This window comes from Ursus americanus, chromosome 33, assembly GCF_024610735.1.
Source record: "Ursus americanus isolate L20-20 chromosome 33, mUrsAme1.1.p, whole genome shotgun sequence".
NCBI classification, from domain to species: domain Eukaryota; kingdom Metazoa; phylum Chordata; class Mammalia; order Carnivora; family Ursidae; genus Ursus; species Ursus americanus.
In genome coordinates this window covers 6,233,553-6,357,393 of record NC_142159.1, presented here as the reverse complement: position 1 = coordinate 6,357,393, position 123,841 = coordinate 6,233,553, and the positions used below count along the sequence as shown (strand labels likewise).

The 123,841-nt window shown below is 49.7% G+C and overlaps 2 protein-coding genes, 1 long non-coding RNA gene and 1 other non-coding gene across 12 annotated transcripts; 2 read left to right on the top strand and 2 right to left on the bottom strand.

Annotated features, from left to right (window-relative positions):
• Positions 1–27,183: 27,183 nt before the first annotated feature.
• AK2 (adenylate kinase 2) lies at positions 27,184–47,254 on the bottom strand. Of its 3 annotated transcripts, XM_087858583.1 has the most exons (8): positions 47,077–47,254; positions 39,285–39,410; positions 36,494–36,604; positions 36,270–36,364; positions 31,402–31,474; positions 30,015–30,210; positions 28,695–28,731; positions 27,184–28,075 (listed from the first exon to the last, which is right to left on the bottom strand). In XM_087858583.1, coding segments are annotated over exons 1-7 (702 nt in total). In that variant the 5' UTR covers positions 47,176–47,254; the 3' UTR covers positions 27,184–28,075; positions 28,695–28,729. The 3 variants fall into 3 exon arrangements, with proteins under 3 accessions (XP_087714709.1, XP_045638123.1, XP_045638122.1); XM_045782167.2 differs by lacking the exon at positions 28,695–28,731 and having other exon boundaries at positions 47,077–47,253; XM_045782166.2 differs by lacking the exons at positions 27,184–28,075; positions 28,695–28,731 and having other exon boundaries at positions 29,844–30,210.
• A 19,570-nt stretch (positions 47,255–66,824) lies between these two features.
• Positions 66,825–109,928, top strand: AZIN2 (antizyme inhibitor 2). Of its 5 annotated transcripts, none has more exons than XM_087858502.1 (12): positions 72,677–72,804; positions 72,896–73,016; positions 73,695–73,867; positions 75,368–75,541; positions 82,706–82,878; positions 83,853–84,017; positions 84,787–84,952; positions 86,125–86,287; positions 87,489–87,601; positions 104,597–104,811; positions 107,410–107,544; positions 109,790–109,928. In XM_087858502.1, the coding sequence occupies exons 3-12, from the start codon at positions 73,763–73,765 to the stop codon at positions 109,890–109,892; spliced, it is 1,512 nt and encodes a 503-aa protein (XP_087714628.1). In that variant the 5' UTR covers positions 72,677–72,804; positions 72,896–73,016; positions 73,695–73,762; the 3' UTR covers positions 109,893–109,928. The 5 variants fall into 5 exon arrangements, with proteins under 5 accessions (XP_087714632.1, XP_087714628.1, XP_087714629.1 ...); XM_087858503.1 differs by having other exon boundaries at positions 109,709–109,845; XM_087858506.1 differs by lacking the exons at positions 72,677–72,804; positions 72,896–73,016; positions 73,695–73,867 and adding exons at positions 66,825–66,870; positions 69,544–70,094.
• LOC123782484 (U6 spliceosomal RNA) lies at positions 94,462–94,570 on the top strand. The gene has a single exon (XR_006776978.1). It is a non-coding gene; the product is annotated as a U6 spliceosomal RNA (small nuclear RNA).
• Positions 106,000–114,101, bottom strand: LOC148107212 (uncharacterized). Of its 3 annotated transcripts, XR_015722756.1 has the most exons (4): positions 113,097–113,481; positions 109,723–110,049; positions 109,463–109,595; positions 106,000–107,849 (listed from the first exon to the last, which is right to left on the bottom strand). It is a non-coding gene; the product is annotated as an uncharacterized LOC148107212 (long non-coding RNA). The 3 variants fall into 3 exon arrangements; XR_015722755.1 differs by having other exon boundaries at positions 109,463–110,049; positions 113,097–113,485; XR_015722754.1 differs by having other exon boundaries at positions 106,000–110,049; positions 113,097–114,101.
• Between the last annotated feature and the right edge of the window lie 9,740 nt (positions 114,102–123,841).

Genomic DNA, 123,841 nt, shown 5'->3' with positions numbered 1-123,841 from the left:
CAGGTCATGATCTCAGGGTCGTGGGATCAAGCCCGCTGTCGGGTTCTGTGCTCAGCACAGTCTGCTTGTCCCTCTCCCTCTGCTCCTCCCCCAGCTTGTGCTCTCTCTCTTTCTCAAATAAATAAATAAATAAATAAATACATAAAATCTTAATTTTTTTTTACCATGAACTTACTATTTTTGTAATCAGTAAAAATATAAATGAAATCATCTTCTATTTTAACAATTATGTGTGGCCTCTCACATAATTAGGTGTGGGAGGGGGTCTATTAGAAGCAACCTCACAAGAGGCTTTGCCCTGAGCGCAGCTGGAACTGGACAGGAGGACATCACAGAGGGGAGAGGAGAGGAAGTGAGAGGTCATCGAGGATTAAAAACAAGAGCCACTGTTCCTGAGAGTTTGCTGTGAGCCTCGGTTCTTCCCAGCCCTTGATGTGCATATCTCATTTAACCCTCAAAGCCAGATTAGGAGATAAACTATTATTTCACAGCTGAGGAAACCAAGGATCCATTTTATAGAACCCTCCCAGTGGCACAGAGCTTCTGTATTCCCAGCTCTTCACACACAAACACACACACACACACACACACACAAACTAGTACTGTGCAAAGAAGCAGGTGAAGTGAAGATCATCGTCCCATTTTCCAGGTGAGAAAATCAAGGCCAGAGAGGGGACTTGCTCAGTGTAGTCAGCTGAGAAGTGGGGGCACTCCTTCTAGAATCCAGGCCTCCTTTCTCTTTTCTGGCAGTCCTCCTCCTGCTACCTTCTGCCAATTGCGGAGGCTTCCTTCTGGAAACAAATGACTCAAGGTAAATTGCTGACTGGACTTCCCCTTTCGGAAAACACAGGAAGTCTGTGTTGTTTGTAATTGTGGGAGAACAATTTCGGGTTTGTTGCAAAGTGGGTGGGGCCACATAGAGGATAGGGTCCTGCAGGGGCAGGGCTCCCTGCAGCCTGGGCTGGCTAGAGATGCCCCCATTTTTCCCAAGGGTCATGTGAGTGTGTCTGCCAGAGTTGCCTGAAGCTCCATCCCAAAAAGCTGAGTTAACTATTATGGAATTTAGGGGCGCCTGGGTGGCGCAGTCGTTAAGCGTCTGCCTTTGGCTCAGGGCGTGATCCCGGTGTTCTGGGATTGAGTCCCACATCAGGCTCCCCCGCTAGGAGCCTGCTTCTTCCTCTCCCACTCCCCCTGCTTGTGTTCCCTCTCTCGCTGGCTGTCTCTCTCTGTCAAATAAATAAATAAAATCTTAAAAAAAAAAACTATTATGGAATTTAGAAAAATGAGCCCAGGAGGAGGGGGGCTCAATAATAATAATAATAATAATAATAATAATAATAATGGTGATGATGATGATAGCTCACGTTTATGGTACATTAACCTTTGCACCAGGCACTCTTCTAAGTGGCTGACACACACAAATTCATTTGAGCCTCATAACAGCCCTAGAAAGAAGATTCTATAGCTTTGGAGCCAAAAAAAATTGGATTCAAATCACAGCCATGCTGCGTCCCAGTTGTGGGACCTTGGGGAATGTCTTCATATTCATTCGACAAACAGTTTTGAGCACCTACACTCCCCACACTATGTGCCACATACCGTTCAGCAAACAGAACAAGGATCCCTGCTCTCCTAGCGCTCAGATCCTACAAGGGGAAGCAGACAAACTCTAACCACAATAGGTTTTGTTAGAAGGTATAAGGCTAAGCTGGGTAAGGATAAGGAGTGCTGAGGGGTGTAGGGGTGAAGGGGGGATCCAAGCTTAAACAGTGGTGTCAGGGAAAGCCTCACCAAGAAGGCGATATTGATGAAAGCCCTAAGGAGTTGAGGGAGTTAGCCAAGGAGATAACCGGGGAAGTCGTTGCCAAGCAGGAGCCGGGGCAGAGGCCAGTATGGCTGGAACAGAAGGGGCCAGGGAGAGCGTCCTCATACCCCCAACAACACTCCAGTCGTTCTTTCTCATACCATGCTGTCGGCGTCCTTCGCCTCTCTTCTCATATTTGTGATTGTTTTACTTACTTGGGTGTTTGCCTATTTCTTGTTTGTTTCCTCACAGCGCTAGGCTCCTTATAAACAGAAGTCATGTTAGTCTTGTTCAGTGCTCATCACAGAGGACCTAGGAAGCGCTTAGTACTAGTGGAATTAATGGATTAAATCCATTCATCCATCCATCTAGTCATATTTAGGATAGAAGCTTCCCATCACGTATGACACTATTTCTCAGGGCACCTCATTTGGAGTCCCAGTTCAGAGTATCAGGAACAGAGGTCGTAGTTAAGAACATAGGCTCTGGAGCCAGACTGCACGGATGGTCCAGGTTTCATTACTTACTAGCTTTTTGATCTCAGGTAAGTTGGGGGGGGGGGGAGGAACCTCTCTGTGCCTCAATTTCCAAACCTGGAAACTGGCATCATAATACTATCTGTCTCCAAGACTTGTAAGCATTCGAATCCGTGACAGGTGGATAGTGCTTATACATGTATTGGCTATTGGTGTTTTCCCCATGTAGCTGAGCCACGGGAGCCAGGACTCTAACTTCTTTCGTCCTGTGCCAGATCCCCAAAGGGACCTCCGAAGGCCGAGGGGTGCTCGTAGCGCGTCTGTGGTGCATGCTGCCATATCCGTGCTGTGTGCTGGCTGCTGGGGTGCTCTAGTCGTCTCTATTGGGTAGCATTCTGGGGAGATTGTTCCTTGCTGGACAGCCTCCCACAGTGATTCTCTGGCCCTTTTCTGCTAGACAATCTAGAGTGGACTCTTGGTCACAGCTGAGAAAGTTAACTGATGAAGATATCAATACTGAGTACCTACTTCTATGCCCTGCACTTTACATTTATTATTTCATTCACTCCTTATACAGACCTGAGAGGTAGTTACTAATAACCCTCTTTTGCAGATGAGAGAACCAACTCAGAGAGGTGAAGTGACTTGACTAAGGTCGCATAGCCAATGAGTGGCAGAGCCAGGGCTCGAGCTCACGTGTGGCTCCCTATTGCTCTCTGTCCGCATTGCTCTGGCAGGATTTTCCCCTCCAGCACTTGCTGCTGTCTGGGAAGACAGCCCACAGCTCAGCTCTGCCTAGACAGAAGAAATCATGGGAGTCTCTCCCTAAGCCAGAAAGATTGACAGGTCTGGGCTGCCTGGGAGGAGCTCCGGCATCGGGAGGGGAACTGACTGTTCCTTGCCTGGGTCAGTATTTCAACAGGAGAAGCCCTCCTCCCTGTAAGCCAGAGACATTTTCACTCTGAGGTCTGAGCCCGACTGTCACTGGGTGGCCTGATTCCTGTGGAAATGTGGAGATGGGAAACATCTGGGGCTGCTGCGGTTGCCAGGCAACACCCAGCTCCTCACTCATTGACAGAGTCAAGGAGGCTGCCTGGATGCTGTCAGAGATTGGATCTGGTGCCCAGAGACCTTGATTCTGGTTCCAATTTGCAATGTGGTCTTGGGCAAGTCCCTGAACCTTTCTGGGACTCAGTTTCCCACCCCTTGTTTAAAGAGCGGTCAGACCGTGTAAGCCACAAGATGAGTAGACACTAGATAGTTGGAATCAGAGTGATGGTAGGGCAGGGCCAGAGTCTCAGGGGCTGGTCATGGGTGAGAGCAGACTCGGTTTTCCTTCTGTCTGTCTTGCACTAGCCTATCCTGGCCCTGGTTACCAGCTAAGGGCAAGGGACATTGCCTTTCTCACCCCAAGCTAATTCAGGCCACCCAGGCTCCATGCCAGGTCCAGTCTTGCAGCTCAGTCTGGGAACCATCTTTGGACCCACAAGGTCGGCAGCTACCTCCTACCTGGCATGGGGGGGTTTCCTGAGCTCCTGCCCAAAAGGAAGTTATCCAGCTCTGGGTGTTTCCCTGAATACCTGTCAGAGGACCTTCTGATGCTGTTTGCAGAGATTGCACTGATGGTAAGCCCTGGGTGGTGTGTTGTGCAGGCATCAGCAGAGTTAACACGTCCCATTTCACACCCACTACAAAAAATGACAGGGGTTGCCATTTGCTGGGCTCGGCCCAGCAACACGTGCTTTGTGTCCGTGATCTCATTTAATCCTCATACAATCCAGAGGGATGGGAACACAGGCCCGTGTTTTACAGATGAAGAAATGGAGCTTCTTCAGAGAGGTGAAATGACTTGCCCAAGGTCCCAGGCCATGACGGAGTCAGGACTCACACTCAGAGCTGGTGCCACAGTCTGGGGGTTCAAACCCCTATAGGGTGCTATTCATGCACGGTCCCAGAGGGACTGTGTCAGAGCTGGAAGGGCTCAATCTGCCCCCAGTCCCCACTTCACAGATGGAAAAATCAAGGCCCAGAGAGAAGTGACTGGCTCCAGGTCACCATAGCTTGCCAGCGTCAGAGCTGATTCTAGGACCACTTCCAATAAGCCTCACCACAACCTTCCAGAAAACAGAACGTGCCCCAGCATGAACAAGAAATCCTGTCTTAAGAAATCTCCAGTATTTCCTAGGAAGTGCAACAGTGCCTAGGGTTTGCAGACAGAGATGTCCTAGAGGTCTCAGAGCTGGGGCTGGAGTCCCAGTCCTCTTCTAGGCAGCAAGGGGGCTGTGGGTGTCACTCTCTGGGGCCTACAGAGAAGGCATCATCTCTAACCATTTGTGTAGGCCGTTTGTGTGCCCAGAATATTCTACTTCTCAGCTGCTCTGGCTGATTAATGCCCACCTGTCCTTCAGGTGTCGGTTCAATGTAACTTCCTCTGGGAAGGCCTCTGCGAGCGCCGTGGCCCCCCAACCATGGAGTCTCATGAGTCCAGCTCTTTTCCATAATAGCACTGACCACGGCGTGCCCTGTGGACTCATGGCAGAGGCACGTTTAACGAACACCAACTTCAGAACTCACCTGCCAACCGCGGACTGCAGGTGCACCTCCAGAATTTGCTAACATCCTTACAAAAGCCAGCGAATCTTTTAACACTCGCAAAGATAATGATTGCTTAATATAAAAACAGATCAGATCACCCCTGCAGCTGCCGGGAGCACCCCCGAATTCCCTGCTCGATCGCAATTCATCTCTAAAGATAGGGTCTATTTCTTAAGGTCAGAGCGGCGTTAATGTCCCAATATCTCAAGACAGCTTTTCCTTTGGTCACCTCCTTCAGCCCAGGCCTCAGACCCAAGCATGCACAAGATTTATTGTGCATTACCGGTAATTTAAGGACTTTCAAATACAGTTTTGAATGATTTGCCCTTTCTACCTGAGGGCTGCCTTTAGAGGCGAACCTCCGCCAGGCACAACCCTCACCATGTGAGAGAGTATGGAATTTCTGTCCCACCCCCCACCCCTAGACCAGAAGCCCCATGAGGATCGGTTTGGCTCATCTCTCTGTACCCATATCCAGCACCATGCTGGGCATCGAGTGGGCACCCAGTGTTTGTGCAGGGAATGAATCACACTTGCTTACTTATGGAAATAAGACCAGCGTGATCTGCGCGTTCTCAATCCTCAAGGCCGGAAGCCACCTAAACATCTACTGCATACACAAGGCCAGAAGCCCAGCGAGTGTGAATGTGGGTGGGGCAGATACATTTGTGTTAATTTCCTATTGCTTCTGTAACAAATTACCATAAATCTAGTGGCTTAAAGCAATGCCAGTTCTATCGTCTTCACAGTTGGAGGTCAGAAGTCCAACATGGGTCTTACTGGGGCGAAAATCAAGGTGTTGGCGGGGCCTGCATTTCTTCTGGAGACTCAATGGAAGAATCCGTTTCCTTGCCTTTTTAGCTTCGAGAGCTGCATTCCTTGGCTTGCGGCCCTTCCTCCGTCATCAAAGCCAGCATCACAGCATCCTGTGATTTCTCTCTCGGTGCTTCTGCCTTCACGAAACACATTGCCTTCTGTCTTAGAAGCACCCTGTGATTACATCGGCCCCACCCTGATAATCCAGGATGGTCTTCCCCCTTTTTAAGATCCTTAATTTATTCACATCTGCAAAATCACTTTGCTCTATCAGGTTATGTTCACAGGTTCTGGGGGTTAGGACCCGATATCTTTGGGTGGCCATTGTTCAGCCTACCTTGTTCCATTGAGCGAGACACTCAATACATGTTTGGCGAATTGCATCATAAGAAAGAGAAGAACTACCACCCTGGCAGAGAGCCCAGAGCAGGAGAACCTGGGGCTGCAAGAACTGAGAAATTCTGGGCGTGGTATAACCCAGAGCCCCTCCAACGTGGCATCATCCCCACCTGCCCCTGGGCATCGCTGTTGCTCTGTCCCTGGAACACTGGTGACTCCTGACCCCCCGCCTCTTCCAGGCATCAAACTTTTGGTTCATGTTTTCTTTTTTTTTTTTTAAAGATTTTATTTATTTATTTAACAGAGATAGAGACAGCCAGCGAGAGAGGGAACACAGCAGGGGGAGTGGGAGAGGAAGAAGCAGGTTCATAGTGGAGGAGCCTGATGTGGGGCTCGATCCCATAACACCGGGATCACACCCTGAGCCGAAGGCAGACCCTTAACCGCTGTGCCACCCAGGCGCCCCTGGTTCATGTTTTCTATCTTGAAGAAACAATTTACAAGTTTGTTCCCATATGATAAAATCTTGATTTCTGTTTATCAATTAATCAAACAGAAGAACAGATTGTTTTGATTAAGCATGAACTTCAGAGTCTAGAAGACCTGGATTCAAACCTGGGTTCTGCCACTTACTAGCTGTAAACAATACTTTTACCTCGGGGAGGAGCCTCGGATATATGTATTGTTTTGTTTGTTTTTGATCTGTAAAATGGGGATAATAACACAACCTCCATTGTAAGGTAGTTGTGACAAATAGAGAAGATAGTGTCAATTGTGGTTTTCGAAGTGTGGTTCCCAGACCAGCTCCTTTGACATTACATGTCAGTTGGACCCACCCCTGACATACTGAATCAGAGACTCTTGGGATGGGGCCCAGCAATCTATGTGGCAACAATCCTTCCAGAAGATTCTAGTGTAGCTCAAGCTTGAAAGTCATATATATAGAAGGCATATAAATATACGCTTTGCTTCTATATATGCCTATATATAATTATATTATATATTGTATAACATACCATATGCTACATATACACTTAATATATTATATTAATTTATTAATAATATATTATAGGGGTGCCCGGGTGGCGCAGTTGTTCAGTGTCTGCCTTCGGCTCAGGGCGTGATCCTGGCGTTCCAGGATCGAGCCCCACATCGGGCTCCTCCGCTGGGAGCCTGCTTATTCCTCTCCCACTCCCCCTGCTTGTCTTCCCTCTCTCGCTGGCTGTCTCTCTGTCAGATAAATAAATAAATCTTTAAAGAAAAAAATTTATTAATAATATATTATATATTATACCAATATATTATATATTATAAATTATATAATATATGTTATATACATTATACATGATATATTTATAATATATAATATATTAATTAATACTATATTACAATAATATAACATAGTAACAATAGTGTATACTATATTATAATAACATATACTATACTATATTATAATAATATATACTAATTTAATATAGTAACAATATTATATAATATATTATAATAATATATTATATTGATATATTAAGTTATATATAATTATATGATATAATTATAAAATAAAATATATTATATTATGCATAATGTGCTAGGTATAAGGCATACAATAAGCAGTCAACAGAGGGTTCTCATTATTCTTATCACCAATGTTTACTATTGATAATTCTAGCATATTCTCTTTGAGATGTTGAATTGGATATGTATCTCTTCCCCTTCATATCCTACCAACACTGTACGTGTTAGGAAGGTCTCCTACTGCAACCTATCACCTATACAGCTGCCCTTTAATGAAGTGGTCTTCCTGTCTTTCTTTGCTCACTATTTCTCCAGACAGGTTAAGTCCCCTGGCCAAGCCCTGCCCATACCCACATGCCAGCCGTGCATGCACTGTAAAGACCTTCCCCACCTGTCTGGTCTCCAAGGTACCTCATCTGTGCTTAGGGCTCTCCAGCACGTCTGAACCTCAGATGAGGGCAGACCAGCCCTGAGGCACAGGGGGAGTTTCCTTCTCTAAGCTGGGACCTATGTTTCTCCTTGTCTGGCTGGCTCTGGCAGCTACCCCACCCTGCTGACTCACTCTGCTCAGACGTTGACCAAAACCCCCAGGCCTTTTTCTCAGGAACTGCCTGAGCTCTGGTGGCTTAGGTCACCCCAGTCCTTGACATGTGCAATTCATTTCTTAAAAATAACATTTACTTTCGAATTACAAGAGTAATACATCCTTGGTGCAGTAATTTAGGAAACAGAAAGGAGAAAAAAAATCACTGGTAATGGTCACTTTCGAATGGACTGATTTTCAAAAGTGATCCTATATTTTTGTAATCAAGAAAACCCCCCCAACACTTAAGCAATTTTCATTTCCGGGGGAAGAAAGGGAATTGGAGAAAACAAAACTAATGTACATGGGGTGGGGGGCCCCTGGTGACTCAGTTGGGCAAGTGTCCAACTCCTGATTTCTTCTCGGGTGGTGATCTCAGGGTGGTGTGATTGAGCCCTGCATGGGGCTCCTTGATCAGCGGAGTCTGTTTGAAATTCTGTCTCTCTCTCCCTCTGCCCTGCCCCCCACTGGCACACACATGCTCTTTCTCTAAAATAAATAAATAAACAAATAAATAAAATCTTTTAAAAACTAATGTACATGGGGATAATCGTGAATTCTAGCATATATAGATATCTCTGGTCTCATATACAATTCAAACATATGTCAGTGTATAACAATGTAAACTCATCTTCCAGAGACTACCTTGCTAATATTTGGGGTATAGCCTCCAGGACTTCACAGTTAACATCCTGTATGCTGAAACTTAAATTTAGGTCTAGGGGATGCAAATTGGTGCAGCCACTCTGGAAAACTCTACGGAGGTTCCTCAAAAAGTTTAAAATAGAGCTACCCTACGACCCAGCAATTGCATGACTAGGTATTTATCCAAAAGATACAAACATAATGATTTCAAGAGGCACCTGCACCCCAGTGTTTAGAGCAGCAATGTCCACAATAGCCAAACTATGGAAAGAGCCCAGATGACCATCGACAGATGAACGGATAAAGAAGATGTGGTATACATATACAATGGAATATTACTCAGCCATCAAAAAGAATGAACTCTTGTCATTTGCAATGGCATGGACAGAACTAGAGGGTATTATGCTAAGCGAAATAAGTCAGAGAAAGACAAATACCATGATTTCACTTATATGTGGATGAAACAAAACGGATGAACATAAGGAAAGGGAAGGAAAAAAAAAGATGAAAACAGAGGAGGCAAACCATAAGAGACTCTTAATCATAGGAAACAAACTGAGGGTTGCTGGAAGGGAGGTTGGTGTGGGGCTGGGGTAACTGGGTGATGGGCATTAAGGAGGGCGCTTGAATGAATGAGCACTGGGTGTTATATACAACTGATGAATCACTAAATTGTACCCCTGAAACTAGCAATATAGCATATGTTAACTAAATTGAATAAAAATAAAAATTAAAAAAAAAAAGAAAAAAAAACATTTAAATTTAGGTCTAAACTTAGCACTAGATTTGGAGATAGACCTGGTTCAAATTCTGGTTCCCATATTTATTGGTTGTATTACTTTCAACAATTTATTACATCTCTTGGAGCCTCCGTTTCCTCATCTGTAAAATGGAGGTGATAATATCTATTCCCCAGGATAGTGGTAACATGAAAATGAATGGAAATAAAACATACAGGAAGAGTCTGCGAAGAGCTTAAATTGGGGTTGTTACTATTATTAACCTTTCACCTGGCCACCTGCTGTTCCCGTCCAGATCCAGGTCAGATGCCGCTCTTCTTTCTAGTCTTTCCTGGCAGCTCCCAGACCTCTGGCTCCCTTTATCTTGCTGCTGTCCATCTTTCTGTTATAGCATCAGACACACACTGCTGTGCCCCCTACAACCTGAAGCTCCTCCGGGGGAGAGACTATGTCCATCTTGTTCATTTCTGTGTCCCCCAGGGCAGGGTTCAGCAGGAGACGTGACCCAGAGTGGCTGTCAGAATGCATCAAATGAGAGAATTAGGAGGGGCTTCTAAAAATTTGTTAAGGAATGGATGAATATACACCGGGGAGACAGAATGCGTGAACGGACGAATGCATGAATGAGTCGGGAGCGGCAGGCGTCGCCTCCCAGTCAAACTCCCGTTTCTCGCGGTGGGTGGGGGAGCGAACCCTCTTCTCCCAGGTACGTCTCCTCAGGTAGGGGGCGGGGCTCCTGCCTGGCCTGGGCCCGGGCGGAAACCCCGCCCCTCACAGCTGGAGAGTCGCGGGGGGGCGGGGCCTTTCGAGGCCGGGGGCGGGGATGGGTGTCAGAGGCGGGGCCGGGGCGGGGCCGGGGCGGGGCCGGGGCGGGGCTAGAAGGATCTGGGAGGCCAGCCCCGCCTGGGAGAGAAGGGGCCAGAATCTGTGCACCCACACAGCCAAACCCCACAGTCTGCGGCCCCACCCGAGGCGTGCTCTCTGGAGGGGCCCCAGCCTAGATGACCGAAAAACTGAAACCTCGGATGGGAGGCTGCAGCCTGGCCGAGTCCAGCCCCAGCCATCTCGTTCACTCGCTGTGTGATCTTCGTTGACACAGGTCTCCGTCCCCGCTCCAGTTTCCCCCACCCCGGGGAACCCTTCCCGCTTTGGCATGATTAAGTCTTAAGTCTTTCCCAGGCAACCTCCAAAAAACTCTCCGAAAGCAAAAGCAAAAGCAAAACCTGATACCTGACAGCACTGAAGAGACCTTTAGGAGGAGCAGAGAGCTGAGTCAGACGGAAAAGGCGCCTCCCCCCCCCTCCCGCTCCTTCCCTGCCTTCGGTTTCCTTATCTAGAAAACGGCCGGAGGGCAGTAACGCCCACAGGCTGGCAGCGGGGCTGGAGGGGGCTGTTGTACGTAAACCGCTTTGCAAGCGTTGGGAGCGAGTTACTCTCGCTCTCCGAGCCCCGGCCCTTCCTGAGGCCAGCCCCGCACACCGTGGGCTTGTGTGGCAGAGGCAGGGTCAGAGGGCCTCCTGGTACAGTCCTGAGCCCGTTCGAAGGCAGCTCGAGAAGCTAGGCTGGGTCCCTGTGCTGAGGGCCTGCTGGCCTCAGGCCTGCGGGGAAGGGAGTTTTTAGAGAAGGAAACGGTTGTGGTAAGACAGAATGATGGAGCAACTTCACGGGGATGCGGGTGAAAAGCTCCCTGCTCCCGGCGTGTTCCTGTCGTGAACGTGGGGCAGCCACCGCAGTCAGAAAGAACCCGGTGTTCCCCGAGCGCTTCATAGAGCTGCAGCAAGCCTTAGCTTGAGGAGCCTCGGGCCAGCCACTTGGGCCTCAGAACCTTCCTCTGCTCAGAGCAGTTTCCCAGGGTCACGCAGAGGCTGGCCCACCACCCAAGCCTCTCTTCTGCTCCTCCAAAGGACGGCCCTTGGGAAATAGCCTAGGGAGTTAGCTCCCGGCTTGCCGGGTGTCATGGGAGGTTTCCCCTCGCTGGACCCCAGTATTGGGTGAGAGGGAGTTGTACCTGGCTCTCCTGTGTTGTGATCTTGAACCCAAGATCCTATGGCCTATGTATTTTGGAAACTCTGGGGTTGGGGACAGTAGAAAGGCCCGTGGACAGATGAAAGGACACCCAGGATAGCTGGAGGACTTGGTCACTATTCACTGAAAGCTCTGAGAAGACCAACCTTCCTGTGTTTCTCCTTCCTCATTGGCAAAATGGGGACCTTTTAGGCCTCTCGTTCCTTTTCTGTAAAACAGGAGGGGGATGGGCTCCAAGGGTCTCAGGTCCTGTGATTCTGCTTCCTAGCTGTGACCCTTGGCAAGCCACTTCACCCCTCCATCTTAGAAACGTTTTAGTCTCCCCATCTGCCCAATGGGCATTGTGCCCCTCCCCACTTCTCAGGGTTACTGAGTTCAAATGGGGTGAACAGGAAGAAAGCGGACACTGATACAGGCACAGCCCAGCTTCATGTCCCCCCGCTTCCTGAGGATTCTGGGGTGTGCTGTTCCCATGGTGCTGGCTGGAAGTGATCTTGGGAATCCATCCCCCTGAAGTTCCTCTGAAAGGGCTTTAATGGCTCTCTATTGCCCCAACGGGATCAAGGACCATTCAAAACCCTCTCCCACTCATACCTGATTCTCCTCACTCTCCAGGATATACCAATAACATTGTCAAACAAACCTTCTTCCCCCAGCCTTTTGTTCATGATTTCAGGGTCCCAGCTGTACTTGTCATCAAGATCTGCTCGTCCTCCAACAGTTCTCAAGATTAGAGAAGGCTAGCCCCACATACCCAGCAGCTGAAGCCTGGAACCTGGGGGTTGTCCTGAACTCCTTTTCCTCACCACCCCCATTTATACTAGCCCACCTCATGAAGTTTCTGTTCTCTGGGAGTCCATCCTCTGTGTCTCTCATAGGTACCCCAGGACCTTGTGGGACATGTGAGGACATTACTGAATAGCCTCACACCTTCGCTATGCTGGGCCCTGTGCTGACCCTGGGGGCACAGAGGTGGGTTAGTATTGATCCTTAGGGGCCCCAGGCCAGTGGGGGAGAGGGTCACGTAACCACTCCCCTGGACTTGCCTATTCAATCACTTGACATTTTAAGCCCCCACACAGTAGAATGTAGTAAGACCTACAAACATGGGTCCGAGAGAACTGCCTGAGTGACCATGGGGAAGCCTTCTCCCCCTCTGGGCCTCTGCTTTGCCATCTGCATAATGGTGTGGAATGGATTCAAAGAAAGGATGGGTGGGGGCTTTTCCAGTTCCAACAACCTTGGAAGCAATGCCTCTCCAAGCCAGGGAGCAGGAGGAGGAGGGAGGGAGACCTAGATACAGTTGCTCAGACAACCCCCTGACTCAGGACAAGGAGGTCCCAGTCCCAACGGGCAGTTCCTTGGAAGTTCCACTCTCTTGCCCTCGCCTCTCCTCCCAAGGCGGTGTAAAGCCTTGGTAAAGCCTTGCCTCCAACAGAGAAGCGGCTGGTTAGCTCCTTCCCAAGCCCCGCTGGGACATCTGACTGGCCCACAGCCTAACCTGGCTGGTGACTGGCTGCTTCTCTCCCGCTGGCACGGGGCTGGAGTCCAGGCTGGGAATGGAGGGCCCCGGATCTCTCCTGCTGCAGCAAGAGTTTGTGAGTCTGACAGACCTGGGTTCAAACCCAGCCGGGCCACATTTGAGCTGTGGCGCTGTGATAGTTCATGTCATGTGTCAGCCTGACCGGCTCACAGGGGACTCAGACTTGGACCTGCGCTGAGTGAATACAGAGGCTTTGGGCAGTTTCCTGGCCCACTCGAAGCCTCTATTTTGAAATTTGTAAGAAATGGAAATCATAATTCCTTGCACAAGTACCACTCCCTCCTTTAGAATTCCCATTATTTATGGGAAAGAGCCCCGAATCTTCTTTGCAAGCATTTCCCCGTTCTTCTCCACCCTGTTCCCTTTCCAGCCCCCATGCCTTTGCACCAGCTGCTTCCTCGCTGTGAGGCGCATGCCTAGGCTTGTCTTTTGTCTAGCTGGTCTCTCACGCATCCCTCAGGGGCCATCTCGGAGGAGAGCTCTTAGAGCCTTCCCGGACTCCCTTAGGAGTCGTCTCGCAGTGCCTGGCACAGCCCTTGGCTGTCACATTATTCATGCCATGCTGGGGTTGTGGGGCTGCGTGTCTGTCTCCCCAGACTGCGAGCTCCTCATCTCTGTACAGAAGTGGGGGATGGTTTCCCTTTCGTCGTGTTGTTTCAGCATTTTTTCAGTTTATGAAGTACTTTCTCAGATGCACGATTTCACTTAAACTCACAGCAACATGGGGAAAGAGGCAGAGCCGGGATTAAAAGCCCCCAGTTCATCCCCAGACCGGGCTTTTTCAGAAAGGAGAACTCGGGTGCGGGGGGAGCAGGGGTTGGTTCTTTGGCTTCTGAGGCCTACAGCTCAGCAGGGGCTGGAAAGGCAAGGCCAGGTTGGGTTGGGGAGGGTGGGCCCCAGGCTAGCAGAGGGTGTAAGGGCAGATGGAGGCCACAGGACAGGGGCAGATCTGACTCCAGAGGTGTCCCTCTCTGTGGAGTCCTCGGCAGCCCTCCTCATTTCTCCATCTTTAATCTTTAGCTCCGTAAAGTGTTGCTTGGAAGGCCAAAGCGGAGGGCACAGGATAATCATGGGGTGAGTGCCCTGGGAATGAGAGGCACCGAGGAACTCCACAGACAGCCAGTATGCGCACCCAGCTTGACTCAGACACTCTAGCTGTTCCTGTCTTCCTCACGACTCAGCTGTTATTGTGAGAACCCCCATCCCCAAGGCCAGAGCATCCAAAGACCCTTCATCAGAACTCGAAAATCCTCTCCATAAGGGCCCAGAGAGCCTCCCACTAGGCCCAAAGAGACCCATCCCAGTTCAGGGCTTGAGGGCCCAGTGCTAAAGGGCTTAGAGCTTCCTACAGTAGAGAGGCCTTTCTGATGGTGGTGCCCACATCCCCTGGAGAGGATTATGTGAACTTTGTGTGGGGCTCACGCTCCATTTCATTCAAAAGCAGTGCCGTTTGCACGCTCAAGGGCAGAAAGAACCACAGTCCGGTGTCTGCTCTGAGCTCTGGGCTGCCAGCAAGGCTGGGGAATCTGCTTGGGGTTGCTAGGCTTCCTCAGGCTCAGCACAGGGCTGTCCCCAAGTCAAAAATATCTCTTGGGTTGTTCTCATGTCCCTCCAGGAAGTTTTTTTCCAGGAAAGTCCCTTGGGTGTCTGTCATCCCAGGGATGTCCTGACCCAAGGCAAAGCTGGGAAACATAGCAGTGATTTTCCTCCATGATTTTACCGTGCAGCTTAGAGACCAGAGATGTGGGTTCTTGTCCCGGTTCTGACTTGCTGTGTGGACGTAGGTGAGTCATTCGGACCTCCTAGGTTTCAGTTTGCCTCTGAGTGGGGATTGTGGACCCCACCTCACAGAGGATCCAGTAAGATCAAAGATACGGACATTCCTTGCTGTTGACCTTGGAATGATGGGGGAAGATGACCGATGGGAGCTGGTGGGCTGGGAGTCAGAGCCCCCTTCTGGCCAGGTGACCGTGGACACTGTCCACCCGTGTTGCTTCTCGGAGGAAGCCGGCTGCTCCGCATCTCGAGTTTAAACAGCAACATCTCTTGCTGAGGAAAAATGCCTTTCCTGTCCACCCAGAGAGGCCGGCTTCCTGTTATAAAGCTCTCCAGCCACCTATATGTTTCTAAACAATGCAAATAATCATAAATAATTCATTATTGGCATGCCGACATGTTTAGCGCCTGTCCTCTCAGCCAGACTGCGGGCTCCAGGCCGGAACCCTGTCTGCCCTGTTCTCCGGGGGCCCACAGGAGCTCAGTCACCGTTTCTGCAGGCGCCTTGACTTCAGCTGCTCGCTGGGCTGCGGGAGGAACCCGGAGGATGGAGAAGGAGGCCCACAAGCCTGAGGTGTCTGGGTGAACGGGCTCTCTAGGAAGGTCTTTCTCTGAGGCTAGAGGGAAGGGAGCGCCCCAGGAGGCAGGATGGCTTTGGCATGGGGGAAGGGAGGAAGTGGTGCTGGCAAGCTGAGATTCCAGAGGCTTTGCCTCACCCCGCCCCCTGCCCCCACCAGGTGCCTATGAGGTCTGTGGGTGGGCCCTGCTCTTTCTAGGCTGGGATAGCCCGGGAAACTTCAGATGTGGCTTGACAACTGGTGCTCAACTCAGCCCCTTGCTGCCTCTGGCTGCCCCCTCGGCTCCTCTCCTGTACACCCGCTCCCCTCTCAACACCTGCCACGAGGAGCATGCTTCTTCCTCCACAGACCTGGTCTTTTGTCCCACCAGGCCTTTGTACACACTGTCCCCTCAACAGCAATGCACACCCCTTCTCTGCCAGGAAGATGCAAGACACATTTGGCTCCACGCTCTTCCTGTTGGGAAGCCTTGCAGGCCACCGCAGGCAGTCAGTGGCTCCTGCCATGGGGCCCCATGGCCCCTCGGGTCTCCTTCTCTCTATGCGGTTTAGGGCCTGCCACACAGGACTGTGAGTGGTTTCCTATCCGTCCCCAACCCCACAATTGACTGGGAACCACTTGAAGACAGGGATCTGCTCAGCTCCCCACCGCAGCCCCAGTGCACAGCACAGGGACTGGCACCAAGGAGAGATCCTAGGTAATCTAGGGCCTGGGTTTCTTGGCAGGAGAGACTATTTGCAGTAGCCACAGTATCCGAGGCAATACGTGGCCAGAAGATCAAGGACAAGGGCAATCTTATTTATTCACGCTCTAGGAAACAGAGGCTGAAGAAGCGGTAGGGATATGCCCAGCATCCCATAACACATCGACGACCAAGCGAGGCCCCAAGCCCAGGGGTCCCGATGCTCGGCCCCCAGCTCTGGGCTGTAGCAGCCTTGCACAGTGTCCCGGCAGCAAGCCAGGGTGCCTGGAGGCCCCAGGGGCCCCGGCTCTGCAGCTGCTCATTCCACACTGGCTCAGCCCTTCTGGCCGGGCTCTCAGCCAACTGCAGCACGAGGCTCTGTCTGGCTGCCCCTGCCAAAGGTCGCTGTCAGCAATTTGGGGAGGTGACCAGGCCACTTCCCCCTGGGTGGCTCAGACACGCACAGCAAGGCCTGGAACAGTGTCTCCACTGGGCTATGGGCTCTTCCAGCCGGACAGTGTCCTCCTTGCCAACCTGACGGAAACCGAGCTAACAGTCTGAAGTGCACACAGCAGAGCCGCGTACTATGCGCTCAACAAACATTGACCGGCACAGCCTCATTATCACTGCTGTGATAACGAGGAGTACGCGGGCGGCCCGCAGTGTGCCAGCGAGGGTGTGCATCCAGGCTCCCCGCCTACAAAGTCAAGCAAGGTCCTTAGCTTCATTATGCCTCATTGTCTTAATCTTCAGAAGAGGACTGTGGGAGAATTAAATCAGTTAATATGTAAAAGGTAATTAGAGTAGGGCCTGTAAGAAGTGATCACTGAAGCGTGTTAACCGTTGTTATGAACGGGCCCAAATCCCTGGACTAATAATGCGGCTTCCTCCCTGGACCCTCTAACCCCTCTCTCAACATTAAAATACCGACTGACCACATCAGCCCTTCTCTGTTTGCAAAGCTCCAGTAATGGGCTCTAAGATTGAGCGAACCCTTCCGCATGAGGGTCAAGTCAGCTCCTCCTTTGTCCCCAGCTGCTTCCCTGGCCTCCTCTCCCAGCCCCCTCCCATGCTCCCCCGGGCTCCAGCTCTAAGAGACCCTTGCTGTCTCTGGAGCATCGCTGCACTTTTTCATGCCTCGGTGCCTTGTACAAGCTAGAGTCTCTCTTGCGCCCCCCCCCCCCCCCACGAAAGCCCCTGCTTGACTCTCAAGGCCCAGTTGGGATGGTGACTCTGCAGGCCTTCCCCACTGCACCCAGGTGAAGTCATCGCTGGGTCCTGTGTTCCCCCCGTGTCACCCGCTGTCATGTGAATTCTCCCCAGACTGCCCTGTGCTTCTTGTAGTCTTTCTGGCTGGCTCAGTACCAGCAGGCCGGAGCAGAAGCTCAGCGTTTGTGGAAGTGGACGACTTCCAAACACCCATCCAGATGCAGCTCAGGGCCAGTTCCTGTGCTGGGCACTGGGGAAGCAGAGACTGAGGCCTGCTCTTTGTCCCTGAAGAAGCCCCAGTCATTTGGGGAGGTAGGACAAGTCTGTGTATTTATAAATAGAAAAGTGCCAGGTGGCTCGAGTCGAGTGTGGGCCCAATCACATTTCCAGGAGATGAACTGGAGGTTGCCAGGTGGGTGTGGAGAGGCAGGAGACCCAGGGAGGAGACATGGTGGAGTTGATTTCGGGGACCTCTTGGTGGTTCCATTTTGCCGGAGCATAAAATAGAAAGGGGAGATGGAGCTCGGCAGGCCTCTGTGTGGCTGGCTACTGAGTTGAGACTTTGCCCTGCCGGTGACATCCTGTCCCTGACCCCTGTTCTAGGAACTCTTGGCCTGGGGAGGGATTTCTAGGGCCTTTCTTTGCTTTCCACGGGAGCCTTGTGTGGTCAGGTAGGAACCTAGAAGGGAAGGGCAGCCTAATTTATAAAACATGTTTATTTGACACAAAAACTTTCTCCCCAGTGGCTGCCTGGAAACTCCCACCCATCCTTCAAACGGGGGCTCGGATGTCCCCTTCTTGGAGGCCTTCCCCAGCCTGCCTGGGCTAGGTTCCTCCTTCCCTTCTTACAACTTTTTCTGTGTCTCTGATTTTATACTTGTCTCCCCTGTTAGACTGGGAGGTCCCCGAGGGTAGGCACTGTCTCGTTCACCTTTGTTTCTGGGTCCAAAGGGCTCAGCATAAACAAGAGTCAACTTTTTAGTAAGTTTAAGGTGTACAGCATGACGGCTCGGTTTACATATGTTGCAAAGAAGAGTAAATTTTTTTTTTTAAGATTTTATTTATTTATTCGACAGAGACAGAGACAGCCAGCGAGAGAGGGAACACAAGCAGGGGGAGTGGGAGAGGAAGAAGCAGGCTCCTAGCGGAGGAGCCTGATGTGGGGCTCGATCCCACAACGCCGGGATCACGCCCTGAGCCGAAGGCAGACGCTTAACCGCTGTGCCACCCAGGCGCCCCAAGAAGAGTAAATTTTTTGAATTGATAAATGTACTAGACGTTACTGCGTCTACTTTGCAGATGAGAAAACTGAGGCTCATCAAGGGAGTGGCACATAGAGGTCTGCAGAGTAAAGGGCAGAAGCAGGACCGAGCCCAGGTCTTGGGAGTCCATCCGGTGGGGAAAGAAGGCATGGCTTTGGACGGCTGAGGTCGGAGCTTGGCACACTTTCAAAGGAATCATGCCTCGGTTCTGATCCCTGTTGCCCTGCCAATGGCATGCCTGAGAGAGAAGGGAAGAGACATACATTGGGCGCCTACTGTGTGAAGACCTAGTTTGGGACACTCTCACATACAGAATTGTACTTAATTCTGAAAAAGCCATCACCATCCTCAATGTTCAAGAGAGGAAGCTGCAGGGCACAGGGGGAAAGTGGCTTGTCCACCGTCTCCCAGTCAGGGAGAAGCAGAGCCGGGATCTGAGTTCCAGGCTCAGTGCTTCCACACCAGGGGTCAAGGGCTCATAGGAACAGGAGCCCAGTGAGGACTCTCAAAAGGGGAAGACCATGTGGTTTTGGGTGGGACTGGAGGCCCACTCCTGGGATTCTGCCCTCTGGCCCTGGCGGCACCTCCACCTTGCCCTCGGGGCCTCTGCCCAGGGCTGTCACCCCCGCTGCTCTCCTGGTCTCCCCGAGCATGTGAGGGACTGCATGGTTGCTACTGCAGCCTGCGGCTCTGGCCCAGCTCCAGCCTGCACCCACCCAGGTCTGCAGTTCCCCAACACCTGAGCCAGCCCGAGGCAGAAACAGCTGGGACCAGAGGAGCAGTGGGGGTGGGGGTGGGGGTGGGGGTCTGACCCGCAAGGGAGTCATAACAGCCCTAACCAGCACCCCAAGGGAGGGGGGCTCTGGCCCACTCCCATCACAAGGTCACAGTGACTTCCTTTTTGTCTCTCAGCTGCTCTGAAGAGGTGTGTGGACTGGGGTGTAGCAGAGGATAGGACCCCAAAGGCCCCGCTGGGTGGGGCTGAGATTTCCACATCTCACAGGCTATAACTCTGATAACAAAATCCCTCAGTTCCTGCAGGGCCACCAGGTGCCAGGTTCTGTGCTGAGAGCTCTATTGAGACTCATTTCTTTCTCACAACAGCCCTGGCAGGCACGCTACAACATCACCACACACAGGAGGGAAATGAGGCTCAGAGAGGTTGAGGGACTTGCCCAGGGCACACAGCTAGGGCACAGAGAGGCTGGGATTGGAGCTCAACCTGGCTCCAGAGCGAACAGTGTTCTAGCCATGTCAATTTTGGGGTCCAGACTCCGGGGTTCTAGGCTCAATTGCATTCTTGGGCAAGTCCCAGCCTCTCTGGGCCTCTGTTTCTCCTCCTATAAAGTGAGAGGATTGGGGCACCTGGGTGGCTCAGTCGGTTAAGCGTCTGCCTTCGGCTCAGGTCATGATCTCAGTGTCCTGGGATCGAGCCCCACATCCAGCTCCCTGCTCAGCGGGGAGTCTGCCTCTCCCTCTGCCTCTGCCCCTCCCCTTGCTCATGCTCTCTCTCTCACATAAATAAAATCTTTGGGGAAAAAAAAGTGAGAGGATTAGACCAGGTTAATCTCAGGGCTCTAACATCCTGAGTCTATGCTGTCCCTCCAGCCCTTAGAAGAGGTCACCATAGCAACTGTAAAGGGAAGTTCACGGTGACAAGCCCCCAAGATACAAAGATGAAGGGCAGGAGGAGCTCACAGAAGTCTAGTAGGAAGACAGTCGGACGCCCAATTCCATAGTGCTAGGTGTTACAGAGTGTTGTGTTGTGGGGCTCGGCCTTGAACGGGGCCACGACGAGGTAGGGTTGGGACAGGCGGGCGGAGAAAGAATTCCAGGTGGAGGACACAGGCTGGGAGATGAGACTCTGGAAGCTGCTTTCACTTTTCACTCCCTCTGTGAGGGTGTCTGAGGTCAGGCCACTCCACTAGCGCACAGACTTTCGTGTGACCGTGGCCCCCTTCACTCACGAGCATCGTGGCTTACCGTGAGACCTCCGGGTTTGTCTGTAAAAGGACATGACGAGGATACTGACCTCGCAGGTCACCATAAGGATTCACTGAGATGACGCACACAGAGGATTTAGCGTGACGTCTGGTACATGGGAAATGCTCAACATGTCATCGTGGGATGCCCTTCCCTCCTCTCCGCCCACCCCTTACTCCCCGCTGCCTCAGTCTCCCCTACCCCTCCACGAAGCCGCCCTTCTGACTGCCGCAGCCCGCACTTGCTGCCTCCGCCACCTGACGCCTGTGACCCTTGTCTGTGCCGCACAAGTCGGCGTATTCGGTTCAGTTAGATTCCTGTTGGTCACCACCCCGGGATCTAGGCTGCTCTCACTTCTCTAGAGTCTCAATTCCCATTGGGAATTTACGTGGTTTCAGGGAAGCGGAGTCTACTCCCCGCCCCCCACCCCATTCTAGGGGTGAGGCACATGCTCTGGGCTAAGCCACTGAACAACCTCTGCCCTTAAGGGTTAATCCCCAGGTGGGCAGGTGACCTTACTCAGTCCACAGTGAGGACTTGCTGGGAATTCTGGGACACAGATTCTATCTTCTCTGTGGCTCCGGATGGTGTGGAGTACAAATGTGAGGTCTGGAACTGCTGCAGCCATCTTGTTATCATGAGAGAAGGCAGCCTGAGGACGATGCTGAGGGTGCAGAGGTAGGAGACCAGTGGAGAAACGGAGTTCTGATCAAACCATGCCCGACTGCTGGGCTCCACTATACTTTTCAGTCACATGAGCCAACAAATTTCCCTTATTGTTAAGTCAGTTTCTATTATTTGCACCTAAAATCATCCTGATTCAAACACCATCTGGTTAAACAATGTTGTTTACCAAGAAATATAATCATTCCCTTACATATTGAATAGGCCTCTGCGGTACACCGAGCCCTGTGCTAGGTGAGCCGTACTGAGGTGGTCCCATCCTCCTCAAAGAACTTACAGTCTGATGGAAAGAACTGGGGATTAAAATGACTGCGTTGGGGGCTCTGATGTATGCAGCCTGCTCAGCATCCGTCCCCCCTCCTTTAAATAGCAGAACCCTGACTTTTCTTCGGATACCGTCTAAAGACCTGGTCAATTGACCGCAGGGAACTCACTCAGTGATGGGCATGAGAGTCAGCTCTGAGACTGCAAGCTTGAAAAACAGGTCCTGAACTTCTGCTGGGGCTTACTCAACGGGGGACCCATGAGGCTGGGGTTTCCTTGAGCTGAAACAGCGCTAAGACTAGTTAATCTCTGAGCGTTGGTAGCAATTCACTTCTCTGACTTCGCTCCTTCACTCAGCCAAATGTCAGCGCCTCCTCCCATGCCTGAGCCTGTGCTGTACCGTGGGGAAGGAGGGAGGACGCGGATATGGCCCCTCCTTTTGAGCTCAGTCTGCAGAGAAGGACGAATGAATGGGTAATCCACAACACAGCGTAGCTATACTAGGAGTAATCAGTTTAGCTTGAAGGCCTTCGTTGTTGTTGGTAATTCCATGACGTGTTACACACAGGAAAAATTACAGGACTCAAGAAAGATTTAAAAATTAAAATCTCCTGGGGCACCAGGCTGGCTCAGGCCGTGGAGCGTGCACAGTTCTTGATCTTGGGGTCGTGAGCTTGAGCCTGATGCTGGGCGTAGAGATGAGTTAAATAAATAAACTTTAAAAAAAAAAAAAAGAAAGAAAGAAAGAAAGAAAGAAAGAAAGAAAGAAAGAAAGAAAGAAAGAAAGAAAGAAAGAAAAAGAAAAATCTCCCTTAGTTCCACCACTCAGCTATAATCATGGTTAGTATTTTTGTCTACAGCCTTCCAGATGCTTTTCTATGTAGACACTTAAAAAAACCCCGACTGAAAGCAATGTGGCATACTGAGTTGGATCCTGGAAGAGAAGAAAGGGCACTAGTGGAAGAACTGGTAAAAACCAAATAAAGTCAGAGCCTAGTAATGTCCCAACGTTCATCTCAGTTTTGGTAAATACCATGATTATGTTAACAGCAGGAGAAGCTGGGTGACGTGTATGCAGAAATCTCTGTGTGCTATCTTTGGAACTTTCCTGTAAACTGAAGAGTATTCCAAAATAAAAAGTTTACTTTAAAAAAAATGAACTCATTCTCTATTGTTTTGTAATCTATGTTTATTCACTCAATAGTTTATCTTGAAATTCTTGTCTTAAAATGATTTATTTCATGATCGCATACGATTCCATGAATGAATCATCACAGCCTATCTCCCCTTTGTTGGAAATTTAGGTTGTTTCCAGTTCTTACTGTGAAAAAAAATGCTGCACATACTTATACTTTGTCATTTCCTTAGGATATACTAACAACGTGGGATCGCTGAGCCACAGCCGGCAGCTAGGAAACACGCACTGAGCACTCAGACCGCCACTGTTCTCAAGCCCCTGAAATACGTGAACTTGAGTCCTGACAGGCACACCAAGAGAGAGGCACTGCTCTCATTCCTTTATTCTAGCGCAATTTTCAGAGGTTTTCAAAGTGTGAGGCAACAAGTTCCCACCAGAGACTCTCTCAGCCCACTGCAGCACCTTCCTGGTGTCACGGCCAACTCAAGTGCACACGGATCTAGCCCATCCCATCGTGCTCTTCCGGGCTCCCTCCTGTCTGGCCTCCAGGAGGGCCATCCCCGCCGGCAGCCGCTGGAGCGGTCCGTGGAATACGGGCAGGTGCCACCAGCCCGATGTGTGATTTCAACAATAGCTCTTGTTGTTTCTGTCTTCAACAACAGAACGTCCTCCTCTCAGTGACCTCTGGCCATTGTAGGGGCCGTGTCCAGTGCGACCCGGTAGACTGCCGCATCAGCAGCCCTGCGGAGGAGCCTCGGTTCCCATCCCCACCCAGGGGCACATCCGGCCACTCAGGAAACACTGCAGTGAAAAGCAGCCTGTTCTGGTTTGGTGCATACTCCTAGGGGGACGGAGGGGGCACTGGGGAACAGGGGTAAAGACACACGGTCTGAAACACCTGGAGGCAAAGAGCCATAGGAAAAAAGGTAAATAGGATCATTTCTTGGGCGATTTTTCAATTTGTAGGGACTGCGCCTCCCACAGATGGGTGCTGTGATCTTCCTCTTACAGATGAGGAGGTTAAGTGGCTCCCCAAGGCGCACAAAGCGGCGTCGGGGCCTAGATCTAACCACAGGTCGTCTCTGTCACCGCAGAACCCGTGCCCACATCACTAGGCACGTGCCTGCACGCAGCTGACGATAAAACCGAGAGACTCCCTTCTTTCCGGTCCCACCACAGCAAAGAGTCCCCCAACTCAGGGTCAAAGCACTGATGCCGTGTGCCTGGGACAGGCGGCAGGTATGGCGTGAGGGCCAAGCTTAAAGCGGCCATCAACTCTGTGTGCGTATCCTTGTCTCTGGCTCTTCTGGGTTCTTGAGCGGAAAACGTCCCTTCTGTTGTCCCTATGCTGCATTTGAAAGCACGGTTTTCCAAGCAAATATTTCCCAAGCACCCTTGGGGTTCACTAGGTAAAAGCAGCCCTTAGTACCAGTGGCCTCCGCCTGGAATGTCCCACCCTCTGCGTGGAGCCACCCCAGTCCCACCTCCTCCTCTCTACAGCCCCCCTCCCATACCACGGAAGTAGCCCTTTCTTTACCCCCCACTTCTTCCCCAGACTAGACCCGAGGCGGTCTGGAAAGCCTCAAGACATGTCCCAGCACATTAACGCTGAGCAAAATGACTGAGATTGGGTGAGAATTTTATTAAGAAACCCTGACAGAGGAGAGCATAGCATCGAACACAAGGGGTCTCCTCACAGCCAGCGCAATAAGGAAAAGAGTAGAAAATGAAGCATTTCTTTCCTAGTGGAATGCAGACCAACTAAACAGGAAGCAAGATGGCCTCCTAGCTCTACGCTCAGAGAGATGTGTCCCCAAATTCTTTATCTAAAGGAAGCCTTACAGCGTAAGGATTTGCCCCATGGCAATCTTACCCCCAAAGCGCAGAGATGTTCAGTCTGAGGGTTACCTGTGCAGGACCTGGTCTTGCCCCTGCTGTCTGACGCCTCGTCTTCCCACTCACACCTGCTCTCCGCTGGGGGCTCCTCGTCTCCACCGGGCACAGGAAGGGGTCTCCTGTGAGAGAAGCTCATCATCACACTGCCCTGCGGGACTCTACACACAGGGCTGCCATGTTCCTGAGGTGTTGGGAGGACGGCGGTCCCTCGGGATCATCAACCACGCGATGCCATTAGCTGCGTGGGGCTGCGGAAAGGAATGGCTGTGAAGTGGAGCCGGTCTAGACACCCTCCTGCTGCCGCCCTTTCCAGAACGTACTGGCGGGGCAAAGGGACTCCTCTCTCCCCCCCGTGACTCGCTCCTCTGGCCTTCTGGAACGGGAGGGGTTCCTAGAGTTCTGTGAGTGCAGCACCCTGGGCCTCCAGCTCCCCCAGCAGGGAAACCAAGGATGAAACAGACAACGGTCCTACCTGACGCAGCGCTCCCCACTCGGTCCGTCACCGTGCCAGGCAAGCCTCCTCGAGTTTCTTCTCCTTTCATTCAGACCCACGGCTCGCCCACGCCGCTGCATCACGACTGCCTTGAGAGTCTGTCCCCGCTCCCAGCCACGTGTCAAAGCAATGCTGCAGCGGGGAAGGGCCGGGGTGTGAGCCACGGCCGGGCTCGCTCTCGGCGTCTGCCGTTCCTCGATGGGCGAGCCTCAAAGTGCACACGCGTCCCGTGGAGACAAGGACAGCACTCCCTCCCACGGGCTTACTGACAAGAGGAAGTGGGACGGTGTATGCAGAACCTATCTTACAGTGAGCATTAAGTCTACGTGAAACGATCAGCTAATTAGGTAGATACAAAAATACGGAATTCTGGATACAATTTTAGAGGCCCATGGACTTTGAGGGGATCCTTAGGTTAAGAGTCCTTGGCCCGGTCCCCGAGAGTCTGCAAGACAAGAGCTGTCGCCAAGGCTTATGTTTTCTCTGTACACACCATCAGCGCATCCTGGGTGTCTGCAGCGTGCCGGGAATCCAGGTCACCGGTGCTGCCAGCACACCTGCCGGGCAAGCGTCCCTGCTGTTCTGATGCGGAGATAACTCGCCCGAGGTCTCACGGTGGAGAGGTGCGGCGGAAGTCTGCCTTCCGACTCACTGAGCTGTCTTCCTAAGAAAGACTGTTGAGGCTTCCTGAGGACCACGGTTGCTCCTCATCCCATCCTGTCTGCAACGCTCTGTGCCCACAAGACAGCCTGAGATGCACTGCCTGGGTCCTCGGACTGGCAGGGAGCGGCCACGAACTGGAAGGCACCCGGAGGGGCCCGTCTTGCTGCAGAGCTGCACAAGTCGCTAAATCACTTCAGCAACAAGGTCAAGGCGACAGACTCGGGTGTCAGAGACTGCTTCCGGGTGCCGACTTGGCCTCTTCCGTGTGACCTCACCGCTCCGGGTCTTGATCGCCTCACCTGTAAGACAGGACAGCTCTGACCACGCGGATGCCCCAGGAGGGCCAAGCGAGGTCTTGGCTACGAGGCATGCGCACAGTACCTGGCCTGGCGTCAGCGCTCCAGGCACGGGAGCGGCTCCAATCAGTTTCCAGGTGAGGAAACCAAGCCCAAAGACGAGAACAAGAGGTCTCCTGGTCTTCTCTCAGGACATTCTTCTCAATCACACCACACAGTGGCCTCCTGGGGCTGGGTCCCCAAATCTTTCCCCCAGTTTGTTGCATGAAGATCAGAGAAGGGAAGAATGTTTTCATGGGGCATTTAAATAGCTCAGGGAGAGAAAGGATCAGGGTCAGTCGTGTTGGCACCTGAAATGACTGCAGAGGGGAGGTGGGGAGGTGGGGAAGCAGAGGAAAGAGCTGGCTCAAGAGGCGGCATTTAACATGCCCGTGACCACTCTGGATCTCTCCAGAAAAAGAAAGCCCGAAGAACGGCGGTGCTTCTAGCCCAGCTTCCTCTGGTTTTGGGAATAGCAGTCATTTCTCAGAAGCCGCCCCAGCAGACGCAGTCCTTCCAAACAGCCTGAGAGCTTCAGCTTGGCACTTCTGCTGAGCAAGAAATGGCTTTACAAAGAAGCAACCAGGAGTGTTAAAGAGACAGCTGAAGAGACAGCCAAAAATCTGGCTAGGGATGAGAAGCACTGGCTTTCTAGGCTGTGGACAGCTGTCCACCCAACAATTATCCAGCCCGGCACGAAGCAGGTATTTTTGTATATATTCGGACCCAACTAACATTTATCAAGTGTCTGTTGTGTGCCAGGCGCCAAGCGCAAAGCTTCTTTTTATAAACTTCATTTAATGCCAACAAGGCTGAGAAGGTGGCATCACACTCCTCTTTTTTCAGACAAGGAAACAGGAGCCGAGTAAATGACTGGCCGGGATTCCTTGCACATCCTCTGAGCTCCAAGCACAGCGGGGTCCCCACGAAGCCGAGCTGCCTTGTCCTCGGGGGCAAGAAAAGCCGGCCTGCCATCTGAGCCCAGGCTTAAGAGGGTGTGGCTCATCTTAGGAGCGCACACTTGGACCTCCCTGCCTTGTGACTTCTAGCGACAAGAAGGGGCTTCCAAGCCAGTTTCAGAATTCAATGCCATTTTTTTTCTAGCCCAGATGCCCTCAAAAAAATGCCACAACAGGGGATACAAATTTTTAACATACTTTATTGATTTAGGGGCCAAACAAGGCAGCATTTGGTCAGTTAAGAAAGGCACCTCATTGAAAATAATACATCACAGTGCTGACGAGTGATCCCAGTCACAGGATTTGAGGATGGAAGGGACAATCTTTGGATGATGTTGCTTAGGACACTTGCTCATTTATTAACAAGGGTCCCTTCCCACATTGTGGATGCAAGACGGCAAGAGCGCAGGGATGCTGGGTGGCTGCTGGGAGCTGACCCACGAGAACGGGTGGACTGGTACGCAAGTGGTGTGTCGTTAAGGAAAGGAGACCAGCCCCGTCTTCCCCACTCCAGTAAACTTGATTGGCTGAGCCACCAACCCCATGAACACGGCCCCCCATCTCTTTCCAACGTGGAGATGTTCTTTTGATCTCATGGCTGGGGGAACCAGGGCCAGGAGTCAAACCCCCCCTGTTCCAAGCTTTCGGAAAGACAGGACAACAGTTTTGACTTCCTGCATTCGCAGGCTGGCAACCCATGAGGCTCTGAGATAAAAACTGAGGTCTTAGGGCATTTGGCTTTATAAAATATTGTCACCAATCCACAGTAAATGAAACCTGGATTCCTTAGAAACAATACTGCACCTCCCTATTGCTATTTATAACCTCTAATCAGTTTTTTTAAATTAATTTCCCCCTTCCTCCGTACTTTTTCAGACTCTTCCATGACGTGTGAAAGAGGTGGCTTCACTATCACATTGCTGCTCTTGATGACTCCTTTTGGGCCCTCACCATTCCTCCCTCTCCATCCTCACCCTGACCACCCCTCCCCTCTGCCCAGCACCTAAGAGCAGGGATCACGCCGCGGGGTGATGAACAGTGGTGCAGTCTCGCCTGGCCTTCTGTTACTAGGCTGAAATAGAGAGGAAACAAGAGAGAACAAAATGGGTTTTTAAAAACCAAGTAAATATCAGGGAAGGCTGGCATGCATGCCCCAGCAACCAAATGCATCAGACACTGGACATTTCTCTGTCCGGAGAAAGCTCTCATGCCTGCTGAGGTTAAGGCTGTGTAATTAAACGAAGCAAAAATCTAAATCCTGACCACCCCCAAAAAGGCATATGCATTCCGCATGTTCTAGGTTCACCAGCAGCCCAAATATGCACACGTGAATGTATACGGATGGGTGACAAATACTGGAACAAGGGTCACACACATTCAATTAGCAAACATTCAAGGTCCGCCACCTTGAGGCCAAGTGCCTGCCACTGTCCCCTGTGAAAGGGGAGTCGACTCTGGGATCTGTGAGGCCTCCCTCCCCCAGAGAAGGGCTCCAGACCCCAGCAGACACAGCTCATAGTTTTGGTTTCACTCCTCTTCCCTGAAGTCATGTGCTTCCCAGAAATGCCCCACGCCAGACTTGGTTTCTGTTTAGAATGGGCGGAGTTAGTTTACAGGCAGGGAAGCAAGGCAGAGCAGAGCTAGCAGACACTCACTTGAATCAGACCAAAGGGAAGCAAATGGTCACGTACCCGTGCCCAGCTTCCAGGTGGACAGGGGACAGGCCCTCTGAGAGTTGCACAGACAGAAGACTCAGGTCAGATGGGGACCGGGACTCTAGAGCCCACTGTACCAAGTCAGCAGATTATGGTGGGGGAGGCGGCATTATTTACTGGGCCTGCCACTGGTTTTCCAATGGCTTTTCCAGAGGCCACTGTTTTGTGGCCTCTCCCAACAGTCTATTAATTCATCTGTTTGCCACAAGTCAAATGGCACAGCATGGACCTCAGGAAACACTTAATAGTTGGGGAGCTGAAGTTAGGAATAAAAGCTGGTTACTGTCATAGGTGATCTTAGTTTGGCTGATCTTTTCTTGGGGAGTCTGTGGAGAGAGTCTGAGATGAAAAGAGACACATCTGATTGGGGTTTCATATCCTGGAGAGACTGGGTTTGAGTAAACGCTAATGAAGATGAGGCCAAGAATAGATCACCTCCAAATCGCTGTTTTGTTCATACTTGGAAACTGAGGCAAACATTAAAAATGAAAATAAACAAACCTATCCTGGTCTTTTTGGCAAGTGGACTGGCTGCTCTCAGGTGCCCAGCCCGGATGCTCAGAAGACAGCCTGAATTCAAAAGTACCATCTACTTGGGTTTAATTCTTGGGCAACAATTCAGTTTTCACACACGGGTCCCCAATGATCCCTGCTTTATACACTGTGATGCAGATCACAGAAATATTCCAACTCAGCCTGGATCTTTCGATGGTGATACCTTCCTATGGTAAATGCCTTTTCCTTTCCACTTCGGAAAAAAACGAATGATCTCCATCCACACACTGACTCATGTGGCTTTTCATTGTGGGGCAGAAAACAAGCGGAATCCCCTGCCAACAATCTGCCGCCGGGAACTCTGGCCCCGCCTGACTCTCTGTGATCCTGGACTTCGACTCAGCTGCGGGAGATGGACTAAATACCATGAGGTTCCAGAACTGCGGTGCCCGGCAGATACCTGAGTTAGATTATCTTGGTAAAAATAAACAAAAATCAAGAGTATGGCTAAAGAAGTAAACAGCTGGTAAAGCAACCTTGCCTGTAGCTCAGAAAGAAGGAAGAGCGTACAAATACTTAAACCAACGCGCACACGCACACACACAGATGAGATGAGAGCTGCACGCACGCTAAAGATACATCAAGCGAGTGTTTTAATTGGTACATCAAACGGTACTCTTGCTGGCCTGAGGATGCTCCCCTCTGCCTGCTCTGCAGTTCCCACCCACTCCCTCAACACGGATAGGAAGAAAGAAATTCCTTTTCGGACCCAACATTAAATAAACATAACCAAGTCTTTACATGTGGCTTTGGAGAAGGCCGCTAGGATGCTGGCAAACACGACGTCGGGGGTCTGGGTGGCGTCGATGACAGAGTGGATCCCTCGTTTCCTGTAGTACTCCACCAGCGGGGTGGTCTGCGTGTGGTAGGCCTCCAGGCGGATTTTCAAGGCCTTCTCATTATCATCTGATCGGCGGACCAAGGGTTCCCCAGTGATCTGAGAACAGGAAGGGGGCAGTGAAAGTCTGGGACTGTTAGCAAGGTTTCCTTACCTGATGCCAGATGCAGATTTGCGATGTTGTCTGCTCCCAAAGTCCATCGGAGGGAAAGAGAGACAAATCTAGATCCCCTCCACTAAAGAACTCTAAAGAGCTTTGCTACTCTCAGGAAGTTGGTCCCAGGAGCAGACCAACCAGTCCAGAGGAGCTGGGGAACCTGAGGCAGCAAAGCGTGAGGAAGGGGATTTGTGGGAGGAAGACGGGCAAGGCCCTTCTCTCACAGCTTCTGCTCAGGCTGCTTGCCTTCCGAGATGAACACTTCTAAGAGCAGAAGCAAGAAAGACAGAGGCCCCTGAGACCAGGAGAATACATCAAAATCAGAGATGCATTCGCCACTGGAACCTTAGTCACCGACGTATTTGGTGTTTTCACTGGGGTGTCGGCCTTCGGCGTCCTAAAAAGGGGCAAATGAAGTGAGAAAGAACTCTGAATGGCAGAATTCCCAACTGTGGGAAACGTGCCTAAGCTGACACGAGGGCCTGGAAACCTGCAGGACCTGCTGAACTTGTCTGAAGTGACAAAGGCAAACCCGGGAGAGTCTTACTACTGCCCACATGTTCTGAAACAGACGAAATGGACTAGTTACAGCAAACGTTACAGTGAACGTGTACGAGACCCGCCCTGTCGCATCTGCAAGCAACTGAAGACTGTCATGAGCGTTTGGCAACGTTAATCAAGCCCAAACAGTCTGCTTCTGCAGGACACAGCAGAGTCACTAGAGAGAGGGGACATTCTTCCGAAGTAGGACCAGTCAACACGTTTCTCTTCAGTCCTGTTCTCCCAGCTTGGCTCTGCTTCTGGGCTTCCAAGCAGCCTTCTCCTGAGACTAGTCAATCATTTAGGTTACCGTGCTACCAGAGAGGGGCTTCTTTGGACCAAAAACAGGGATAAACCGGGCACTGTGAAGTAGCCGGTACTGGTGGCTACGTCAAAGTCAAACCATAAACCACTGGGGGAGGCGCTGTATAGACAGAAAAGCCATAGCCCATGTGATTTACTCGGTAGTGATATTTCTTATGGTCAAGTTAATAATATTGGTAGGAATAAAAGGAAGAGGGAAAGCACAAAGAGCAAAAAGGAAGGAAGGGGAAGGGCAGGAAAAGGAAATCTCCTGTCCTGGGTTTACATACGTCATCTTTCATGGGTTCCTTTGGGGGGTTGAACTCCTCGTGGTAGGAACGGCCACTCAGCGGGTGAATCAGCCTGGAAGACAGCAAACAAACAGGAGTCAGGGTGCCTGAAAGTGTCCCTGCACCCAGGGGTCTCCAAGTTGACAAGCAACAACAGAGGAGCTGGACGTGAGGACTTCCACCAGGCACAGACCTAGCTTAGGCGTCTCCTACTTGGGACGATAACTGGGTTTCCAGGAGAGCTTATGCCAGAGGGAGTATGTTTTCTATTCTGACCCAACGTGATAATGAGTGTCTGGCTGCCGAGGCTGGCGTTAAGTACCTAATTCAGGAACTCGGGGCTGGTCTCGCACAGCCATTCATTCTCTTCACCCACTCGCCCAACAAACGTTTACTAAGTGCTTAGTCCGATTCAGGCCTTACACTGAATCCAGGGGCCACACTGCAACGAGCCAAGATCCCTGATCACAAGCAGTGCTTACTCTAGTGGGAGGGACAAATGTGGGGAAAAACCTAAAATAAATGTGACGATCCTTTAACAGAGATTTGTACGATGCGCTACAGAGGCCAGCGGACAAAGAAGCCAACCCTATTTTCTATCCCAGATCAGTGACAAAACCCAGAAAGGTGCGATGGAAAAATGTCCTGCAGATGCAAACACCACGAGACCGGGCAGCAGCCCTCTGCGACCACCCGGATAAAATGCAGCCCAAGCATCGGAGGGCTGAGCAATAGGACACCGGCACCAGGAGAAATGACTTACGCACCAAGTCACGAAATGCCCAAGGATTCAGCGTTCAGCTGGCGCCAGTGTAGCCGGGCACCCCTTCTGCGCCGTGCCCCCGAGCTGCAAACCTGAGCTCCTAACTCTGAGTGGCCACACCACAGGAACCCAGAAACCTAAGAAGGGAAGGAGGCAGGCTGAACCCTGCTCTACAGCCAGGACCTGTCTGGTTTCCCAAGTTTGTGCCAACCCAGGCTTTCTTACTGAACAGGTGTCTGCTTTCCTCATGAAGGTCTGTTAACCCAGGGCTTCCCAACGTTTTTCACCTCTTGGCACACGCAGAAATATTTATGCAGTACTGGTGTGCTCCCCTCCGGAATAACCCAGGCCTACCCCGCTGCTCTGATGGCTGAGGGGATCAGTATCTCAGCACATCAGCGGGGGAAGTTCAGGTCAGACTCCCAAAGCCTGGGCAGGGCGCCTGGGTGGCTCAGGCGGTGGAGCGTCGGACTCTTGGTTTCAGCTCAGGTCATGATCTCAGGGTCGTAAGATCGAGCCCCGCGTCGGTCTCCACACTCAGTGAGGAGTCTGCCTGAGATTCTCTCTTTCCCTCTCCCCCTCCCCACAGCACACTTTTGGGAGGCCAAGTGGTCCATTTACAGCATTGCTGGGGGCAAGGGGATGGCTGAGTAAAATAAGCTATACTGAGTGGCCTGTGCCTGTTGTCTGGTGACAGGAAGTCAGGCCCTCTTTTAGTTGAGTCGCTGGTGAGGTTCCTCTGGTGCCTCCACTGGGAGACCCAGGGAGAGGCTGCTGGGCTCGGCTACAGCTTTCCCTCTGCGAAGGGCTGCAAGCATGAGACGTGGACCATGATTCTTCACTTTCTGGAGAGCACAAGGCCCGCGGCAGCCAGGCTGCAGCAGACATGACTTTTTCCTTTCCACTTCCCTACATCTCTCGCTTACTCCGATTCCCTCAGCCCTCCAGTGACATACGACACACTGCTCCTTCCCCGCTCACGGACTTCATTTTAAGAGGAATGCCAGGCTCATTCCCTAGAAGGGAAATGAAAGAAAGTCCAAGATCCAAGTTTTCAAAGTGGGACTGGTCTCAGCACCAACCAAAACAGCTCTAAGAGCCACTGAGCCTGACCTAGCGGTGGAGGTCGTGATGGGGAGGGATCAAGGCTGGGGTTCTAGAGCCACTGCCGTCTTGAGTATGACACTTCAGGTGCCTGCTTTCTCATCCGCAAAGTGGGGACGGCTTGTGACACCAGGACAGCCAACTGGTAGGATAATTAGGGTATCAGAGAGCCAACACTGAAAAAGTTAAAACCACTAACCACCAAACCATACATACAAGTGACCCTAATATTGTCAGAAGTGAGGTCAGAGCTAATCAAAAAGATATTTACAGTGGGGTTTTATCATGTCAGATTTAAATAAGATCCATATTAAACCAACTAGTTCCTGCCTCTTTTTCTTCCAACCATCACTGCAGTGGACCAGGAGGCAGAAAACGGGCTTTCGGTGCTAGTTCTGCCACTGATCCATAGAGGGAACTTGACAAAGACAACTTTACCAGTTTGGCGTGTCCTGTTTCCTCCTCTGTGAGGGAGGGGGTCACGCCACACCCCTCACTCCCAAACCCAGAGACTGAGTCTTCTTCGTCCTCTACAACAGTCTTGTAGTTTGCCCTTCAGAATCTCTCTGGTCCCCACCAGCCAACCGCAGTTAAAAGCCTCCACAACCCCACACGGGGATCACCAACAGCCTCCTAGGTGGGTTCTTGTCCATCTCGCCTTCCCCCCAAGTTAGCCTGTACGCCAGGGCCAAACTAACGTTCTTAGAATGCTGTTTCTGCCATAACACCTCATGGCTTAAGAACATCCCATGACTCCTGATCCGTCTACCCTCTTCACCTTGGCAACCCTTCCCCAGTCGAGCTCCCATCCGACCCTCCCAACAGCACTTGTTCTATCACCCGGATCACTCCTCCAACTCTGGACATTCTGCCACCAGCCCCAGCTAGAGGCCCTCCCCTAACCCATACTCGTTCCCGCCTCTACCCCCTTCCTGGAGAGCCTCACCGAAATCCTCTCCATCCAGGAAGGCCATGTTTGACATCGCACCTCTCCTAGGTAGCCTTCCCTTCCTGCTCCCAGGCTCGCTTCTTAGGACTACCCACTGTGCTAACCAGCCCAGGTTTCTTGTATGGCTTCTAGACTCTCTGCGGTCAGAGATGGGCATATCGTTCTTTTGTACCTTCTCCTGGCCCCCTTCCCGAGTCTAGTCTATACGGTGCTGCACGCAGAACAGGCACTCAGGAACATGGGCCGATCGATGCAAAGGCCCCCACGGTCAACTAGTACTGTTAACATCTGCTTTGTACATCAGGGACCCCAGCCCTGGTGATGTGCCTCCCCGTCAACCCTACCACTTCTTGGCCTGCCTCTACTTTGTCTGTCTACTCTGCCAGTGGGGACGCGGAAATACAAAAGTTCCTGCATTGAAGGTTCCTATGGACTAGCTGGAAAGATGAAACCTGGACATCTGAACAAAAAATTAATATAAGGTGGATCCCACTGTATCTCATGTAGCTTCTCAGGAAAACACCTGTGACACTCACCCCGCTGTCTGTTTACGTGGCTACCTCCCCCCTGAAGATACGGACGGCAGACCCACGGGAAAAAAGCGCAACCTCACCAGGAAATCAACTTAATAAAATTTACAACAAAAAAACAATCTCCCCTCTAATTAAATCCAAAAGTTTACATGTACTGTGATGGTCACAGCATCAAATTCACAGCGGACAACTATAAAAAAACACAACTGCACTGCAATAAGGGGACAAGTAAGTACATGATGGCTCGTCTACTGTGAAATACCAAGTAGCAAATAAAAATAATGGTCGTGGATGTCTGGTTCAAGACGGTAGGCTGACCACCTTCCTGAGACTCCATTAAAATGACTAAGGGATATAAAAGCCATAACCCACAATAAAGATGAGAATGGGAGGAGGGTCTATTAGAGGCTGAGAGCTTCCCACGTATTTCTGGAAGGCACAAAGCAGATGGCGGAGTGGACAGTGAAACAGGGTAGAGGAAATTGTAGCCTAAAGCAGTGGACCTTTCAGAGCAAACTTGTTCAGAAACAGAAGCATGTTTGTGTTCAATGGGGACTACTACAGAGAAACAAGTACTTTAAAGATTTTATTTATTTATTGTTTTAAGTAAACTCTACACCCAACACGGGCCTCCAACCTACAGCCCTGAGATCAAGAACTGCACGCTCCACTGCCTGAGTCAGCCTGGCGCTCCAAGAAACAAGTACTTTATTTATTTATTTTCAAATATTTTTCTATTTATTTTAGAGAGAGAGTGAGAGAGCAAGGGAAAGAAAAAGTGAGGGGGTGGGCAGAGGAAGAGAGAGAGAGGATCCGAAGCGGACTCCGTGCCGAGCGCGGAGCCAGTCACGAGGCTCCATCTCACGACTCTGAGATCACATGAGCCAAGACCGAGTTGGACACTTAATGGACTGAGCCACCTAGGCGCCCCAGAACAAGGACTTGAAGACGAAACTTGCAACAAAGCAATAGTGGGTCTGGCTGAGGTGGCTGTACCATGAGCAAAATCTTCCTCCGTTTTCTAAACTTTGTGTAGGTGGTCGTATTATTTTCACACTACCAAACCGACAGCAAGGTATGGCGACTTCCAACTGAGACCAGATTTCAGAGCACTGTGAGAGAGATACCGTGTAAGGAACGGAATCTTTCTGAAGCACCCACCGTAAGCCAGGCTCGGAACTACGCATGTCATGGTATCCAAAACGCACGACGGTTTCTTGAAGCAGGTCTTATTAACCCCACTCTACACAGGTGGAACCAGTCTTTGAGAGCTTAAGAAACTTGCCTAGGGTCACGGTTAAACGGTGACAGGTCTGAGATGCTGTCTGACTTCAAATCCCTCGCTCTTCTTTCCACATATCCCCGTCCCATGTCACCACTTCAGTGGATGTCACCAAACAAGACCAACCCGTGGTAAAATGGCACTACGTGGCCTGGTGAGATTGGGCAAAAGCAACTCTGCTGGTCTGATAAAGCTCGGAGGAGGCAGGACCAGGAGGGACCTTCAGAGGACAAATACCTTCCTGTGATTCTTCGGATCAGCAAAGAGTCTGGGATGCTGAACTCAATCACAGAGTCAAGCTTCTCTTTCCTCTTCTCCATGAGGTCGTCGAGCTGCAAGAAAGTATATGGCCCAGCTAAGCCACCAGAGCTTGAGCGGGGCCATCTCTCTCAAAGGAATTACGAGATAAAGGGCCAAGAGTTCGTTTTCATGCATCAGTGACACAAATGCAAGGCACCCACCATTTCTGCCTGCCTCACGGTCCGAGGGAAGCCATCTAGAAGAAAACCATTTTTGCATCGAGGGGTCTCCAAATTCTTCTCAATGAGCTCCACGACCATTTCATCGCTCACCTGGAAGTTAAGAACAAGACAGCCTTGGGTTTAAATCTGTTAATTAGGTGACGTGAGCCCAACTCCAGGGCCACAAGTTGGCATCTGTATAACCTGACTACTAAACAGCATGTTTTCTTGATCCCAAAGAAGCAAAAAAAATCAGAGCAAATGTGGAGTGGCTCCACATTCCAAAGAAAATTCGGTTTCATGATTTTCGTGGTTGCCACATATGTGTTCTCTTCCCTTGAGACCCCAACAATCTGGGTGAGGGAAGAGGATCCCACTGCCTGCCACCTGGACAGGAGGCTTTCGTGTCTTAGGTCCTGAGGCCCTCTCCAGCCATTAGTCAGGGTCCTTTCCATCAGATAACTGCTCATCAGCAAGCAGCTGTCCTCAAGGCACAAGAAAGGTGAGGGCTTCTGGCTATGAGATCACTGAGGAGGGCTCCGTGGGAGAATGGTACCAACTTTCCCAATTGTTTTCCGTAAACAATTCTGTTTAGGCTAACAGTAAAGTGGTCCTGGCCATCCTGGACATGAAGTAACAGAGAAGGTCACTGAACTGGTAAAACTGGGTCAGAACCAAGGCACTGAGGTGCCAGCCCAATACACCTCTTAGTCTCTCTAAAAGTCTCTCCTGAGCTTTCATAGAAAGAGAAGTTCCCTACCAGTATGACAGCAAGGCTGCTAACGCTCTTATCTCCTGCCACCGGCTGTGAACTTGGGGACAAAGTACGAGCCCTGTGACAAAGTGAAGGCTGGAGATAAGCAATCTCATGGCCATGTCCCAATTTTTTTCTCAGTACAAGATCTTCTGCCAAGACCCAAAGTCCAAAATATCTAGCTTTCTGGCTTAGCTCAAGGTCTCACAAACATAAAGGGAAAGCTAGAGGTAAAGGGGCAGGTGGGCGGGCAGTGGTACCCCGGATACAGCTACGGGATTTCAAAGCCTGCCGGGAGGTAACTTGGGGATAAAGGCAAAGCCTAGCTCCTTCCCCAACCAACATTCTAAGATATGAGAAGACAGAGGGCTAAGTACCAAATGGTTTCTGAAGGTGATTCCCAGATGAAAAATACAACTTTTTCTCCTCCCCTTTCTCCTAAATGGTAAAGCTGATCATTTTCATGTATGAACTTAAAATAGGGAAATGCTGGGCACCTGGGTAGCTTAGTCGGTTAAGTGTCTGCCTTTGGCTCAGGTCCTGGGATCAAGTCCCGCATTATCGGGCTCCCTGCTCAGCAGGGAGTCTGCTTCTCCCTCTCTAGCTCTCCCTCTCTCAAATAAATAGATAAGATCTTAAACCAGGGAAAATGTTAAGGAAGCAAACGGTCCGTAGCTCTGTAAGTACTTATAACACGGTGTATCTTCTTGCTTGTGAGCATTTTTTTTTTATTTTTTTTTTGTTAAAGATTTTATTTATTTATTCGACAGAGAAAGAGACAGCCAGCGAGAGAGGGAACACAAGCAGGGGGAGTGGGAGAGGAAGAAGCAGGCTCACAGCGGAGGAGCCTGATATGGGGCTCGATCCCATAACGCTGGGATCACGCCCTGAGCTGAAGGCAGATGCCCAACCGCTATGCCACCCAGGCGCCCCTGCTCATGAGCATTCTATACTATAATCATTCTTTTTGTAGTTTAATTAAAATGTTTTCTTGGTGTTCCAGTTTATTAAAATGCCTGAAGGTGATTCCCAGAGGCCAAGTCCCAGAATAACTCAGTTACAACTAAGCTCTGGCACTTATCAAAGAAGATTTAGTAAATAACAGATTGTAATCGTCCAATTAGAGCAACTGGACTAAAAACGTAAGAAAATGCTATTATATCCCCCAAATAGGAGGAATTACTTTCGTCAATCACCAAGCAACTCCACTGTTAGAGACACAGAACACAGAGCCCCAAAAATAGAGTTAAAACCCTGTGGTTTCCTGCATCCTTTCTTGGATACACCCTTGAGTCTGGCCTAGGGATGGCAGTTTCATTTTTGGCTCTAAACACTGGGCATATTACAAAATGCATCAGCACACAGGAACCTCAAGAAGACCGTAAACAGGGGCACCTGGCTGGCTTAGTCGGTAGAGCACGCGACCCTTAATCTCAGGGTTGCGAGTTCAAGCTCCACATTGGGTGTAGAGCCTACTTACAATAAAAATAAAATGTATTTTTTTTTAAAGATTTTATTTATTTATTCGACAGAGATAGAGACAGCCAGCGAGAGAGGGAACACAAGCAGGGGGAGTGGGAGAGGAAGAAGCAGGCTCATAGCGGAAGAGCCTGATGTGGGGCTCGATCCCGGATCGCCGGGATCACGCCCTGAGCCGAAGGCAGACGCTTAACCGCTGTGCCACCCAGGCGCCCCTAAAATGTATTTTTTTAAAAAAGAATACTGTGAATAACATAAATGCCACGCATTCACAATATACCGCGTAAGCCGATAGTCTGGAAGTTCATGTAGTGTGTTTGTCAGAACACCCCGCAGCATAGGGCTGTCCGACAGAACCTTCTACAATGACGGACATGTTCTAAACCTGTGCTGGCTGACAAACTCCTGAAAGGTGGCAAGTGAGATGGAGCAGCTGAATTTTCGATTCAGTTAAATCTAAATTAATTTCCACGGTTTCACACGGCTGGTGGCCCCCAAATGAGGCAGGGCAGATCGAGACTCAGGAATAGCCTCACTCACCGGGACCACCAAACCTACCAGTTTCCCGGCATCCATAGTGGCCTTCAGCTTTTTCCCCAGTTCTGAGCCAGACGCCACCATGGCCCTCAGCATGTCCCCGGTGGCCAAATGGCAGACGCAGAAGTTTTCGGCCAATTTGGGTGCCTGTGGAGGGGAAGATGAAAACCAAGACAGAGTTAACACGGCAGGCCCTGCATCAGGCTGCCCGGGTGTGTACCTGGCCCCATCACTCACTGGCTGTGTGAACTCTGGCAAATGACGATTTCCTTACCCGTAATGGGAATAAAAGTACCCGATGCTATATTCTAACGTAGAACGATTATATGGTGATAGTATGAATTCTATGACATAATACCTGTAAAGCACCGAAAGCTGCACCTAGCACCCAGGAAGGGGTCACAAGTATTAGCTATTCTCGCGACTTCCACTAGACACACACAGTGACACAAAAGCCTCAGTTCATAAATGGGAAGAATCAAAACAGCAGTATCAGTACCTCATGTGGTTGCTGCGAAGCTTATCTATTTATTTATTTATTTAAAGATTTTATTTTGAGGCAATCTCTACACCCAACGCAGGGCTCAAACTTACGACCCCGAGATTGAGAGTTGCACGCTGGCCCGGCTGAGCCCTCCAGGCGCCCCGGCTGCCGTGACGTTGAAATGAGCTCATGGATATATAGCACTCAGCACAAGGCCTGGCACAGGATGTGCTGAACGAATATTTGCCAAAGGAATGAATGTGCCGCTGTCAAGTACAGTGGTCACGGGCCTGGGAGGCAGCTGCGGCCAGGGGAGGAACGTGCGTTTCCCCCAGGCGCACCTGGTTCTTCCCCTTTCCTCTCAGAGGCTCAGTTTCCTGGTCCATTTAAAGCGAAGGCAAAAAGGCTCCGTCTCCGAAAGTAGCTCTGAGGATCAGACAGGATACACAGAAAGAGCATCTGGCTAGCAGTATTTACTTACGTAGCAGTTTCAGGAGGCAGTAGAGCCTTTTGGTTAAGAGCATGGGCTTCAGAGTCAGAATTCCTGGGTTTCAGACACCAACAATCGCTAGATAGGTGACTTGAGAAAAATTATATCACCTTACTACGTGTCAAATTTCCTCTAAGTCACATGGAAACAGTAGCAGGACCTCCATCACTGGGTTGATGGGATCAAACGGCGTTCGACATACGTACCAGGGACAGGCACAGAACACTGAACGTCGGCTGGTACTGTGACTCCTGCCCTAATTCCCTGTTCATTCATACAGAAAGAAAACACTGATGCCTCTTCCTAGAACCCTGCTGGGAGCCGGAAAAACAAAAGACACGGACCCTGGCCTCTACGGGCTCCTAGTTTGGCGGACAACACAGCAGAATAAAGACTAGAACAGGAAGAAACTCTGGACGGTCCAACATTGGTTTTGTAGTGGCAAACCCCCCGCAGAATTCACAAGGAATAGAATCAGTTCAAGAAGCTTAGTACTTAGGGTTCTGGTTCAATTGTTTTATAAAATAAGGAGGGCTGGATTCTTATTCAAACCAGTGCATTGAGAGTTTTCTTAGTTGCGCACAGAAAAGGGAAATAGATGGGGCTCAGTATAGCAAATTCTAGTTTGTGATTCGTGGACTGACTCAGTTCAAGGAAAGACATGACTTCATGTACATGACTTCAAAATGGAATCCAGGCGAACAAGGCATTAAAAACCGCACTTTGGAAACCAATGACGGTCAGGATCCTCTGGCAGTGGAAACCCTTCTGGTTCTCCGGGCTGGCATGGTGGCCGCACACCCAGCGAACTGAGCTTTTCTGCCAATCTTTCTCCTTGGTGCTGAAGTTAACTTGGGTGAAAATTTTGGAGATCAGGCTTGTTCAAGGCGGAAGGCTGACCAAAATGCCAGAGTTGAGCTGTTACCACAGAACCTAACTGGTCTGTTTTTACCACCCCCCAAACTGCAGGATTCTTATTGCTGTTCCGGCTGATAGGACTCGACAGCTGTGTGGAAGAACATTCCACTAGGGAAGACATGGCAAGGCAGAATGATAATTCCTTCATCTGAAGTCAGGTTTACACAGGAATCCTGGCTAAGGCACTCAACAGCTGTGTGACCTTGGGCCAGTTACTCCACTTCTCGGCATCTGTTTCCTCACCAGTCAAATGGGGATGCCTACTTCATCGGGCTGTTGTGAGGATAAAGTGAAATACGTACCCAAAGCATGAAGACACACAGTAGGCCTTTAATAAAAGACCTCCCTCCGTGGTCTTTTTTTTTTTTTTTTGCGTTACTCTTTTTGCATTACTCTTTATTTGCAAACTACAGAAGCAGCCAGATGAAATAACTTTATTATATTCCCCTCACACTTCAAGCCTATGCTTTAGAGCACTGCCTCTACTCCACATCACCCCGGGGTGCTGCTAAAATGCGGATTCTGATTCCAATGGGTGGGGCCTGAGCATCTGCATTTTTAACAAGTTTGCAGGCCTGGCTGTGCTCTTGGCCCCTGGACCCCACTCTTGCTGCCGAGGCCCTGAGCCACTTGTGTGTCACTGGCCATGGACTGGGAAACAGGCTCATCACCTCTGCGACAACCCTGTGGAGGAAGGGGTGGGCTTTTGGGGGGCACGGGTAAGAATGGCTAAAACCGCCGGAGAGGTAAAATGGTGGGTTTAATGTTTTCGGTCTTCGGTGTATTATCACCATCATCTGGGGCACGAGCCAAAAATACAAAGCCGGGCTCGCTCTTAAGGTTTATGCCTGAGCGGTTCTCAGGCAGCACTCTGGGATTCTGAAGCAGTTTGTGAAGCCCTGGGGCGGTGGCACAAGATGGGGTTTTTGGTGGTATGGATCTGGGTTGGAAACTGGGACCTACAACTTACTAACTGAGCCCCCCTGAACAAGTTATGCAGACTTCTTAAGGCCTCAGTGTCTTCATCCCTGGAGTACAGATAATAATGTTTACTTTCAGAGCTGTTATGGGGATTTGGATAAAATTATTTATGTAAAAGCATTAGGCATAGTGCCTGGCATTTAGGGAAATAAAGGGAAACTATTAGTTGTTGAGGTCTGATTTAATCTTAAACTCACGTGTTTTCTTACCTTGAAATTCTCTCTCTGCCTCCAGTCTTTCCCACTCCCACGTCCCATGCTCCTGAATATGCATCTGGAATCATCTCCTAAAATAATGTTGGGCATGCTCCCCGCGCCGCTCCCCAACACACACACACTCAGAAGCCTTCCATGTCTCCTTAGTGCAATAGGGGAGAAGTCCAAATATCTGAGTCTGGCACTCAGTGTCCTCCACAATAAACTTCCTACACGTCCCAAGCTCTTCAAATTTACCTCCACAGGTCCCCTAGCTGTATGCCTTGCACCGCTGCGAACAGCGGCTCTATGCGATTCCCAAATACATAACATAAGCATCTCTGAGGACCTTGGCTCCTCTCCCTTCTGCCCCTCCCTGTAGGCAAATTCTGAGCATCTCTCTCCCCAGATACTCCCAACTATCCCTTCTTCTGCTGATAAGGACTCATCAACATCAGCTAACTTTTGAGTGTCTGCAACACGCCAAGCGATTTTTCCGTGCACTGTTTTACTGTATTTAGTAGGCACGATATACAATAAGCCCATGAGGTAGGAACTATTTTTATCTGCATTTTATAAATGAAATTCAGAGGCTAAATTGCCCAAGATCAGGTAGCTAGTAACAGCAGAGCTGGCAAGCCCTAGCTCTTATCCATATTATAGGCCTCATTAAAAAAAACAACAATAACCCACAGAGCCTTAGTGGCTGTCCTTGGGAAAAGGGTGTGTGTGTGTGTGTGTGTGTGTGTGTCCAGAAGGGAGCACAAGGAGGACTTCACCATGCTGGCAACATTCTGTTTCTTGATATGGATGTAAGCTACGCAAGTGTAATTGTGAAAATGCACGTTGTGAAAATACATCAAGCTGCTCACTTATGATATTTGTACCTTTCTCCATGTATATTATACCTCAATAAAAAGCTTTTTAAAAAGCACAGAAACCTGTGTTTGAGTATCAATTCTATCTTAACCATGTAACCTTAGGCCAGTGATTCTTTGAGACTATTTTCTCATCTATAAATTGGGGATAATATTACCGACATTACTGGCTGGGTAGGGGGAAGAATGGAATACTCTTGACAAATTATAGTTCTTGTTCTAACCCTGAACTACCCTAGCATTTGTCAGAGTCACTCGCCTTACACTTCCCACGTGGTACTCCGCCCTGGTACGCACTGTATGCGTGCGTATTCATTTCCCCCTCCACACCTAGACTAGTATCAATAGTGTAAGATGGCGACTCTGCTCAGGAATCAGTCATGAGTTCAAATCCTACCTTTGCTACTTCTTTACGTATACCCTGGGGCAAGATACAGCTTCTGGGCCTCAGTTTATCAGTAAAAAGGCATGGATAAGGACAGGACCTACCTCCTAGGGTTGCAGGGTTCAGATGACACATGTGAAATCTCTGACAAGGGATAACTGAGCAAAGGGTGACTATTTTGTTAGATTGTATCCTCTTGAGGGCAAGGACTGCTCTCTGCATCTCTGACACCAAAACTATCAAATACAACATGCATAGGGTAGGAGAAAAATCTAACCCAGGGTAGGAGGCAGCAACAGAAAGAGCAGGGGCTTGGAGCCATTCAGACGGAGGATCTGCCAGTTACTTGCTATGAAAACTAGAGAACAGGCCCTTTGAACTTCAGTTTCTCTAACTGTAAAGAGGGAAGTAAAAGTATGGGTCTCACAGAGGTGTCGTGTCGCTGCACTGACAAAGCTGATGGAGACTGACCTGCGAAATGAAGAACTGGTGTAAGTTGGACACATGGAACGAAACGTGAAAAGGGCTGGCAGAGAAAACAGGAAACACACCCCGGTCATGCTATCTGGGAGCTGCTTTAAAATAATGTGAAGGGAGAGTGGATGGGGAAGCAATGGCCACCAGCTGATGGTTGGTGGGGCTGGCTACTGGGTACATGGGGACCAGTCTTCTTTTGTATTCAAACTCAGGGCACCTGGGTGGCCCAGTCAGTTTAGTGTCTGGTTTTGTTTTGTTTTGTTTTTAAGATTTTATTTATTTATCTGACAGAGAGAAAGACAGCCAGCAAGAGAGGGAACACAAGCAGGGGGAGTGGGAGAGGAAGAAGCAGGCTCCCAGCAGAGGAGCCTGATGCAGGGCTCGATTCCAGGACCCTGGGACCACACCCTGAGCCGAAGACAGACGCTTAATAACTGAGCCACCCAGGCGCCCCAGTTTAGTGTCTGACTCTTGATTTCGGCCCAGGTCATGATCTCAGGGTGGTGAGATCAAGCCTCATGTTGGGCTCTGCAATGGGCATGGAGCCTCTTAAGATTCTCTCTCTCCCTCTCCCTCTGCCCCACCCCCCACCGCCTCCCTTCTCATGTGCTCTCTCTCAAAAAAACCAAAAACCCCACAAATTCTTCATTAAAAAAAAGTGAGGGGCACCTGGCTGGCTCAGTCGGTTAGGCATCTGCCTTTGGCTCAGGTCATGATCCTGGGGTCCTGGTATCGAGTCCCATGCTGCGCTCCCTGCTCAGTGGGGAGTCCGCTTCTGCTTCTCCCTCTGCCCTCGCCCCCCCCATCTTGTGCTCTCTCACTTGCTCTCTCTCTCTCAAAATAAATAAATAAAATCTTATTTTAAAAAAACTCCACAAAGTTAGGCAGTGGCGCCTGGCTGGCTCAGTCAGTGGAGCATGCGACTCTAGATCTTACGGTTGTTGAATTCAAGCCCCACGCTGGGGGGCAGAGCCCACTTAAAGAAAAAATAAATATTAAAAAAAAAAAAGTTAGGGTGTGTCTGCAGACTAAATGCTGCTGGAGGCAGCCACTTTGCAACCTCTGATTTATGAACACTGCTGTTTTTTTAAAACTCCATAAAACTACAACCACTAGTATTTCTATTGCCCCACTTATGAAAAGAAAGGTGTGTAGAGGTTAAAAGACTTGTGTTTCCTCAAGTCCCAATTACATCCCATCCTCTTCCAGAAAACCTTCTCTGACCAACGCCTGCCGTATGCACACCCTTGTAAAGCAGTTCGTAAGTATAATTTCCTTCAAAACTTCCTGAATACATCACCCTTTACACTGGAATACATCTGAGTTGGGGGGAGGGGAAATGGGTAAGATGAGGAAGTCAATAATTACTGAACGCCTATGAAGTGCCAGGTTGTCATCTAGGTACCTAGGGGTGCTTTACACATGTATGTAACACAATCTTCCAATATCCTTGTCCGCTTTTGGTTTACATGAGTAAGTATGGTAGGTATTATCACCATTTTTCAGGCGAAGACATTTAAGCTTAGAAATTACAAAGCTTGCTAAACTATAAAACCCTTGTCTCAGCACTCGGATGGGTTGTTCATTACACAACTAATGAAATTATTAACTTCCATATGAACTAAGAAAAAATAATTGTGAACTAAGAAAAAATAATTGATGCATTTGAGCTACCCTGTTTATACTCACTCACAGCAAAAGTCTGCAGAGTCTGGGATTAAACATTCCTAGCCTGCAGTTTCCCTAATAACGGAGCGTGGTAGCAACAGGAAAGACACTTCAAAGTTACTGAGGTTAAGGGGATTAGGTAACAGTGAGTTCCAAGGATGAATCAGCTCCAGCCATAGAAAAGGGAAAGTGGTCGTTCTTGACCTAGTGCCCAGAGCCAAAAAGCAATTATCACAGGAATGAACTGAATCTCCAGACTTCCTTGTCATCCTCCACCTTAATCTGTCCTTCATCCATTTCCAACCTCATCAAGTGCCAAGTGACGTGCCGGGTGCCAGAGGGGTCCCAAGAGTGAGTAAGACAAGATCTTTTCAAGTGCTAGGGAAAATGGGCACAGAGATGTCCTCAGAACACCATTCACTTAGCCGCTCAGACTTTCAGGAATTCCCTCTTAAGCACCTAACAACCAACAAGAACCTGTGGCCTGGGGGGCAATGCCAGACCTTATGCAGGAAGGGGACATTCATAATCCAACCTATGGGCTTCCAAATCTTAAAACGAGATCATAAATCCCAACTCTGATCTATGGGTCCATTACAGCCCACACACCAAGTGAGGCCCCATAGTCTGCTAAAGTAGAAGGCAACTTTAAATTCCAAACTCCTGGAGCCCCATGGCTCCTGAGGTTCCAGACTGCATGAAGTCAATTCTGCTATCTTCGAAAAGCAACCTGACCTCTCTGGGCCTGCTTTCTTACCTGTATATTGAGGTACTCTCTCCCATTTCCCCAACTTAACTGGCTCTGGCAGGTCATACCTCATTTCTCTTAGAACTCCTAATCAGCACACACCAGCTCCCCCTCTGCCCCACGTGCTGGGGATGCTCCTTCACCTCCAGTCATTAATCCTTACAAGCAAGGGTCCCCTACCCCGAATGCCTGGAACATAACCCTGGACAATCCACTCCCATATCGCAGGGAATCTGGGGTCCCTGACTCCACTCAGGCTGTAATCTAGATGCCTCAACCGAAGGCTCACCCTAAAGCTCAAACCCTCTCAGCTTTTAACCCCTTAAGGGATCTAAATCAGTCCTTTGATTCCCCCAACATGACATCTCAAGTCTAGATCCCTGCAGAACTCTAATCCAACTCAGACTTCCCCCGATCTCCAATTGGACCCTCTCCCAAACGCCTGGGCAGAACCCCAGACGCCGGCCAGGACCCCCCACACCCTCCCCAGGCCTAAGCCCACGGTCCCGCGCCAGGGCGATCCGGACCGCCGGCCGTCCTGACCTTGGAGTTCCACAGGCTCCGCCGCCAAGCCCGGCCCTGCAGCTCACCTGGGTACCCTTGCCGGCCCCGGGCGGCCCCAGCAGCACTGCCCGGATGCCTTTAGGACACTCTGGGGCCGGTTCGGCTGCGGGGACGTTGGGAGCCATGGCCGCCAAGCCTCTCACCGCTCAACGCGCCAGCACACACCTCGCAGGTCCAGCGCTTCCAGTCTAGCGCGCCGCGCAAGCCACGCACGGCTCGCTCGCCGCTAACACGGGTCCGCCGCCACGTCCGTCAGGTCGCTCCGCCCGCCCCCGGGCGTGACGGACACTTCAACTTACCAACCATACAGCGAGACTGGAGAAGGCTGCTTTTGATTGGACAGAATCGGCAAGGGAGTAAGGAAGGGGCGGGCCATCATATTCCGAGGGGGGTTGGGGCTCGCAGCGGGTGTGCGGAGTGGGCGGGAAAAAGTGAAGCAAGGCCGGAGGCCAGGCTGAACTTCCAGGTTGGCTTTGACAGTTAATGACACCGGCAACTCGGCAACTCGGCAACTCGGGTGAAGTCCTATGAAATTGCCTCTGGGACTGCAAATGGGTGAAATAAGTCTTAGAAGACAAATTGATAATATGTATCAAATATCCTTTGGCCCAACCACTGCACTTCCAGGAATTCAAGATATAGTCAAAGAAAGATATGCATGAAGATTTATGTAACAAAGATATTACTTGTAGCACTTACAACAGCCAAAAAGCCAAATAAACAAACCAAAGAACAAAACAAAAACAAAGGCAATATCCCAAATGCTCAACAAGAGACTGGTTAAATAGATTGCAACAAATTTGTATACTGAATCCCCCCCCCCATTGTATAAACTATTTAAACACATGGGAAAATGTTCACCAAACAGGATACAAAATTGCAGTTACAACAAAATTCCACTTTTGAGTTACAAGTGATGATCTCTGTACACTGTGATTACAGGAGCCTCTCCCCTTCTTTGTGCATGTTTATATTTTCGAAAAGTTCTATAATCAATTCCATAATAAACAGATACTACTTTTATAATAAGAAAACAACCTATTTAAGTCAGAAAAAGGTAGTTTTTCTCAAAAGAGATAACCTTCTCTTGAATAGGAAGAGAATTTCTACAGCTTTTTGGTGTGTGAAAGTTTCATCCACACGCCCTATGAAGCAATCCCTGAGACCCTGGCAAGACCAGCCCCAGGGGCCCCTTTGGACCTTTAGTCAGGAGTGTGATTATGAAACAATTATGTTTCCCCACAGGCCCTCGGCAACTCATTTTCTACATCCTGGGGGTGAATTTGCTCTCCCTTCAGTGTGGTCTCTTCTATTTTACCAAAAAGAAATGAACATTTATTCCCCCTCTCCACACTGGACTTCTACAAGGTGCCTGACCTTGAAAGAAGCAGAGATTGTTAAACCCATTTTTCAGGGAAATATGCAGTGGTTAGCCCAGAGCCACCCAGGGGCAGGGTCACAATTTAGACTGCAGATGATGAGCTGGTGTCCCAGGGAGCACAGGGTTTGTGGGGGTGAGGGGGAGGGTAGGGAACAAGCACATCTTTTCTGGTGAAAGCTTTTATGTAGCCCAAATTCACTTCACTCCAAGAAAGCCAGACTTTATCGAGGTTTGCTGTGCCCAGGGCACCAGGCAAGGGGCATAGGAGCCATCTTCCCTTTCTACCACCAATCCCTACAGTGATTTCTACCGGGCACGGATCCCTCAGGAAGGAAAGCAACAGAGATTACACAGAAACACACAGTGTAAAGTTTATTCATTCAAATTTTAATAACGTTGTAGTCTTTGGGAGCATACTAAAGACCATAAGGGGGATATTGACAGCCCTGGGGAAGGAAGGAGTACTTCATTCATTTATTCACTCAACTTAATTTGTAGTAATAACTGCTGCCATCTACCTATTATTGGGTACTGCATGCCAGCCCTGTGCTAACACTTTACATGCATTACCTCATTTAATTTGCACAATAAACTATATGTGTAATTACTTTATTTTCTGCATTTTTTTAAATAGAGGAAATTAAGGCACAGAGAGGTGAGCCTGTGGCTGAGCAGATCTGAGCACAGGTCTGTCTGACTGGCTGGCGCCCAGCACTGCCAGATAACAAGACAGGCAGTTTCTGCAGACGTGGGACCCACGGTGCATCTGGGTTCCAGCTAGAGGGATCCTGGATGATTCTGTGAGTAGGATGGACCTTGAAAGATACAGAGGATTTGGCTTTGGGGCGGGGGGCGGGGGCATTTCAGGCTGGGAGAACATTCAGAGCAAACCATCAGAGGTGAGAGAGAGAGAGAAAGCAAGAGCTATAGATTTCATCCAGTGGGCTTTGGAGAATTGGGAAGTTTCTTAGGTAGAATCATCATGATCAGATTCACATTTTATAAGGATCAGTTGCAGGACAAACTGGAGAGGAGAGAAAGAGATGAATGCAAGAGAAGCTGAGAAATACTTCTGTTTGTGTTTTGTGGTAGGAGAACAACCCCTCCTCACCCCCTCAAAGATGTTCACGTCCTAATCCCTGAAACTTGTGACCATGTTATCTTACATGGCAAAAGGGACTTTGCAGATGTGATTAAGTTATGGATTTTGAGATGGAGAGAGATTATCCTGGATTATCTGGGTGGACCCAATATAATCACAAAGATCCTCAAAAGGATAAGAGGGAGGCAGAGAGCCAGACAAAGAGGCGTGATGACACAAGCAGAGGTCAGGGTGGTGTGATTGTTGACTGGGGACCACAAGTCAAGGAACGATGGCTGCCTCTGAGGCTGGAAAGGCAAGGAGATGGACTGTAGGAAACAGACATGTTAGACCCGTAGGACCCTTTTTGGATTTCTGACCTCCCGAACTGTAGGATAATAAATTCTAACCTCTGCTTGTTCTAAGCCACCAAATTTGTAGTAATTTATTACAGCGGCAGTAGGAAACTAATAAATGTTCTTTGGGCACAAGAACAGAAACAGACTCTGGCTACATCAATCAAGGAAGGAATCCGCTGGGATGATACAGTTGTACAACAGGTGGTCTCACGAATGATAGGAGCCAGAGCTGCTTTGGCTAATCTAAATATCAGGAATAAATGGCCAAGATGGAAGGGAATATTTATTCCCGCCTCTGGCTTTTTCCATGTGGAGGGATCTCTTTTAGAGGAATATTCTTGCTTCTGGCCTCTCACTTACCTGACTGCTGAGTTTAGGGAGGATGAACGAAGCTCAGCTCAGCTCTCCCCCCTCTTTCTCTTTCAGATGTACCTGCCCACAAGAACCACGTTTATGTTTTGCTCTCTTCCTCCATGCTCTAAATTTCCCAGGATCTGGCCCTCACAGGGAAGATTATGATTTCCCAGCACTGCCTGAGACTGAGTGGAAAAGCTTGTTTTCTGGGGTTCAGTATTTGTAATTCCACTCTGTCAGACATAAAGGTGCACCTCCAACAGCATTGTCAGTAATAAAGGTGATATTTTGATCTCCTGTCCTACACTGTATACCTATCATTGTGTTCTAAACTTGGGCCAGGCTACCCTCAAACCCAACAAATGAGTTCTCATTTTGCTCTCATTGTTGCTATGATTGGAATGACTCAGCCTGATTGTTCCCAGTATCTATGTCATTCTACTCAAGATTCAAAGCTCTGGCTTGGCTTGGGTCTCATGTTCACCCCTTGGCAAAGGTGGAGAGTAGCTTGACTAATAGTTCCCTCACGATTGCGGGAGTGGGAGAAGTCCTTCCCCCAAAGCACATGACGACAGTTTCTGAAATAAGAGGGAAGAGCCATTGGGCATGCAGAAATGACAGATGTCCACAGCAGGGAGTGTTGCAAAAGTCCAGGAGAAAGGGAATGAGGGACTGGCCTATGGAAGTAGAATTAATGGGAACTGACACCCGACCAGATGGGGATAATAATGTCCGAGTCTTGGGGCCAGGTGACGGTGGGGAGGGTGGTGTCATTAATATTCATCTCAGTCATTCTTTAATGGATTCGTTCAACATATATTTAGTGAGCATGTATTATGTGCCCAGCGTTGTCTTGGTGCCGTGCATCTGGTGCTGAACAAGGAAGGCAGGGTATCTACTCTCCTAGATCTTGCAGTCAAGGGGGGAACAAAACTCAAGTAAGATGGCGATTTCAGTACAGGGATGAGGGCAATGTTGGGGAAGGTACAAGCTATGGTGGGAACACAACGGAGGGGCACCTGTCCTAGATTTGAGGGGGAGTGACATCTAAGAGACACAAAACCTCGAGGATGAGGAGAGTTTGCCTGGAGAAGAGAGAGGGGACACAGGGAGCAGCATGTACCAAGGTCTGGAGACAAAGGAGTCAGCGGCAAGTCAAGAACCTAGATACTTAGCAGAGGAATGCCTCTCCTATGTTGAAATCCTACTTCAAAGGGCTTGGGGGGCAGGGGACAGCCACGTCTCCTTCTATAGAAGCTGAAAGGGCAGAATCTTGCCTGCCTTTCTGGCAACGGGGCAGTGAGCACATGACCCGGCCTGCCCAGTGGGATGTTTCTCCCCAGGACTTTGACCTTTGAGGGAGAGAGGCAACGTGGCAGGGCTATTCTTGGAGGGGACCTGGGAGTCTTGCAGCAGTGGTGGCCAGGGGCCAGTAGTGGCTTTCCAACTGGGCTTCTCCTGTGCCATGTCTTTGCCTGAGTTCTTAGCCTAAGTGCTTTGGGTTCCCATCCGTGTTTGGAACTCACGAGCACCACACGGTATTCAACACAACCCTTCACTCTGTAGGTTAGCCACCAAACAGTTGGCATAGAGCGGAGAGGGGGTCAGCCTGGCAGGAGTTTCAACTCGAGAGCGTGTGGGAAGAAGCAAGAGGGTGGGAGGCAGGGCTTTCCCTTCCAGTAGAAGAGAGATGCCTCAGAGGGAAAGCTCCCTTGCTGCCTGCCTTTAGATGTTATGGGGGCAGATATCATCAGCACTTTATTTTTTTAAGATTGTTTTAAAAGATTTTATGTATTTATTTGACAGAGATAGAGACAGCCAGCGAGAGAGGGAACACAAGCAGGGGGAGTGGGAGAGGAAGAAGCAGGCTCCCAGCGGAGGAGCCTGATGCAGGACTCAATCCCAGAACGCCGGGATCACGCCCTGAGCTGAAGGCAGACGTTCAACGACTGCGCTACCCAGCACCCCTAAAAAAAAAAAAAAAAAAAAAAAAAAAAAAGATCAAGCCCTGAGCCGAAGGCAGATGCTTAATGACTGAGCCACCCAGGCACCCCTGAATAAATAAAATCTTTAAAAAAATTGGGGCACGTGGGTGGCTCTGTCGTTAAGCGTCTGCCTTTGGCTCGGATCATGATCCCAGAGTCCTGGGATCGAGCCCCGCATTGGGCTCCCTGCTCAGCGTGAAGCCTGCTTCTCCCTCTCCCACTCCCCCTACTTATGTTCCCTCTCTCACTGTCTCTCTCTCTGTCAAATAAATAAATAAACAAAATCTTTTTAAAAAATCTTAAAAAAATAAAGTGCGGATGATGATACCTGCCTCATAGGATCAAGAAAATATCAAATTAGATAATGAATGTAGAGTACTTAGCACAGTCTTTGCTTGTGGTAAGCACTCAGTAGATGTTAACTATGACCGCCTGCATCAAAACCATGGGGCAGATGGAGTTGTCCTAGAAGAGACTAGAGAGAAGAGAAAGAGAATAAGGACTAAATCCGAGGAACCAACCTCTGAGGGGAGAGAGTTGACCAGCAAACGAGTCAGAGGATAATTAGAGAGCTGAGAAGAAAACCTGAAGTTTCATTCTACCCAATATACTCTTTTTCATCTGGAAAACTCCTACTCATCCTTCAAAGTCCAGCCTAAATATCCCCCTCTTTATGAAGGCTTCCTGTGCACTCAACCCACCGTCTCACACTGTGAATTCGTTGTCCTGATGCCCTGGTTCCCACAGCATACCCTTCTTTTCTAGCACTTATCATGATTTATTGTGATTTTCTACTTTTGTATCTGCCTCCTGCTCCAGACTGTGAATGAATTCCCCAAGAGCCGGGGTGCCCTGACTGTATCTTCCAGCCCAACCTAGCACGGGGCTTGGCAGCTGGTGGTAATAACAAAAGCTAATGTTTGATGATTGATTATCCTGTACCAGGCACTGTGCTAAGTGCTTTACATACGGTAAATCATTTAATCCTCATGACAACTTTATGAGGTAGATGCTATTATCAGTCTCAATTTCTAGACGAAGAACTGTAAGAAGTGAGAAGTTACTGAAACTCAGGTGGTCTGGCTCTCTAGCCTGTACTGTTACCTACTATGACAAGTTGTCCCATGTGTAGTGGCCACTGGTAAATGTTTGTTGATTGAAATGATAGAAGGAGTGTTACCAAAGCCAAGGAAAGAGTTTCAGGAGTACATTAGTCAGCTTCAGCTAAGTTATGCTGCAGTGACAAGGAACCCCCCCAAAATATCAGCTTACGGAGAAGTTTACATGTCAGCTGCAGGTCAGCTATGGTTCTGCCATATTTCATGGGTGCTGGCTGAAGGAAAAGGCCCTATCTAGAACCTTACTGCTCTCAGGGGACAGAGAAAAGATAGACAGGATGCTGGAGTGGGCTTGCACTAGGGAGAGCTGATAGTACACATCTCTTTCCAACTCCATGCTCAGTGGGACCACATTGGCAGCTTGAAATCAGCCATGGTGGGAGCATTTATACTATGGAAATCAGCAAATTCTCTCCTCCCCCACCCCAAGAGCCTGCCGTAAAGCATTCACCAGCACAGCACTAGAAAAGGACAATGATACTGGCCCTTAAAGCTTCTGCTCAGCTATGGCACAGGTCATGGAAGTACCACAGGTCACACACACTCATATTTTACTCGTCAAAGCAAGTCTCATGGCCAAGCTGCAATCGATGGTACCAGGAATATACTTCTCCCTCTGGGAGAGGTCCACTAGGAGGGGCAGTGAATTATTCGTGAATAATGAATAATGCAGTCTGCCTCTGTGAAGGAGTCCAAGACGAAGACTGAAGAAAGCCCCTTGGAACTGGCCTTGAGGAGCCATCCATGACCTTTAACAAGGGAGTAATTTCAGTTGGAAGCTGGGGTGGGGATTGGATTGTGGGGGGTGAGGATGAGTTAAGACGCCTCATTCCTGAGGCTGTCTGGGGGAAGGAGGGAAGCAGGTGAGCTGGTAACCAGACAGGGTGGCCAAGTGGAAGGCAAGGAGCCTTCCAGAAAGAGGCAGCCTGTTTCTCTCAGTGGGCTTGAGTGTCATGTTTAGTATTAACCAATCCCTTTCTGCAACCGTGGTTCTTCCACCTTTAATGCCAGGGATGACACTAGGGAAAGCAAAGAATGAAAGAGAAATGGTCTCATTTTGAGGGTTCTAAAAGCATGAGAAGGGGGAGGGGCCGAGGGAGGGGGGAAAGAATCTCAAGCAGACTCTGTGCCGAGTGTGGGGCGCATTGTCTGTCTCATGACCCTGAGATCATCACCTGAGCAGAAACCAAGAGCTGGATACTTAACCAACTGAGCCACCCAGGCACCCAGCATCTATTACCTTTCTGGTGGTAGGGAGGGTCCAAGAAAGCAGAGGATCGCGAGCCAGAGCCCCACCCCCACCCCAAGAGCCAGAGCCCCACCCCCACCCCAAGATGCAAGACCAAGGACTTGAGATACCCCTGAGGGTTGTCTCATGACTCCATGTGCTGCAGGGGGCAGCAGAATGTGTTGCCGCCCACTGTGGATCGGAGGATGGTGGGCATTGGTGACAGGTGGACTAGAAGTGGCCTCGAGGAGGGGACAGGGAGCGTGCAGCAGCGACTTTTGTGGACGGGCCTGCGTGCCTTCTTGGGAGGAGGGGAGTGCAGTGGTCAGCAGCTGCCACTGCCATTGCTACTAGAACAAGCCCACAGTCCCTTATCTAACGCCAGAGCTGATTCAGAATTTGAATTCTTTTGGACTTTAGACATAGGTGATCTGGGATGCGTGCAGTGTGTTATGTAACACTGCTGGGTATGGGAAATATAAGCATATTTCTGCAGCAAAGAGTATGGGATACACAAAGATTCTAGAGCCTCATATCGTTTAAATCACCATGTCTTTCAGGTCAGATTTTGCTGTCAAGTTACTTTTGGTATCAAATTAAAAAGTCTTTCCATGGGCGCCTGGGTGGGACCCAGCGGTTAAGCGTCTGCCTTCGGCTCAGGGCGTGATCCCGGCGTTCTGGGATCGAGCCCCACATCAGGCTCTTCCGCTATGAGCCTGCTTCTTCCTCTCCCACTCCCCCTGCTTGTGTTCCCTCTCTCACTGGCTGTCTCTATCTCTGTCAAATAAATAAATAAAATCTTAAAAAAAATAAAAATAAAAAAATAAAAAGTCTTTCCAGTTCCATCCTCGGAATCACCCTGGCTCCTTCCTTTCCTTCCTTGCTCTCCCCCGGATCCAAAGGGTCAGCAAATGCCACCCATCCTATCTCCTTAACACTTCTCATGTCCATCCATCCTTTTCCTTCCATCCCTCCTGCTTCGTCCTGGTGCAGGCCACCTTCCTCTCTCACCAGGACTGGCACACCCACCTCCTGGCTGACCTCCCTCAGCCTCCAGTTTCTCCTCCGTACTGCTGCCAGAGGAGTAATGCAAACTTTTGGCCCTGGCCTGGGTGTCCCATCAGGATAGTGATGTGTTTACCTGAAAAATACCAGCAGAATTGAAGAATGCTAATTTCTTTCTTTTTTTTTTTTAATTAAGATTTTATTTCTTTATTTGAGAGAGAGAGAGAAAGAGAGAGAGCACAAGCAGGGGGAGGCGCAGAGGGAGAGGGAGAAGCAGACTCCCCACTGAGCAAGGAGCCCGATGTAGGACTCGATCCCAGGACCCTGGGATCATGACCTGAGCCGAAGGCAGACGCTGAACATACCGAGCCTCCCAGGTGCCCAAATGCAAACTTTCTTTAATGGTTCTGGGCATGGAAACTTATCTTTTGGAGTCCTCGAAGCAAGAAACAGTTGTGTGCTCCCAGATGGAGGTACGGGGGGCTTGCAAAGTTCCACACTGAGGTATAAGCTGCTGCTGCTTTCCACAGAAGGAGGGCTCTGCTGGGTGCAAGAAGCTCCCCCGTCCCACCCCCTGCCCCCCATTCTCAGGAGTCTGGCTCTGTTCTGGTCCCTCCTGACTGCTCATGCAGGAGCCGGGTATGTGCCTGCCTGCTTGTCAGGTGCAAGTAATTTGTGCAAAACACACATCCCAGGGACAATTTCTCCGGCATAAAAAATCAGGCTTCAGTTTGCCTGAGGGTTCTCGCTGCAACTCCAGAATCCAGTGCTGACCCCCACAGAGTCTGGTTGGTCACCTTCATCCCTGTTTCATCGGCTCCCTTGGCCACGGCCAATGCAGGCCAAGAGGCCAGCTCTCCTTGTGCCCACAAAGGCCAAACAAAATCGCAGGCCTTCCCAGGCCCGGGAAGTGGCCTCTGACCCCAGCGGTTGCATGTATAGGAGGAAAAGGAGGTCGATGGCTGCTCCAGGGTTCTTACTGTTCAATCTGCAATGAAAGAAGCGTCCACGAGGCTTTCATTTTACTCTTGCCTTTAGATGATCAAGGTTCTCCATAATTTAATGTTTAAAAAATTACCATTTATGGAGCAAGACTTTATATCAGGCCGTGTGTTCAGCTCTCTCTATACACTCTCACCGAATCAGTACAATCTTCCCGCTATGTCAGAACTATCACCATCTCTTCTTTCTGGCTGGGAGAACTGAGTCCCAACCTGGCTAGTTGGCTTGCTTGACCTCATACAGTTAGTGAAAGCTCCTATCACATAGCATTTTCGTTTGTGATGGATTACTGTTTTCCACAAATACTTGATGTCCCTCCCTATTGATATCCTTGCCCTCTTTTTTTTTTTAAGTTTTTTAAATTTTTTAATTTTTTTTAAAAGATTTTATTTATTTATATGACAGAGAGACAGCCAGCGAGAGAGGGAACACAAGCAGGGGAGTGGGAGAGGAAGAAGCAGGCTCCCAGCGGAGGAGCCTGATGCGGGATTCGATCGCGGAAACGCCGGGATCACGCCCTGAGCCGAAGGCAGACGCTTAAGGGCTGCGCTACTCAGACACCCCGATATCCTTGCCCTCTTAAACTTAGCCCAGAGCATATGACTTGCTTTTGGCCAATGAAATACGAGCAGAAGTAACATGCATGCCGCGTCCAGGTAGAAACTTCCGAGAGCTGGTGCAGGACTCACATACTCTCTCTTCCCGGCCTCTGCAGTTACAGAAGCCGTGCTGAGGTGGAGACTTTATCAGCCCAGGTCTCCAACAGCTTACCCTGAGCAGAGAGAACTAGTTGATCCAAATGTGCATCAACTATGAGCAAGGAAATTATTTCGTTGTTTTAAGCTCCTGGGATGTTCCTGGTTGTTTCCTACTGTAGCAAAACCTACTCCATCTTAACCAACCTCTCCCTCACGTCAGGTCAGAATAGAGAGGCTGGACAGGAGACTCTTTTTTTTTTTTTTTAAGATTTTATTTATTTATTCGACAGAGACAGCCAGCGAGAGAGGGAACACAAGCAGGGGGAGTGGGAGAGGAAGAAGCAGGCTCATAGCGGAAGAGCCTGATGTGGGGCTCGATCCCATAACGCCAGGATCACGCCCTGAGCCGAAGGCAGACGCTAAACCGCTGTGCCACCCAGGCACCCCTGGACAGGAGACTCTTGCCATGGGGGCCAAGACCCACTTACCATTAGCTCTGAGTCCCAGTTCCCTACACAGTTACCTGCCACAGTGCACCCCTTCTTCTGCGCCCTTCCGGGCTTCACAACCCCACCTGACCTGGCACCCACTTCCCAATTTTTGCAACATGCTTCCTGCTCTTTTGCCACTCAGACCACAACGCTGAGATGTGGTTTTCTAAAGAACTGGCTAAGCCCAAGCCATCTGAAAAGACTTTCAGCTACTATTTTGAGGTCACTGTGGCCAAATGCTGATTTCCATAAAAGCTGCCAGTATTCCAAGAAGATGTTAGCCGTGACAAATGCACACTTTGTTGGGAAATGCTGCACCCTGGACGTCGCCTGTGAGGAAACCCTTGTGGAATGAACCAGAAGTTCTGTTGGAAAACGATGATGCAGAACAGAGGGCACTGGGTTGGAAGTGTTCCCAGAACAGCATTTATTGAGCACCTACTATGCCTGGCAATCAGAACTCTGCTGTCCCAGGATCGGGAACTCAAATGAGAGAGACAAGTGTGAGCACAGGGTGACGATGATAGAGTGTGATAAATGAGCCTGGCTGCCTAATCTAGTCATTTATTCATCTAATGTGTATTCATTGAGCTCTCCTGATATGCTAGGGGCTGGGCATTAAGTGCAAACCAGACAGCAACCATCTTTGCCCTCCCAAAGTTTATAGTCTAACAGCCCTGAGAGAAATAGACACAGAGCGCTAAGGAAGCATCTAGCAAAGGCAAATAACCTCATCTGGGGTAGGGGCCTGCTTCCAGGATAACTTTATGAAGGACGTGACTCCAGTAAAGAGTCCTGAAGGATGATGGGGCGCCTGGGTGGCGCAGTCGTTAGGCGTCGGCCTTTGGCTCAGGGCGTGATCCCAGCATTCTGGGATGAGCCCCACATCAGGCTCCTCCGCTGGGAGCCTGCTTCTTCCTCTCCCACTCCCCCTGCTTGTGCTCCCTCTCTCGCTGGCTGTCTCTGTCTCTGTCAAATAAATATATAAAATCTTAAAAAAAAAAAAAAGAGTCCTGAAGGATGAGCAGGAAGGAGCAGCAAAGAAGGGGGAAGGATAGTCCAGCAGAGGGAACCGCTAAAGCAAAGGCTGGAAGCATGAATCAGCTTAGCACATTTGCTAAGTGCAAACAGTTTAGCGTGACTAAAGCAGAGAGTTTGAACTAAAGAGGAACAGCAGATAAGGCGAGAGACCAGGCTGAGAGGGGCTACGTCTCCAAGGGTCTCAGGTGCTGGCTTTAGGTGCTTGGACTTTACCTGAAGACAGTAGGAGCCCTTGCAAGATTTTCCAGCTAGAGCGTTTATTAGTTGGGAAACAGGCTGAGGTCCTGCCACAGAGACGCTAAACTAACAATGGCTTAAATGAGATAGACGCTTACTTCTTGCTTATGTGAAAACAGATAGGTAAGCCAGAGTGGGCATTGCGGCCCCACAGTCATGAGGGACCCTGGTTCCTTCCGGTTTGTTGCTTTGACGTCTTCGACACACAGCTGCCTTCTTGTGGTCCAAGAGGGCAGCTCCGGCTCCCACCATCACTTCTGCCTTTCAGCCAGCAGGGAGAAGCATGAGGGATGTGGAAGACAAACCCAGGACTTGCCCACATCACTTTCATTCCCATTGTACTACCCAGAATCCAGTCGCATGGCTGCTGCTAGCAGCCAGGATGCTGGGAAATGTAGCTTCTATTCTGGGCAGACATGTGTTTCGCTCAAAGGCAGAGGCTCTATTACTAAAGGAAGGATGGAGGCTGGGAAACAGCCAGCTGTCTTCCTATTTGCCTTTTGGAAAGATCGCTCTTGGAAAGGGTGGAGGCAGGTCTGGATGGCAAGGGACCAGAGCCACAGAAATCATCCCAAGGCAGAGGCATCTGGGGTGGAGGAGGTGGACAGAGGCTTAGGAGAGAGTCGGAGGTGGAATGGACCAGGACGTGGTGTCCAACTGTACTCAGATGCACGTCTAATTTTCTGTCCTTCTCACAACGCTGTCACCAGCACATAATCAGTGCTTATGAGAGTGTAAATGTAGGAGGTGAGAGCTGGGGCCAAGGACGACAGCAGTAATAATAACGGCTCCTGGAACTAGCTAGACTGAGCAATATCAACATGTAAAAGTAAATACCGGGGCACCTGGGTGGCTCAGTCGGTTGGGCGTCTGCTTTCGGCTCAGGTCATGATCCCAGGGTCCTGGGTTTGATCCCTGCAGGGAGCCTTCTTCTCCCTCTCCCTCTGCCTACTGCTCCCCCTGCTCATGTTCTCTCTGTCAAATAAATAAATAAAATCTTAAAAAAAAATCGGTGTAAATATCAAATAATTTTTTTCTTTTTTTTAGAAAAATAACTGCTACCAACTGGTCCTCCAGCTGGTTTTTAGTTATTAATGCAGTTTCTTGTTTTGGGCATTAACTTGGTCTTTCTAATTCCTCTCTCCCTTCCTCCTTCCCTCCTTTCTTTCCTACCTTCCCTCCCTCCTTCCTCTTCCCCCTCCTCCTCTTCCTTGTCCTCCTTCTCTCTCACTCCTTCCTCTTTTCTTTATCTTTTTTGGTCTTTCTATTTTCAAATGTTAATCTCGTGCAGGACTCCAAGTCCCAGCAGGCAGGACTGGTGGTGAGCGGGGAGGTGGTCATGGTCTGCCCTCTCCTCCCTGCCCTCTGGTGGGGAGGAACAGAAGGAAAACAGGACCCACTTCCTTAGGTGTCCCTTGCTCGCCCTTAGCAGACCCCTTCTTCACTGCTTGTGAGGGGGCTGAGGTCCTGTTGTCACAGCTGCTCAGCTCATTGTCTGTAGACACGGAGTGTGGGGCTGGGGGCCGCGCAGGCCATACTGAGAAAGGACTCAGTGACAAAGACCTCCCCTCCACTGGGCTCGGGGGTCCCCTCTTTGCCCCCAGCAAGCCTGTTGCCCCCATCACATCTGTCCTCTGTGGCCCCAGTCCTGGGGCCTGTGGACCTGGGCAGAAACTGTCTTTCTTCTTCTCACCCACTGGCCACCCAGTCACCCCTTTGGCCTTCTCTCTCCGGTGCCTTTGCCCTACTTCAGTTAGGATGGGGGTAGGTCAGAAGTGCGGTGGCTCAGCTGACACTCAGGGGAATGTGAGGCCAGTCCCCTCTAGTGGTACCCCAAACTCGATGAATAATTTTCTGGGCTCTGCTCCACTTGTCTAGTGCCGTGTACTAGACCACCCTGAACTTTGTGGCATAAACAACCACGAATTTTACCAGCCTCGTGGATTCTGTGGGCCAAGAATTTGACAGGACACAGGGGGCATGGCTGGACTCTGCTGGCAGTAGGCAGCCTCCGAGACGCCTCCCAGTGCTCATGCCCTTGTGCGTTAGTCCGCTCCCGCTCTGTATCAAGATGGGTCTGTGTGGCTAATTGAATATGGCAGAAGTGATCGTATGTTATAAGTTCTAGTCCAGGTTATAAAAAATATTGTGGTTTCTGCCTCTCTGTCTTTGGCATCACTTGGGGGGAAGCCAGCTGTCGTGTTGTTAGGACACTCATCCATGGAGAGGCCCGTCTGGAGAGGAACAGAGGCTTCCCGCCAGTGGCCAAGTGAGGGAGCTTGGAAGTGCCTCCTCTGACCCCAGAGAAAGTCTGAGACGACTGCAGCCCTTGGCCGACAGCTAGACTGCAACTTCGGGAGACAGTGTGAGTCAGAACCACCCAGGTATGCCGCTCTCGGATTCCTGGCTGTCAGAAACTGTCAGATGATAACTGTTTGTTGTTTGAAGCTGTTACACTTCGGGGTCATTTGTTATGCAGCATTAGGTAACTGATACACTGCTCCAGGATGTCCGTGCCCTTAGCTGAGAAGACTCAAATGGCAGGGGGTTGGGATCATTTGGGTGGCTGGCGCCTTAGGTGGCATGGCTCGAAGGCTCTGTCGGCCTTGTCCTCTGGAGGGCGGACACGTGGCCTGTCCATGTGGCATGGCTTCTTACGACATAGTAGCTGGGCCTCGAGAAGGAGTGTCCATAGAATAAGCTTTCCAAGAGACCTTTTGGCCTTGCCTCTAAGTCAAGCAGGGTAATTTCCGCTGTATTCTGTTGTTACAGGCGAGTCACTAAGGCTAGTCCAGATTCCAGGGGAAGGGATTTAACTGGTTCTCTTGATGGAGGAGTGATAAGGGCACATTGCAGAAGAACAAGTGGGATGAGAGGTATGAAGGCCATCTTTACCAAATACAGTTGGAGACCTGCCTCAGGGGGAGGAGCCGATCCATTGGTCTGCCCCTCAGGAAGAAAGGGCTACGTGGCTTTATTACTGGCAACACACCTCCAGCCCTTGGAAGAATGCAGTCCTGCTGAAGTGGCACTTGTTATCAAGCCCTGGGAGGAGGCAGCCATGCTCTGAGCTTGGAAGGTAGAGTAGTGCACGCCTTTTCTTCTCAGCTCTGGCTTCTGGGGCTTGTTTCCCTTTCTAGATAAACAAGGAAGGTCCCAGCTGGCCCTTCTCCCACCAAGGCCTACCACCGTTTCCCACCAGCCACAATGCTAACCAGTTTCCCTCAGTCGGTCCTGTACTCATCTATAAGCTGGGAATTAGGACTTCCTGCTTTTGCAGAGCGGGAAGTAATCTGACCAAGGTCACATAGCTGGAAGTGGTAGAGCAGGGACTTGGCGCCCTGACCTCTAAGTCCATGCTCTAGGGCCCTGGGATTCCAGAAAGCCTACTGGGCATTGGAGCCTTAGCCCTAGTCCCCTCAGGGCCCTGCTGAGGGTGAGGCCAGTGTGAGCCGTGTGAGAGGGAGGGGCTGGACTCTGCCTGAGGGTTTGGGCTAGTTGTCAGGTGTGCTGCTGGGTGAAAAGGCAGGAGAAACAAGAAAATGAAAATCCATTTTTACTTTCTTTTCCGGCCTATCCCCAGTTAATGAGTTTTTCAGGAGCCAGAGGGTGACCTGCAGGGTGACAGCCCTGGACTGACAGCCCCTCTGCATTTGTTGGGCTGAAACCCCCTCTCTGTCCTGGAAACTCTGGTCTGAGAGCCCTCTGAGCTTCTGGGACCTGTGGATGCTGGATCTCGGAGTGATTTCCGGCTCCAGTGAACAGGTCCCTGGCCAGTGTCCAGCCTGCCCTGCCCCTCCTCTCCCCGTGACTCCTACTTCCCATCATGCCACACCTCCAAGATCCCAGGGTGGGACGGTTCCCAGCGCCAACTGCCTGCCAGGCCCTGAGCTCGTGCTGGGGAGCCAGAAATAAGTGAGATACAGCCTCTGTCCTCGAGCAGGTCACAGTCTACCGGAAGGAGACATGTGAGGTGTTGACTGCCCGGTGTCAGGTTACGGGCACGTTGAATAAGGGCGAGCATCACAGAGGTGAGAGTGGCTAACTCAGTGATAAAAAGCAACAGCACGGATGAATCTCAGAACCGCCATGCCGAACCAAAGAGTACTGATTCCATCTTTATAAAGCTCCAGGGCAGGTGAAACTCCGGATTCCGTAGAGATAGAAGCCAGATCACTAGTGGCTTGGAGTGGCGGGTGGGGCGGCTGAAGAGGCGGGAGGGGAGGATGTTGTGCGGCGTGTTCAGAAGCTGAGGAATATTCTGAGGTGGTGAACATGTCCTAAACCTCGATAAGAGTGTGGGTCACATGAGAATAGCTGCTTGTTAAAGCAGAGCGGTTTGCCTAAGATCTGTGAATTTCCTCCTATGTAGATTATACCTGTGAAGCCGGTGCGCACACCCCCGTGCACACCCTGTCCCCTAGACGGTATCAGGTTGGTCTTTCTGGCCCATAGAATGTGGCAGAAGGATGGTGAGTCACTGCTGAGATGAGGGTATAAAAGACACCACTTTTCCATCCTAGTCTCTCTCTCTCTCTCTCTCTCTCTCATGGATTGTTCTGGAAGAGGCCGTGCGCTGAGCATCCCTGTGCAGAAGGGCATGTGGCAGAGGAACTGAAGCCTCCTCCCAAGTGCGAAGTGAGTGAGCTTACTGTCAGTGGGTCCTTCTGTCCCAGTTCAAGCCTTCGGGTGTCTGCAGCCTTGGCTCGCTGCTTGACCACAAACTCATGAGACACCCTGAACCAGGCCCCCCAGCTAAGCTGCCTTCCGATTTTGCCTCTCAGAAGTTGTGTGGGGTGATAAATGCTTATTGCTTTAAGCCATGACATTTCGGGAGTTATTTGTTCTGCAGCTATAAATGATGAATACAATATTTCAATAAACTAAACATGGGGGGAAAACAGCTTCGAAGTGCTCTTGGCCCAGCTGGCTTTCTGGAGGACCTCCAAGACCTTTCTGGGCCTCAGCATTCTGGGCTCAGTCTCCAGAACAGGGAGCTGAGAGGCCTGGAGCTCTGTCTAGACACCAGGAACACGGCCACATCTCGACCCACGGCACCAGCCACGGAACAGCTGCACACAGCACCCAGCCCACACCAGCCATGGGGAGAAGACTCCAGAAATTCTCCTCCATCCCCCTCCAGCACCCCTCACATCCAGGTGTACCTGCTGGAATCCACACGGACCTTAGAAGCTAATCACAGGGGCGCCTGGGTGGCTCAGTTGTTAAGCGTCTACCTTCGGCTCAGGTCATGATTCCAGGGTCCTGGGATCGAGCTCCCTGCTCTGCTGGGATCCTGCTTCTTCCTCTCCCACTCCCCCTGCTTGTGTTCCCTCTCTCGCTGGCTGTCTCTATGTCTGTCAAAATAAATAAATAAAATCTTAAAAAAAAAATTCCAATGTATCCTCGAAAGTGAAAGGTGTCGTAAAAGAAGAAAAAGTAAAGAGGGGGTAAGACCCGAGAGTGAAGTGAAAACTGTGTGTATGGAGGGAGTGGGTTGACATCCTTATAAGGGGATCGTGTCTGCCTCCTTGAGGAAGTTTCTTTTGACCAAAGATTTGAAGGAGGTGAGGCGTGCAGTATCCACATGAGCCATATGGACATCCGGACAAAGCACATTCCCAGCAAAACACACACTGCTATATATTAGGAAATTACGTCTGCAACTTACTCTCACACAGTTCAGAAAAAAATAAATTATACGGGCACAGAGATATAGATCGATACGCAATACGCACGTGTACACACACATATATAAATATGCATGTACACAGAAAAAGAATGATACAGATAGTGTTAAAATGTTAATATTTGGGAATCTGGGTGATGGGTATGTACTATTTTTAGAAATTTTCTGTATGAATTTTCAAAATAAAATATTGTTTTAAAGGATTATATTCTTTTTTTATTTTTTATTTTTTTAAATATTTTATTTATTTATTTGACAGAGGTAGAGACAGCCAGCGAGAAAGGGAACACAAGCAGGGGGAGTGGGAGAGGAAGAAGCAGGCTCATAGCGGAGGAGCCTGATGTGGGGCTCGATCCCAGAATGCCGGGATCACGCCCTGAGCCGAAGGCAGACGTTTAACTGCTGTGCCACCCAGGCGTCCCAGGATTCTATTCTTTTTTTAAAAAATATTTCATTCATTCCCTGAGCAGGGAGTCCGATGCTGGACTTGATCCCAGCACTTTGGGATCATGACCTGAGCCGAAGGCAGATGCTGAACTGACTGAGCCACCAGGCGCCCTGAAGGATTTATAGTCTTAAAAAAAGAAGAAGAAAAGCATTCCAGACAGAGGGAGCAGCCTGTGGAAAGATCCTAAGGCAAGAATACCTGAGGGGCGCCTGGTGGGCTCACTCACTGGAGAGCCTGACTCTTGATCTCAGGGTTGTGAGTTCGAGCTTCACACTGGGTGTAGAGATTACTTAAATATAACTTAATTACTTAAAAAGAGAGAGAGAGAGAGAGAGAGTGTCAGAATGTGTGAAGTGAACACTCAGAGTGCCAGCAGAGGGAGAAAGGGACTACGTTGGTGGTTTTTACCCGTCTAGGACGCATCCCTCTTCTTCAGGTAACGGCACCCCATTTTTCCTTTGGGGAAGCACCCTTCCCCACGCGCCTTCCATATTGATCCCATTTCCCATCTGGGGGAGAGGGATGGCTCTGGACCCAGGCCCAGCCGATCAGAAACAGGGCCGAGGAGACAGTCTTGGGGTCCAGGGCTGATGGTGGGGTAAGAGCCCCCCCGAGGAGGAAACCAGTCCCGAGGAAGGCAGAGCTGAGATCTGAAGCGAAGTCTGCATCTGAATTTTTACCCGCCAGTGGCTTCCGTACGTGAGGCAAAAAGAAATTCCCTTTTTGCTTGAGCCAGTGTGAGTGGGATTTTTTCTTAGTCACAAGAAAAAAATGTGTTGACTGGTCCCAAGTGGCTGGGACAGCCTCTCTGGGGAAAGGGCATTTACGCAGGGACCTGGAGGACGAGCAGCAGTGGGGCAGGTGGGGAGGTGGGGAAGATGTTCCAGGAGGAGGGACCAGCGAACGTGAAGGCCCCAGGAACGAACGGGGCGAAGCGGGTTGGAGGAGCTCTGGGACAGTGGGTGTGGTGGTGGCAGGGAGAGTGAGGAGCTGGGCAGGGAGGAGGCTGGACCTGGGTCCCTCACAGACAGCCTCCCAGGGGTTGTCAAGGATCAGGGACTTGATCCCACTAGTGACAGGGGAGTCTGGCAGCGTTTGAAATGGGGACTGACTTAATTTGCATTTTGACATTATTTGCATTTTAATAACACTCTGGGGGCTGTGTGGGGACTAGATGGACATGAAAGGAGAGTAGTACAGGAAGATTACTTGGAAAATTATTGCAGACCTCCAGGCTAGAGATGACGAGCACGACTCAGAGTTGGGGCAGTGGGCAGTACAGAGACTAGATGGCTCTTGGGACAGCTAGTCTCCCAAGATGGCCCCAATGAACCAGCCTCATCCCACATTGAATCTGGGACAGCTCCATGACCCGCTTTAGCCAACAGAATGCAGAGGAAGTGACACTGTGCCTTTCAAGGGCAGGAGGCCTAGTGTCCATGTCATTAAGGACTCAGCTATGTGACCTCTGTGAAGGACCCAGTCTCTCCCAGACATGAGGTGTGACTAGAAGCCTCTGGCTCCCTCTAGAGTGGATTCCATTGACTCTGGCTCTGACCTATCACGTGGGCACAGTCTCTGTGTCTCTGATTGGTGCGTTCACTGGAGGCCTAAGGATGTGGGGATGTTTAGTCAGCAGTGGGGGAGGGGAGCAGAGCGCCCTGAGGTACGGACATGGCTGCCTGGCTCCACTCTTCCTGGGGGTGAGTGAGCAGTTTTCCAGAGGAGAACATGACTACTACAGTAATTTAGAAAGAGGCCCAGCTTGGGTCGGGCTTGTATGACTCAGTGCTCAGCACAGGAGCCTCAGTCCCATTTTCTTGGGGAGTGGAATGGAATTCCACCACCCACCCCCTCACGCTGGGCTGACTCTCCCTGAGCCTCTGACCCCTGCTGGGTGTCCCTCGGCCCAGGTCGCCAGACAAACCTCTTGTGGGGCTGCTTCTCCCACCCTGCCCCAGCAGTGTCCTTCTGATACATTTCTGGATTTTCTCCTCTGGCCTCCTGGCTCAGGGTAATAACACTAATTGCTACTGTGTAGGATGCATTTGTGAAAGCACGTACCAGGCACTAGGCAAAAGCCACTGGAGAAGGCGGGAGAGGCCACGGCCTTTTCCGTCCCCTCCCAGTGGCTCCAGGGACGGCAGCTGGAGGAAGGGAGAATTTTCAACTGAGTCGTTTTTATTTGGTTGTTATTGTTTTCCTATCACATTTGTCAGAAATGACTCAGGTCTGGCTTGAGAGAGAGTGTGTGCATTCCTTAATTGTGGAATTATTACTATTTTTTCACACTATTACTATTTTTTCTATTCTACTATTACTATTTTTTCACACTCATGTTCCCCCTAAAAGAGAGTGGGAGTAACATAAAGAGATCCAGGCTACCAAATTCGGCATCTCAGCACCTCACCCGTCTAGGGCAGGGGTGTGACAATCATCCCGCATTCGGTCAACACCCTCGAACTTCGCCTCCTCAGTGCCTCGTCCTGGACCTCTGTCCCGCCTGCCTTTGTGTCAGGGGACCCAGGCACCTCACTAATAACTAGAATTCTGGGTTCCCAGGGTTGGGGTCCAAGGTCTGCTCCCACATGACACTGGGCTACACCACTCCAATCCCCTCACCGACAGCTCTGAGGTGTCCAGGCTCTGCCGTCTGCCAGCTGTGTGGTCTTGGGAAAATCACTTGGCCTCTCTGGGCTTCAGATGCGTCCATCGTGAAGTGAGAGTAATAATTCTCACCTTGCAGGCTTGTTGTGAGGACGGAGGAAATGTATGTAGCCGGTGGTGCCACACTCACGCTGTGTGACCTTGGGGCGGCTAGCCTCTCCTGCGTGCTGCCTCCCCCATAACACCAACAGCCCACACCGCATAGGGCGGCTAAGAGGCCGCGCGATGGCCAGGACTCTGGCGCTGTCAGCCATGACCATCAGTAAGCACGTGATACCGTGCCCGGGGCCTAGAAGACGCTCAATCCATGGCGGCTGCCGGTGTTATTCGTTTCCATCCTTAACCTGAAGCTGGCTCTGACCTTGCCACGCCTCCGGCTGCTTCCAGCTTCTGGTTGCTTCAAAGTCTCCATCGCACTGATGCCTCCTGGGAGTTTGCAGTTCGTGCCCTTTCTGCCAGTTCGTCTTGTGTCTGACTCTCAGTTCCAGCCTCTCTTGGGTCTCCTGTTGTTTGCTCTTGGCCTGGTCTTCGCCTTCGTTGTTCTGGCTTCCTGCTCCACTCCCAGGGCCTAGCTCATAGGCATCAAGTTTGCCGGACCAGAGTAAGGTCCCAGCTCTGTTACTCACTAGCCGTGGGATCTTAGACAAAGGATTTAATCCCAATTTTGTCATCTGTAAAATGGGACTAACAGGGGCATCTTGGTGGTTTAGTTGGTTAAGTATCTGCTTTCTGCTCAGGTCATGATCCCAGGGTCCTTTAAAAAAAAAAAGATTTTATTTATTTATTTATTTTTTGAGAGAGAGAGAGAGAGTGAGCATGGGGGTGGGCAGGGGCAGAGGGAGAAGCAGGCTCCCTGCTCAGCAGGGAGCCCAATGCAGGACTCCATCCAGGACTCTGGGATCATGACTTGAGCCCAAGGCAGGCACTTAACCGACTGAGCCAGCCAGGTAGCCCAAATAAATAAAATCTTTAAAAAAAAAGAAAAAAGAAAGAAAACAGGGTCTTTACATAGGTAATCAAGTTCAAATGAGGTAATTTGGGTGAGTCCTCCCCAGTATGACTGGAGTCCTTATTAAAAGGGGAAATTTGGACACAGAATCAGATACATACACAGGGAAGATGATGTGAAGATGCAGGGAGAAGACAGCCAGGTGAGCGGGGGAAGATTCTCCCTAAAGACCATCAGAGAGCCTGGCGCGGCTGACACCTTGATTCGGGACTTGCAGCCTCCAGAACCGTGACAATCAACATCGGTTGTTTCAGGCCAGCCGGTCTTTGGTACTTTGGCACAGCAGCTTTAGGAAGTTAACAAATGTGCAATCTGGTGACGGCTGCCTGAGCGAACTCTCCTGATGACTGCAGTGTGCAGCGCTGGTGTTTAACGTCGGTAACAGTCGCATGGAGATGGAGACGATCGGTCAGAAAGGATACCGAGCGGGAACAATTTTTCTGGGCATAGGGGTTCAATGTTCGCCCTGGGAATGCTCCAGCAGCCATTCTGGGCCATGAGGCTAACGGCCGGAGCTGAGGATGGCAGAGTTGAAAGAGGGGAGGAGCCTTGGTTCCTGACGACCTTGTAGAAGGTCATGCCAGCTTGGACTACCCACTTCCCAGGCTACACTATAGACATAGCAGAATAAACCTGAGTTTGTTGATGGCTTTGTGAGGTTTTGTGTTTTTTTTTAAGACTTTATTTCTTTATTTGTCAGAGAGAGAGAGCACGAGCAGGGGAGCAGCAGGCAGAGGCAGAGGAGGAAGCAGACTCCCCGCTGAGCAAGGAGCTCGATCTCAGGACCCCGGGATCACGACCTGAGCTGAAGGCAGACGCTTAACCCACTGAGCCACCCAGGCGCCCCTGCTTTGTGAGTTTTGACCTTTTATTTTCCTCAGCCAAGCTTGAATTGAAGCGGTGTCCGATCCTGTGAAGCACTGGGGAGCCTGAATGAAATGATGAACCAGAAAGTATTTTGCAAACTCTCCAGTTCTCTACACACATAAGGCATTTATATTTTTGCGGTGGTTGTGACTATAATTACGATTGGTTTAGGAAGAATGGGTTGAAATTGCCTGACACGATCCTGGCCGGAGATAGAGGCTCTTGGTCCTGCTTCAGCAACATGCTTTTGAGGGCTGTGCGTGGATACCAGCGGTACAGGAGACTGGCGGAAGAGGAACCACCAGCCTCTGGTCTGGACGCCAGCAGGATGACTGGGTGACTTTTGTTGAGCTGGGGCCCAAACGCTCAGGCACTGGTTGGCAGGTAAGCATAAGGGCTGAATTGGGATGTATGGGTTCAAATCTGGACTCCCCCTTTACTTGCTATGTAACCCTGGGCAGGTTACCGAACTTCTCTGCGTTTCAGATTCGTCATCTATAAAATGGGAACAATTATAGCCCCTATGACGTAGGGTTGTCATGGAGATTCAGTGACATCACATATCCAGGAGGGAAAAAGATAAATCCACAGCTTATCTGTATCCAGTCCAGGGTTATGGATTTTTCTACTCTGACTACTAACCCTTGACAAATTTCGAATAGACAGAGTGGATTGGGCTTGTTTCTTCTTACCTTTTTTGATTCATTCAGTAAGAATATGAATGTGCCCACTGTGCACTAAACTATGTACCAGGTGATGAAAAGAGCTGGTGAGGCAAATTTAGACCATGGCATCCAAATACAGCCAGCTCAAAGAATAATTAAAAAAAATAATAAAGCCAGTTTGTTTGAGCGCCCCTACTCTTCTCTTCCTGCCATCTTATCTTGAGGTTTCTGCCATAGCTATGTTGGTCTACCCCCTCCCAACCAGTAGATGTTAGTTTCAGGAAGACCTCAGTCACTAATTCATATTATGGTGCAAATGACTGCAAACGGCTCAAAGCATGGACCTGCAAGGACCTGCAAATGACCCATCCTGTAAAGAGGACTGCCTCTGACAGTCTGCTCCAATGCACAGAAAGCAAGATGGGTCCAGGCAGAAGGGCCTAGAAAATTCATTCAGTCTGAACCCTCTCAGTTCACAGCAGGAAAACCAAGCCAGGCAGAGGGAACCTTGGTCTGAGCAGGATGACCCCACCGAGGACACCCAGGGGTCATGTGTCCAGGCTGAGTGCGGAGCAAAAAATGGCTCTTCCATACTCCCATGGTCTACACCGTATGTATGCTGAGTACCGTCCGATTAGGCTGTGCATGGTGCCCTAGGGAGATACTGAGGCAGGACGAGAACTGCCTCTGGCTTTCAAGAAGCCTACAGCCTGACAGAGAACATGAACACATATGTGAGACTAAAGAGCCCTTTGGCCCCACTGATTTGAAATGCTGCCCCCATTACCTATCAAATTCTCCAATATGCATGAGACTGTTCTAGACTCCGTTCTGTTTTACTGCTGTCTCTTCCTGCACAGCACCATGATGTTTTAAAGACTATAGCTTTAGAAAATATTTTGATATCTGGTGGAAGAAGTCCTTTCTTTCTTTCTTTCTTTCTTTCTTTCTTTCTTTCTTTCTTTCTTTTTTAGAGAATGTCTCAGCTATTCTTGTATGATCACTGTTTCAGATGAACTTTTGAATTAGCTTTTGAGTAACACACAGAATCGTGTTTAGCTCTCTTGTTTATGCCACGCACTGAGCACTCGGAGGAGTCAGGCGCTCAGTTCCTGCCCTTGGGAGCTCACAGAATAGCTGGGAAAGGTAACCAAACAAGAAGTGCAAAGCAATAACAGGAATCTCATGCTCTGGGTAACAAGAGCCAAATGAGTGAGGAGTCCCCACAGATGTAACTGCTGTGAGTTCCATTGTCCCTCCGGGCTAGGAAAGTCATGGGACACTCAACAGGGAAGGTGACATTATGCTGTACTTTGATAGGAGAGCAGGAGTTTGTCAGGTGTAGAAGAGAAAAAATGCTTTGAGTTGAGGAAGTCAGAGAATGCATCTTGGAAGAGCCATTTTATTCGAAGGCGAGTAGGAGTTTGCCGGATTCAGAAGGTGGGATGGGGGCACCTGAGTGGCTTAGTCGTTAAGCGTCTGCCTTCCGCTCAGGGCGAGATCCTGGAGTTCTGGGATGGGATCCAGCCCCACGTCAGGCTCTCCCACTGGGAGCCTGCTTCTTTCTCTCCCACTCCCCCTGCTTGTGTTCCCTCTCTCCCCACTCCCCCTGCTTGTGTTCCCTCTCTCGATGGCTGTCTCTCTCTGTTAAATAAATAAATAAAATCTTAAAAAAAAAAAAAGAAAAAGAAAAAGAAGGTGGGATGAAGGGAGGGGAGAGATTGCCCTGAACTGGGAAAGTCACATCTCTGAAGACATTTTAGCTGGGTTTTGAGTTGGAGGAATCAGAGAAGACGCTGGGAGAGATAATTAAATAAGAAGGATTTTATTAGAAAAGTAACACAAGGAGATGACATTTGACTTGGGCTTTGAGGGATGAATGAGCAGATCACCAGAGTAGAGGAGAGAGGCACCCGGGAGTGGAGGTAGTCAGAGATTTCCCGGAGCAAGTAGGAAACCTCCTGGCTTTCTGTCCGCTCGCTAAGATCCAAGATCCAGGACCTAAGCTTCCCAGCGTGTAGGCGCTCGGGATTCTGAGGAGGCGGCTCTGCAGTTACCGTTTCCCAGCGTGGGGTAGCCGCGGAGCCCTCCGGCTGGGGGGATTGAAGCTTACTCAGGTTTGCCGAGCAGGGTGGCACAGCTGAATGCTTTATGTCGGAATCGACCAATGGGATGGCGGCACCCGGTTGCCAGGGCTACGGAGGGGCCCCGAGTGGGGCGGGGCCTGGGCGCCAGGGGGCGGGGCCTGGGCGGGGCATATATAAGCGGGCGGCAGGCGGCAGGCGGGGCGTGGGGTTAGGTGGCTGCTGGGCGGGCGGGGCGCAGGCCGCGGGGCCCGAGCCGGGGGGAGCGGGCGAGCGGAGGCGCGGAGGATCCGATTCACTCGCTGGGGAGACCTATGGGCCGAAGCCGTGTAAATGCGTTTTAAGGCGAGTGCGGGGAGTGGCTTGGGGAGCCTCCGGGGGCGGGCGCCCTCGGCTCCAGTGCTGACCTGCCCCCGGCCCCCTTGCCTCCTCTCAGCAGGGGCCTCGGCTCCGCAACTGCCACTCCTCCTTGGGGTGTTGCACAAGTTTCGAGGTCACCGGCGACCCCCCCTAGCAGCGCGCCTGGCTCTGGCCCCCGCGAAGGAGGACGGGGCTTGGTAAGGGGGTGTGGGGGGCGGGTCCTCGGCCCTGCACTCGGGAGGGCTCACCCGGGCAGAACCTCAGCCTTCGGTTCCCGCCCGGGAGCCCGCGACCCCTACCCACCATGTGGCCCCATGCACGCTTAGAATCCTGGCACTTCAGGACCTGCCCGCCCCCACCCCCCATTTACAAACGGTGAAACTGAGGCTCGGAGAGGGGACAGGGCGTACCCAAGGTCACGGAGCGGAGGGCGGACTAGAACCTAAGCTCCTGCTCTGGGGCTGAGACCCCTTGGTGGGGCCACTCCCAGCCTCTTTAGTTGGGCGTGGTCAAGACTGAGGGTCCCCTGAAAACTTCCCCACCGGAGCTTCTTGGCTTTCCTGCTCCCTCTCGTTCTTTCCCTTTTTGCTAAAACCCGAATTTCGTAACTGGAAAAGAGCTCCAAAATAATCCATCCATTTTACAAATGGGGAAACTGAGGCTCGGAGAGGCGTGACATCTAGGCCTATTATGCCTTGCCCCAGTCCAGGATTCTTGACAGTCCCCACCCTTCTCAGGGGACCTAAGCTCCCCAGGCTTGTGCTGGAGGCGGGGTGTGACAGGACTGGGCGCCCCGGCTTGGGGAGGTCAGAGGGGCAGCGGAGAGCAGCCCTCCAGCGGGCCCCCTCACTTTATCCCCCCTTCCCCCCCCGCAGTGTGTTGCATACTTTCTAAGGCGGCGGGGCGGCGGCCCCATCCAGCCCATCGGCTCCTCCTCCTCGGCATGGCTGGCTACTTGAGCGAAACAGACTTTGTGATGGTGGAGGAGGGCTTCAGCACCCGAGACCTGTTGGAGGAGCTCACTCTGGGGGCCTCACAGGCCACCGCGGTGAGGGACTGGGAGTAGGGGTGGGTCTCTGGTTCCCGGTGCAGGCCCAGCTGCTTCTCTGGACGGACTCCTCTGGTCCTCTTCTTCCCTCATATTTGGCGTTCAGTCCTTGCTGTTGCCCAGAGACGGGCTCATAGGACCCCCATTTCCTTGTTTCTGCCCCGAACTTTGCCCTTCCTTCCTGCCCAGCCCTGATGAACCACCGTCTACCCAGCCCGCTAGGTCAGAAACCTGGGAATCCGGCTTCCCCCCTCATCAGGGCACCACCAAGCTCCTCACACCACCCGCCGGGCTGCTCTGCTGGGCCCTGGCTTTGTAGCTCAGACCTCATCTCTCCAGGGGTCTGCTAACCTCCTCCCTGCCTCATCCCACCGGCCCGACTTGATCACAGCCACACTCCAACTCAAAACTGTCTGGCGGTTCCCCACCACCTGCAGGGTCTCGGCCTTTACAGCCCCGCTCCCGGCGTTGCCCACAGTAGACCATGCTCCATCTGAGCCGAACCGCTGCTGTTTCCCAATGACGCCACGTGCTGTTATCGCCCCTCTGCCCAGGCTGTTCCCTCTGCCTGGACTGCCCTTCCGCCGGCCTCTCTTGCTCTTACCTATTTCTGTCCTTCCTCATTACTCATCAGTGTCACTTTGTCCTAATCTACCAGGCCGATTTTGTATTTCCTTTTCTCTGTGGCCTCCGCTGCATTGTGGGGGAACGCCTGCGGAGCATTTATCGAACGGGCCTGTCATTGCTCAAAGGGTTGGTTGTCTTTAAGACCCAAGCGCCTTCAGGGCTAGAGCCCTGTCTGGTCACCTCTGTTGCTTAGTATCATGTCTGACACCAAGTGGGCTTCAGGAAAAAAGTGTAGCATAAAAGGGAAACTGAGTTCCAGCGAGGGCTAAAGTAATGCTGTCTCACCCAGAGCCTCGTACATGTTTTGTCCTCTGCAAATCTGTGATGACCGGTTGTTCATAGGCATGGGTCGCAACGGCAGTGGGACTCTCGCAAGGCTTCAGCGAGAACCAACGTGTGGAAGGCCGTGGGCTGCAGGCCGTAGCTTTGGCCTGCAAGGAATCTATCTTTTTCTGGAGAAGACGAATGCATATACAGCTCCGATACTTGAAAGCGTGTGCAAAAATGCAGTGAGAGCATTAAAGACAGAGTTGCCTTATTGTTTCAGGGAGGTACTTGAAGGGAGACTGGGAATTTGCCAGACCCGAGGGGGGTCAAAGGTATTCTGTGCGAAGGGCATGGTGGGAACAAGAGCTTGGAGGTGGGAAAATGCTCCAGAAAATGCTGAAACTTGAGTTGCGGTGAGGAGAGGGGCTGGAGCCAGATCACAGAACCCCCAGTGCAGACTGAGGAGTCGGCCTTCTGTCCAGAGAATCGGAGAGCCGGGTGGCTTGGTGGCCAGAGCCGGGCTTGGGGCAGGTGCCCGGGAGGACGGCAGATGGCATGCACCAGGAGGGAGCCGAGCGGGGTCTCACATTCTCTCTTCTTGCACAGGGTGATGTCGCTGCCTTCTTCGTGGCCGACCTGGGTGCTGTGGTGAGGAAGCACTTCTGCTTCCTAAAGTGCCTGCCACGAGTCCGGCCCTTTTACACGGTCAAGTGCAACAGCAGCCCAGGTGTGCTGAAGGTCCTGGCCGAGCTGGGGCTGGGCTTCAGCTGTGCCAACAAGGTGAGCCCCTGCCCCGCGCTGGCACATTGACCCTCGCTGCCTGCTTAGCACGCACGAGGTGGGGTGCTGCCGGTGGGCCCTGGGGAAACGGGGTGACTTGCCATTGGCCCCTGCCCCCTGGGACGGGGCCACCTACTTGGGAGGGGGGTTGAAGGGATGAGGGAGGGAGAAACAGGCATGGAAGTTCTAAATGGGAACTGTGTGTGTCTCTGGGTAGATGGGACACCTTTTTAATGGAGATTTTCAAGCTTCTTGGCATAGAGCTATACGTGGTATTCTTCTAACTAAAACAAGACAAAACAAGACAAAAATACCTTCTTATCATCGGTTTTTTTTCTTTTATAGTCTTGATAATGTGCGACACTACATTTTCTCAACTAATCCTTTGAGAATTCTGTTGTGTTGCCAATTTTGCTGCCTCTCTAATGAGATTAACGCAGTCATCTTGATTTCTCTCCTGCTCTCTCTAGACTTACTTTGCTTATTTACTATTATTCTCTATTCGTTGCACTCCAGTGTGTGGGTCAGCGTGTAACTAGGGCTGGCAATACAGTGTTAAGACAGGCTCTGTGGTCTTGGAGTTGAATGCTTCGCTCATCTATTTTCATCCTGTTCTTAGTTGATGAAAGCCTTCAAGCTTATAAAGTTTCCTCAGAGTATAGCTTTGGACATATGCGTTCATTAAGCAAACCTTTTTTAGCATCTAGTAGGGAGCAAATACTATCCCAGGTGGGGATTTAGCAAGTGACCCAACCAAACCAAACCCAAAAGGCTCTTCTTTCACGGAACTTGCTTTCTAAAAAACGAACAAGTTAAACGATGAAAAGCTATCTAATTTTAGATGGTCAATGCTAGGGAGAAATTTAAAGTGGGGAAGGGAAGTAGGGAATGTTGGGAAGGAGGACTGTGCTTTTATGTAGTTTGGCCAGGGAAGGCTTCGCTGAAATTTGAATACAGACCTGAAGGAAGCAAAGGATCAAGCCAGGTGGATAACTGGGGGGGGGGGGGGGGGGGAGCTTTCAGGCAGAGGGGACAGCAAGTGCAAGGGCCCTGAGGTGAGAACAAAGCTGGTGGGCGTTGCTTCATGATATTGTCATTCCTGGTATTTTGTTAATGGTTAGTCATGATTGCTTTGAGGGGAACTCCTTTGAAATCCTGGTTCGGGGTATGGTTGGGTGTTGTGAAGAGGATTCTAGAAAGGGACCCTGGAGCAGAAAGGAGGAGAGCTAGCCTGGGCAGGATGACAGAGGTGGAGGGATTCTGGGTGGGAAAGAGGTGTGCACCATGGTGGGATGGTGCAGGTTAACCTTTCTCAAAGACGACAATGCTCTTAGTGATAGGTGAGTCTCTCCCTGTTGTCACCGCAAAGCCCCTCTGCATTAGCTCTTGCTCTGCACACCGAGCTTCATGCGTGTCTCCCGTCAAGCCCGGGAGAGAGATCGCCATTTTACAATCGAGGAGACTGGGGGCCACCTGCGTGCAGCTTGCTGGTAGCCCAGCCTGGACGTCCCCCTGCGGGCAAGCAGGGGCTCTGCTCTGGGAGCAGAGGAAGGGGCTTCTTTTCCAGGCTTCTTGGTCTAGGGGTGAAGAACAGGACCCAGACCCCCTGGAAAGCCAGAGGTGGGGCACTGTGCTTAGCCGCCTGGCCTCAGCGCTGGCCTCCAGAGAGCAGAGTTAGAGGGTGTTAGGGCTTAGAAAGACCTTGCTGTCCTCGGGGACATTGAAAGCACGTACTGTTGCTGAGAGCTTCTGTCCTGCCAGGCACTTTGCCGAGTGTTTTCTGTATATGATCTCATTTTATTCTCGCCACAACCCTGTGAGGTAATTATTACTACCCTGATTCTGACAACAGCCCCGTGAGGAAGCATTTAACAGACCGGCAAGGGGGTGCAGGGGGTGAACGACTGGCTGGGAAGTGGCCACGTGAGTAGGGCCAGCGGCAGGGCGTCTCCTGCTCTCTCGCTGCATGTTTCCATTGTCCTTGGGGAGGGGATGGCAGAGCTGGGCCCCAGCGGGTGACTTTGCTAACCCTCAGGGCCGAGAGAGGCCACGGGCCCCCTCCCTGTAGGTGTGACAGTCACGCTCACTGAGAGGTGGAGCGGGGACACACAGCTTTTCTTGAAAGGCCGAGGCTGCCCTCTTCTGGTTGGCCATCATCAGTGACAACGCTTAACATCACCACGCCTTGGTCAACATTGACCTAGAGCCGTGTGTGTGTGTGTGTGTGTGTGTGTGTGTGTGTGTGTGTGTGTGTGTGTGTGTAGGGGGGCTGGGTGTACATGTCACGGACAGGTCAAGGACACAGGCCATGCCTTGCAGGGCTCTGGTCCAACCACCCACCTTCCCAAGGACCTTATGTCACCTCCCCTGCCCCCATACTGCCTTCTCTTGTCTCTATCAGCATCCTCCCATCTTAAAAAGCCTTCCTGGGACTCCACACCACCCCCTTGCCCAGTTCCATGCTTCAAACAGAGCTGTCTACACTCGCCTGTCTGCATGCACCTGGCTCTTTCCCTTAGCCCCTGCATCTGAGCCATGCGCCCCCATTTCCACTCTCACTACTCTGAGGAATCTCTTACCAACGTCCCCAGCGATCTCCAAGATTCAGTAAGCACTTGATTTTAAACATGCATTTTGAATTATTCAAAGAATACATTGATTCACTCACACACACACACGTAGGCCATCAGCTTTATGTCTCCAGAGGTAATCACCATTCTGACTTTGAGTTTGGTGGGTATATGGTGTTTAAAAAATACGTACAAATACGATCCATAGAAAATGTACAAAATATAAAAGATTTGTATGGTGGATACTGTGTCGCAATAGCTTTAAACTCGGCAGGTGTTGGAGATCTGTCCATGTGGTTGCATTTAGACCTTGTCAGGGACACTCCTTGGTCCTCTTATTATCCAGACTCTCAACAACACGCAACACAGTTAACTGTTTGTTTTTGTGGTAAGAACACTTAATGTGAGGGGCGCCGGGGTGGCTCGGTCAGTGAAGCGTCACCCTTTGGCTCAGGTCATGATCTCAGGGTCCTGGGATCAAGTCCCGCAACGGGCTCCCCACTCAGTGGGGAGTCTGCTTCTCCCTCTTCCTCTGCTGCTCCCCTTGCTTGTGCATGCACGCGTGCCCTCTCTCTCTTGCAAATAAATAAAATCTTAAAAAAAAAACACTTACCATGAGATCTACCCTCTTAACATATTTTTAAGTGTACAGCACAGGATGGTTGACTATAAACACGGTTCTGCAGATCGCTAGGACGCCCTTCATCTTGCAGAATAGGAATTTTATACCCACTGAAGAGCAACTCCCCATTGGTGACAGATTCTTTTTTAAAAACTCTCAACAATAACCTATGCTCCTCGTTTTAAAGACTTCAGGAGTAAATGAGCTGAACAGGAGCGCTGCTCTGCACCTGCCCCCATCCCCCACACCTCCCCGGGCACCTGTGAGAGTTCACACCCTCTTTCTGTACAGACACGAGTTGTAAGACAAGGTTTGCTGTGACAAGAATATATGATCTATGTGTTGTTCCCCCTCTTCTATTTTTTTTTAAAGATTTTTAAAATTTATTCGACAGAGATAGAGACAGCCAGCGAGAGAGGGAACACAAGCAGGGGGAGTGGGAGAGGAAGAAGCAGGCTCATAGCAGAGGAGCCTGATGTGGGGCTCGATGCCATAACGCCGGGATCACGCCCTGAGCCGAAGGCAGACGCTTAACCGCTGTGCCACCCAGGCGCCCCTGTTCCCCCTCTTCTAGATGTGTCCTACTTCCTCCCCTCTCCGCAGGTCCTGGGTGCCCGACTTCCCTCTCTCGGTGGGAGAGCTCCTCTGGATTCTGTCTCAGGCTCCCTTTCTCTCGTAAACTGTCCCTCCTCTTAGGGAATTTCATCTCCTCCCACCGCTGTAAATACCATCAGTATGCCGCCGCCTCCCACATTTTGATCTCCAGCCAGCCCAGACCTTGCATCTCCAGCGGCTGCCTGGATACCACAGGATGCCTGGAACCCAGTGTGTTCCAAAGCTCTCACCAACTTCCCTTAGAACGGGGCTGCTTGGCCTGCGGGGCGTGGAGTCAGACAGCCCCACGAGCCAGCCACCACCAGGCTTGCCAGCCTGCTCCCAAAATACCTCTCCCCCATCTGTTCCCTCGCCCTGGCCGATTGCGACCAGTCCCCGCAGAATCCTCTCGGCCCTTCCTGAGTCCGCGTTCACACGGTAGCCAGAGTTAAAGTGCAAATCTGACCGTGCCGTTTCCCTCCTTGAAACCCTTCCAACGGATTCCCTTGGCTCGCAGGATAAAATACAGCCCCACACCAACCCTCTTGGTCTCCCTGCTGGCTCTGCCCACCTCCCTGCAACCCTGTCATCCCCACCATGCTCCCCCCGCCCAGGCCACTTCCTTGACCAGGCTGAGCACATTCTGCCTCAGTGTCTCCTGCTACCAGAAACGTTCTTTCCTTCCCTCTGGGCCTGGACGAGTCCTCCTGCGGAGCTCATCTTAACTTTCTGACCCTCAGAAAGGCTGTCCTTGGCTCCTCACATCCGGGTCCCCCATCCCACTCTCTAGTATCCTGTGCCTTTTCCACGTTTGTAACTCCGTCATTATTCAATGCTCCTTTGTTCTTGCCTGTTTCCCACTGCCCGAAAGCTCCACGGGCTCAGAGGCTCTGTCTGCTCTACTCACCACTTGTTTTCTGTAGCACCGGTCACGGAGCCTGGCGTCCCAATCAATGCTCAAGAAACGCTTGTCAACTCAGCCTCGAGGTTGAATTCTCCAACACAGTACGGTCGTTAGGAGCTCGTGTGCTGAAGTCAGACAGTCCTGGGTTAGAATCCCAGCTTTGGGGCACCTGAGGGGCTCAATGGGTGAAGCATCTGCCTTCGGCTCAGGTCATGATCCTGGGGTCCTGGGATGGAGCCCCGTATTGGGCTCCCTGCTCCGCAGGGAGTCTGTTTCTCCCTCTCCTTCTGCCACACCCTCTGCTCTGCTCTCTCGCTCACTCTCTCTCCAATAAATAAATATAGTCTTAAAAAAAAAAAAGAATCCCAGCTTTGCCATTTACAAGCTGTGTGGCTTTGGACAAGTCACTTCACCTCTGAGCCCCTGCTTCCTGCCTCATAAAATTATTATGAGGATTAAATAAAAATGTATATAAAGTATTTAATGCGATGGCTGGCATGTGGGAATCCTTCAGTGAATAACAGTAGTTACCGTGTAAGTACTTATAATCCATGCTAAATCACAAGTCCCAGGCTGCCACCATGGCTTCCTCCTCTTAGCGCAGGTGGCGAGGCCGGGAGCAAAAACACATTTGCACATCCACTCGGACCCGGGGTCCCTGGAAGCCAGCTGTGCGGGCAGCAGTTCCAGCTCTGTCCCACTCTGCTGCGTACTGGCTGTGTTTCTGCAGGCAGGTGGACTTCTCTGAACTCGGTGTGGCCCTCTGTGAAATGTGGCCAGTGTGTGCTTCACAGGATGGTTACAGGCATCCCGTGAGATAAGGCACATCAGTGCCCCGTGCTGAAAAGGGGCTACATTAAAATTAGAGTCTTATTATAAACTCAGGATGGCTGAAGGTGGCCCTCTGTCTCCTACGGCGTTTCAGAACTGGCTTCCTCTCGATTTCTTGCCCTCTGTCATTGTCAGCCTTGAGTTTGAAAGCTGGTTCGGCCTCCTACCTGCTGCATTGCCTCCCTAAGTACCAGTTTCCTTCTCTCTAGAGTGGAGCCAGTACCCCTCTGATGGGGTTATTGTAAGGAGTAGATAAAGAAGCGAATCCAAAGCAAGGGCTGGCGAACAACGGATGGCTAACCAGAGCCGGGCCCTGCCTGCTTCTGCCGAGTTCTACTGGACCACCGCCACGCTCGTTCACTTATGCGCGGTCTCTGGCTGCTTTGGTGTTGCGTGGATGTCACAGAACCCATGTGGCCGGGGCGCCTGGGTGGCTTAGTCCGTTGGGCGCCTGGCTCTTGGTTTTGGCTCAGGTCATGTTCTCGCACTTGTGAGATCGAGCCCCACATTGGGCTCTGTGCCTGGTGTGGGGTCTGCTTTGGATTCTCTCTTCCTCTCCCTCCCTCTCCGCCCCTCTGCCTCTCTCCCTGCTCGTGGCTTGCGCACAAGCACACGGGCGCTCTCTCTCCCTCTCTAAAAATAAATAAACAAAATCTTAAAAAAAAAAAAAAAAAGGAACCTATCTGGCCCACCAAGCCCAAGCCTAAAATAGTTGCTCTCTGGCCCTTTATAGAAAAAGTTTACTGACATCTCATTCAGCGCCTGCTTGTGGTAGGTGCCCAGTGACAATGGTTGCTCTCCTCATCACCATTGTCTGTGCCATTAATGCAGCAATCTGGTGGAACAGTGTTCTGTAAAGATGAGGAAGGGGAGGCCCCTCGGGGGGGAAGGGCTGGCCAGAGTCACCCAGCACAATGCCACGCACACAGCAGGCCTTAGGGTGTGGGATGACCTGTGTCAAAAAGATTCTTGGTCTGGTGAACTTTCCAACACATCAAGGGATTTTTTTAAAAAATATTTAATTTATTTATTTATTTGAGAGAGAGAGAGAGAGAGAGAGCTTGCATAGGTGGGGGGAGGGGCAGAGAGAGAGGGAGAAGCAGACTCCCCGCTGAGCAGGGACTCTAGGATCATGACCTGAGCCAAAGGCAGAGGCTTAACCGACTGAGCCACTCAGGTGCCCCCATCAAGGAAGAGTCTTTAAACATTAAAACTGTCAGGAAAATGTATCAGATGCCTATTGTTAGGGCTATCATGACTCTGCATGATGTCTTTGTGTGAATTAGAAAATGTACCCCATCCTTACTATAATGAATATACTGGTTTTGTGAGACTAAGATGCTTTACTGCCAGGAAGTTGTAATAAACAGATAAATCTACCATGGATTCTCTGTGAATGGGACCTCCTCCCCTCAATTGTACAGTGTGCCACCTGCACGGCTGTCTGTGGCAGTCTTGCCTTTCAAACAGTGGTGAACCGGTGTGAGTCCTGATTTTCACGTATCTGTTGGGTAAAAATGAGGCCCACTTCTTAGGGACCTCCCCGTGCCTACCTATGACTCTGCACCTCATTCGTGCTTCCTTGACTTCTGTGGGCCCCGTAGGCCCTGAGCCTCCTCACCATCACCTTTGGGACCCCACAGGCAGAGATGGAGTTGGTCCAGCGTATTGGCGTCCCTGCCAGTAAGATCATCTACGCCAACCCCTGTAAGCAAACCGCACAGATCAAGTACGCTGCCAAGCACGGGGTCCGGCTGCTGAGCTTTGACAACGAGGCGGAGCTGGCAAAGGTGGCAAAGAGCCACCCCAGTGCCAAGTAAGCTGCGAGCCACTCGTGGGGAGGGCTGCGCTGAGTGTGAGGGTGGAGGGGGTGGGGGGAGCAGGCAGGAGCAGAGGACCCTGCCCTGGACCCGGCCGCAGTCCCAGGAGTTTGGGGCGGGCGCTCCTGGACCGGACCCGGCGAGTGGGGTGGGGGGCTGACGAGGACCAAGGCAGAAATAACCATGATGGCCCAGGCAGAGCAAAGCTGGCGATGTTCTGGAGGTCAGAGTCCCGGGCTGAGGGGGCACGAGGGCGGTGGTCAGGGAAGCTGCACGAAGGAGGTGGCCTTCGAGGTGGGCCTGAGGAGTGAGCAGAACTAGCGGAGGCACCCACAGTGTATCCCAGTGAACCGCCTGCGCGGAGAATGCCCGGGGGTCGGAAGCGGCCCGGGGTGCTTGAGGCCCGAGCAGAAATTTGGTGTGGCCCGAACAGACCCTGTGCGCGGGGTGAGGGCAGCCGCGAAGGCTGGTGGGCCACAGCCCCGGGGCAGGGACCTGATGCACTCGGGCTTTGCCAGGAGCTGGGGCTGGACGTTTTGCTCTGGCTGGGGCTTTCACGTGGGGGTTCCAGGGAGGGCCTCCTCGGGGGCGACGGGAAGGCCAGGTGGGGGGGCCATTCTGGTTCACCCAAAGCAGCTTCCATTTGGTCGGTTTTACGTGATTTTGGGGTTCTCAGTAAGACTGTGTTTAAAAAATGGTTCCCCTCATACAAGAAAAGTTGGAAAAGCCTGGCTGGTGTAGAGGCCGATTCGGAGGAAGTGGAGCGGCCGGGGAGAGCCGGTGAGGTCGGGGCCAGGGCAGGGGCCGCGGGGACGGGCCCAGGGACGTTTAGGGAATGGATTGGACAGGCCTTGGAGGCTGACCAGCACTGCAGGGACAGGAAGGGGTCAGGGGCCGGGGGTCGGGGTGGGCGGCTCTGAGTTTGTTCCCCTCTTCTCCGAGAGGACGTGATTGGGGTGGGGGGGTCCAGCCGGCGGAGGTGCGCTGCGTGTCTCCTCAGGATGGTTCTGTGCATTGCTACTGATGACTCTCACTCCCTGAGCCCCCTGAGCTTCAAGTTTGGGGCGACGCTGAAATCCTGCAGACACCTGCTTGAAAACGCCAAGAGGACCCACGTGGAGGTGGTGGGGGTGAGGTGAGTGCCCGGGAGCCCCACCGTCCCTGCCAGGCCCACTGCCTCTTTCCCAGGAGTTAATCAATTCTTTATGAGACCTCCCTCAGGGCCTCCAAGGAGGGCCCGTCCCCAGGCCTAGAGCCCTGCCACTGGAGAGTTTCCTCTCTTTGGAAAGAAAGTTCGGAGGGTCCCACGGCCTCAACCCCATGATCCCCAGAAGCTCTTGTCCCAGGAGGTCCCAGAAAGGACCTGGCTTTGCAGGAGTTACGCTAACCTATAGGCCAAAGGTGGTGCAGCCACACCTTTGCTCTGCCTCTTTGCTCGAAGGGGTATGGAGGAAGTCATGATAACGACCTAATGTATAGCTTTCGTTTATTCTGTGCTTCGGACATGCCAGGCACTGTGCTAAGTGCTTTGGGTGTGTTATCCCGCAGCCTTGTGGGATCTTATCCCCCCTTTATAGATGGGAGAATGAAAGCACAGCACTGACTAAGAGGTACATACGGACCTGGCTGACTCTGGGGCCCTGCTCTCATCCCAGAGGGCTCAGCCCCAGCGGCAGTGTGAAGGGATGGGAGGGACACCAAGTGCCAAGGGACCTTGTCTCTTGTCCACTCCTCATTTGCCCCATGACCCTCGACAATGCATTTAACCTCCGGGGCCCTCAGTCTCTATATCTGTGGAATGGGCACGATGCCCACTTTGCCCGTCCAAGGCTGCTCCTGGCTGCGGCTGAGGCCGTGGCGCCTGGGGCCCTGCATGCAAACCGCGGGTTTTCCTCCCTTCCCAGTTTTCACGTTGGCAGCGGCTGTCCTGACCTTCACGCCTACACTCAGTCCATCGCAGACGCCCGGCTTGTGTTTGAAATGGGCGCTGAGCTGGGCCACGGGATGCACATCCTGGACCTTGGTGGTGGCTTCCCTGGATTGGAGGGGGCCAAAGTGAGATTCGAAGAGGTAACCCTGGGGTCCGAAGTGGTACTGGGCTCTGCGGGAGGAGGGGTCGGCGTACCCGGTGCTGTTGAGTGGATCCTAGGTGCTGCATGCCGTGCTTGGTGCTTTATCTGGATCGTTTCATTATTAGCCCCGTGTTACAGCCGAGCAAATAGGCTCCTCGAGGTCACGTCACTTTCTGAGTCTACAGCAGAGCTGGCTACACACCCAGCTCTCTCTGACTCTAGTCCCTGCACATATTTGAAGCTTAACCAGGCCTATTTGCATAAGGCCTGAAACTGTCTGAGGGCCTGGCACGCTCCATTCTCCCTCAGGTGAGCCGATGAGAAGTCAAATGGGAGGGCAGGGAAAGGAAAAGCCCACCTTCCGTCTGCTCCTTTCCGTCGGACATGAAATCAAGAAAACTGTGCCACCGCAATCCCCACTCCAACCACTAGGGGTCGCCTCTCCCCAATAAGAGCCAAGTCCTGGGACATCCACATCTCAGGACTGACCCTGAGAAAATAATCCCTTACAGACACAAAGAGTGCGCTTCAAAGATGAGCATTGTAGCAGTGTTCAGAACAAAAACCCAGTGGACTTTCCTGGTCCATCTAACACCCGGGAAGTGGTTAAATTATGGTACATTCGTATGACCTCCACGTGAGGTCATTCACAGAGTCTGAGTAAAGCAGGTTATAAAACTTACGTACAGCCGTATCATGTTTATAATAAAAACCAGTGTTTGTACAAAGAAAGAATTAAAGGAACTACTCCAAAAAGTTAACACTGATTCACAATCTCGATGACAGAATGAAGGGTGATTTTGACTTTCATTCTTCTCTGTATTTTCTGTGAAAAATGTGTCATTTAACACATTGGTCATTTATGAAAGAAAGATCTACGTCAGGGCTTCTGGAACCTGAGTACCAAGTATTACGTTAAGAACACCTCTTCCCGTTGTGGGGGCGTTGAGGCAGGTGATTTACACAAGCATAAGGGTCTTGACCCAGCTCCGTCTGCCTCCTACCTTCCTGGCCAACTGTCTGCAGTCACCAGCTGGGGCCTTAGCAGTGGCCAAGTGCTTCTTTCTGAAATCAAAGCAGCTTTCAAGAAATAGACTTGCAGCTATATCAAGTCCTCAGTACGTAAACCCCACATTTCACACGTCATTGTCCCCGTCCCTGTTCCACCAGATTGCTTCTGTGATCAACTCAGCCTTGGACCTGTACTTCCCGGAGGGCTGTGGCGTGGACATCCTTGCCAGGCTGGGGCGCTACTATGTGACTTCGGCGTTCACCTTGGCAGTCAGCATCATCGCCAAGAAGGAGGTTCTTCTGGACCAGCCTGGAAGGGAGGGTAGGTGCCAGGTGGGCAGCAGAGCCCTGTTTTTTCCCGAAGCTAGGGACAGTGGCTGGCTGAGCAAGGTCTGGTTTTAGGGGATGGGGAATCTGGAGAATGGCTCCTTTCTGTAGGGAAACTTACAACCAAGTCCCCTTACCCCCAAGACACTTATTTAGTGTCAGTTTTCCCTATGCATGTTTATATTTTATGAAGATTGAGATCAGAACAACCTTAGGGAGAACAGATCCTTTATTAACCCATTGTGCAGATGAGAAAATTGAGAGCCAAAGAGAATACAGTGAATTGCTTGATAGTAAAAAGTGAAGTCTGCATTCCACCCCATGTCTGTCTCCAAAGTATAGGCTCTTACTCATCCTACTGCTGCTCATAAATAATGGAAATACTTAATGACAACTTTTATTTGTCTAAGCCTATTATAGGTGACAGAACATAGGCCTGGAGAGGTTGAGTCACTAGCCCAAAGTCACACAGCCGGTAAGGGCCAGTGCCTGGATTCAAGTTCAGGCTGGGCTGACTCAGGGTTCTCTGCCCATGCTGCAACTCCCGCTGTCATCCCTGCCCTTCCAGAGAGATCAGTCCTTCCAGCAGCCCCTTGAGTGAGTGGGGTCAGGAGCTCTGATCTTGGGGCCTTGCCTTCTCTTCTGCTCCAGGGTCCCAGGCAGGAGAGCTGAGGTCTGTGTGTCTTGCCCTGAGAATCCACTTGGAGGGGTGGTGGGCTCCAGGTAGAATGTCTTCCGTGTGTGTGTGTGTGTGTGTGTGTGTGTGTGTGTGTGTAAAGATGACATTCTTCTGGCTTCCTTTATAAATCTGGGTAATTACCGTATCTCATCCAGCCAGGAGACCTGGTTTCTCATTTCAGATCATGCACTGCCCCATCGCGTGCCTCTGAGCGAGCGGCTTAACCCCTTGGGGTATCGTGTTGGGTGGGCTGCTCTTTTTCCTTTGCCGGGGCTTCCAGGGGCTCACATGCAGGCAGGAAGTATGTCCTGCGCAGGGTTGCTCAGCTGCAGGGGTGAGTGCACCACGTGAGCCTCGTGTCGTAGGAGGCGGCAGGACCCACCCCATAGCTGAGGAAGGGGCAGTCTTTTTGCTTCAGTTACCCATCGTCCTTGCTGAGCCTCCCATGGTGCCAGCGCCCCCTCCCACCCTTTCACACCCCTGCTTGTGCTGCCCCTGACCCCTCCCCTCCCCACAGAGGAGAATGGTTCCACCCCCAAGACCATCGTGTACCACCTCAGTGAGGGCGTGTATGGAATCTTCAACTCAGTCCTGTTTGACAACACCTGCCCTACCCCCATCCTGCAGAAGGTGAGCCTACCCCACGTGGGCCTGTTTTCAATTGTGTGTGTGTGTGTTTAAATAACATTCTGGGGGTGTTTTTATCTAATTTTTAAAAAGTAAAACACATTCATTGTAGAAGATGGCGGGATGAAGATTACCCATAATCCCACCACGTAGAGACAGACTCTTTGAACATTAGATTTCTTTTTAGTCTTTAAAAAATGTATTCTATTTTCAAAAATAAAGTTGGATTGTATTGTTTTGTAACTGCTTTTTTCCACTCGATATGGGAGATAGCTCTTTCCATGCCATCAGCTAACCTTTGGCAACGTGCTTGTTGAAGCCTACATAGTATTTTAACCCGTCTAACCTAGCGGTTGGTTTGCTGTTTTTGAGCGTTGTGAGTATACCTATCTTGACACCCATCTCTGATCAAGCCCTGGAGTGAATTTCTAGAAGCAAAGAGAAACAGTTCATCTTTAGTGGGTTTTTTCCAGAGTGATAAGGGAACAGGAATGGACAAAGAGGGGAACGAAAATCAGACACACTGCTGTAGTTTCGCATCTCCAGGCCTTTGTTTTTGTGGCCCCTTTTCTGGAAGGGAACTTCAGTGCCTAACAGGCACCCAGATCATCACGAGCACTCAGTGAGTTTTGTTTTTCTCTCTTTTTCCATCCTGTCTAGCTTTTTAAGACCCACTCAAATGTCAGCTCCTCTTCCTGCCCCTTATCTATCACAGGCAGAAGGAGCCCCCCCACCCGGTGCCCATGCCGTGACTTGATTACGTCCTCATTCCATAGCTGGGTTGTTCCGTGTGGTTTCCTCCAGCTAGTCTGAGTAAACCTCCCTGATGTGCTCAGGAACTCAGTTTTCCGCTGTGATGCACGAGCCCCGCCTGCATTCCTGTGGTTTCCCACATCCTACCGCACTGAGAAAGGACCAGGCCGGCCCAGGCCGGCCGTGCCCCAGGTCACACAGCGGGCGGCAGCTGCTTCCCAGGTCCTATCCCCTCCAGACCCCCTCTGCCTTCCAGTACCCCTTTTCCTGTCAAATGCCCACTTCCCATTCCCGTCATCGGCAACTCAGATGAACAGGACTGCGGGCCCAGTCACTAGACATCCCCATCCAGGGTCTCCGGTTGCTGCCCCTGCCTCGGGCACCAGGGTGCTACTGACCCTCTTTGTGACCAGCCTGTTCCTCCTCTGGACGCTGTTGAAGCTTCTTCCTTTGGGCTGTCAACCACCTACCAGGTCTAGCCGCGTGACCGGATCCAGGGTGGGGCCCCTGTCCGGTCGTGGAGACAGATGGCGACACACACAATAAATCCGCTGCAGCTGGACATGTGTCGGAGGGACCCAGCCTGGCTGGGGGTGTCAGCATCTTCTTCCCCAAAGAAGGTCCCCTTCACGAGTCAGGGTGGCAGCTTTGCGTCCCTGCTCTTCGTTCCCCAGGACTTTGTGTTTGGACTCAGGCACAGGAAGTTCTATTAAACATAACCAATGCATGGTTCAAAGTATACTTCTTATCGCTGAAGGCGTCCTGGCTCTTTTTGGTTTATTTTCTTTCTTTTTTCAAATTCAATAGACATTTGAGTATTCTCGGTATGCAAAGCCCTATACTGAGGCCTGCGCAGGACAGTAGGTGAGACAGAATTGTCTATGCTTTGGAAATGCTGTCCTGCTGGGTAGGGGTGTGTGTGTGTGTGCACGCGCGCGTGCGTGCATATGGTGATCAGTACACAGGCTACAACAGCGTCATGAAAAAAGCACAGAAAACGACATAACAAGTGTTACTGGAATTTTTTCAAAAATATGTCCGTATATATCTTTAAAAGGAAAGGACTTTAGAAAAATCATAATACCATTATCAAATTAAAAATGAACAATTCCATGGCATCCCCCGTCATCCCCCTCATAAATGGTTTTTCTAGTTGATTTCCTGAAATCAGCAGCCAAAAAAGGTCCACATACTGCATTTGGTCAATTGTCTCTCTCTTAACCTATTGGTTTCCCCAACTCTCTCTCTCTCTCTTAATCATTTGTTGATGAAACTGAGTTGTTGGTCCTAAAGTTTCCTGCATTCTGGATTTTCCTGATTGGTAGATTCCCTGGATTTACCTTTAGTGTTATCGAATATGTTATTCTGGGCCCTGTATTTCTTTGAAACTAGGTAGTTAGATTTCATGGTTTCAGTGGATTCCTAATCAGTTTTGGGGTAAAAATGTTTCATGGGAGGACCTGTCTTTGTTTTCTTTTTAGTGAAATAAGCATTTTTATCATTTTACCGCCTCATTCCTTTGTCTCTTCCCATGCAAAGCACCCAGTGTTTTGACTCATCTGTTACCATTTTTTTCGTATAGGTTTTTTTCTTTCTTTTTAATATATATTTTTTTCTACTGTGGTAAGAACACTTAACATTAAGATCTACTCTTGTAACAGATGGTTAAGCGCATGATCCAGTACTATTATCCATAGGCACACGTGCTACAGCAGATCTCTAGAACTCGTTCATCTTGTAGAGCTGAAATCTTATGTCCATTGATTATCAACTTCCCATCCCCCCCAATCAATCCCTGGCACCCACACTTCTATTCTTTGTTCCGTGAGTTTGACTATTAGACACCTCCTATAAATGCAAGCATGCAGTGCGTGTCCTTCTGTGACTAGCTCATTTCAGTTGGCATAATGTCCTCAACCTTCATTCCTGCTGTTGCATGTTGCAGGACTTCCTTCTTTGATGAGGCTGATAATATTTCATTGTGTGGATATACTGCATTTTTTTAATCCATTCATCCATCCATGGACATTCAGGTCTTGGCAGCTGTTAACAGTGCTGCGATGGACACAGGAGTGCTAATGCCTCTTAGAGATCCTGATTTCAATTCTCTTGGATAAATACCCAGAAGCAGGATTGCTGGATCACGCTGAATTTTTTTTTTAAAGATTTTATTTATTTATTCGACAGAGATAGAGACAGCCAGCGAGAGAGGGAACACAAGCAGGGGGAGTGGGAGAGGAAGAAGCAGGCTCCCAGCGGAGGAGCCTGATGTGGGGCTCGATCCCACAACGCCGGGATCACGCCCTGAGCCGAAGGCAGACGCCTAACCGCTGTGCCACCCAGGCGCCCCAACACTGAATTTTTTGAGAAGCACCATCGTGTTTTCTACAGCGTCCACATCATGTAGCATTCTCTCCAGTGGCGTACCAGGGTTTCACTTTTTCCACGACCTTGTCAACGCCGGTCGTCTTTTGTTTTTTGAGAACAGCCATCCTAACAGGTGTGAGGTGACATATCCTTGTGGTTTTGGTTTGTATCTCTTTTATGGGCTTCATTTCATGTGCCTGTTTGCCATTCGCATGGCTTCTTTCACGTAGTTTTGTCACATCAAAGCTTATTCCTCAATGTACTTATAATTTGTTTTGTTTTTTTACTTTACAAAAAAGGATGTTATCCTGTACGAAACCTTTTTGAACTTCTTAAAAAGCGTACCATACAGTCTAAGATGCATGGCCGCTGCTGGGTGTACTAAGGCCCGTCCCTGGACTGCTGTTTCACACTGTCGGCCAGCACACTGTGGCCTGTCCAGCCGCTCTCCTCTCCAGGCGCTGGGTTGTTTCTGGGTCTTCGCTACTGTCAAATACGCTACTCTGAATATCCTTGTTTGTGACTCTGCGACCCAAGGGCAAGGAGTGGGATTGCTGGGCATAGATAGGACACGTGATTGTTCCGCCTCACGAGATAGTGCCAGACAGTTTTCCTAAGTGGCTGTACTGCTTGGCGATCCCCCCTCCCCCAGTAGAGGCTGGGTGGATCCTCGATTTCCCAACACTTGGCATTGTCAGACTTTAAACATTCTCCCGACTGAGTGGATGTGAAATGGTTTCTCCTGTCTTGATGTGCACGCCCCTGATCACTAAGGAAGTTGGATATCTCTCTGTATATTTATTGGACATACACACTTTCTCTTCCTTCAGGGACTTGGTAACCTTCCCTTCCGTTACTGCCCTTCGAGTCTGAACCCCTCCAGCCAGCAGCCTGCACACGCTGCCTTGCCCCCTCAGCTCTCATTCCGTCTTCAAATCTTTCCAACGGGATATGGATCGCACAGCTGCACAGAAGATGCTCTTGAAAGTCCCTTGCATGTGGCCAGCCCAGGGGCGGCACTTCTGCCTTCAGCAGCTGACCTTCCTCCACCTTCATGCTCCTGGCTTTGCCTCCTGCCCTGTCATTCCCACCTTGTCTCTCTGACATGTTCCCCGTGGCTTCACCCCCTGAATGATGACTCCCAGGCCTCTGTTCTCAATCCTCTTCTCTGCCTACATGCATTTCCTAGGTGAGCTCTTCCAGACTGAGGCTTTCAATATCTTCTACAGTCTCATCATTTTCAAATTTCCATCTCTAGTCTGGCCCATCCCCCTGAGCTCGACTCGTGTATCTACCTACCCACTTGCCATTTCTACGGGATGTCTCACAGGCATTCAAATTTAACTTGTTCAGAAATGAACGCTTGCTTTCCAAACCAAACTTCTTCCTCCCCACAGTTTTCTCTCAGTAAACAGCACAGCCAGCCAGCCAGCTGTTCAAGCTATAACACTTTGGCATTATTCTCGATTCTTGCTTTCTTCTCTTCCCACAGGCAGTTCACCTGCAATTTTTCAGTCTAATTCCAAAACACACTTGGAATGCATCGAATTTCTTCCCCGCCACGGAGCAGGGCGCAAGCTGCCATCGCCCCTTCCTGGGCTAGTGTAGCAATCACTAACTGGTCTTCTCGCCCCGACTCCTGCCTTCCTACCATTTTTCACACTGTAGACAAAGTGATTTTTTTAAATACCCAAAGACCATATCTCTCCTCTGTTTAAAACTTTTGGCGGCTCCTGTTGCTCTCGGAATAGAATCCAGACCCCTCACCCTGGCTGCCAAGGGTCCTGCACTCGTCTTTAGCTGCATCCGTCCCCACTGAGCCCCTCACTTACCTGCGCCATCCCAGCGGCCTTTCTGCTCCTGGAGCACCTAAGCTCCTTCAGACCTAGGGCCGTTGTATTCACCTGCCCGAATGCTCTTCCCCTTGCTCCTGAGATGGTTTCCTTATTCTCTTCTGGTATGTCTCAGGCCGGATGTCAGCTCTTCGGGGAAACCTTTCCTGACTGCTCTCTCTCAAGGGGGCTTGCTTCTCACCATCAGATAGTATCGTCATCCTGTTGATTTTCTTCATAAAGTGTCAGAATCTGTAATTATTCTTATTTGGTTTTGTTTCCTTGCGTATCATCTGCCTTCCCCACCAGCACGCAGGCTCTGTGGGGGCGGCCACTTTGTCTACTTGTTACCTCTGAATTCTCAGCAACTGGCGCAGCACCTGGTCCATAGTAGGTGCTCGATAACTACTTGATGAATGAATGATGAATGAATGGATCACCCACTATGCTGTGAGCCCCTTGAGGGCAGAAACTGTTTCCCCAGTACAGGACCTGGCACATAGTAGGTGCTCTACATTGGAATGGAATCAATATTTAAAAATTATGGGAGCAACCTAAAATTTAAAGGAACAAAGGAGGAAGAAGCTCTGTAATCCTCTATGCTAATTTATCCATAATGTCCCCCCTCTTTCACCAGACACACCGAGTGGCATGTGGCTGTGAGCCTCACATTCAGTGGTGGTGGCTGAAGCCACCGTGCACTTACTGCATACATGGCACTACTCAATCTTTATAATAATCCTATACGGTGGATACTGTTATCAGACCCATTTTACAGATGAGAAAACTGAGGCATGGGGGTGAAGCAACTTGCTCAAAGTCGCACAGCTAATAAAGGGTAGGTTTTTAAACTGCAGACTGTGAGCTGCTTGGGGGGAGGGGCATAGCTAATTTGTCTTCGTGTATCTCGGTGTCGCCAGAGAACGAGCTCTTAACTACTTTCCTATAAATTTATTGCCTCCAGATAAAATCTTCCCATCACTGGGCATTTGGACATTGCTAATTTTTTTTTTAAGATTTATTTATTTATTGGAGAGAGAGCGGGGAGGGGCAAAGAGAGGGAGAGGGGAAGCAGATTCCCTGCGTAGTGTGGAGCCTGATGCAGGGCTCGATCCCTCCACCCTGAGATCATGGCCTGTGCCGAAACCAAGAGTTGGACGCTCAACCGAGTCACCCAGGCGCCCGGACATTGCTGATTTTTGGTTATGTTCATTCATGTGTCTGTGAGTATTACCTCTGCCTAGAATGCGCTTTGTGACTCTCTTTGCGTGGATGGCTCAAGTTACATCCACTGAAAGTAGATTCCCTTTAAAAAACTGCTTTCTTATGATGAGTCCCTCGAATAGGATTACCAGGTAAAAAGAAATGAGCATTTTTAGGTCTCTTGATACATACTGCCAGATTGTTCTCCTCAAAGCTTGGCCCAGTCTATACCGTTAGCAGCTGTGCTCATTTCATAATAAGCTCACTAGCAGTGCACGCTGTGACTTTTTCTTGTTGGCTAATTTATCTGAAATGGTATATACCTCAGTATTTCTTTCATTTCTGTCTTCTTGACAAGGATAAAGCATTTTGTTTATTATTTCCTTTGATGTCAATATCTTTTTATATTCTCCACTTACCTAATTTGGAGTTTTTTCTTACAAATGAAGATGAGCTTGCACATGCGTATATGTGTGTATTTCATATTGTATTTGATACAAATAGTTTTTTTGTCAATCTGTTGGTTTTATTCTAATTTTATGATTCTTTGTTATTCTTTCATAGAAGTTTCAACATACTATCATACGTCTTAACTAAGCGCTCTGCAATTAATAGTGAGGGAGCTTGTCCCTCTTTACCTTTTGTGCTCTGTGGGTTAGAGATTACCTTTGTTTTATACATATTTTCTCTACTGTAGAAACAGAACGTGTATTCCTCGCTTTGGCAGCACATGTACTAAAATTGGAACGATACAGAGAAGATTAGCATGGCCCCGTGCAAGGACGACATGCGAATCTGTGAAGTGTCCCATAAATTAAAAGAGAGATAGAGAGAGAGAGAATGTTTATTGGGGAAAATCTAGTACAAACAGCCATATAAAGTGATCCCTTAATCTCACCATTCAATGATGACTATTGTTAAAATTTACTTCGATTCCTCTTCTTTCTGAGCGTCATAGTACACATTATTTTTAACTTTTAAAAAGACGTATTGGGAGGTTTCCTTTAAATACTGATACGTTAGGCGGACTTTTTAATGTATAAACATTTTAAATGTTCATTGAGTGGTCTAAAATGACATATACTTAGGGTTAAAGATATAATTTAATAACTGTGTATTGACACTTTATAAATGAAAGGTAGAGTTGGGTGTGGGGAGGGACCCAGATGGGGCAAGTACCCCAGGAGTTTTTTAAGAATCTCAGGAACTAAAATTCAGGGTACAAGCTTCCGTCACTCCACTCTGTCCAGAGCCCCTCTCTGTGTTGACAGGATTGGGCTTTCTTACTTGCTATTGTATTTTATTCTAGCGATTTGTGGTTACAAAGTGTGACTCTGTCTTGAGTGTATTGCAATAGCATTTGTCAAGTGTGGATCTGGTTAGTTGTTGTCTTAAGAATTCTTAAGTAATGATTTCTAATGCTTTTTTATTACTGCTTTGTCATACTGTACACTAGTTTTATTTTTTCCATCTCTTGTCTTTGTCCTGTCCTTTTGATATGTTTTTCTTTGTTCAGCCTATTCCATAGCATTTTGGCAAAAGCTTTGTGCTGTGTTTAGAAAACTGGCAGGGTGCCTTCTATTTCCAGCAATGCGGCAGTCTAGGTACTCTGAACAGCCTCCCCACTGACAACAAAGAAAACTGTATCCCGACTTAGAAGAAAGCGGGGGGATCCTTCAGAGGTCAAAATTAAGTGAAAGCAGGCATCTCCACTTAGAGTAAAAGCCAGCCTATTCTCCACCCACTAGCCAGAGGGATTCTTTTAAAATGTAAGTCAAATCATGTCTAGTTTTATTAAAACTGCCTAAAACCCCACGCTGGCTCCCGTCTCCCTCCAAATTATCCAAAGTCCTCCAAGGGCTTCGAAGGCCCCTTGTGATCTTGCCCCTGTCTCCTCTCTGATCCCCTCCCTCGCCACTCCCCCTCCCTGCAGTTCCTCGAGCTCCCCCAGGCACGGTCCTGCCTTAGCACCTTTGCACCAGCTTTTCCTTCCGCTTGGATCACCTTTCTTCCACGTACCACACAGGCACACTCCTTGACCCCCGGTGCATCTTCGCCTGAAGGTCATCTCAGCGAGGCCTTATGCTTTATCTAATCCTGCCACCTGCCCCTCCCCCTGCTCTGGTCTTTCTTTTATTCAGTACCATTTATTATCTCCTAATTTACTATATAATTTACTTCTTTATTTTGTTGTGTGCCTCCCTCCTGCTGGACTGTAAATACTGTGAGGACAGGACTTGGTCTATTTTGTTCACTCGTGGGTCCCAAGCATGTAAAATCGTGACTATTCAAATATGTGGTAAATGAATTCATTAACCCAGAGAGAAAACCTAACTGAAACTGGCTTTCTGTCTGGGAGCGTACGCTGAACTCCTGCGGCACTGATCTTCACCTTTCACAGCTGCACGGTTCCTGGGGGCTCAGTCAGGATGGAGATTCTGATAGGACCCCACACATAAAGCCGGGAACCCCCCAGGAGGACATCAACATTAGTGTAAGGGTAAACCAGAAAAGCACCTATCCCACAGAGGCGGACAGCAAAAAAAACACATGTCTTTTGGATCTTGGTAGTGGTTGGAAGAGGGCACAAAATTGAGACTTTACAGCCATAACCTAGCCTTTTCTTGGGTTTGTTGTCCAAATTCATATTAACTGTGTTGTCTGAAAAACCACAAGGCTAGAATTTATTTTAACTTGTAGAAGCAAACACAACATCTCACTGGAGTGGAAATCTTTAGCCTAGGCTTTTAAGAATTCTCACAAGTAAAGTGCCAAAGTACGTGAGCTTGCAGTCAAAAGTCACAAACACAAAGGAACAGGTCCCCATGAGGGCAAACCAGCAGAAGTGATAGACAGCAGAACCAGACCTGCAATTATTTCATGTATTAGAATTATCAGATGTGAAAGATAAACAGAATGTTTACAATGTTTAAAGAAATTGAAAATGTGACCAAGGGGTACCTGGGTGGCTTAGTCGGTTAAGCCTCCAGCTCTTGATTTTCATTCAGGTCATGATCGCAGGGACATGAGATCAGCTCTACATGCAGCATGGAGTCTGCTTAAGATTGTCTCTCCCTCTCCTTCTGCCCCTCCTCCCCTGCTTGTGTGCTCTCTCTTGAAAAGAAAAACGAAAAGAAAAGGTGACCAAAGTAAAAGCAAATATAAAAATATGATCTAGCAGATTTTTTTTAAAAGTAGGCTCCATGCCCAGCATGGAGGCCAACTCAGGGCTTGAACTCATGACCCTGAGATCAAGACCTGAGATCAAGAGTTGGCTGCTTAACCAGCTCAAACACCCAGGCGCCTCTCCAGCAGATTTTTAAAAGGATTAAATAGAGCTTCTAAAAATGAAAAAACATGAAAACTGAAATAGTGCACAGAGTAAGCAAGCTATTAGAGAAGGTTGAAGCGAGAATCAGAGAATGGAAAGACGGAGCTAAAGAACCGATGCCACTGTAGCACAAAGACAGGGAGACACAAAAAAAGGAAGGCACAGGACATGGCAGAATGAGAGCACATCAGACACAATGTCTAATTATAGTTTCAGGAAGAGATGGCATGAGGATACAGAAACCATACCAGTAATTTGGACAGGGAAATTTCAATATAAAGAATTGTCAACTTGAAAGACGGTTAATTACGAAAAGGGGCAAAAGCAGTTACTACTGCTGGTAAGGGGGAGCGAACAAGGAAGCAACACAGAGGAGGGCTCCTCCCTCCAAGGCTGAGGTTGAAACCTTTGAAAAAAGGCTGTGATCGTCACAGAGACACGCAGCCTGCCAGTGGCAAAGAAACTTGTCAGAGGGTGCCTGCCACAGCTGGGTCATAGGGGCAGCCTGCTGCTGAGTGGAAGGGATGCTTGCTGGAGGGTGTGGGCCACGGCTGGACTGTGAGGATCCCTGAGGGGAAGGCTACCAGACCCTCATATGCTGAGCCGTAGAGGCCACACAAAATAGCATGCTAAAAGAAGGACAGTCTCTTCTTCCTGATCTGTCCTTGCAGTGTCTTTCTAGCAACCTCTGTTGACAAAGCCTAACATAGAGCTACCTGGCAAAGAAGGAATGTCTATAAGGTTCAGCTCCAGTAACCCAAAGCAAGACAAAGAAGGGTGGATTGGGGACTGAGAGGCAAAAAGTTAGTAACTGGCAGACAGTCAATAGAATGGGAGAGAGGAAGACCCATCTTCAGATTTAGGAAATCCCACAAATCCCACACTTAGACAACATATTAGTGAAACTGGATACCAAAGACGAAGAGAAGATCTTAAAACTAGTAAGAGAAATGAGACAGACAGAAGATTACCTGTAGAAGAATGACAGACCTAGAGCTTTTCTCCCATAACAATGGAAGGTGGGAGATACTGGAATAGCAGCTTTAATATATCAACCTAGAATTTTGTATCCAGCAAAATTGTTTTTCAAGAACGAGTATGAAATGTAGGCATTTTCAGACAAGGAAATACTGATATCCGCTAACAGAAGTTCTCAAGGATATATTTCAGGCATAAGGAAAATGATTCCAGAGCGATGGTCTGTGTTGCAAGAAGGAATGGTGACCAAAGATAGCTAAATATATGGGTCTATCCAAAGGATCATTGACTGTCATCACCACCACCACCACCAATAACATTTAATTTGTGGGGTTAAAAACAGTTTTCAGGGGCGCCTGGGTGGCTCAGTCAGTTAAGTGTCTGCCTTCAGTTCAGGTCATGATCCCGGGACCTTGGGATCAGGCCCATGTCGGGCTCCTTGCTCAGCGGGGAGTCTGCTTCTCCCTCTCCCTCCGCCTGCCACTTCCCCAGCTTGTGCTCTCTCTCAAATAAAAAAAATAATAAATAGATAATATAATGGATAATAGATTATATATAATAGAAATATAGATGTATATAAATAGATAATATAATTGCCAACATTGAAGGTAATTAAAATGGTTTAGTTTAGACACCAGCACTAAAAAAAATAGAAAAAAACATAGTTGAGAGCACAGGAAAAACCCATACATATCTGGAAAATTGATTTTTGACAGGGCTTACAAAGCAGATCACTGGGGATTGTTTAATATATCATGCTGGGACACCTGATTGTCCACATGCAAAAAACGAAGTTGAATCCCCTATCTCAATGCACATGTGAATATAAATCCCAGAAATCCGTACAGAATCTGTTTGACCTTGAAGCAGGGAAGAACAGTAAAGAATCTCTTACAAAGCAAAAATGGAAAAGACTGATGTTTGTCTACATTAAAATGAAGAGCTTCTGTTCATCTGTTAGCAAAAGGAAAGAGGAAATCACACCCTGGGAGAAAATACGGAAACACATATACAACTAGATAAGGGATCAGTACAGAGAATTTATGAAGGATTCTTTTTTTTTTTAAATATTTTATTTGAGAGAGAGAGCACGCACACACAGAAGGAGGGTGAGAGGGAGACGCAGACTCCCCGTTGAGCAGAGAGCCCGACGTGGAACTCAATCCCAGGACCCCGAGATCACGACCGGAGCCGAAGGCAGACGCTCAACCGACTGAGCCACCCAAGCGCCCTATATGAAGGATTCTTACACAAGAATCTTAAGAAAATAAGAAGAAAAGCAGTAAAATAGAGAAAGCAATAGAAATATAGACAAAAGACTTTAATAGGCAGTTCACAGAAGAGGAAATCCAAATAGAAAATGAAAAAGTGCTCAAGCTCGTTGGTAATCAAGGAAACACAAATTCCAATGAAAGGGAGACACCATTTTCTACCGACTAGATGAGAAAAAAATTAAAGGCATGACAATATCAAGAGTTGGTGGAGGATAGTACTTGGATCTCTTAGACACTGACAGTAGGAGGTGGTATTTCTATTTTGGGAAACAAGTTGGCATTATTCATATAAAGTTAGACATGTGTATACCCTACCTTCCAGCAAGTTCTTAGATATATATTGTAAAGAAGCTCTTGGCATGTGTATCTGAGGAGATATATAAGAATGTTCACAGGAGCAATTTTTGTAGTATAAAACGTTGGAAACAACATTAACGTTTGTTGGCAGGGTAACATAAATAAATTACGGCGTAGTCCATATAACGAATCTGACGCAGCGTACTGTGAATTACGGCGGCGTAGTCCATATAACGAATCTGACGCAGCGTACTGTGAATTACGGCGGCGTAGTCCGTATAACGAAATCTGACGCAGCGTACTGTGAATTACGGCGGCGTAGTCCGTATAATGAATCTGACGCAGCGTACTGTGAATTACGGCTGCATATATCGGTTGGATGAATCCAGGCAATGAGTTTCAACAACAAAAAAAGCAAGTTGCAGAGATTACATACTCTATAATTTCGTTTTACATAAATTAAAAAAAAAAAAAGTGTACTAAATACTGTGCCAAACAGGAGAATAATGAAAACAAAAGTCAGCATAATGGATACCTCTGGAAGGGTTAGGGAAGTTGCATGTCATTGGGGTGGGCCACGTGGGGGTTTCAAAAATCTTGGAAATTTTATATTTATTTAGCTGGTGGTGGGTACCCAGATATTCGTCTTAGTGTTATTCTTTATATCTTACATGTGGTACAGATATTTTTTGGTAGAAATTAAATATTTAACAAAAATTGAGTCTGTCATTATTGCTTATTAGTATTCTTTGATAGACTCACATTTATTCTTTTATCATGCCACTTCTAAACATTCCGAAAAATATCTTGGGGATTTTAATTAGTAGAAGCCTACTCCATCTATTTATTAAATTGGAGAGAATTCTCTTTTTTGCTTTATTAAGTTTTTCCAGCTAGGAGAGGTAGAGCTCTTGTATTTTATTTCTCTCATTAAGGTTTTATTATTTTCTTTGAATAAGTTATTGTGGTTCAAGTACATCCAAGAATTTAATAACATAATGCTTTCATTATTATTGTGAGTGGAAACATTTCCCTGTGTTTCTGAGCTGAGACAATGGCTTGCATACTGAGACTTATTGATTTTCCCCCCAAACTACCCCTTCTCTTTGGATTTTCCAGGTAGGCAAACATGTCATCTGCAATATATATTTTTTTCATTTTCTATATAGTCTACCTTTTTGTTTCTTCTCCCCCCCCCCCAGTAGCTATTGCCCACATTTCTCATGATATATAACATAAGAATGGTGACAGGAGGCTTCAAACTTGGGAGTCAGAAGACGTGGGTTTGAGTCCTGACTTTACTATATAGTAGCTGAGTAACTTTAGGCAGGTTAACTTAATCTCTCTGAGCCTGTTTCTCCCGTTTCTTCATCTGGAAAATGAAGGGCTGAACTTAATTACTAAGGTTGATTCTGGTTCTGAAATGAGGCCATTCTAATGTATTTCCATTAAGTTTGAGTTGCCTCTTTATTTTAAATAGTCTCTCTGCACTGCAGGGTTTGACTTCGTTTTGTCTGTAGTTTTAATCAAGAATAGGTGTTATAGGCTATTGAATGCCGTATTGACATGTACTGGGAAAACTAGATTTGAATTGTAGATTTATATTTTCCATATTATGATGAAGCCAGTGGTAGCCTTGATCATATTGTTCCTGTCTTCCAAGAGAGGTAAATTGTCTATATTGTTCCTAGAGGAAAATCAATGAAGGTGATTCTCTGGCTCTGAGTGCAGATTTGGTTAGTTACGGTTTCATTTCAGATTTTCCCGAACGTTTGCAAGTTAAATTCTGACCATATGTTTTTGTTCTTTCTTTTTCCTTTTTGTGTGCTGCCCTTGTTCATTCCATTTTTTTCTTTTGAAAATATTTTTGTGGGGCGCCTGGGTGGCTCAGTCATTAAGCGTCTGCCTTCGGCTCAGGGCGTGATCCCAGCGTTATGGGATCGAGCCCCACATCAGGCTCCTCCGCTATGAGCCTGCTTCTTCCTCTCCCACTCCCCCTGCTTGTGTTCCCTCTCTCGCTGGCTGTCTCTATCTCTGTCGAATAAATAAATAAAATCTTTAAAAAAAATATTTTTGTGCACTTTATGTAGACCAGGGATTATTGATTTATTCTTTAAAAGTTGGGCAATTATTTAAGGACTCCATCAGGGCCAGAAGACATTTTAAATATTTGCCCTTGTTCCACTCACTTATTGGGCCTCTCTGAGGAGGGCAGCCAGTTGGTGCAGCTAGGAGGCCCCTTGTCTGGGACCACTCGGAATTCTGCTACTATCTCCCTCCAGAACCTAGAGCAGGTCACTTCCATTCTCTGACTTTCCTCATCTGTAAAATGGGACCTGCAGCTGCCTGCCAGACGAGGTGTGAGGCAATGGTGGGCATGCTCTGTAAACGCCCTGCCCTCTCTCACAGAGGGGGCCTGGCAGCAGATTGGGCAGCTTGTATTTTTACAGGTGCTTATCCATTTCCACTCAGTTTCCAGACTCATAAAAAGTGCTAAGACTTAATAAGCCTGTCACCACATACTTTTGGAATATTTATTTTGCAGGGTTTTTTTTTTGTTTGTTTGTTTCTTTTTTTCTTAAAGAAAGGGGGGTTTATTTTTTTAAAGATTCATTTGTTTGTTTGTATATTTATTTATTTGTCAGAGAGAGAGAGCACAAGCAGGGGGAGCGGCAGGAAGAGGGAGAAGCAGGCTCCCTGCTGAGTAAGGAGCCTGATGTGGGACTTGATCCCAGGACCCTGGGATCATGACCTGAGCTGAAGGCACTTAACTGACTGAGCCACCCAGGCATTCCGGTGGGGGGGGGGGGCTTTAAATAGCAAAAGGGTAGCTTTGCATTATTTCCTGTGAAGTTAAAATTTTTTTCCAATGATTTTTATTTATGCCACTAATAAGAGGTAAGAGAACTCTTATTATAACACAAGGGTGTCTTTTCTTTTTACTTTATTGTGGAAGAATTTTGGAACCTTTTTTCTCAGGATCCTCATGGATTCATTTATATAGCATTTCCCCCAAAAGCTTTAAAAGTTAGCTTAACGCTTTTTAAGAAGTGGAGCTAAGGGAAATAATTCAGAGCAACTGAGATTAATTTTACTTATTAACAGAAAGCTCCTAAACAAGAACATTAAGTTATATGAACAAGGATATATTTTTCTCCCTTTTCCAGAATATATACTTCCCAGCTCCTAGATTGGAGCCTGGCACATAGTAGGTGCTCAATAAGTATTTGTTGAATGACTCAATTAATGAATAGGGATAGCTTGAATTTTTTACTTTAATATGTGCGTGTTTTTCATTAATGAGACTAACAGCTTATTAGCTTTTTATCATATACATGAATATTATTTCTGCTTATGCAATCTGTGGCTTTTCTTTCTCAATTTTACTCATCCCTGCTGCTGGCTATGGTATTGTAACACTTTTTCTTTTTCCCCTGTTGGTCTTCTCCACTACCTCCTTCTAGACTCTTTAGATGGCTTCAACTAATCTCTTCTTCCTTTCTTCCTCCCTCCCTCCTTTTTCTTTATTTCTTTCTTTCCTCTGGTTCTTTCTCGTTCTCATCACTCATGTATTTCTCATTCATTCATTCATTCATTCATTCACTCAAAAGATATTTTTCAAAAAAGCACCTACTCTATGCCAGACTGCGAGGCATGGGGGAGCCGGGGGTGAACAAGATGGTCATGATCTCTGGGGTCATGGAATTTAGTCTGACAGGAAAGAGAGGCCTGAGCAGGTTCATTTCACAAATACCTAATTATAAATTATGACAAATGCTATTAAGTCTAAGCCTGTTGGGGGTGCATGGAGCTTTAGGAAAAGCTTTCATGAAGCCGTTGTAGCTGAGATCTAAAGGAAAATTAGGAGTTGGTGGGGTTGGGGCTTCAGGGAACAGCAGGGGGAGGGTTAGGGAGGGGGAAGGGAAGCAAGGTTTTCCTGGGAGCCCAGAGCAAGTGGAGTAACTGGAACACAGTAGCACAGTGGGGATGGACAAGGGGACTAAAGGGCACAGAGTTCATTCGTATACATCTTTCAGTCAGGACTCCTCCTCTAGGACCTGCCCGGCAGGATCCCACACTGTGACAAACTGCACTGGTTGTCAGCAAATGGTCTGTGTTACAGATTTCTTTCCTGGATTTTTAAGTTATTTAAGAAGAAAATTTTAATTTTATGTAATTGGTAGTGTGTCTTTGGGCAAGTCACGTAAACTCTCAGAGCCTCAGTTTTCCTGAAATGGGAGGAATTTTGTCTACCCTATGGGGTCCTCTGTGACCTCTGCCAGGTCATCCTGTGATTATCTGTTGGAGGCCCATCTTCCTCCCCAGACTGAGAGTCAAAGGAGGGGGGCGGTCTAGCTCACCTGTGTACGTCTGGTTGTTATGACGTGTCCTGGGATGGAATGAGGGCATCCGGGAGGACTTCATAGAAGAGGGAGCCCCAGAGTTGGGCCCAGGGGCCAAGCTGATTTGAGGAAGAGGGAAGGGCTGCAGAGGTATGGACAGACCTAGGGTCTAGAAAGTGGCAGGCCAGTGAAGACCAAAGCAGAGAAGTAGTAACAGTAACAATGATAGCGCTACCTTATTGGGTCCATGCCATGTACCAGACACTGGTCTAAACGCTCTACATATATTCATTTATCCTTTCAGTGACCCTACGAGTTAGGTACTATAGTCCCATTTTACAAATGCGCAAACCGAGGTTCAGAGGGATTAAGTACCTTGCCCAAGGTCACATATCTAGTAAGTGTTGGAGCCTGAATTGAAGACCAGGCATTGTGGCTTCAGAATGTACAAGGCAATGAATGCAGAGAAGTAGGAGGGGCTTAAATGCCAGACTAGAAGGCCCCTCCAATCTTTATTGTACTGGTTATGGGAGCCATGGAAAGCTTTTGAGGGAGGGAGTGCTGAGGCTGTGCTCAGTGTGCCCAGGAAAGCTGACTGTGACTGTGCCTCTCTCCTGCAGAAATCATCCGCGGAGCAGCCCCTGTACAGCAGCAGCCTGTGGGGCCCTGTGGCCGATGGCTGTGACTGCGTGGCTGAGGGCCTATGGCTGCCGCAACTACACGTAGGGGACTGGCTGGTCTTTGAGAACATGGGCGCCTACACCGTGGGCATGGCTTCCCTCCTCGGGGGGACCCAGACCTGCCGAGTCACCTATGCCATGTCCCGGGTGGCCTGGTAAGGGGGCCTTGCTGAGAAGGGAGTGGGGGAGGAGAAGGGAGCAGGTAGGGAACAAGAGAAATCTGAGATTTGAGACTGGTTTCCATGTAATCCAGTTTGACAGGTAGCTCTTGGCTATTGATTCCAAGTGAGGCCTGCACTTGGCACCTGACCTTGGCCATGAATGAGACGGAGCTTCCCTTGAGGAGCTCAGCACCCTGTGAGAGACACAGAGGAGCAGACAGGCACTCCTGATAATACTGGGGGGTGAGGGAGGGCTGTGGAACCTGAGAGCCCTCCCTGATGCCCAGACGGGGACCTCCTGGAGGAAGAAAGATGGGAGTTAGCTGGCAGGAGGCAGCATGGGGTTCTGGGCAGAAGGAATGGGGAGTGAGCATGCTGCCTTCAAGAAACTCCCTGAGGTTGGTTGTGGCTGGAGAGGGAGCAGGGCTGGATCTGAGAAGGGCTTTGAAGGCCAAGTGAAGGGCTTTGAGCAGTGGGAAGCATGGACTGATTTGAAGCAGGGGAGTGACATGGTCTGGTTTAGATTTGAGAAAGACCACTCTGGCTACTGGGGCAGTAAGGGAGGACAAGGACAGATGGCGATTGAGCAGACTGGTCGGGGGGCTGCTCTGCGGCCCGGGAAAGACTTGCCTGCTGGCGGAGCCTTCTGAGAAAATGCACACAACACCCGCTTGCCTGACCGGGCCAGTGCTGGGACCCAGTGAGGCAAGAGGGGCACGAGACAGACCGAAGTCACGTTTGTTAAACCCTTCTGTCAGGCATTGTATGATTATCTCCTCTCGCCTGCACAGAATCAGTGCTATCACAGAGAGGTTTGGTCAGTGGTGAAGAGGCCCCTCTGGGGGCTAGGCGGTGCCTGTAGAGGCAGGAGCGGCTGGCGGGACCTCTATGCCAGGCCCCAGGAGTGAGTGTAGCCTGTGTTCTGGAGGCTTGAGCACCCTGCCCCCCAACAGTGCTACCAACCCCCGGCCTGACGGGGCTCAGTATCAAAGTCACATTTCATTCAACCAGGCAACAGACCTTTGTTGTATCTACTCCCTGCAGGAGCACAGGATTGGGTTGATTCAGCCATTGTGACATCAGGGGTGTTGCGACAAGGCCTGAACCAAACTTAAAAAGCCAACCACACAGGCCTCCTTGTCCCATCCCGGCTGCATCATAAGCAAACACTGGCAGAGGAGGTGCAGGGAGTCAGTTTATTCATTGCTACAAACAAGACATTTTGATGTATTAAAATGGCTGTGCCAGAAATTCCCCCTATCAAAGGAGTCCCGCCCAAAAGGCCTGCTTTAGAGCCTGGCTTTGTGCCGGGTCCTAAGGGGTAAGAGCACCCGAGATGGCATGGTGACCTGCACACACAGACACGGCGCAGAGAGCAGAAAGGTCACTGGGGAGCACGGGACAGCGGAGGGGGGGGGGTCAGGGCTAGGAGGAGTCAGCCAGGCGCAGGAAGCTGACGGGGGTGGTCCAGGCTGAGAGATGTCGGGGTTTGAGTCCAGTTCATTCAAAGAACTGCAAATAGTTGCATCTGGCTGGAGTGGCCTGTGCAGAAGATTAGAGAGAGAAGAACTCTGGCAGCCCAGGTTGGACTTGATCTCGAAGGCAGTAGGGAGTCAGTCACTGGTGCTTTTTAAGAAACTGGGCCAACCCATTTTGAGAGATAAGGAGACAGACAAAAAGCCCTTGGCCTGGGGAGCATCCTGCCGGAAAGAACAGCCTGACCACTGACTTGCTGTTGAAGTGTACATGTCAACAAGGAGGGAGGCCTTCCTGCAGGTGGGACACTGGGCTGGGCAGGGCCTGAGAGCAGACGGAAGCTGCTGGCGACTCAAGTGCAGGATTTGCCTCCTGGAAAAATGAACCTGGGCCAGAATTGTCTGCAGGAGGCAGGAGCAGAGCAGGGAGACTGTGTAGCCCTGGCTAGAGACAGTGGTGGCCCTGGGAATAGAGACAGGTGGGTACCCGTGAGGAAGTTCGGGAGCTGGGCTCAGCAGGGATGGACTGGGAGCAGGAACAAGATTCCAGGCTTGTGGTTGAGTAGTTGGTCAGACGGTGGAGCCATTTATCAACCTGGGTAGGTAGGTTTGTAGGATTTTTGAGGGGGGCAGGAGAGGATTTTTTTTTTAAGTCCTAAGCCCGGGATATAAAGAATGTGGGCTTTGGACTGAGAGAGTTGTGTTGAATCCTAGTTCTACCACTTTCTAGGACTGTGACCTTATGCAGGTCACTTCTCTCTCAACCTCAATTTTGTCATTGGTAAAATGGGGATAATAATGCTGCCCTTACATGGTCTGGGGGAGGACACAATTAGATGCTAAAGCAAGGTGCCTGACACAATGCGTGGCCTGTAGTAAGTACTCAATAAATGTGGGTTGCTTTTCCCTTCTTATGGAGGTGGGCTACAGAAGAGAAGAGAGCGGTGGGGCAAGAAGTCAGCAGACCCACCCCCATTCCTGCCCTAGGCTGGGCTCTGGGGCCAGGTGAGAACCCTATACACAGAGGGGGCTGGCTCTTCTGGTGCAGAGGCCTTCAGGAGCCCCTGGCCTGTGGGCCCCATGCTGCCTGCCTCCAGGGCCCCTCTCTCGCTCACAGGGAAGCGCTTCGAGGGCAGCTGCTGCCTGCCGAACAGGACGAGGACACCGAGGGCATGTGCAAGCCTCTGTCCTGTGGCTGGGAGATCACAGACACCTTGTGCGTCGGCCCTGTCTTCACCCCGGCGAGCATCATGTGAGCGGACCCCGTTCCCCCCCCGGAGAACTCCAGCGGGGCCGCAGAGATGCCTCTGGGAGACGTGGGGAAGGCAGCAAGCAGGGGCACGCTCTGGCCAGGACTCTGGTGCTCGCTCTGCTGCCCCCCACGCTCCACCTGTAGTGTTTCTGCCCTGTAAATAGGACCAGTCTTACACTCGCTGTAGTTCAAGTATGCAACATAAATCCTGTCCCTTCCAGCTGTGTCCGCCTCCTGTGCAGCGCAAGGGGCCTGGTCAGCCAGGTGTGGGGGGTTCCTGGGGTCTCCCTCGGTCTCCTTCCCACCTTTGTAAATATGAAGCAAATAAATATTTAGGTTTTTTTTTTTTTTTTTTTTAATACTCCAGTGGAATCTAGCAGTTCAATTCACAAAGCAGCCTGGACTAGGCCAGGGCTGAGACTCTCCCACCCTGCACTGATGACCCCATGGCCTCTGCTTCAGTCCTGACCCAGCTGCACTGTGGGAATCTCCTACTGGTGAGGGGCCTCTGTGTGAACCCAACACCCAGCCTAAGGCCTGGCCCAACATGGGGGCGACTAAGTACCTGACACAGCTTTGGAAATTCTTACCAAAGATAAAGAGCAAAGACATGGGCATTAGAGACGTTCTGGAGAGACCCTGCACCCTTACTGTCCTTGCAGGTCTGCAAGGCAGTAAGAGCAATGCAGATATGGGCGGTTGGTTTTGCTTATTCAGGCAATAACTGCCCGAGCCACTGGCCACACAGCACTGCCACGTCCAGTGCCAAGGGCCTGATACTGATGCGTCCTCAACTGGAAGTTCCTTGTCACTGCTAGGGTCCCAGGCGATGCCCCTGGGGGTGTGTGAGCTGCTTAGCAAAGGAGATCAGACTTTAGAGCTCCCCCAGCTACTACAGGGGACCTGAAAGATTTTTCTTCTGCAATTACTAAAAATTGAAATATAAAATTCACATGCCTTAAAACCCACCCTTTCCAAGTACAGAATTCAGTGGTTTTTAGTACATACACAGAGTCTGCACAACCATCACTACTGTCCAATCCCAGAACATGTTCACTACCTCAAAGAGAAACCCTGTGCCCATTAGCATTCACGCCTCATTTTCCCCTCCCCAGCCGCTGGCAGTCACTAATCTACTGCCCATCCCTGTGGATTATTGACCTGTTCCGGACATATCATTATGACTGTTTTTATACCTTCACTTGAGCTCCTCTCTGGGTAAGCCTGGTACGTGGGGTTTTTTCCACACTGCCAAGCCATTCTCCAACACCAGCTGTGTGTCCCACAATTCAACTTGATTCTGCCACTATCTACCCGGAGATAGCTTCAGATCCCATGGGTTAAGGGCTCAGTCCTACAAGACCGCCCCACTCTCCCCCCACTTCAGACACTGATCACCAAGTCCAGGCTGTGACCTGTGTTTGCACCAGTCGGCTATAGAAAGGAGGTTCCAATAACCCCCTTCCTTGGGTTCAATTAACTCGCTAGAGTGGCTCACGGAACTCAGGGCAACACTTTACTTACTATATTACTGGTTTATTATGAAAGGATGTAACTCAGGACTAGCCAGAGAAAGAGCTGCACGGGGCAGGCTCTGGAGAAAGGGTGCAGAGCTCCCGTGCCCTCTCTAGGCATCCGTCTCCCAGCACTCCCATGTGTTCACCAGCCTGGCAGCTCCCCAAACCCTGTCCTGTGGGGCTTTTATGGAGGCTTCATTACCTAGGCAGGACTGATTAAATCATCGGCATCGGCGATTGAACTCAATCTCCAGCCACCTCCCCTCCCCAGAGTTTGAGGGTAGCATATAACAAAAGACACCTTTGTCACTCTCATCACTTAGGAAATTTTAGGATCTCTGTGCCAGGAATGGGGATGAAAACAAAACACACGTCTGTTATTGTAAGTCACAATATCCTACCTGGTCAGCCGGTTTCAGTGTCTCAGCCAGTCCTGGGTCCTGCATGTAGCTCCAAGGTCACCTCACGAGGCAATGTGTTCTGAGTGAACTGGGAGCTTATCACAAAAGCAGAGATGCCTCTTCCAGGCTGGGCCTAGTTTGTGATACTTTGACAATAAACAGGCTGAAAGGTCAGGACCCCAAGAGACGCGGGGACCAAGCAGACAGGGTCACTGCACTGCCCGCTGGTTCTCCACCCCCCACCAGGTTCTGCATCTTACCGTGCTGGGCTCTGCCCTCGTACATGAGGCTATTTCTGAGACGTCTTCCGTTTTGATGCTCGAGCAGATCTGGACCCGCTCATGCTTGTTTGGAGAAGAGGAAAGGAGGGCAAACACAAGTTCTGCTGGAACCGGCCATCTGCTTCCAAAGGCAGCAGATGTGCTGCTAAGACCGCTGGCTGCAGGGAGATCCAGGCATAACTCACTGCCTTGTCCGAGGCAGGTTCACTGGGGGGATGCCTCTGTGGCTTTTAAAATGAGAGCAGCTGGCACGGAGTTGGAACTGATTTCTCACTGGAGCCTTTCAAATGTTTCATGTTCCATTTGCTGCAAGAGTGTGAAATTTATACTTTTCAGAGATAGATATACACAGAAGTTGATGTGACTTGCTTGAGAATAATAAACAGTCATTTCAGTTGTTTTTGTTTGTCATTCCCATCTTTTTGTGAAGAGAGTATTAAACGTGTGGAGGATGTTAAGGCCCTCAGGCCTGTACAAGGGAATCTGACCAGGGTCTCCTGGAGCCCGGGCTGCACATGCATTTGCCTCCTTTGAGCACCTCCCCAAGCAAGCCACTGGCAATGAGCCTGCATGCCTCCCGCTGGGTGCCCCGGAGGTCACTTTCCTGTTGGCCTCTGCCACACCCATCCTGTCCTGGGACCTCTCACCTAAGGGACACCCTCGTTCTCAACACCTCCCCACAACCCATCTGTGCCTCCCGGGGCTTCTCCTGTGGGCTCACTCGCTCACTCCCTCCCACTCTGGGAGGTTCACAGACCTGCTCCTGCCACCCCAGACCAAGCTGCCACCCCTCTCACCCAGGGACTGGCCCCCTCCTGCCCCTCCACCGTCCACTGTGCTCAGCGCTGGATCCAGTCCCCACCAGGATTCCCACTGAGAATAACATTTAAAGTCCTCATCCACCTACTTCTCTGTCTCCCTCTCTCCTCCCTTACTCACTCCTTCCCAGACACGCTGGCCCCTCCTTGCCTAACACTCCATACATCGCACCCATGCTGGGCCTGCATTTGCTGTCCCCTCTCTCTCTGAAATGACTTTCCCAGGTTACCTGTGGGGCTCACTCACTTCATTCAAGTTCTACTCAAATGTTTTCTTCGGGCAAAGGCTTCTCTGGTCAGTCTTTAGAAAACAGTGCTTTCCCGTGTCTCTCTTTCCCTAACTGGTTTTCTTCTCCTCCACGGTACCTATCAGCACTCGACACACCGCACTACACATTCTTCTGGGCATCGTCTGTCAGCCCCTCCAGAACGCGCGCTTGGCAGCAGGAACTTTCGTTTTTTCACTGCTAGGTCTTCACTACTCAGAACTCAGTAGGTGCTCAAAAAGCGTATATCAAATGGACAAGTGAATAAACATAGCATCTGACCTGTCTGAATCCTTTTCCTCCCTTGTAAAACGGGGCTGCTGAATATAGTTCCCTCATAGAGTTATTAGTATCATGTCCTCAGCTCAGGGCCTGGCATATTATTAGGCGCTAAGTAAATGATGGTCAAAGGTAATTCCTTGACCATTTACTGTGGCCGTGCCCTGTAGTAGACGCTGGTGATGCAGAGACGAGTCCTCAAGGAACTCACAGTGCAGTGGGGTCATGAAGGACCCTGAATGAGAGTAAGGAGTCTGACCTTAATTCTGTAGGCTGTAGGGAGCCTCATATGCTTCTGGAACAGAAGCACGACAGATCTTTGAGAAGATAATTGAAAGTATATTCAAAAGGGGCAGAAGGCGAAGAGCTGGTGGGCCAGTGGTAGCATGCACTCCATTCACCCCACCCCAGTCTGATTAAGGTGGGGCCCGCCTGGGAGCCTTATGGAGGTCCCAAGGACACAAGTTGTCATCTGTCTATGCCTGTTCTGAAGGGAGACTGTGGCTCTCTCGGTGTCATCCCTCCCTTTGGAAGCCCACCAGGCCAGCTCATTCAGCAGTAAAGAGACCACAGGGAAAGTTACAGGATGGGAGTTCCCACTCAACACTTTGCTCCATTTTAAATCCTCTTCCTGGCACCTCTGGGATGAGCAGCTAAACCTGTGTGAATTCAACCAGCAAAATTATCCAAGACAGCGTCTTGGCAGTCAGAGGGATCTTACTGAAACCTGAACCTGATCTTGTCAGTCCTCTGCTGAAAGCCCTTCAGTTGATTCCCACTATGATGCCAATAAAAGCGAAATTGCCTGAGACCTCTGCTCTCACCATGCTCCAGCCTACTGGCCTCTTTTCAGTTCCTCACATTTACAGACTTCTTTCCTGCCTCCAGGCCTCTGTCCTTGCCATTCCCTCTGCTGCTCCTGGGCTGACTCATTCTCATTTTAAATGGTCACCTTAAATGTCACCTTCTTGGGAAGGCCTTTTCCGAATACCATACAAAGTGGCCTCCCATCTATGTTAGGTGGAGTCGCATTTTATAGGAATTAGATCCTTGGAGGCGTCATTTAAGGTAAGGAACACATCAAGATTATCCCTGAAAATCCTTAGAGCCCCAAACAGCTCCACGATCTCTCTCCCTCACCCCTTCAGGTCTTTGCTCAAATGTCACCTTTTCATTGAAGCCTTCCTGAACACCACTCTTTAAAACGAACACTCCCACCCCAGCATTCTGTAACCCCTTGGTACCCTTACTCTACGCCCACCCCCTCACCCTGTCCCATAGCTCGCCCTCTGATATACTATATATTTTATTTGGAATTAACCACATAAAGGCAGAGATTTGTTCACTACCTGTCCCCACTGCCTAGACTCTGCTCTATGCGTAGCTATTCCGTAAAAACTGTTAAAGGAAGGACTCTCAGGTCTCAGATTAGGTGTCTCTCCCTTTTGGCTAGGTAATGCTTCCTTAAGCATTCACAGTATCCTGTATCTATCCACCCGCATTAAGAACTGTTGATCACAAGGTGCTTTTCCTCTACATTTGTTAATCTCACAAAGACAGGGAGCTTCTCCTAAATGCCAATGTCACCTGGAGCCTGGGTTTGTGCCTGGTAGAGTAGGTGCTTAGTGTCTTTTGAATAAACTAGTCTTGGAGGGCGAGGGGAGGCAGGTGGGCATCTGGCCCCTTCGGCTCAGCTCCCGAAAAAGCAGCCTGGATCCCGCGGAGGGCCGACCACTGACTGGCACGCGCTGGGGGCCCTGCAGGCCACCTCAGCAGTGAGGTCGACTCACGGGTGAGCCTTAGCAGGGAAGGCACACAGGTGCCTCTGTAGCTGTTTCTGCTTCTCCACTCAGCTGGGTGATCTTGGCCTAGGCCTGCCGGAGAGATCTGGATTCAGACAAACGACGGGCAATTTTTTTTTTTTTAGTAAACGTTACGTCCCGGACACTATGTGGGATATTCTTAGAGAGAGACGTTACTTGTGGTTTACCTGAAATTCAGCTTTGACTGGGCGTCCTGCATGGTGTTTGCTAACGCTGGGAACCTCGCCCTGTCTCTCTCTGGGTTTCGTTTTCCCCATCTGTGAAACGGGGGTACTTCCGCAAGACCGGCCGCGGGCGCTCCCCAGGCGGAGAAAACCCCCGCCCCCGGGGCCGTCCCTCTGCTGAGTCGCGTGCGAGCGCGCTGGTCTCGGGACAGTTTCTCGCCGAGTGAATACGTGCAACGCTCTTCCCCCAAGAGCTCGGTTTTCTCACTGAACAAACGACACGGCCGGGGGCGGAAACCATTCTCTCGGCCGCTACCTCACGGAACCTCGAACGCCCGGCTTCCAGCCGCGGCGGCCGCGGATTTCCGGTGGCGTCATATCACTTCCGTGCCAGAGAGGCTCCTAGGCTTCGAGCCCTGCGCTCTCGCGCTCTCGCGCTCTCTGCCGGCCCGGAGGAGGAGCTGACTTTACCAAACGGAAAAGAGAGCGGAGTCCATTGGTTGAAAGACCGACGCAGCTACCAGCCTCCACCAATAGAAAACCGAACTTTCGCCATGGGCGGGACTCCCACAGGAAAGGGGTCAGCCCGGGACGAAAGAGGCGTGGGAAGGCGGCGACCTGGTAACACCGGAGAAAGGCTCAAAGTAACACCGGAAGTGGGCTTGTTACCCACTAGCTACTTCCGGCTCACTTACAAAGTGGGAGGATCCTTGAAGAAAGGGATCCGAGAGCGGTAGGGATCTGGTAGGCTCGTCTCAGTTGTCCTCCCTACCCGTCCGTTTTCTATCCTAGTTCACGCAGAATATCAGGGGCTTTGAACGAATTCTAGACTTGGAGGCCAAGGTGTTTTTACGTTTTTAAAACAATAAAGACTACTTCCTGTGTGCCATGCCCTGCCCTTGCCACTCACTAGCTTTATTTCATTTAATCCGCACAAGCCTGTGAAGTTATTTTTACAGATTCCGACCCCTCACTGCCTGTGTTGGAATCCTGGTTCTGTCAGTTAATTGCCTGTTTCCCGGGGCAAATTCATGTTTTGTGCCACAGAGTCTGCGTCTGTGAAATGGAATAATTGTACTTATACCATTGTTCTAAGGATTAAATTAACGAACATTTTAAAGCACTTAAAACTGCACCTGACTTGCTAACATAGCAACTGCTTAAGTTATTTCCATTTACAAGTTAGGAGACTAAGGCTTCGATAGGAAGTAGCTTGGCTAGAACAGATAGTAATCAGTGAAGGCAGGCTGGGAGCATCTCTGCCCGCTCTGGAGGAACCTCTCAACCCTATTCACCCAGCCCTCTTCCTGTGGAAACCTGGGGGAACCATAATTGCCTTTACAGAGCATATGTATCTATTTAGTAGGACCCTGTTACCAAATGGTTGTTCCCTGGGCATTTTAATAACATCAATTAAGATGGTGAAGTTCAATAACTTGTTCTGTACCTCTCCGGTTAAGAGGGTGAGGATCCAAGATCCATCTGCTAAATCCCATCAATATGAAAATCAGCAGAAATGAACTTCTGGGGCACCTGGGTGGTTCAATAGATTAAGCGTCTGCCTTTGGCTCAGGTCCTGATCTTGGGTTCCTGGGATGGAGCCCCCCAGCAGGGTTCCCTGCTCAGCTGGGATTCTGCTTCTCCCTCTCCCTCTGCTCGTTCTCTCTCTCTCTCAAATAAATAAAATCTTTAAAAAAGGGAAAAGAACTTCTGAACATGTTAAGTTTAAGATCAGGTGAGAGATACGAGTGGAGATAATTATGATTCCGTGTGGCAAGTGCTGTTAGTGGAAAGCACAGGGTGCCAAGGGAGGTCTGATTAGGGATAGATGTAACTGCCTGCTAGGGTTGGGACAGAAGCAGTGGGCTTTGATGGATGGGTAGGAGTTGGCCAGGTAGAAAAGCCAGGGGAGATTGAGGGGAGCATTCCAGACCAGGGAAATGGTGTGTACAAAGGAATAATGATGTGAAAATTTAGAGTCCTTTCTTGGGAACTGGAGTACTGGATGGAGGATGAGAATGAAATGGAGGTTGGGGCATATTATGAAGGTTGTGTCCTTGAGGTATCAGGAAGTCAACAGAAGTTTCTGAGCAGGGGAGAGAAAGGGTCAGCTATGTGCTTTACATGGCTCCCTAGGAGGCAGTGAAGAGGATGTGGTAGGCAGTCTCTAAGATGTCACCAATGATCCTGAACTTCAGTATTCACACCCTGGTGAGATTCCTTCCCCTTAAGTATGGACTGTGTTTATTGATTCCATTCTAATGAATAGAACGTGTTAGAAATGATTATTATTTCTGAGATTAGATTACAAAAACTGTGGCTTTTGTTTTGGCTACCTTCTTTTTCTCTTTCTTTCACTTGTTCTTAGGAAAGACATTTGCCAAGGTGTGAGCTGCCCTGTGGAGAGGCCTATGTGTCAAAGAACTGATGCCTTTGTCTAATAGCTAGCACAGACTTGAGGACTTCCAATAGTCATGTGAGTGAGCTTGGAGGTTGATCCTCCCCCAGGCAGGCTTTGGAATGATTTTGGCCATGGCCAACACCTGATGGCATCCATGTGACAGACCCTGAGCCAGAGGTACCCAGCTAAGCCACTACCAGGTTTCTGACCCAAAGAAACTGTGGGATAATATGTTTGTAGTTTTAAGTTTTAATGAAATTTTAAAATAATTTGTCATGCAGCAATAGCTAACTAGATACTATAGAGAGATGAGAAGCAAAGAGAGAAAGCAGGGAGATTAGGAGGAGACTGTTGTTGTAGGCCAGGGAAGAGATGATGAGAATCGCAATCGGGACAGTGGCTGTGGGGCAGAAGAGCAGGGGACGAATTTGAGATGTGTCTGGAAACAAAACGAAGACATTTGGCAATGGAGTTGGATGTGGGAATGAGGGAGAAGGAAGAGGAGAGAACAGTGTCAGTGTTTGGTAACAACGTGGGGGATGGTATTCGCTAGAGTTGTTAACATGCCGGCCATGGGGATGAGTTTGAAAAGTAGTTCCTTAAGATTTCTGGACAACAAGGTAGGTCCACAAGCAGACTTTAGGGTGGACGAAGAGAAAACAACTACTGTGGTCTGGGGAAGAAACGCTGCGGTAGAATAGAGGAAGGACGCGAGACCTGGAGGGAGCTCTCTTCCCTGAGTTAGATTTAGTGCTACTCTCCTCTTCCTCCCGTCACTCATTCAACAAATATTTAGTAAGTGCCTTCTCTGGGCTAGGCACTGTTGCAGGCACTGGGGACACGAAATGAGCATAAAAGTCCCTGCCTTCATGGCATTCATGTCTTGCTGGTGAGAAGAGAAGCAGTACCATATTTAGCTTCTGGCTGTCACTCTCTCCAACACTGCTTCTGTTTTATTCTTTGACGATTTCAATATATACAGAGATGGTCCTTCCAACATTCTGTCCTCTCCGCTTCTTGCTTTAAAGAGCTTGTCTTCTTTTCACCTCAGCCACTCACTCATAGTCATGCCATTGACTTTGCCATGAATCTGACTTTCTAAGCAACACCTCATATCTTTTCAGTTATTCTCTCCTATTCTGACTCCATCAATCCTTCAATGCCAGGAACTGAAATCTAGTAATCCTACAATTTGCACTTCCTCTCTCTGTTAATGTTCTCTCTTCCAGCTACATCAGTCAGGATAGGCTAAGTGGTAATGGAGTGACAATCCCAAAATTTTTGACTTACATTTAAGGTTTACATTTTAAGCTTTAACACAATAAGGTTTTATTTCTTGCTCATACAACTTGAACTTTGTGGGTTTATGGGGGCTCTGCTTATTGTAGTCACAAACCCAGGCTGACAGAAACATCTCAAGTCATGTTGGTCACTCTGCTGGAGGAAAAACAGAACTCTGAGGGTTTTGTTTTCGGTTATATGCTCCAGCTAGGATCTGTTACTAGTTGGCAAAACTAGTCACGTGGCCATGCGTAATGTCAAGTGAACAGGAACGTGCATTTTTACCCAAAGTCCAGAAGGTTGAGGCAGAGGGGTGGGGCTGGAGAACTGGAATATTTATGAATAGCACTTAAAGATTCCAATCACACTTTAGCATCATTCCCTCATGATCATCCTCAACGATCTTGTCTCTTTTCTGTTTGTTGTATTCTCTTGGCAAAACCATAACCCTGGTTCAATACAACTCTCCACCGTCACTCATGCAGCTGAAATCACTGCACCTCTGAGTTGCCAACAACTTCCCAGAACAGGACTTTTAGCCTACCTAGTTTGGAGGGCACCAATATTCCTGGCTTTCATATTTCAGGATTGGGGGTTAGGAGTATTCAGAGAAGACTTCCTTTCTTCCTTCCTCCTTCCCTCCCCCACTTCCTTCCTTCTTTCCTTTCTTTTTTCAGTTTTTTTTTTTTAAGTGAGCTTTACACCAGATGTGGGGCTTGAACTCATGAACCTGAGATCAAGAGTCTGGTGTTCTACCTACTGAGTCATTCAGGCACCCCTGGAGAAGACTTTCCTGAGGAAGGAAGGAGATGTTTGTTCATTGATCCCCTGCTGTGAACCACTCTGCATGCGTAACTACCATGCACCACAGCCTTAAAAATTGGGATGATTTGCTTCTTCTGTTGCCAGAGAGAAAAGGAGAAGATATTTGGGTTGGGGTGGTGGGGAGGAGATGCACAGAGGTGTGCAGGTACAAATAGCGTTCGTGTGTCAGGTCAACAGTGATGATGAGGCATGCTGTGTCTCCTAAGCATTTCTTAGTTTTTTAAAAAAAGATTTTATTTATTTATTTGACAGAGAGAGACAGCCAGCGAGAGAGGGAACACAAGCAGGGGGAGTGCGAGAGGAAGAAGCAGGCTCGTAGCAGAGGAGCCTGATGTGGGGCTCGATCCCAGAATGCCGGGATCACGCCCTGAGCCGAAGGCAGACGCTTAACGACTGTGCCACCCAGGCGCCCCTCCTAAGCATTTCTTGAATTCAGTTGTATCTCAGTATTCCCGCTGCCGCTGCCAAAGCCTGTCATCATCTCTCATCTCTCCTCTGGATGACTTTACCTCCTCCCAGCTGATCTGGCCAACGGTAGCCTTAATTCCTGTCCAGTCTATTCTTTAAGAGGAAGTCAGAATGAGCTTCCTAAAATGAATCTTTTTAAATCATGTTACTTCCTGGCTTGGATCTCTTTGGGGGACGCCTCTGCTTTCAGAACAAAGCCAGGACTTTTTAGCTGCCCCTCCACGGCCCTGAGGATCTAAATCTCTGCTGTCCATTATGTTAGCCGCCGACCTCATGTGGCCACGGAGTGCTCCACATGTGGCTAGTCTGATTTGAGATGTGCTATAAATGTAAGATACACCCCAGATTTCAAAGATGTAATTCCAAGAGAACGTAAAATATCTCATTAACAATTTTTAAATATTGGCTACATACTGAAATATTTGTATATATTGGGTGAAAGAAAATATGTTATTAAAATTAATTTCGCTCTTTTTTTTAGCTTCTTCAGTGTGCCTACTAGAAAATGTGAAATTGCGTATGTGGTTCATATCATACTTACATTGAACTGTGCTGATGAAACCTACATACCCCTCCAGCTTCACCTTTCTTCCCTCCCTGAATTTTAGTTAAAGTTATTAAAAATAACAGAAACGGACTTTGAAAGGAAATGAAAATTCAAAGTTTGGGGAATTGATTGCAAGGGGCTCCTGACTCCAAGGAATTGATTAAACCAGTCTGGCGGCCTCATCAGCAGAGGTTCACAGCCGTTATTGTAACTCAGCTCCATTTCTGGGTCTTACATTCCACATTTCAAATTCCTAGAAAGAGAGAATCTGATTAGATCAGTTTATTTATTTATTTATTTAAAAGATCTGTTTATTCATTTGAGAGAGAGAGAAAGAGAGAGAGAACAAGCACAAGTCGGGGGGAGGGGCAGAGAGCGAGGGAGGGAGACTCTCAAACAGCTCCCGCACTGAGCGTGGAGCCTGATGTGAGGCTGATCTCAGAACCCCGAGATCATGACCCCAGCTGAAATCAAGAGTCAGAAGCTTAATAGACTGAGCCACCCAGGTGCCCCTGATTAGATCAGTTTAAATCAGATGTGTCTATTCCTGGGTCAATCCATTAAGGACTCATTGTGAGCTGCCTTCTACACATGTCCTTCCTCTACCCTCCAGCCATTATGTTCCTAAAGGGCAGAATGAGTTCTGTAACCTCTGGGAGTCACCAGACTTTTTCCGCTAAGGGCCAGATAGTCATTATTTTATCGTTACAAGCCATGGTATCTCTGTCATAACTATTTCACTCTGCCGTGTGTGGCAACAGCAGTCAGAGACAAATACATAAGTGAATTGGATACGACTATGTTACCATGAAACTTTATTTATAAGACCAGGAAGTGGGCCATATTTTGCCAAACCCTACACTACACCTTCTGGACCCGCTACCTTTTCCACCTTCCTTCCAACAAGTTGTTAGTCATTCTTCAGTTCTTGGTTTAGATGCCAGTTGGAAATCTCCTTAATTCTGGCTGTTTAATGGTCTCTTCTCTATGCTTTCACAAACTCCTGTACCCCATCCAAGCACTTCTCATTGTCATTGTTCTGTTCCAAGTAATCTGTGATTACTAGGATTACTAGTCTGGACCTCATTTGTCCTTATGATCCCAGCACCCAACATACTTGGTTATCATTAGATAGGTGGAAAAAGCCATGAACCTGTGGCTGGTAGACAGTCAGAACAGACATCTGAGATCTTAGGGAACTAGTGAGAATTCTGGGCTTTTGTATTAACTGTGTGATACCCGCTTCCTCCCTTTGTTGTCCCTCTGAATCCCAGAAATCAGGCAGTGGATAAAGTAGAGGGGAGGCTCCAGGCTGGGCAGGGGATCAGGGCACGGCAATTTCCATGCCATCCAAGCCTTGCCTATCAGGGGCTTGGGGCCACGTTCTCCAGAAGAACCATGTAATAAGTGAAATTCCATGGCCCCAGGAAGGCACAGGTGGTGTGAGTGTTTTAAGATACGACAAGTGGTGGGGTGCCTGGGTGGCTCCATTGGTTACGTGTCTCCTTCGGCTCAGGTCATGATCCCAGAGTCCTGGGATCGAGCCCTTTGTTGGGCTCCCTGATCAGTGGGGAGCCTGCTTCTCCTTCTCCCACTCCCCCTGCTTGTGCTCTCTCTCTCTGTCAAATAAATAAAATCTTGAAAAAAGAAGATATGACAGGTGGAACATTCTAAGGACAGTAAGCCTTGGATAATGTGATTAGCCGCACCCCAACAGGGGTGAAACCACATGCTCTCATCTAGTCCCTGGAGCAGGACTTCCTGTTCCTTGGTGAGGTTCCCTGTGGAGGTCCCTCGGGTCAGGGAAAGGGGGTTTTCAGGGAGCTAAGGGGGCAGTGTGTGGCCAAGGGCAGACTTGGTCTCACAGTCACCCAGAGCCACAGTTACAGGGGCTGCAGAATGGACTTCCTTGAGCCAAGGGTTTGTGAGTAAATGTCCAACAGAAACTGCACAAGGGTACAGGAGGCTATGAGGCCACACAACATGGTTGCGACCTGTGTGAGGCTTTATCTGCCTCAGCACATTATTGCTTATTGCCTCAAGAGAGTAGAGGGGTTTCTTCTCTTGATTTAAGGGTTACATGTCACACCTTTGGGCAACACAGACGTGATAGGTCTTTCCCCCAGTGTTGTGCACAAAGAGACCGAGGATAAAACAGAAATGGAAACTTCCAGTCTTTCAGTCCTTGAGTGGCTTACCTGGGCTCCTGATGGGGATGGCGGGCTGGGGGGGGTGACCCGAGACCGCCGGCAGCATGTCCTCCATAGCATGCAGCTGACGATCAGCAGAGTGGACGAGGACAACAGGGCCGGAATGAGGATAACCTCAGCCTGCAAGCCACCCACATCTGGCCAAAGAGACTGAAGCGTCAAGGCAGGGGTAGCAGACTGCACCCCAGGGGCGGGTTGTGCCCCTGCCCTCAGTAGCTGTGCCCACACAAGGTTGGGATCCCAGGTCTGGAGGAGGCATGGGACAGGGCAAGAACAGACTCGGAAGCAGAGATTGAATGACCTTGGGCAAGTAGCCAATAGTTCTTTCTTCCCAGTGGTTGGCACTTAGAAGTACATGGTACTTGGTGCATGTTTGTGGGCTCTAAGTCAGAGAAGTGATGTTAATAACACCAGGTGCTTTATATGCCTTGTCTTATCCAACCCGGCAAGCTGCCTGTGACATTCTTCTCTACCAGATGGAGAAGCTGAGATGCAGAGGCTGGCTTGTCTGAGGTTAAAAAGTTAGTAAGGGACAGAGAGAGGATTTGAACCCAGGTCTGCATGCTGCCAGGTCTTCATGCTATCCATGTGATTCCCAACCAGAATGAGCCAGGCATGTGGTCCAGCCCAGAAAGAAAACACCTGGCACACGATAGTCCCTCAATAAATTCCAGCTCTCATTAGGTATTAATATTAGTTTGACTCATTGGGTCCTCATAGTAAGGGTAGATATTATTCCGATTTCTCAGACAGGAAAACAGAGGCTAGGGCAGTGAAGGGTCTTGCCTAAGATCACCCAGCGGGGTAGTGGCAAGCCTAAGAGTCAAACCCAGGCAGACTCCCCTTTTCTCATGTCAGCTAAGGTGCTTAGGTAGTAGAGGTCCAGGACTCCTGCCTCAGTCTATTCAGCTGAAGAATAGGAAAGTGTCCTTGGAAAAGCAGTAACAGGGGGATCTTTAAAGGGCCATCGTATGAAAAGGAGGCCAGTCTTGTCTGGGGGACCCAGAGGACAGATCTAGGACCAGTGGGGAAACAAGGGAACCCACATAAGAAAAGGCCTCCTCATCACTATGATGCAGTAGTGGGGTGAGCTGGGGCAGAGCTAGTGAGCTCCCTGCTACCAGACATGCTTACCCAGGGATGCCTTGGTGTGGGAGACAGCAGGAATCCCATTCTAAGGGTTCTGCTGGTGTGAGGAAGAATGTGGGAAATGCCAGCTTGCTGTACCTGTCCTCTCTGGGGCTCTTGAAGGAAGGGGATGAGGCTGAGCACTACGGCTCCTAAACAGCTCCTGTGCTCCCAGGAGGATTCTCCCTTCTTCCATCTTTCTCTCCAGCCCGTGCTGCAGCCTCGCCAGCCTTCTCTCTGCCTCCAGTTTTGCTCTACCCCATGCAAATATGACCTCACCCCTGCCCCGCTTAAAACCTTGTCATGGCTCCACAGTGCCCTCAGCCATCTCACAGCATGGCGTGACCCAGCCCTGCTTTCCTCTCCAGCTGCATTGCTCTGCTCTCTGTGTCACATTCAACCCTCAGGCACATAACCCCATTTCTGGCCCCCTAACCCTTGCACATGCTGTTCCCTCTTCCTGAAACACTCTTCCCAGTTCTGACGCATCCTGCAGGCCTCAGCTTCAGCAGCACCTCCTCCTGCAGCTTCCTCTCTAGCCTTGCCTCTGTATAAGAGCTGCGACTGCCTGGTCACCGTCAACTCTTGGATAGAGACCTGGGATGCATCTGTCATTGCTTATCTTGGTGGTAGCACATAGTAGGCACTTTCTACTGGTTTGTTGGGTGAGTAATTGAAAGAGAGAGGAGAGCACAGAGGGTCTGTTTTGGAGGAGAATGGAGAAGGATTGGGGGCGTCCTCTGGCCCAGCCCTCCCCCACTCCACAGGTAATGTCACCTTTTTTCCCTTTAAAACTTGCCCAAAGTCAACACTTCCCTGGACCGAGCTCGGGGAGGGTGGACCCAGGCTGGGCTGAACAAACATGACCTTCCCCACCTGACCACCCCTCTCCCATTCAGTTCTGGGCATTTGACTCCAGCTCAAGGGCTGTGTCTGGTTCATCAGCTTCCCTCTTCAAAAATTAGCGAGTGCTGGGCAGGAGGTAAGGGTAAGCTGGGAGGCACAAAGCCCAGATTCACCCAGCTCCGCCATGAACTTGCTGTGGGACTTTGAGGAATTCACCTCCCTTCTCTGGCCTTAGTTTCCCCAACTCTAATAAGGAAAGGTGATCCCCACACACATCACAGGGTGTAATGGGAATGGCAAAATAATAAGGAGCATGGGTTTGGAAGTCACACAGCCCTGAGATCAAATCTGAACTCAACTGCTTAATTGGAAAATCATCTTAACTCTCTGGACTTAGTGTTCTTATCTATAAAATGGGGATAAAGTAGTACCTTCTCTCTGGCTTGTACTAAGGAGTAACTGAGATGAGAACTGATAATAATTATTATGTTAATGCTGCCTCAAACAAGGCCTGGTGCACAATTACGTTCAATGCATCATAAGGTGTGCAGGGACTTGGAGAGAAAAGAGAGCATTTGGAAACATGACTTCAAATTTAGTTATAGAATTCCAGAGTTGGGAAGGTGCCTGAGGAACCACATGGTATGTGGGTGAGGACACGGAGACCCCCTTGGAGGGGAGAAGAGTCTTGCCCAAGATCACACTCAAGTCCTTAGTATTTGTCTAGAAAATTCCTGGGGCAGAGCACGGGCCTGGGCAAGAAGCTGGTTATTTGTTCTGGGAACCGGAAAATGTTCAAGGGGCTCAGCTCCCTCCCCACCACCCCTGGCATGGGCTGTTCCTTCCCCAGTCCTGTAAGTCTGAGGGAAAGCTGGCTGAAGAGCTGGCTGAAGTACAAGGGTAAGTGGCACTTTTCTCCAACTCCCTCCCACCACTTGAGTCCAGAGGCCCTCTTCTGCCTCAAAATCAGGACCATACAAGCCCTCCACGCCCCATGATCAGAGGAGCCCAGTGTTCAAGAAAGCGGCAGAGGAAAGGGGCG

Bases quoted from the DNA above. Each gene is read 5' to 3' on its own strand.
- AZIN2 (XM_087858502.1), top strand. From the start codon at position 73,763: ATGGCTGGCTACTTGAGCGAAACAGACTTTGTGATGGTGGAGGAGGGC. The intron at 84,018-84,786 runs GTGAGTGCCCGG...CTCCCTTCCCAG, and splicing joins GTGGAGGTGGTGGGGGTGAG to TTTTCACGTTGGCAGCGGCT. The intron at 104,812-107,409 runs GTAAGGGGGCCT...TCTCGCTCACAG, and splicing joins GCCATGTCCCGGGTGGCCTG to GGAAGCGCTTCGAGGGCAGC.
- AK2 (XM_045782166.2), bottom strand. From the start codon at position 47,175: ATGGCTCCCAACGTCCCCGCAGCCGAACCGGCCCCAGAGTGTCCTAAA. The intron at 31,475-36,269 runs GTATTTGTCCTC...GCTGTCTTCCAG, and splicing joins ATCCGAAGAATCACAGGAAG to GCTGATTCACCCGCTGAGTG. The intron at 30,211-31,401 runs GTATGTAAACCC...TCCTGTTCTCAG, and splicing joins AGGAACCCATGAAAGATGAC to ATCACTGGGGAACCCTTGGT.